Genomic DNA, 127,500 nt, shown 5'->3' on the forward strand with positions numbered 1-127,500 from the left:
GACAGACATACAGACAGACAGAGACAGACAGACAGACAGAGACAGACAGACAGACAGATAGATAGACAGACAGACAGATAGACAGACAGACAGATAGATAGACAGAGACAGACAGACAGACAGATAGATAGACAGACAGACAAATAGACAGACAGAGACAGACAGACAGACAGATAGATAGACAGACAGACAGAATGTACTTGGGGCTGAAACAACAAACCTGAAAACGTAAGTACGAAACAATGGCGACAAAAATGGCAACAGCATGCCTAGAGTCGCAAAAACATGCCCAAAGCCGCGACTACGTATTCCAAGCCGTAAATACCTGCCGATGCCCGTTTATACGAAACTGCGGCAGTATGTGTGTCGCTGCAGGTATAAGTACGTACTTGCGGCTGAAACAACAAACCTGAACACGTAAGTACGAAACAATAGCGACAAAAATAAGCTCCACAACGTAAATCTCTACCCGGCGACGCAACACAATGCCTAGCGCCGGAAAAACGTGCCCAAACCCGCAAATACATCTTCCAAGCCATAAATACCAGCCGATGCCCGTTTATACGAAACTGCGGAAGTATGTGCGTCGCTGCTGCTATAAGTACGTACTTGCGGCTGAAACAACAAACCTGAACACTTTAATACGAAGCAATGGCGACAAAACTAAGCTCCACAACGTAAATCTGTACCCGGCGATGCAACAGCATGCCTAGCGCCGGAAAAACGTGCCCAAAGCCGCAAATACATATTCCAAGCCATAAATACTAGCCGAACGGTCAAAGGAACGAACGTAAGGTCGAACGTACGTAAGCACGTACGTACGAACGAACTATCTTACGTACGTACGTACATACGAACGGACGAACGAAGGAACTAGCAAACTAACGTACGTACGTAGCTAAGTGCGCATGAACGAACGGTCGAACGAACGAATGTACGTACGTACGTACGTAAATAAGTACCTAAGTACGTTCGTACGAATGAACAAACGAACGTACATACGTACGTACGTACGAACGAACGAACAAACTAACTAAAGAATGAACCAGCGAAAGAACTAACGTACGTACGTACGTATGAACGACTGAGCGAGCGAACGAACGAACGTACGTACGTACGTATAAATGAACTAACGAACGTACGTACTTACGTATGAATGAACGAACGAATGAAAGATCGAACGAAAGAAGGAACGAACGTACGTAGGTACGAAAACAACGAACAAACGAACAACGAACGAAATTACATATGTAAATACGTATGATCGATCGAATTAACGAACAAACATACGTACGTAGGTACGAAAGAATAAGCGAACGAACGTACGTTTGTAAGTACGTACATGCGTACGTACAAACGAGCGAACGAACGAACGAAACAACAAAACAACGAACAAACGAACGTACGTTCATACGTACGAATAACTCGTCCATTCGTTCTTTCGTTCGTATGTACGTAATTACGTTCGTTCGCTCGATCGTTCGTTCGTACTTACGGACTTACGTACGTACCTTCGTTCGTTCGTTCGATCGTTTGTACGTACGTACGTTTTTCGTTCGAACGTTCGTACATACGTACTTTCGTTCGTTCGTTTATTCGTACGTACGTACGTACATACATATGTACGTTCGGTCGTTCAGTCGTTCGTACGTACGTACATACGTTAGTTCATTCATTCGTACGTACGTACGTTCTTTCTTTCTTTTGTTCGTTCGTACGTACCTACGTTCGGACATACGTTCGTTCGTTCGCTCGTTCGTTGGTACGTAGGTTCATCCGCACGTTCGTTCGTACGTACATAAATACGTACGTACATTCGTTTGTTCATTCTTTCGTTCGTTTGTTCGTTCGTTCGTATGTACGTCCGTTCGTTGTATGTACGTACATTCGTTCGATCGTTCTTAGGTACGGGCGTATGTACGCACATTCCTTCGTTCGCTCGATCGTACGTACGTACGTTCCTTCGTCTGTTCGTTCGATCTTTCTTTTGTTCGTGTGTTCGTTCGTTCATTCGTACTTTCGATCGTTAGTTCATTCGTACGTATGAAAGTCCGTACAAACGTACGTTCGTTTGTTCGTTCGTTCGCTCCTTCGTATGTACGTACGTACGTTCGTTCCTTCGTTAGTTTTTTCCTTCTTTCGTTTTTTCGTTAGTTCGTTCGTTCGTTGCTTCGTACGTATGTACGTCCGTTTGTTCATTCGTACGTACGTACTTACGTTCGTTCGTTCGGTCGTTCATTCGTTCCTATGTACGTACGTACGATCGTTCTTTCGTTCGTACGTACGTAATTACGTTCGTTCGTTCGTACTTACGTACATTCGTTCGTTCGATCGTTTGTACGTACGTACTTTCGTTCGTTCGTTTATTCGTACGTGTGTACGTACGTACATATGTACGTTCGGTCCTTAATTTCGTTCGTTCAGTCGTTCGTACGTACGTACGTACATACGTTAGTTCATTCATTCGTACGTACGTACGTTCTTTCTTTCTTTTGTTCGTTCGTACGTACCTACGTTCGTTCGCGGGTACGTAGGTTCATCCGCACGTTCGTTCGTTCGTACGTACGTTCATTCGTTCGCTCGTTCGTATGTACGTCCGTTCGTTGTATGTACGTACATTCGTTCGATCGTTCATTCGTTCTTAGGTACGGACGTATGTACGCACATTCCTTCGTTCGCTCGATCGTACGTACGTTCCTTCGTCTGTTTGTTCGATCTTTCTTTTGTTCGTACGTACGTTCGTTCAATCTTTCTTTTGTTCGTACGTACGTACGTACGTTCGTTCGATCTTTCTCTTGTTCGTACGTTCTTTCGTTTGTTCGTGTTTTCGTTCTTACGTACGTACGTACTTTCGGTCGTTCGTTCGTACGTACGTTCGTTTGTTCAGTCGTTCGTTCGTTTGTTCGTTCGTACGTACGTACGTGCGTACGTTCTTTAGTTTGTTCGTTTGTCCGTTCGTTCGTACGTACATACTTACCTACTTACGTAAGTTTGTTCATTCGTTCGTTCGATCGTTCGTTCATTCGTACTTTCGATCGTTCTTTCGTTCATTCGTACGTATGAAAGTACGTACAAACGTACGTTCTTTTGTTCGTTGTTTCGTTCGTTCGCTCTTTCGTACGTACGCACGTTCGTTCGTTCCTTCCTTCGTTAGTTTTTCCCTTCGTTCGTTTTTTCGTTAATTCGTTCTTTCGTTGCTTCGTACGTATGTACGTCCGTTTGTTCATTCGTACGTACGTATGTACATACGTACGTACGTACGATCGTTCTTTCGTACGTACTTACGTACGTTCGTTCGTACGTCCGTTCTTTCGTTCGTTCTTACGTTTGTACATGCGTACGTTCGTTCGTTGGTTCTTACGTACGCATGTTCGTTCGTTCGTTCTTTTGTTCCTTCGTTCGATCATTCCATCATTTGATCCTTCTTCCGTTCGTTCCTACGTACGTACGTATGTTCGTTCGTTCATTCGTACGGGCGGTTGTTCGTACGTACGTACCTACGTTTCTTCTTGAATTCGTTTGTACGATAGTTCGTTCCTTGTTTCGCTCATTCGTTGTTTCTTACGTACGTACTTACGGGCGTACATACGTGCGTACGTTCGTTCCTACGTACGTTAGTTCGTTCATTCATTAGTTCGTTCTTTCGCACGTACGTACGTTCGTTCGTACGTACGTACGTAATTACGTTCGTACTTACGTACGTACATACGTTTGTTCTTTCATTCGTTCGGAGTACTTACGTACGTACGTTCGTCTGTTCGCTCGTACCTTCATTTCGTTTCTTCCTTCGTTCGTTCCTTCGTACGTACGTACTATCGTTCGTTCATTCATGTACGTACCTATCGTTCGTTCATTAGTTTGTTCGTTCCTTCGTTGGTACGTACGTACAGACGTATGTACGTTCGTTCTTACGAACAAACGTACGTAAGTACGAAGGAACAAACGAACGTAGGTACGTACGTACGTTCCTTCATTTGATCGTATTTTCGTACGTTCGTTCATTCGTTCGTACGTACGCACGCACGTACCTACGTTCGTTTGTTGCTTCGTACGTACGTACGTTCATTCGTTCGTTCTTAAGTTCGTTCATTCGTACGTTCGTTTCTGCATGCGTACGTTCGTTTGATATTTCTTACCTATGTATATACTTACTTACGTAAGTACCTTCGTTCCTACGTACGTACGTTCGTTTTTTCATTTGTTCCTTCGTTAGTTCGTACGTACGTACGTTCTTTCGTTTTCTCGATCGTTCTCTCGTTCGTTCGTCCGTTCTTTTGTTTCTTCGTTCGATCTTTCGCTCGCTCGTTCATTCATTTGTTTGTTTCGTTCGATCATTTGTTCATACGTACGATCGTTCGTTCGTACGTACGTACGTACATTCGTACGTACGTACGTTCGTTCATTCATACATATATACGTACGAACATACGTACGTTGGTTCATTCATACATATGTACGTACGAACTAACGAACGTACGTACGAACGAACGAACGTACGTACGTACGAACAAACGAACGACCGAAAGAATGAATGTACGTAAGTACGTACGTACGAACGAACAAACGAACGAACGTACGTAAGTAGGTACGTACGTACGAACCAACGAACGAATGAACGAAAGAACGAACGATCGAAAGAACGAACAAAAGAACGAACGTACGTCCGATCGAACGTACGAAACTAACGAAGGAACAAACGAACGAACGAAACAAACAAACGAACGAACGATGGACCGAACGAACGAACGGAAGAAAGAACGGACGAACGAAAGAACAAACGAACGAATGAATGAACGAACGAACGAAAGAACGATCAAACGTACGTACGTACGTAAGCACATATGTACGTAGGTACGTACATTCATTCGTTCGTACAAAATAGCGAACGAATGAACAAACTAACTAACGAACGAACGAACAAATTAACGAACGAACGAAAGGACGACCGAACGCACGTACGTACGTACGAACGAACGAATGGATGTACGTACGAAAGAACGAACGAACGAACGGAAGAAAGAACGGACGAACGAAAGAACAAACGAACGAAAGAATGAATGAACGAACGAACGAAAGAACGATCAAACGTACGTACGTACGTAAGCACATATGTACGTAGGTACGTACATTCATTCGTTCGTACAAAATAGCGAACGAATGAACAAACTAACTAACGAACGAACGAACAAATTAACGAAAGGACGACCGAACGCACGTACGTACGTACGAACGAACGAATGGATGTACGTACGAAAGAACGAACGAACGAACAAACAAACGAAAGAACGAACGAATAAAAGAACGAAAGTACGTACGAACAAACGAACGAATGGACGGAAGAACAAACGAACGAACGAAACACACAAACGAACGTACGTACGTATGAACGACCGAACGAACGAAACAAACGAAAGGATGAAAGAACGAACGAACGATAGAACGAACGAACGTACGTACATCCGTACGTACGAACAATAGAACGAACGATCAAACGTACGTTCGTACGTAAGTACATAAGTACGTCGGTACGTACGAACGAATGAACGTACGTACGTACCTACGTTTCTTCGTGAATTCGTTTGTACGATAGTTCGTTCCTTCTTTCGTTCATTCGTTCGTTCGTTGTTTCTTACGTACGTACATACGTGCACAAATTCGGTGTCCAAACATTCGCACAGTGGCCAGAAAGTCGGGGATCACACATATACACACCAGAAAAAAGTTGGACTTAGGAAGCATCAGATGTGTGTGCAAGAGAGACAACTGTGCTGGTAGTATGGTCATGTGTTGTGAATGGATGAGGACAGCTGTGTGAAAAAGTGTCACTTCCTAGCAGTAGAGGGAACCTGTGGAAGAGCTAGCCCCAGGAAGACTTGGGATGAAGTGGTGAAGCATGACCATCGAACATTGGGCCTCACTGAGGCAACAACAAATGACAAGTGGATCTTTGGAGATATGCTGTGCTTGAGAAGAACCGGCAAGCCAAGTGAGACCATGGCCTCTGCCAGTGCAGCATAACCGGCCCATTTAAGAGTAGCCTTCAATCATTGGGCAATAAACTGCACTTGCGAAGACCTGTTGAGGCAAGTGGTGGCTAACTGGCACCTGTGCCAGTGGTACGTTAACAGCACCATTCAAGCATGATCGTTGCCATTGCTGCCCGACTGGCTCCTGTGCCGGTGCCTCATAAAAAGCACTATTCAAGCGTGGTCAATGCAAGTACCACCTGACTGGCCCTTGTGTCGGTGGCATGTAAAAAGCACCCACTACACTCTCGGAGTGGTTGGTGTTAGGAAGGGCATCCAACTGTAGAAACTTTGCCAGATCAGATTGGAGCCTGGTGAAGCCTTCTAGCTCGCCAGCCATCAGTCAAATTATCCGATCCATGCCTGCATGGAAAGCAGATGTTAAACGATGATGATGATGACATACATACATGCAAATAACCCTTAATAGATGAAGTTTACTTCAACATTGATAATATACCTTATCAGATGACATTAAAGGTTATATATGATGACACTAAAGACAGTTTAATATTAAATATATCATCTTTTAAAATCTAGATGTTGTACAGAACAGACATAATCCAGTTTATATAAATCTATAAGAGAATTATGGTGAAGGTTTTCCTCTAAAACTGTCTGTTTCACTGGACTGTTGAATTTTATTGAATAACCTGAGAAATCTTGCCTGGACCAATTAGTTAGCAAGGTTGTGCATGAAAAAAGAGATTTAGATTCCTGTAGGTAGCAATTTTTTTTCTTTTTATATATGAGTGCAGTCTGTTATGTATATAGATTGAACAACACTGATAGCTTCCTGGGTCAATGAAGACTTTTATGAGTGAACATGGTAGATGGACACTCTTCAGCATGCGTCAACATCAATACAAAAGTGCATAATCCTTCTTATTTTTTTCCAACTTATCCTATTCAAAAAAATACATAGCAGAACTGTCAAATTTTATGAACAGCACGTTTCACAGTTAAATCACAGTAAGGAACAATGGGTGTTAGTGAGATGAAAAGATTAGGAATGGCTAAACGTATATAGTGAGAAAAAGAAAATCCCATATCTCTATGGGATGTATTAAATAGAGAGCCATAGTGGAAACTTGGAACAAAAATAATATATTAGTTTTTGAAAACACAATTAGAAAATCCAGTGCTGACCAGCTTAAAATAAATGCCTTTACTGGAGATCAGAGTTAAATAATACTGATTACATTAGGCTATTGATACAGGTCCATGCATCAATAGCCTAGTGTGCAACAGTGCTTCAACGGTTAGCTTAGAAATACACCGTCTGCTTTATTAAGGGTTGCCTTAGGAGTATGGGTGGCTTCTATCTCTTAAAAATCTAATTCTTCGAGTTTTCCAAATATAACAAGACTTCATCATTCATTTTATGATTAATGTCAGGTCCTTTTACAAAGTTGAGTTTTACGATAGCTACATTTGAATGTCTACTTTAATATTATGAAAAAGAAAAAATAAGGATTTGAAGTAAAAAGAAACAAATATCAATTTCAAAATGATTGTTTTCTTTATTCCACAAATTTATACATAAGACATCTGATCTGATAATTTTGGCTCAGAAAAAGTTGTTATATATGGATTGCAATGTATCACAGATATGCTGTGTAAGATCACAGTTGAAGTTATGTTACAGATGACCTGCTACTTCTGCAACCAGCATATAAAAACAATAACTACCGCATCTATTGTAATGACAGTCACGTTTAGATAAAAACTCTATGAAAATGGATGAAATAGTCATTAGGTTTTTAAAAATATTGATTATATTACAAGTTATTGTTTTCTCTGGAAAACACAAGGTAACACTCACATAAACGTTACAAATACACCCTGCAACATAATGCATGTATTTAACCTCTTCCATGATCAGTAAGGTACAAGAATATCCTGTCTGTCAAATATAACTCAACATATGTTACAAGCTCAGGAAGGGTATACTTATTGCACAGAAATTAACACTTTCAGACAATATTTTTAAATGAGTAACTTGTACATTTACATTAGAGTGCTTTATACATATGTTCACACACATCAATGGATGATATTGCAATGCATATATAATAAAGCATGCACAACACAAAAATGATTGGAATGTTGTACCAGGAGATAACGTTATAAAATATATTTCATATTACAAAACATGATTTGATATTTAATCATCCATTATTTGAATATGAATGGTTTTGTAAATTAAATGATAACAATATATATATATGTTACTATCAACATGAATTTTAACTTGGTCAACACGTTTCATCCATCCTTATTTCAAAAAAAAAAAACAAACTCATTTTATGAACCTGACACTAAGTTCTAAGTTAAGTAGAATTTTAGTTTATCAAAACAAGCAACTTTCAATTCAGTTATCTTACAGTTAAATATGAATAAGAATAATAATAAAGCTGAAATAAAGAACAAGTATATAATGTGTGTGGTTAATTGACAAAATGAAAAAAATGACCACACCCTATTAAAACAACATATGATTTCATATCAGGAATCTTGCAAAACAAATATATATATATGTCTTTGCTCCATCAAATAAAGAAGAAAAAAACATGCATATCTATTACTTCCTGATTTGATGTGAATCCCTTAATTCTTAATTTTTATAAGAAATTATAGAAGTTTATAGATGTTTAAGTCTTTAATCTGCAACAAAGCATGAATTTTAGTTCTTGTAAATATTGCCATGTTTAATTTCATGCTCTTAAAAGTGAATGTATCTTATATATTCTGAACCAAAAAGATACTTGACACTTTTTGACAATACTTTATAAATTGGCTGACATAACTTATCCAAAGGATTGCTTTCATATTAAACGATACAGCTCTAACAATCAACATGTGTGTGTGCGCTCATGTGTGTGTGTATGTGCACACACAAACAAGTTATAGCAAATTTCTAGTTGATCTAATACAGTAATTTTAAAAGTACAAAGCAAATAATAGGAGGACATGTTATGTCCAATACAGACAGGTCTATAAATGAGTTACTGAATATAGATTTAGAAGTCAAAAATACTTTCCGATATCATTTAACCCAACATAAGAAGACCAACTTTTTTGATGAGTCTATAACATAAGGCTGCAAAACATGGCTTTGATTTGAAATATTCAAATTAGATATAGTTATCATTTAAGAAAGTAACAATTACATAAAGGTCTACTTACGTAAGGATAGTCTGGGACTATTTTTAATGTTACATCTGTTACAAAACACAATTATCTATAAGCTCAAAGAAGGAAAACTGGGGTCAAACTGACAGAAATTGAAAAGGATGTCACAATACAAAAAATTGAAGCCCTAAATCTTTTAACTTGCACATTCATTTAATTCAATTATAGTTTTTCAGTATGTTACTTCAGCAGCAAATGTTTACACAAAGTAACTCTGACAGTGATTTGGATTTTCTTACAAACAGTTTCTCGGCCGCAAATGATTTGATACAATCTCTGTTGTTATTCTGTTCCCTTTTCAAAAGCTGAAATGGCTACTTCCTCTTAAAGCTTCAAGGTCTAGAATATATGCAGAATTAGACCCATCTTCAAGCTGAGTGATGAAATCTTTCAGTTCCAGTTCCTTTCCAAGCTGATACTGAAGACGTATATCTTTGCAGTGTGTTAAAAGTTTCTTTATGTTATCTAAACACTGAGGAGGTTTTTGTGTCATCTGTTTGTACCTGTATAAAAAAAAAAAAATAAATAAAATTTGCATAATTTTAAAATTCTAACTGGTCTTTCAAAAGTATTACAAATACATTAAATCTCTCATTCCACTTTTCACAACCCAACAACCGTCTAATATTCAGATTATTCTGGCAAATTTGATACTTATTAATTCTGTTTTGAATTAATCATGCATTACCTTGTAATTTTGAGATTTCAATGATGATGTGATTGTATATTTTTAGAATAACATTGTAGGGTAGATGTAAGAGAGCATCGTTTGACAGTTTGAACATTACAACAGGTAAAATATTTGGGCTGGAGGTGGCTGGTTGAAATGCGAAAGGTTTGAAAAGAAAAAAAAAATGTTACATGCTAACTATCTGGTCAAATTTTGTTCTTAAGAAATAACCATTAAGACACCTCGCTCTTTGTCATTTTCTAATAATAAGAACTGCTTGCAGATAATACAGCTATATTGCTTCATTATCTTATAGCTCCTTTGCACAAATCCTTACAGTACTTTCTCGTAATGACTTTACAAGATGTCAACATTACTACTTCCTTCATCCACTTCTCCAGTAGTCGTAACGAGAGTTGCATGGGTCTTAATAAATCACCATCAAACGGCAGAAACACGAGGCCTTACCCTGGAGGAAAGACAGTTTGGGACATGACGTTGTTAAAGCAATAACCTTGGTAACCTCTTGAATCAAAGCAATACCCAAGCTGCCTTTCAAAAAGTTATATTTTTGCGCTGTTTACAGTTTCCGTGTACAAGTGCTTTCAAGTGAAGCTGGGCCAAACCGCTAAATCACCAGGCCGATTTGATTGAAATTTCAGATATGCATTAGGTATGTTCTGCGAGATCAGATTGGAGCCTGGTGCAGCCATCTGGTTCGTCAGTCCTCAGTCAAATCGTCCAACCCATGCTAGCATGGAAAGCGGACGTTAAAAGATGATAATGACGATTTCTGCTGCCTTCTATATGATTGATTACCTCAAGTATGTTTAATCATAACATTAAAGTGACCAATTCAATGGAAAGGATACCAATTTACAAAACGCATGGCGGCTACGTGTTGCATGAACCTCTTGAGGGCGACATTCCGACTGTTGACCATTAACCTTCTTCAACTGGGAGCAATCTATCACTCAAGCGGTTCCCTCTTAGGAAACGCTGAAATTGTTCAACTCGTTCTCTTCCTATACATTTATCTGTGTGCTTTATTCTATGGCTTCATTCGCAAGTGTATGGTTCTAATCTGCACTGGGCTGAGGAGTAAGGTGTTGAAACCAAGCAACATATCATTTCATACAACAAATGTAATCATAACGACGATCAATGAAACAAATGCATTAAAATAATTACACGAAGAAGTAACTATCTCTTACACACCATTACAATTTACATAAAATAACAACACTTAAACAGTCGATAAAACTAAATACATACATCCTCTCTCCCACCATTATATTTTACACCATTACATTTTACATCAAATACAAACTATTCTAAAGAAACAGGTCATTTGACACAACATCTTCATGAGACACGTGTTCTGATTCATCTATTCAGCACCACTACAGTCTTGCCCATCTGACATATGGTGAGTAGATGCTATTGTCGTATATTTTCAAACTTACCCGTATTTACTAACCCATGATTAATCCTCATCTTTCCTCCATAGGACATCTATTCTGTTTTCACAGACCATGAAGTTTTGTAAAAGAACGTCCACTACCGTTGATGGAAAAGGAAGATACCGTATTCACTTACAAACGTTTTACACATCCTTACATGACTACCTAAGACGTTGTTACAATTGTGAGAACAATAAAACAGCCTTTTCAGGGCCACCTCACATTCTATTGTTACCCGCTTCTCAGAGTGTTGCAATGCTCTTGGCAGGGCTTTCTGTCCAGTTGCAAATCGATTGGTTGGTCGTCAACTTATAGCAACCTTTCCCTCAATAATCATAATTGAGTAGAATCATCAACAGTACTTTCAAACAATATTATGTATATATATATAGAAAAAAATTTAAGGTACTCAGAAATCTGTATGTTTGTACATTTACAGATTTTTATTAATGTCACATGCTTTATAAATTAAATAAAGCACTTTTCACCGAATCATGTAGGATTTTCAAATTGTTTTGAGCCCACCTTGCGGTGGGGTCTCTTTATATAGTTTTATTGAGTGTGTAGGGGTGGAGAGAGAGATATATAGGATAGTAAGAGAGGGTGAGGAATGGAGGGAAAAGTGAGAGAGAGAGTGTATGCGTGTGTGAGTGTGTGTTTTTTGTGTTGGTGTGTGTGCTTGTGTGTGTCGATGGGAAAGAGAAAAGAAGAAAATTGTGTTCATAGCTGGTTAGTTCTTTTCAATGATAAGTTTATTTTTGGCCTTTTAAAGAAATGGCAAAAGCAGGTGTGATTGTTTTGAAGAAGTTGTTTTTCAAAAAGAATCTTTGGTGTCATTGTCTAGTAGGAGAGTGTGGGTGCGTTTTTGTGTGTGTGTGTGCATGTGCATGTGTGTCTGTGTGCATGCGTGTGTGTGTGTGTGTGCCTGTGTATTTGAAAGGTGTGTCAGTGGGAAGAGGAGGGAAGAAGAAGATTCTGTTTACAGTTTACAGTTGGTCAGTTCCTGCAGTGACAAGTTTATTCTTGGCCTTTTTTGAAAAAAAGAAAAAGAAAAATGGCAAAACCAGATGGTATTCTTTGGTATCATTGTCCAGTGGTAGAGAGTGTGTGTGTGTATGTATGTGTGTGTGCGTGTGTGTGTCTGAAAGGAGTGTAAAAGGGAAGGAAGGAATTGTGTTTATATCTATACAGCTGGTTAGTTCAAAAAAGTTAGCAGAGAAATATGAGAACCTAGGTATCTGGATTCAATTCTAGTTGGTACAAAAATGTCCCACTATCTGGGTTTCTTGCCGTTTTTTTAGGCTCTGTTGTTCCAAAGTTGAAGATCCTAGATGGGTTGTGATCTTCATGTTTCAGCCATTCAGTTTTGGTGAGAATTTTGCTATGAAGTATTTCTCCATATTTTTCCTGAAGGAGGTATCGTTTCTTGAGCATTTATAGAAGGGAAAGATCTTCACAAATTTTGACTTCCTTATAAATACGATCCAAACACAAGATATTCTCCCTAAAAATAACCAAGCAATCATAACTGACAACACAAATCTCTTGGCGGGACCACCCCAATCACAAGGGAAAACAAATGGAGAAAAAACAAAAACTGACACACATCAAGAAAAACCTTCAAAGCCCCAAGACTGGAACAAACTTCTAAACCAACGCAAACATGCTTATTGGAAAAGCATTCGTTGTAAGAACATAGCCGACATATACCAAAACTGGCGGGACAAGAAGAACTCAATACTCCCTAGAAAGTTCCTTATCAAAGAAATAAGGGGTGAAACACTGGAAGAAACAACAATACGTGCACATCTAGCTCTATGCCGACTAGAAACAGAAATTTCCCTTCTACAAACACGAAGCTTAAATCAGGAAGATATGATTAAAACAACTGATGCCGTCATAATGGCTGAAATAACAGAGAGGAATAATAACCAAAACAAAGAAAAACTACACCAATTATGGAAAGAGGATACTAAACGAGAAGAGGAAAGATCCAGAATTATGTGGACCAAACAACAGGAATGGTTCTCAAACTACGAAAGGAACTATGGGGAAAAATCCATTATGAAAACAAAACCACCAAAACAAACGAAAAGATACAACAAACCAAATTCACAAACATATTGGACCCCCAGACACCCACATAAACCCTACCAAACACAAACCAAAATCCCACTCCTTGCACTGCCCCCCCCCCAATAAACAGACACACAAAATATGCAAGACAAACAAGACACATACAACCAACAACCTATAACACTTGGAGAGAACAAACAGAATATGAACAACCACCAACACATAACGCTGGATACCCTAAATGGATACACACATGGAACAATAGACAAGTAGATAAAAATCAACACATAACCTACAATAAAAATCGAGGATATCCAAATCATACAAACACCAACCTCATGCGACCCCACAACTTTGCAAGATGGATAAAAAACAACCACCACCATCAAAACAATACAAACACACAATATGAACCATTCAACTACCCACAAGAAAACCTGAACCCCAGGAATGGAAATAGGCCCCCAAAACACAGAAGATGGGAAGAAAACAACTACCACAGACAAAACAACACACACAGACCGTATAGACCACCCCTGCCCCTACAAGAAAACCTAAAACCTGAAAATGGAATTTGGAGACACAACAACACAACCCCTTTTTTTAGAGAAAGGATACTTCAACAATACTCCAGACCCAACACACCAAAGATTACAAATGTACACACGAAACACATAGACCCCAAAATAATAAACCTATCTAAAAGAGAACTTAGCAAAAATGAAATGAACCTACTATTAAAAGGCCTCAAATTTACACCCACACCCACACCAAATCTCATAGAACTAAAAACTGATATAGACAACTTTAGCCACCGCCTCCGCCTTATGGAATTCTTTGAAAATAAGGAAACAGAAGATAACTCAATCATAAGAAAAAAATCCCATTTCACCCCCCACAAGGGATGTGACAAACACCTAGACGCATACATAGAGACAATCTCCAAATTCCCTCTCAACACACATAAATGCAAACAGAACCTCTGCAGTGGAGAAAAACAAGCCTTACAAACACTAAAAAATGACAAGTCGATCATTTTAAAAGAAGCTGACAAAGATGGAGCAATAGTAATTGTGGATACAGATTACTACAAAGAAAAGATACTGGGGATACTTAATAACCAGACATACTACAAAGAGGAATCAACACAACCAGAGAAAGCAACAATAAAAAAAATTGGAACATTGATCAATGAATACCAAGACTCCTTTACAGACAAGGAGAAAGACTATTTATGCAACTCAAGAACCAAAGAAAGCAATTTTTATGGATTACCCAAAATCCATAAAAGCTCGGAAATACAGGGAGCCATAAATGAACAGAGGAACCATTATATAAGAATACAAAGACCTGCAGACCTCACAATGAGACCCATAGTTGCAAGGCCCCAAGCACCAACACAGCAACTAAGCCACTTCATAGATATACTCCTCAAACCTTTATGCCCACTGATACCAAGCTACATAAGGGTTGACATAGACTTCCTCACACACATTCCAAATACGGTTCCAGAAAACACCATACTTGCAAGCTTCGATGTCACGAACTTATACACAAACATACCACACACCCTTGGTCTGGAAGCGATAAAATACTGGGTAGAGAAATATAGGGAACTCATAGATAAACGTTTCAAAACAGACTTTATCACCAAAGCCACCCAGTTAATAGTTGAAGAGAACACATTCTCATTTAACAACAAACCATACCGACAGATAAAGGGCACGGCGATGGGTATGAAATTCGCACCTTCATATGCCAACCTAGTGATGGGTTTCCTTGAGAACAAGCTATACGATGAAATAGGGAACACCTTCGAACACAACTTCAGAGAAGACATCAAGAAAAAGTGGAGACACTACCTCGATGACTGTTTCATCTTTTGGAACAGATCAGAAGAAGATCTACGAACATTCCACAACATCCTCAACACACTGCACCCATCTATCCACTTCACAATAGATACCAACTACAACGAACTTCCCTTCCTAGACATCAACATCAAGATACACAACTCCATCGTTACAACAGACATCCACTACAAAAAAAAACGACACACACCAATATTTAAATTTCTACTCCTGCCACCCATCCCACATAAAAAGAAACATTCCATATAGTATGGCAAGACGCATATGCAGCATAGTGACCGACTCACAGACATGACACATAAGAATAGAAGAACTTAAAAACTTCCTACTAGAACAAAAATACCCACTCACCTTAATAGAAAACGGAATCGAAAAGGCAACAAAACTGGACATTACACAACTCAGAACACCAAAAAAGAAAAACAAAGAAAACATCACCCCTTTCATTAGCACACACAACCCTACAATCACCAACATGTTTCACATTATACACTCAAACCTACCAATAATCCAACAAAGCCCCAAAATGGAAAACCTACTAAACAAATATTGCATAAAAAACAGTAAACGCCAAAAAAAAAAACTTAAAGAAACATCCAACAAGAGCGAAATTCTCAGCAGAGAATAAAACCGAATTCTACGTAAAAGAGTGTGCAGATGGTAGATGTGGAACCTGCAGCAACCCCATCTACAAATATATAGAGGGGAACAAACAGATAAAATTTAAGAGTGATCACACATTCAAAGTAAATGCAGACATGAACTGCAAGACGCAGAATGTAATATACTGCATAACCTGCCCCACATGCAAGGAGAATTATATAGGTGAAACTGGAAATTCCTTATGTTAACAAGCCAGAATTCACCGACAACATGTCCGACAGGAGGAACTACGGAAAATTCCACTGAGTGAACACCTAGGAACATGTGGGGAAGGAAAATTTAAGATCTTTCCCTTCTATAAATGCTCAAGAAACGATACCTCCTTCAGGAAAAATATGGAGAAATACTTCATAGCAAAATTCTCACCAAAACTGAATGGCTGAAACATGAAGATCACAACCCATCTAGGATCTTCAACTTTGGAACAACAGAGCCTAAAAAAACGGCAAGAAACCCAGATAGTGGGACATTTTTGTACCAACTAGAATTGAATCCAGTTACCTAGGTTCTCATATTTCTCTGCTAACTTTTTTGAACTAACCAGCTGTATAGATATAGACACAATTCCTTCCTTCCCTTTTACACTCCTTTCAGACACACACATACATACACACACACACTCTCTACCACTGGACAATGATACCAAAGAATACCATCTGGTTTTGCCATTTTTCTTTTTCTTTTTTTCAAAAAAGGCCAAGAATAAACTTGTCACTGCAGGAACTGACCAACTGTAAACTGTAAACAGAATCTTCTTCTTCCCTCCTCTTCCCACTGACACACCTTTCAAATACACAGGCACACACACACACGCATGCACACAGACACACATGCACATGCACACACACACACAAAAACGCACCCACACTCTCCTACTAGACAATGACACCAAAGATTCTTTTTGAAAAACAACTTCTTCAAAACAATCACACCTGCTTTTGCCATTTCTTTAAAAGGCCAAAAATAAACTTATCATTGAAAAGAACTAACCAGCTATGAACACAATTTTCTTCTTTTCTCTTTCCCATCGACACACACACACAGACACACACACCAACACAAAAAACACACACTCACACACACATACTCTCTCTCTCTCACTTTTCCCTCCATTCCTCACCCTCTCTTACTATCCTATATATCTCTCTCTCTCCACCCCTACACACTCAATAAAACTATATAAAGAGACCCCACCGCAAGGTGGGCTCAAAATAATTTGAAAATCCTACATGATTCGGTGAAAAGCGCTTTATTTAATTTATAAAGCATGTGACATTAATAAAAATCTGTAAATGTACAAACATCCAGATTTCTGAGTACCTTAAGTTTTTTTCTATAATACAATTTCTGTACATCACCTCCAAACCTTCCAATATATATATATGTAACATTGCTGAAATTGCATTCTAAGCACTAGGTTTCATATTTATAGTCAGAAAAGGATTCAGCCCTGACCAATTACAAAAAATCAATTACAACCTATATTGGAAACTGCTTACATTACCCACTATTTCTCCACTCTGCCAATTGATACTGGAACAGTTTCTGCTTTTCTCAACTGGTAAGCTGTAAATGAACTACACCTAAAACCTCGCCTTGTCCCTACTATCTTTTTACTTTTCAGGTCTTGCAATAAATGCTTTCCTTAATGCTCTGAAAATACCACCTTACCCATATTTTTTAGTGCAAACATCAACTTACAGATGTTTGAACTTTACTAATCTCACTAAACAGAGAGAGACTGAAAATGTTTACCCCCCACCCACTCTAACTTTTAAAATGATCAGGCAATATCAACTGTCAATTCTACAAAATGAAAGGATTAATAAAATAGCATACCTGTCAATGGTATCAATAATGAGGGAAGGATTCAGTCGAATATAGGCTTTCAAATCTTGCAGGTAGCGAAAGTCTCCATGAATAATGATGCGATTACAAAGTGCTTCACTCCAAACTGCATTTCTATTGTAAGCCTCACTAACAATCAATGCCTGAGGAATAAATGCAATAATATGTAACAACTGGAGATGCAAATGATGATCACAATGATTTTATATATATGGGTGCAAGCATGATTCTATGGTAAACGAGCTTGTTTCCCAACTACATGGTTTAGTTTCAGCCCCATTGCATGCTACTTAAGGCATGAGTCTTCTCCTATTAAGCTGCAGGTTGACCAAACACTTCTAAGTGGATTTGGTAGATGGCAACTAAAAGAATTTCTTTGTATATGAGTGTGTGTACACACACACACACACACACACACACACATAGTGGAATCCAAGTAAATTCCATGGAATGAAAAAAAAAGAAGATAAACTGCAGAGTGGTACTTGGCAAGATGTGTAGAAGATGCACATTTTCCAACAAAGATTGTTTGGAGTGATGGGGCTACATCTAAATTAAATAGCTTAATTAACCACCACAATTACAACTACTGGAGACCTAAGAATCTGCAATTATGGAGGAACATCGAGTTAATTTACCAGAAGTTACAGTATGATGTATATAAAACCATTTTGATGTTACTTGTAACTTGTCCCATTTAGTTGAACTTGCTGCAACAATCTTTTAAGAGGAGTTTGAAGATTTGGAGTTTTATTTCCAACAAGATGCAGCATCCCTACACTACCATAATAACGTAAGGGCCTAAAGGACATACTTTCACAAGATTTTGCCAAACAGGTGGAATGGACAAAGAAGAATACCATCTACATTCACTGTACTTCACATCATTACACTTCTTTTATGGGGATACTAAGAAGAGAAAGTTTGCAGTATATAACTAGCAACAGTTAACAAATTGAGGGTATCTACTGAACAAGAATATACACAAATACTCAACAAAATATATTTTGATGTTTGCAATTCCATCACTAAAACTTATCAGCAGTGCTTGGACCAGAACAGTCATCAGTTTCAAAAATGACATTCATAAAAAAGAATAAATTATGTCTTTAGGTTCTATTAAATTTTGAAAATGAAATGCTGGTGCTACATAAAAAGCATTGATGCTGGTGTCACTTACAAAGCACTGGTAATGGTGCCATGTAAAAAGAACATAGTTGATACTGTAAAGTGGTTGGCATTAGGAAAGACATCCAGTAACAGAAACCAAGCTATGGAACTAGGTGTAGAAAACTGACATTAGATGTTGATGATTTTAATAATTGCTGATTTGATAATAATCATTCAATGTAAGTATAATTTTTTTGAGGCATCCTATATATATATATATATATATATATATATATATATATATATATATATATATATACTAGCAGTATAACCCGACCTTGTCTAGGTGACTTATTACGCCATCTACGATAAGTCTTGCTAGGTGAAAATCAACTAAAAAAGAAAGCCTTACAACGAAAAAACCCTTATGATGTAAATATGTTAATAATTCAAAAGACAATGAAATTAATAGGGAAAGTCTGAAGGCTGTTTTGCGTAAAATTATTAAGCGTACGGAAATTTCATCCGTCTAATTGGCTATAGAAATGCTTGTGCAAAACAACTTTTTGCACTGCCCTGATTATACATAGCAGGGTAATCCCTTTTCACAGGAGCTAGGATGGCAATTTGTGATGAAGCAATTGCTGGCGATCTGTTGCTACACAGTTTTGCCAGAATTCTATCAGATTGGGCAGAAGATGTTGATGCACCATTTTGCATTATGTTCAAAGGTAGTTAAAAGTTTTTTTATGATGGCTTCTCTTCACTGCCTATTACTTCATTAGAAATCTAAGGATGCATATAAGAACATAATAGAGAAAAATGAAACAAATATGGACGACTTGCTCCGAAACACCACTGAGTGGGGAACACTTCTCAAAAATAACCTGCAGTTGTTTCCTTCAAAATTCCTACATGCTCGAAATGTACATACATCAAGGTATATTTGTAGAAAATTTCACGAAAAAATATTCATTTTCCTGGAAGTTAAGAGGAATTTAGGTGGAATTTCCGAAAATTGTCCCCCACCCCCTCCCAAAACACTTTCACCGAAAATTTTTGTATATTCGGAATCTACATAATAAATAATATATGCATAGAAAATTTCATAAAAAAATATTAATTCTTTTTGAAAGTTATGACCTTCCAAAGTTGGTGGGTACAACTCTAGTTATGCCACATTGACGAACATGAGTTATATTTTTGTGAATGATTGTGCACGTGCATGCGTTTGAGAGAGCGAGAGAGGAAGAGGGGGAGAAATGAATAGAGATCGAGAGCAATGTGTATGTTGTTGTCACAGGTCACGTATGTGTGGTTGTGTGTGTTTTTACATATCTATGTTATGAAAAATAGGTAAAGAATACTGAGATGAAAGTTTAATCTATGACGTTGTATGTATCACTTTCTCTCTCTCTCCCTCTCCCCCTTTTACTCTTACTCTCTATATTTTTATGTTGAGCACGTGTGTAAGAACGGTGTTCCAGGTAGAAGGGAAGAAATATAATAGTTGCTAGAAACAACAGCCAAATCTCCCTTAAATCACACAAAGTAAACAGAATTTTAAAAATCTAATTACTGCACTGGAAAGTTCACATCGAGAAAATTCCATTGATATAAATATTTTTACGAAAAAGTGGAAAATGTGGATTTCTATAAACTTTTAAAAAGGCTTCACACAAACACACAACTTCAGCTTTATATATTAAGATATATATATATATATATATATATATATATATATGCCTTGAGCGAGACGGGATTGTTGCCAGTGCCCCTTGGACTGGCTCATGTGCGGGCGACACATGAAGTCTTTCGAGCAGGATCGTTGTCAGTGCCCCTGGATTGGCTCATGTGCGGGCGACACATGAAATCTTCCAAGCGGGATTGTTGCCGGTGCCCTTGGGCTGTCTCTTGTGCGGGTGACACATGAGGTTTTTCAAGCGAGATCGTTGCCAGTGCCCCTGGACTGGCTCTTGTGCTGGTGACACATGAAATTTCTTCGAGCGAGATCATTGCTGGTGCCGCTGAACTGGCTCTTGTGTGGGGTTCTGGGATTTTTCGAGCGGGATCGTTGCTGGTGCCCCTGGGCTGGCTCTTGTGCGGGTAACACATGAGGTTTCTCGAGCGAGATGAGCGTGGCCTTTGCCAGTACCGCCTGACTGGCCTTCGTGCGGGTGACACGTAAAAGCACCCACTACACTCTCTGAGTGGTTGGCGTTAGGAAGGGCATCCAGCTGTAGAAACACTGTCAAATCAGATTGGAGCCTGGTGTAGCCATCTGGTTTCACCAGTCCTCAGTCAAATCGTCCAACCCATGCTAGCATGGAAAGCGGACGTTAAACGACGATGACAATACGTACAGACATATATATATATATATATATATATTTATATACCGCCTGACTGGCCTTTGTAGGGTTTTCGAGCGAGATCGTTGCCAGTGCCCCTGGACTGGCTCTTGTGCGGTGGCACATAAAAGACACCATTTCGAGCGTGGCCATTCTCGTGCGGGTGACACGTAAAAGCACCCACTACACTCTCTGAGTGGTTGGTGTTAAGAAGGGCATCCAGCTGTAGAAACTCTGCCAAATTAGATTGGAGCCTGGTGTTGCCATCCGGTTTCACCAGTCCTCAGTCAAATCGTCTAACCCATGCTAGCATGGGAGGCGGACGTTAAACGATGATGATGATGATGATATATATATATATATATATATATATATATATATATATTGGTGTATACAAGCATATTTAACAAGTCTGTGTATACTCAATGCTGCTTTGTGTGCCTCTAAGACATATACGTGTGTGTGTGTGCGTAAATAAATTCATATATAAGCAAATTTATGCTGTTCCGCTGGCTGATTTTGAATGTGGGCTGAAATGTTAGAGCAATACTCCATTATATGTCTCACTTAAAGGTTTGTATTTGTTATGGAGGAAGAAGGGCCAGTTTTTGTGATGTTTTATATTATCACAAGAGATTATCAATGCTTTACAAACATTGTATTTGCAACAATCTTGACAGATGTAGTTGCATCATCATCATCATCATCATCATTTAACGTCCGCTTTCCATGCTAGCATGGGTTGGACGATTTGACTGAGGAATGGTGAAACCAGATGGCAACACCAGGCTCCAATCTGATTTGGCAGAGTTTCTACAGCTGGATGCCCTTCCTAACGCCAACCACTCAGAGAGTGTAGTGGGTGCTTTTACGTGTCACCCGCACGAAGGCCAGTCAGGCGGTACTGGCAACGGCCACGCTCAAAATGGTGCATTTTATGTGTTACCCGCACAAGAGCCAGTCCAGGAGCACTGGCAACGATCTCGCTCGAAAATCCCACGAAGGCCAGCCAGGCGGCACTGGCAACGGTCATGCTCAAAATGGTGCATTTCATGTGTTACCCGCACAAGAGCCAGTCCAGGAGCACTGGCAACGATCTCGCTCGAAAAATTTCATGTGTCACCCGCACAAGAGCCAGCCCAGGGGCACTGGCAACGATCTCGCTCGAAAATCCTACGACGGCCCCACACAAGAGCCAGTCCAAGGGCACTGGCAACGGCCACGCCCAGAATGGTGCATTTCATGTGTCACCCGCACATGAGCCAGTCCAGGGGCACTGGCAACGATCTCGCTCAAAAATCCTACGACGACCCTGCACAAGAGCCAGTCCAGGGGCACCGGCAACGATCTCGCTCGAAAAATTTCATGTGTCACCCGCACAAGAGCCAGTCCAGGGGCACTAGCAATGATCTCGATCGAAAATCCCACGAAGGCCAACTAGGTGGCACTGGCAACGGCAACGGCCATGCCCAAAATGGTACATTTCATGTGTCACCCGCACAAGAGCCAGTCCAGGGACACTGGCAATGATCCCGATCGAAAATCTCACGAAGGCCAGCCAGGTGGCACTGGCAACGGCCACGCCCAGAATGGTGCATTTCATGTGTCACCCGCACATGAGCCAGTCCAGGGGCACTGACAACGATCTCGCTCGAAAATCCTACAACGGCCCCGCACAAGAGCCAGCTCAGGGGCACTGGCAACGATCTTGCACGAAAAAATTTTCATGTGTCACCCGCACAAGAGCCAGTCCAGGGGCACTGGCAATGATCTCGCTCGAAAATCCTACGACAAGTTGCATGTTGGCCATATATATATATATATCCAATGAGCGTTTCACTTTTATATAGATTACCTCACACAAGTAAGCATACACATATATATAAAAGAAAGAAACAATAATAAACCTCAGAGAACTTAGGATGTTCTTTAATGAAATTGGTAGCTTCTTCAGGTGTTAAATTGATGACATGAATACCAGCAGGTAAGAGATCCATCTGTAGAAGAAGCAAACGAGCTTGTCGGACACAATATTCAGCATGGCGGAGGATATTATCCTAGAAAAAAAAAAAAGACCAGAAGAAACACTGAAGTTTGAGAAATTTGTTCAAAATTGAATTATTTCATTTTCTGTTTAGCTCTTAAAATGTAAAAAGCATTTTTAGGTGACTTTGAAGACAAACTCATTTGTTAAGAACATATGTTAAGTAACATCATATTTAAAACATGCTACCGGTTGATCTACGAATTTTAAAATTGTAATGTCTCCTAGTTATTTACACTTAATTAAAAATTAAAAATCAAAAAGTAAAATCACCTTCATATAGCTTTTTGCAGCATCAGAAAAATATTGGTGAATCTTTTGTAACAACAATACAACTTCTGAAGAGTTCACTGCAAAATAATTAGAAATATTTTATACAAATAATATTAGCAATTTCTTTTTTTAAGATTACAGAATTGTTATTGGGCAGTTAAAGTGTGGAGTTTAACTTTTGCAACTCTTCTTAATCTTCTGTCACAATTCAATTCACATCAAGGATGTTTTACAGGAATATTAAATCAATCATAGTACTTGACTGGTACTTTGTTTTATCAATCCCACGAGGACAAAAGGTGAAGTTCACCTCAATGGAATTTGAATTCAAACTGTAAAAGGTCATAACTAAATCCAGGCATTCTGCCTAACTAATAATTAAAATAATATAATAGCAATGAAATTATTGTGTACAGTGCTCAGGTGCACTACAACTCATCAAAGGTGCATGTCCAGTACATAGAATTATGTACAAAAGTCAGGAAAGTGAACAGTATATGAATCACGATATACATGTGTGCATGCATATAAAAGTGGGGGGAATATCAAATGTCGTGTTGGCAAATTTCAGGAAGGATGGAGGTTTTAAAGGATGCAATGTCTCAGCAACTAACAACTGATGCTTCAGCGACTATGAGTGTGAAAAAAATGTTTCTGAAAGTCATGGGGGCTGTGCTGTTTTCTGACTTAGTAGGTTTGCCCACGTGTATTAGATACATGGAGCTCAAAAAGGTATTCAAGGTGATTGCTGGTGTGATGGTTATTAATTTTGCAGGTGTTTACCAAGTCAGTTGCCAGACGTCGGAGCTTCAATGTATCTATGCCCAGAGAAGCAAGGTGTTCAGAGTATTACAGATACCTGAGGGTATTCACTTGGTTGTACGTCTCTGAACAGTTTCCAGGAGGATAATGTCCTGAGCAAGATAGGGGTTCCAGACTGGTGATGCAAATTCCAAGTGTGGCAGCACCATAGCCAGCTTTAACTAGATAGATAGAGAGTGGCTGACAAAGTGATGCCAAGACACCCTCAGCCTTCTTGACAATTTTAGAGATGTGCTTTGTCCAGATCAAATCACTACTGACAGTAATGTCTAGGTCACATTGACAAGAAGACTTCTTGATATTAGTGTTGTGGAGAGAGTATGTGGACGCTGGGACTTTCCTCCCAAAATGCACAGTGGTACACTTGTCCACAGCCTGTTTGAGTTACCAGTCCATGATCCCCTTTTGCATTGTGTCCAGGTTCGATTGCAGGAAAGATCTATAGTGTCCTTTTTATCTCAAGGTACAGCTTGATGTCATCTGCATATTTTAGCACTGTGGCATTCTTTAAGTTGGCATCTATGTCAATGTATGCAGCAAAAAGGGGACCAGGAACAGATCTCTGCTGTACACCAGACATCTCATAGGGTGAAGAATGCTGTTCTAGAACCGTGACTACCTCTTTATTGGCTGAGAATGAAGGACTCAAATCAGTTAAAAAGATCATCATTCACACCCATTTCAGCAAGTTTTGCCATAAGTTTTTTGTGTGGCACAGAATTAAAAGCTTTAGCAAAGTCAAGGTAAACAACATCTACCCACGAGATGCTATCAGTAACCCGCTTGATGTCTTCAAGAAACTTGATAAGTTGGTCACAACAGCTGGAGTTATGGATAAATCCAAATTGCGAGGGCTGGAAAAGGCTGTGAGAATTCCAGAAGTTCCAGAGTGTTTCTCAGACACAAAATTCCATCAATTTGGCAATGCAGCTAGTAAGATTGGCTGGATGATAGTTGACAGGTGATGTGCAGTCACCCTTTTTGAACAGAAGAATGACACTGGCAGTTTTCCACTGCTCCAGAGTAGCACCATTGTTAAGACAGAACTGAAAGAAAAGTGAAAGCTAGTGCAGAAGAAAGTACCTACCAGGTTTGAGAAGCAGATATGTAACACCATCAAGACCAGGAGAGGCATTATTACTCCTGTACTCAGAATTATTCAACCCTTTGACTTCACATATCTTACTTGATAAACAGGTACAACAGTAAAAATTCTCATTTAAAAGTAATTTTCATGTGTCTGATATTATACAACTAAATGTATAAAAAAGATGAGAAAGTAAGAAAAAAAATGACAAGAAGGATGTATTTCAAAAAGAATTTTGATCAACGAAATATCTTTCCTTGTAAGCATTATGTCTGCATGGATGAATAAACATTAAAGTAACACTAATGACAGCTATGATGATTAGGGTAAAAACCAGAGATATGGAGTCGAAGCAAAAAGCTTCAACTCCTCTAGTATTGGCACCTCCAAATCCGATTCCTCTTTATGTAATTAAGTGACTGTGGTCTACATATCTCATAAAGCATATGCATATCCGCTTGTACTTTGAGTCGGCCCCTAGGTTATAACTGGTTTCTATTAAAGAAGAAAGATATTGTGAGTCAGAGTCAGAGTTGATAAAACTATACTGACTCTGACTCCAACTCCAGCTACCCCTTAATTGTTTCTGACTGACTGCACAACCCTGGTAAAAACTGAGGGGTTTGTGACAAAGGCAGCAGTGATAGGTGTTGAACTGCTTGCGTAAATTAGGTGTGTCTGCTCATGTACAATAGTAACTATACAAATATATTGGTGCTACTATGTATACAGACGAAGATGCTTTCTAGCAAGATTCATATATTTTCATATTTTCAATCTTTTGAAATAGAATTGCTGAATATTATTTACCTAGTGGTTTCCTTTTTAATATATCCAAATTCTTTTGGGCCAACTCCTCAAGCATTTGACCAATCTCTCTAAACATTGTAAAATTTAGGGCCACCATGGTGTAACTGTCACTGTCATTGGGATGAAAACGTTTGAGGTAATCTAAAATTGCAGACCTCAGCTGATCTTCCTGGTAAATAAAAGAAGAAAAACAATAATTATTTCACATATGAAAATAAACAATTTCACTTTAAATTATATAGCAGCAATTAATGAATGATGCTGTGAACTGATTCTAATAAATATCACTTACAGACGTATACACCATTTATTTGAATAATATCAAATACTTAAATGTTTAGAAGAGATTTTATTTACACTTGAAGTCATGAATTGAAATTTTATTTACACCTGAACCCATGTGTCTGCCCACATATTAGGGCAAACTACAAACTATGGAAAGTAGAAAATAAAAGTCTTCTTACAGAACATGACAAATTATAATTATTACTTAAATATTTAGAATAGTTGAGCTTTCTAAAGTTTTAAACTAGATTTGATATTAGCAGGTTATAGCTTGCTGTAGGAGATCATCATCATCGTTTAACGTCCGCTTTCCATGCTAGCATGGGTTGGACGATTTGACTGAGGACTGGTGAAACCGGATGGCAACACCAGGCTCCAGTCTGATTTGGCAGAGTTTCTACAGCTGGATGCCCTTCCTAACGCCAACCACTCAGAGAGTGTAGTGGGTGTGATCAGAAATTTTTTTTTCTTGTTGATATACAACATCAAACATACAGAAACAGAATACTTTCAAAATAAAAAAAAAAAAAATTTCAAATTCAGATTACTAGTTTCTTAATAAACTCTTCAGAGAAAAATTAAAGCATATAATTATTGAATTCATACATTTTAAGTACATATTTAAAGTTTTGATTTAAATTATGAGGTTGAAAAAATATTGATATAGAAGCAGAATGACAGTGATATTAAAGGTGTTAGATAAATGACAACATAGTAATTAAATCAAGTTTTATGAGTGCGTTGTTTCCCTAAATAATCCTGCTTTCCTCAACTGATAATGTCTCATGCTAGGGAAGAAAACAATGTGAAACAGAATTTAAACACATTGACTTGTTAGTCATTTTACACAGTTCTTTTTTTATCATCTAGGTTTTATATAGCATTAATATTCATTAATTAATATCTATCAAATCAACAACATTAAATATGATAAAGACAACCATAATTTTTTTATACAAGCATTTTTTAAACATATAAACCTAATTTTTGTCTTTGATTTTCAACAAGGTTCATCATCATCATCATCGTTAAACGTCTGCTTTCCATGCTAGCATGGGTTGGACAATTTGACTGAGGATTGGTGGACCAGGTGGCTACACCAGGCTCCAATCTGATTTGACAGAGTTTCTACAGCTGGATGCCCTTCCTAACGCCAACCACTCAGAGAGTGTAGTGGGTGCTTTTACATGCCACCCGCACGAAGGCCAGTCAGGCAGTACTTGCAACGGCCACGCTCAAAAATGGTGTATTTTACGTGCCACCTGCACAGGAGCCAGTCCAGCGGCACTGGCAACGATCTCACTTGAATGTCTTTACACATGCCATCCGGCACAAGTGCCAGGAAGGCGACGCTGGGCACAGGTGCCATGACGATTTCGCTTTCGCTTGTCCCAATAGGTCTTCGCAAGCCGAGTTTTGTGTCCAATGAAGGAGACAACGTTGGCATGGGTGCCAGTCGTCGAATTTAATTTGATTTCGATTTCACTTGCCTCAACAGGTCTTCGCAAGCGGAGTTTAGTGTCCAATGAAGGAAAGGTATGCATAAGTGGGCTGGCTACACCCCTGGCAGAGGCCTTGGATTTAGGTCTCACTTGGCTTGCCGGGTCTTCTCACGCACAGCATATTTCCAAAGGTCTCGGTCAGAATTCATCGCTCCAGTGAGGCCCAATGTTCGAAGGTCGTGCCTCACCACCTCATTCCAGGTCTTCCTGGGCCTACCTCTTCCACAGGTTCCCTCCACTGCTAGGGTGTGGCACTTTTTCACACAGCTATCCTCATCCATTCTCGCCACATGACCACACCAACGCAATCGTCTCTTTTGCACACCACAACTGATGCTTCTTAGGTTCAACTTTTCTCTCAAGGTACTTACACTCTGTCTAGTATGCACACTGACATTACACATCCAAGTAAATTTATTAGAACCATATTTATAAAGTATTGTCTTTCCAATGAGCATTAATTACATTTGACAGATATTTGTCCTCATCTTGTTTGTTGTTAACACAACGTTTCGGCTGATATACCCTCCAGCCTTCATCAGGTGTCTTGGGGAAATTTCAAACCTGGGTTCTCATTCCTAAGATATTTTTCGAAAAATACTACCTTAGGAATGAGAACTCAGGTTTGAAATTTCCCCAAGACACCTGATGAAGGCTGGAGGGTATATCAGCCGAAACGTTGTGTTAACAACAAACAAGATGAGGACAAATATCTGTCAAATGTAAATAATGTACATAATTCCTCATCTCTTAAATATAGAACAGTGCTTTCCAATAAAGTTTGATAAACTAAATTTATGATGCAAATCTCAATACTATGGCTAAAAATTACACTGACAAATTGAATAATGAACTCTAGGAAATACACTGTATAATATTGAGAGTTATAAGAAGAAAGATAATAAAATGTTTAGAGCATTTACAAGATTAAGAACCTCTAAAACAAAAGAACAACCAAATTACCTTTTCCATTCCTTTCCTCATCAGCAGCTCAAACTGATGATGTTGCTTCAGAGCATCAAATATGTAGGTCATCTCATTGAAGCGGCCAACACCTGTTAAAAGGCTGATCTATAACAACAAAAAGAGATATATACAATCATTATTATTTCATATATATACAATGAATCAGACTGTTGGAAAGGAACAATTCCTAACAGTGAGCTACAAGTAATCTTAGATACTGAGAACCTCAAGTATCCAGGCTGTCACTAATAACATTGTTTTCTTGAGCTGCACTGAATTAAGTTTTATGCCTATTTCCTATATCTATCTGTTCAAATCTTTAGAGATAATTACTAATGCACTTGTAACTACAAGAATATATTTTACCTATACTTTCCATAGCCTCTGTAACTCAATGGCTAGGTCCTGGTACTTAGCTATTTTTTCTATACTTCTCATATTGACTTTCTCTGTAAAGTCAAATTCCTGCCACTTTCTATTCTTTTTGTCAGGCACAATGTTAAAATCCCACAACATCTTACATTTCTTATTTTCTAACACTTTTCTAGGTTTGTGTTCATACCACTTAACAGTATGGACAAATCCAAGCTTTCTACATAACTCTCAGAATGCTTGGCAAAATGCTTAGTGGCATTTCGTTTGTCTGCACATTCTGAGTTCAAATTCTGCCGAGGTCGTCTTTACCTTTCATCATTTCAAGGTTGGTAAAATAAGTACCAGTTGAACACTGGGGAAGGGTCGATGTAATTAGCTCATCCCTCCCTCAAAATCGCTGCCCTTGAGGCAAAATTTGAAACCATTATTACTATTATTATTATAGCATTTACTATTATTATTATTGAGTGAGAGTAGCACCTGCCATCAAAGTGACACTGGGGTACAAATATATGAAGCCCAATATACCCATCATGACTACCCGTCTTATAAATGCACATGCATCACAACCATATGTGCATGACATGGTGATTTCAAATCAAGATAAACAGTGCATGATCTTGCAGGTAGGGCCCAGTTAGAATTTTCTTCAAGTTGAGTAGCCCATCCTGCTCAAGAGATCCCTCAACAAGGGTTGTTTAAAGATGTCGAATGAAACACCCATGTTTCCAGAGGTGAATCTATGATGCTCACTAAGTACTTTTGTTCATGATCACAGATGCACATATCATCAGCCACCAAGGGACGCACTTAACTGGTTAAGGTCAAAACAACTGACAAGTAGATCTGGGATACTGAGCAGAACATTTGCTGTAGCCCATCTTTTACACTAAAATAAATCGTGTACATGATAACACTTCCAATCAGTTAAAATCAGAAACCAATGAGAGCCAGTGCCTAGCATTGCATCACAGTATTATTATTATCATTATTATTGAGAATGATGAAATTTATGTAAGATTCTACTGCATCACCAGATGTATCTCCTGTTCCTGAAATGTGTGACAAAGTAGAATTGCACAAGTATGCTACATCAGTTATATTTTTATTGTTATTTTATGGTTTCTATTGTGCAGAGAATGTGTAATATGAGTTGTGGTGACGGTGGTTGGGAGGTCATATATGCTGTGACTGCAATTAAGTGATTTAGTAATCAGATACGCACTCCATAATATTGACATTCCCTGTACAGATGCATAAGTGTGCCATACATCAAATGACGAAATGTTCGAAGAGTAATGTGAAATGAAGACTTTTGTTCAAGAACACAATGTGCTGCCTTGTCTGGGAATCAAACCCATGATCTAGAGGTCACATGTACAATGCTCTAACCACTAAGCCACATGCCTTCACACACACACACACACACACACACACACACAAATTTGTTGTGCAATATATAGATTCATAGGATCATGTGGCTATCATGGAAAGCTCCTTGAGTGGATCCGGCTAGCAGGGCACATGGTAATCCAATATGGAGGAGTACAGTGCAGAGTTCTATGCAGCTGAAATCCAAGAGATTTAATCAATGAAACTATTTCATGAGGAGTATATAAACCATAAAAAGTCAGGAGGTATAAGAGGTGAATCTATTTATTTAGCCACTTGTTATCTTTAGGATTATGGCCTTCATATCATTCATCATGTTTACATATTAAATGCTGTTAAACAGCCACAATCCAATAGCTAGGTGGTTAAATAAATATATTCACCTCTCATACCTCTTCACTTTTTATGGTTTGTGTGTGTGTGTGTGTGTGTGTGTGTGTATGTATGTATATATATATATATATATATATATACTCCCAGATATATTCATATACATATCTTTATATACACATATCTTCACAAACACATAAAGTCTCCTATACAGAGAGAGAGAGAGAGAGAGAGAGAGACAGACAGACAGACAGAGAAAGAGAGACAGATCTGTGGAAAGTATAAAAACAAACTCTAAAAGGTTTCTATGAAGTTGCAAAGGAAACAGCCACAGTCCAGTACAAAATAGGACCATTGTTCCAAGAGAATGGTTCATTGACCATGAGTCCCCAAAAGATAAGGGAAGTGCTCAATGAACAATTTTAAAATGTCTTTACCTTCTCATTGGGATACATGCAAATAAATAACCTAGCTGAGTTCTATGAGATTACACCTCTGCAGTGGAAGGTGGCAACCATCAACTCCATTGACATTGAGGAGGTAGATGTAACAGCAGCCATAGATGAAGTGGGTCTAAACTCAGCAACTGGTCTTGATGGTTTTCCAGCTTTTCTCTTGAAGTCATGTAAGCAAGTTTTAGCAAAACTACTTCAGATACTTCTCCAGAGTTTACTTCAAGTAATAAACTTCCTAAAAAGCTAAAAGGTGGTATCATAAGCCCTATCCAAAGCAGGGGGTAAAATATACAGACTCATATTTCTGATTTCAGGCATCAGCAAGTCATGGAATGAATCGCTATAAGGAAACTGATAACATTCCTAGAAGAAAATGACTTGCTGGACAATACCCAGCATGGATTTTGTTGGGGTGGTGAGGGTGCAAAAAGAAAACATTTGTTTCAATTCAACTTTAATGCTCAATTTGTGAAGAGTATTCAAGTGAATTTTATTAGAAATGATTTTAATTAAAGACACCAATGATCAAAAGTAGGACTAATATTAAATGAAATTGTTAAGGAACATGCTTTCCTCTACTAATTTTAATAGAACAATTTTTCTTTCATATATAATAAACTCTTTGTAAATAATTTCACACCATAAAATGTATTTTCAGTCTAATTCCATCTATCTTAGTTTATATTTCATGATGCACTCTTCCCTCTTGTAGTTTTGTTAAATTTTCAGAGTGGATAAATTCTAGCCTCCACAGATTCTTTTCTCTTATACTTACCTTTGTATAGTTCTTTTGAGAGGAAAAGTGTGGAAAAATAAATTGACTAGATAACAAGATTTTGATCAGAAATTTTGTTTTTGCATATTAAACCTAACATGCATCAGTTTAATGCACTTACCATCAAATTAAATTCTTCAGCCTGTGAAAGGCGCTGGTTTAAAACACGAGCAGCTCTTAGAACATTAGAAATTCCTTCCATATTACATGCTGATGTGTGGCAATGATGGGCCAGGATAAGCATATTAGTTTGTACAGTTAAAACTGTAAAAAGTAATTGAGAAGAAAAATTTAATTTTAACTTCCTTTATTAATGCATTTGTATGATCAAAATTACTTAACAAACCAATTTATAACCAATATACATTTTAGTTTATAGATCCTATCTTTTAGAGCAGCTATATGTTATGGCAATTAGATGCACAATAGCGAAAATACATACCAGTGATAAAGAAGATGGGATTTAGTACTAAATAAAAAATCAAAATCTAGACACAAACGTTGTGTTGTTTTCTTTAGAAGACATAAACTGCTTATTTTCCTAGTCGACTAAATTTAGGAAAAATAAAATGCAAGGGAATGATTGCCATTTCATAGCTGAGTAGTTAATATTAGTAAGAATATCCAGTTATATGTAGCTGATAAAATTGACAATGTTGCTCCCTGTGCTAACAACATATGTTCTAAGTTCAAGACTGTTATGTTTCCCTCGGGTGAACTCGCAGAGATAACAAAACGAGTTATACAGTTTAATTATTACATTTATTGTTCAATTACATACAAAGAACGCACTCACCCAATGTTCGTTATGAATAAACAAAAGTCATGTCCGCCATATATATATCAATGACATTTTACTACGACAGTCCCACAAGACAACAACAATGAAACAATGAACTCAGACGAACCACATGACACACGGAACGTCAGACGAATTACATATCTAACAGTCCATATAACACCTCCCCACTGAAATTGATGCTACACAAGAAGTATCAACAGCAAAGTCTCTCTTGGGTTTTACGGGTTCTCTTGGACCGTCTTGGGTTGTCTGGTCCATACTCTGGAACGGGTAACATGGTCTTGGGTCTGGTTTGTCTTTGTGTTAGTGGCACAGTTTCCGAGATCTCCATCGGGTGATCTGTTGCAAATTCAAATACAGTGTTTTCTGCATCACCAGGTTCATTGTCTTCCTCAGTTGTGTACCGCGGTCGCAGCTGTTCCCAGTGTCGTCTCCACATCGGGCCATGAGGTATGACCTTCACGTTAAAGCAGCGAGTACCCAATGACTTCTTAATGATTGCTGGTACCCATCGGGGATCTTTGTCTCGGCGAGGTCCATAGTATAGTGCATACACAGGATCTCCGGCCTTGTACTGCCTGGTAACTTTAGCGACATCAGCCGAGCTTGGAGTCACCTGAGACTTATGTGCTTCCTTAGACTGTTTGCCTTGAGCAATATGTGCTGGCGATGGCAGCAGAGAATCAATCCTTGTTCGTATCTGCCGGAGATTCAAAAGTTCACTCGGAGAGAATCCACAGGATGTCGGTGTTCTCCGGTACTGCATCAAGAATTCTTGAAGTGCTCGTGTTGGCGGAAGAGAAGACTTCCTCAGAGCTTGTTTGAAGGTCTGCACCAAACGTTCCGCTGCTCCGTTGGTAGCTGGGTGGTAAGGTGCCCCTGTCAGGTGTGTGATCCCACGTTCTTTGCACCAGCTCTGGAACTCCTCAGACGTAAAAGTTGGTGCATTATCGGTGACCAGTGTGTGAGGAAATCCGAAGTGCGCAAAGTCTTCCTCAAGCAGATTTAAAGTGGCTTTGGAGGACGTGGAGGAAGTAGGATGAATGCATGGGTACTTGGAATAAGCATCTGTGATCACCAGCCAATCTCTACCCATAAAATTTATTGCATGGTCCAGATGTAAGCGGCTCCACGGCTTTTCTGGTAACATCCATGGGTGAACTGGAGGCTTAGATGGCTGCCTTTGATGTTCGTTACATGAATCACATCGTCGACTGGCTATCTCTATAGCAGCATCGATACCAGGCCAATAAACAGCAATTCTTGCTAGTTGTTTCATGCGTTCCATGCCAAAATGTCCGAGATGCAGAAGATTGAGGATCTTTGGCTGCAAGCTATGTGGAATCACAACTCTAGATCCATGTATAAGGCATCCATGACAGATACTAAGTGAGTTTGATAACTTACGGAACTTGTTGACTTCGTCATTGATCTCCATGTTCTTTGGTGGCCAGCCTTCACGGACGTAGCGCATCACTGTAGATATCACTGGATCTTTCCCTGACTCTTGACGGAGGACGTTAGCATCCACAGGTTGGACTTGAATACTAAGAGCTTTGATGGCACACACCATGTCTATGTCTTCACCATTTTCCTTTCTGTCAAAGTCGTTGTCATCACCGAATGGCAAGCGACTGAGGGCATCAGCATTGCCATGATCTGCTGATTTCCGATATTCAATGGTGTAGTCAAACTGGTTCAGCCACAGGGCCCATCGTGCTAGTCTGTTAGCAGCGAGAAGTGGCGTCCCTTTCCTCGGACTGAATAGTGATGTCAGTGGCTTGTGATCAGTCACGAGTACGAATTTACGACCGTACAAATATTGGTAAAACTTCTGCAAGCCAAATATGATAGCTAGGGCTTCCTTTTGAATTTGACTGTAGTTACGCTGTGCAGAAGTGAGAGTCTTGGACATATTGGCTATTGGGCGCTTGCTTCCATCAGGATAGCGGTGAAACAGGACTGCTCCAATACCAACGTTTGATGCGTCACAAGCCAGTCCCAAAGTTTTGTTTGGATCGAAGTGTATCAGAACTTGACTTGATGAAAGTACATTTTTCAAGCGATCAAAAGCTGACTGTTCCTCATCTCCCCACTTCCAAATAGTTGACTTTTTCGTAAGGCAATAGAGTGGCTCTGCTATACTGGCTAGGTTTGGGATAAACTTTCCATAAAACTGAACTGAACCTAGGAAAGATTTCAAGCTTGATTCGTTCGTTGGAGATGGCATCTTTAAGACTGCTTCAACTTTGGATCCCTTAGTGATCCCTTCAGTCGACAAAATGTGTCCAAGGTTTTCTACACTGGGTAGTGCAAACTGGCACTTTTCACGACGACATCTGAGTCCATTGTCGCTTAGACGTGTGAGCAGACACTTTAGGTTCAACAATGAAACAATGAACTCAGACGAACCACATGACACACGGAACGTCAGACGAATTACATATCTAACAGTCCATATAACAAAGACATTGGCACAAGCAATTCAAGATAAATGAAATGGCTAACAGGTATAGTAAAGTGAAATTATGTTGCCACTGCTACTGAAGATGATGATGATTATAACTGAGGACTCAATGAAACTCAAGAGGACAATGATATTTTATGACAACTCAGTTCCATTAAGTTGATATTTGACCAAGTAAAAATAAATATATATAAACTGAATCATTCAGTAAGACCATCGAGGTATGGCAACATCACTGAAGGCTTCTGTGTTTATGTAATGTGAGAGGAACATGTCAGGTTGGCAAAACTCACCCCTCAACAACATATACAACCACAATTCAATTTGCATTCATAAAGCATACTATTTTAAAAGCTGGGAGACAGAAAATTATGATATTCCAGCCTTTTTCAAGAGAATTAACAATGAGAAAAAAGTTAAATGGTTAGATTTGGGAATTGAAATAACTTTTAAACCTTCACTGGGAACTTACTGCTTTTCTGTGATGAATAAGCTAAAAACATGTGTAAAATTGTGAAGGAAATAAAATTGAAAAAAAAAAAAATCAAGCATATGATATTGTTATTTTAACCTTTCCAGGAATGGAATGGAATGGAAGAAGAAATATTTACTGTCTTGACTTGTATCTGATGCTAATGAAGCTACTGCATCCAATAAGCGGTTGCCAAGTTGACTGGGATCTTGACATAGTTGAAGAATTTGGTAACTTTCTCCTCCAGCAATTGGGTTAAAGATAAGATCATTGCAGACAGATGATGGAGAATTTAGACCTGTTAGGAAATACACAATGTTAATTGATATGATTTCAAGAAATTTATCATGTGGAACAACAAACAATAACAAAAATAAAATCTCTGGCAAGATTTTTATGAATCAAAGTTTGTGCCATGAGTGGGTGGGCATTTGGGTGTGTGGACAGTGGTGGTGACAGCAGCTGTGATGCTGATAGTAGTATTATGATGATAATATCCATGAATAGAAACAAGTGAAATTGAGAAGTGAATTACACTGGTTTGTGGGATTCATGAAGAGGAGAAATTTAAAAGAATTTCTGAAGTCAAGGTCAAATGAAGATAATTAAAAAAAACAAAATTAGCTGAGGCTTAAGTAATACAAAGTGATTTCACTGAATGAAAGTGAAATGATTTTGAGAAATGTTATGTTTGGAATCATCCTAAGAAACTGAACTTCAATTTTAAAGAACAATTTCTAGATGGGATTATGAAATATCCCTTCTAGATATTGCTCAATATGTTCTTATACAGGAGGATGGAAAATAACTAGGCCTAAAGGGAATTGAGGCTATAAGTAATAAATATAGGTAATATATTAATATGAATGTGAGTGTAGTATGGATGGGGACTGATGTATATATGAGTGACTGTTACATTTTGCCAACTGAGGTATATATTGGTGATTGACTTTCTTTTCTATTGATTAGGAGGAAAGAGTACATTTATGGTCATTTTATTCTTCAAAGACTGTTATGAAGAAGAGAGAAAGAGTTACGTTCCAATCAGAGAAGTGACATGAATGTTTGCAATAAAGTGAACTCCATTAAATCCATCTAAGGACCAAGTTGCAGTTTGAAAGGGAACAATAGATTAAATCCACCTCCCAAGAACTCAGGACACAATTGTTCTACATTCCAACACTTCTGCACTTTCAACTCCTTGGACTTGTACTTTATTATATCAAAACCCCCAAAAAAAGATAAAAGGTAAAGCAAACTTTGCAGTATGGGTAATTTATGGCTAGTTTCTGAAGTGTATAATGCAAGAAGGTTTAATGATTCAAATAGCTGTGATGGAGATTGATATAGGAGTGTATCGGGGAGAGGGAGGAATGAGTTTTTAACCAATTCGAAGCATTTCTTATATACAAGAGTAGTTTGTAATATATTTAATAGTTTAAAAATAGCTTTTAATGTTGGTAAAAAATTATGTCAATAATAAATCGCTGGTTTGAATATTGTTAAGAACATTAAAGATTGGATAATTTTAATACTGGTGTGAAATAACAATTGGTAAAAAATATGTCGGAGATGTGCATTCATGTAAATAATAAGAAATCTGTTACTTCATGAGAGCTTCAATAATATCAGTTTACATGTGGCGAGCTGGCAGAATCGTTAGCATGCCAGGTGAAATGCTTAGCAGCATTTTATCTGTCTTTACATTCTGAGTTCAAATTCTGCTAAGGTCAACTTTGCCTTTCATCCTTTCAGGGTCAATAAATTAAGTATCAGTTGCGTACTGGAGTCGATCTAATCAACTGGCCCCCTCCCCAAAAATTTTGGGCCATGTGCCTAGAGTAGAAAAGAATATTAATTTACAGGTATAAAGCTAATATTTTCATTACCTGAATTAGTTTGTATTAATACATAATTAGCTGTAATAAGAAATGGTAATCTCTGAATAGTATATACATTCAATTAATGTGACAACTAATTAGGTGTGTTAAAGAATGTTAGAATAGAAACCTTCAGAACTGAGATGACTTCACTCAACCAATCTGTGAGTGTATATACTACTGTTATATGAACGTATATGTGTGAGTTAACATTTATTAAAAATGTATTAATATGCATAAAGACAACAGAAAATCAGTCTAAATTTTTTTCCTGATAATTGCATTTGTGCCCAATATTTCTTAGTTTAATACTAATGCTGATGTCCTGTCAAATATGCAGCTATATCAGGGTAGGGTTGAGTCAAATGACAATATTCATCATCATCACCATCCTTTAATGTCTATGTTTTATGTTGGCATGTGTTGGATAGTTTGATTGGATCTCATGTGTCCAAGGATTACATCAAGCTCCAATGCCTGGTATGGTTTTTACCTGTGAATAATGATGGTGCCCTGGTTGGAACATATAAGAGAGTAACATCATTAAGGTAATTTCACTATCCACCAGTATATCTAGGCATCTATCTTTCTATTTTCTATCCATTGGTATATCTATGTGACAGATGATATAGATATGTTTGAACATTAAAACTAAGCATGGGACAGTGTCATGTATTTAGCTTTAGTGTATTAATATATAGGTAATTAAAAAAAAAAGAAAGATGGAATTCCTTAGTGCCAAGAGAAAGAGAATGAATGGGAGAAAGAGAGTCTGCCGAAGGTCGACCCAACAGAGGGACCAGTTATCCTAATTGACAGTACCTTGGTAGATAAAGCGATCAAGAGTATGAAGACAGGGAAAGCCCCTGGCCCATCAAGAATCACTGCAGAGATGCTCAAAATATCTGGCAGTGTCGGCTATAGCTTAGTCACCCGTATAGTTAACCAGGTGATACACGAAGGAGTCACACCCAATGACTGGTGTAGCGGCACCATAGTAAACTGCTACAAAGGTAAAGGTGACGCTTTAGACACAAACAACTACAGAGGTATCAAGTTGCTGGATCAGGTAATGAAAGTCACGGAGAGGGTCATAGCCCAACTAATTAGGGAGAGAGTCAGTTTAGATGAGATGCAGTTTGGGTTTGTGCCAGGAAAAAGCACTACTGATGCTATATTTCTGGTGAGACAGCTGCAGGAGAAATACCTAGCCAAAGATAAATCTCTGTATCTGGCTTTCATTGACATGGAGAAAGCCTGTGAAAGGGTCCCCCGCTCCCTTATCTGGTGGTCAATGAGGAAACTAGGGATAGATGAATGATTAGTGAGAGCTGTGCGAGCCATGTACAGAGATGCTGCCAGTAAGGTGAGAGTTGGAAATGAGTACAGCAGTGAATTCCGAGTAGAGGTAGGGGTCCACCAAGGTTCAGTCCTCAGTCCTCTCCTATTTATCATAGTTCTCCAGGCAATAACACAGGAATTAAAGATGGGATGCTCCTGGGAGCTCCTCTATGCTGATGACCTTGCCTTAATTGCTGAGTCACTATCAGAACTAGAGGAGAAGTTTCAGGTGTGGAAGCAAGGACTAGAATCGAAGGGCCTTAGAGTCAACCTAGCTAAAACCAAAGTCCTAATAGGTAAGAAGGCAGACAAAACACAAACCCCTTCAGGTAGATGGCCCTGCTCAATCTGTAGAAAAGACGTAGGTAGAAAGTCTATAAGATGTACCCAGTGTAAGCTATGGACACATAAGAGGTGCAGCAGTATCAGAGGAAAGCTAACTACCAAGATAGTTTTTGTATGTGGCAGATGCTCAGGAGCAATAAACACTGAAAAGGTGCAGAAAACAATTTCTGCCACATTCCAGGGAGAAAAACTAGACGTAGTTGATAGCTTCCACTATCTAGGTGACCAAGTTAGCAGTGGGGGAGGGTGTGCTGAAAGTGTAGCTGCTAGAATAAGAATAGCCTGGGCAAAGTTTAGAGAGCTCTTACCTCTGTTGGTGACAAAGGGACTCTCGCTCAGAATAGAAGGCAGACTGTATGACACAAGTATACGAACTGCCATGCTACATGGCAGTAAAACATGGGCCGTGACTGCTGAGGACATGCGTAAGCTCGCAAGAAACGAAGCCAGTATGCTACGATGGATGTGTAATGTTAGTGTGCATATCCGACAGAGTGTAAGTATCTTGAGAGAAACGCTGAACATAAGAAGCATCAGTTGTGGTGTGCAAGAGAGACGATTGCACTGATATGGTCATGTGGCAAGAATGGATGAGGATAACTGTGTGAAAAAGTGCAACACCCTAGCAGTTGAGGGAACCCGTGGAAGAGGCAGGCCCAGGAAGACCTGGGATGAGGTGGTGAAGCACGACCTTTGAACTTTAGGCCTCACCGAGGCAATGACCATTGACCGGGATCTTTGGAAATATGCAGTATGTGAGAAGACCTGGCAAGTCAAGTGAGAGCATAATCTGTGGCCTCTGCCAGAAATGTAGCCAGCTCACTTATTCGTATTTTTACTTCATTGGACACTAAACTCCGCTTGCGAAGACATGTTGGGGCAAGTGAAACAGAAATCATAATTGAACCATATTCAATGACTAGCACCTGTGCCAGTGGAGCACTAACAGCACCGTCCAAGCGTGATCATTGCCAGAGCAACTGTCTGGTTTCCGTGCTAGTGGCATGTAAATAGCACCATTAGAGTGTGATCGTTACCAGCGTCGCCTTACTGGCACGTGTGCCAGTGGCATGTTAGAAAATCATTCGAGCAAAGTTGTTGCCAGTGCCATTGAACTAGCTCCTGTGCAGGTGGCACATAAAAAACATCATTTTGAGCGTGGCTGTTGCCAGTACCGTGTGACTGGCCCTTGTGCCAGTGGCACGTAAAAGCATCCACTACATTCTCGGAGTGGTTGGTGTTAGGAAGGGCATCCAGCTGTAGAAACTCTGCCAGATGAGATTGGAGCCTGGTGCAGCCATCCGGTTCACCAGTCCTCAGTCAAATCGTCCAACCCATGCCAGCATGGAAAGCGGACGTTAAATGATGATGATGATGATCTCTCAAGGCCAAGCAAAGCCTTGTGTGTGGATTTTGTTGATGAAAACAAAAAAGGCACCTGTGTGTGTGTGTGTGTGTGTGTGTGTGTGCGTGCGTGCGTGTGTGTGTGAATATCAGAGTATGAGTGTGTTAGTGTCTCTTTGCCTCAGTACTATGTGCCAAATAACAAATGTTAATGTTATGCAAGTAATATTTTTATTCCCAATCTTCCAATGAAAATGTCTGACCATGGAGAAATATTATCTCACTTGGAAAGCAGTGTGAGTTGGCTACAGAAAGGGCATCTAGCTGTTTTAATGTCCACCTCAGCAAGATCCCATGCTGGCATGGAAAAGTGGAACTTATGACAATGATAAATAATGATCTATATAATCACTCAAGTGCTCCATGCGTCAGTCTCTCAACAGCAATATTAAATCAAAATGGATAAATTAAATACGACACTTTTAACATATAAAATATCAGCTTGTTAGAATATTATGGTCTAAACTAATTGACAGAAACATGAATATGATTCCCAAGTCTCTGTTGTGGGCAGAATATGAATTGTCTCTTTGGGGATACATTACCAAGCATAATAACCAGAAGATTCACAGTGACATTTTAGCACATCTGCAATAACCTTAGTCAGAAACTTTTAGCAAGGCTGTGTTATTAGTTACATTAACATAATTTGAGTTCCAAAGCTAACAGAAAATACGAAATTCTATTAGCTTTGGGACAGGCTAATAGAAAACAATGATTCTATACTTATAAAAAAAATACTTACTTGGACTTCTCAATTCAGGGGCACACACTTTCAGAGATTTTATTATAGCATCAGACAGGAACCCAGCAAGCTTAAATAGAATGTAATTAAGATAGTTTGTGAAACATTTTTCATCAATCAAAACTGTTAATAGTTGTTAGACTGACAACTCCTCCTTTAAGGGAAGACAATCATCCCAAATCAGCTCAAGGGGAATGAACAGTTTGGAGTGTAAAACAATTGTTGTAGAAATAATATAAAGCTTTCTCTTCCTCCACATCTGAAAGTATTGTTTTTTCATTTAACACAAAATTAACAGTTGAAGGGAGACAATTCAGTCCTTTAACCATTATCAACAAAATCTTCTGAGGATCACAATCCTCCTGGCTGGGTAGCAGGATATGTGGAGTGGGGGAATTGTCAGCAGAGAAAAGGACAAATAATGTAAATGAGGCAGTGAGAGTGTGGAATAAAATAATTAAGATTTAGCAAGTCTTGGAAACCATAGCAGCAACGTTTATTTTTGATTACCACTGCCTGGATATTAGAAGATAAACAGAAGGACCACGTTTAGAAGCTCTTCTGCTGACTAGCTTCAAGATGAATGGTAGTGACCTCAGGACTTTTTATTTGCCACTGACAATTTTAATGGACATGCTGATCAACATTACAAGGGATTAAGACATCTGGAGTTTCATGAGACAGGACCGGAAAGACTGAAAGAAAGGGTGCAGACGTGACTATAGATTCAGGTATGGCTGTATAGCTGAGAAGTTTGCTTCCCAACCACAGGATTCCAGGTTCAATCCTACTGTATGGTACCTTATGCAAATGTTTCTTTAATCTATCCCCAGACTGACCAAACCCTTGTGTGTGTTTTGTTTTGTTTTGGCCCTTCTTTCATGGTAGCTGGCATTCCCCTTTACTATGTTACCTAGCCTTTTTATCATAGTTCACAAGTCAAAATTAAAAAGATAATTGTATTATTTCTGTTTTGGAATTTTCTAATTTTCTGAATTTTAACCGAAAAATTTATTTTTGTTTTCTAAGACAAAACAGTATGGATGATCCTGATGTATAAAAGCTAACAGTTCTTAGTTTCAACCAGAGTAAAATGTAAAGAGAAGGCGCAGAGGATTCACTTACCTGATTGTCTGAGACTGTGCTTGTTGCAAGAAATTCCTTAGCTAACTGAAAACGGGCATTGTTATTGACTTTCAGTAGCATTTCAAGAATTGTGAACTCATCTGATGTGATCACAAACTCGTATTTCTTTTCTAAAATCTATAAAAAAGAGATGACATTTGTATTAGACTCATTGACAGAAACTAATGGTGACATAGGAATTGGATGAGAGGGAGAGTAGAAAAAAAAAAGAAAAGAAAAGAAAATGAAGGGTCAGACAGACAGACATGTGTGCATATATGCATACAGGTTTCAATAAAGTTATTGGAGAAAAGGTTTTCATAGTCACATACTCTCCTTATTGTCAACCCATAACTGTTTTCCAGGGAAGAGATTTCTTTATTCTACAGTTCTTCAATATTGCAAGAGTGACTGTTCAGAATGTTCACAAGGAATGTTGGCATCACAGCTTAACTAAAGCAGGGACAAACATGGAAGACATTCATGCATTCATACACATTCTCTGTCACACACACACACAACTCTCTGAAGTTTTTAATCTATTAAATTCCCTCACATGGCATTTTTCAGCGTGAAGCTATAGTAGAAAATACCTGGTTAAGGTGCTGCATAGTGGAAGAGAACCTGATAAAACATTGCTGTGAAGTAAGCTTCTTATGAGATTGCCATGTTGATTACAAAGTCTACTCTGTGCAACAGAACTTGTTCTGGGCAAAGACAGGGCAAACAAGCTTTTGCAGAACGATACAGTCAAGGGAAGGATCAACGACTTGTCTCAAGACTTCAAAGGTTAAATTCTTGACCAAGTAAGAGATTCTTCTGTTTTTACCATCCAGTCTGATGAAAAAACTGATATTGATCAGTGTTCTCAGCTGATTTTGTGTCAGGCAACTGTGTAAGAGAGGAAATGATGCTCTGTCACACTATGGCTAGTTGTACAACAGCAGCTGCTAATTATCGTGATGTATCAAACTTCTTTCAGGAAAACCAACTTCCGTGCAATTCGCAGGTAGGGGTGGGCACTGATGGAACTCCAGCCATGCTTGGTCTGCAGTCTGGATTCATTACTAGGGTGAAAGAAAAAAAATCCATCTGTTGTAGGTAAAAAACTGCATACTTCATTGTAACCTCAGCATCCAGACCCTTACCTACTGAAATGAGAAATGTCCTGAACGTGGCTATCAAGGTTGTCAAGTTTGTTAAAGGTGAAGCCTTAAACAGTCGTCTTTTCAAACTGTTGTGTAAAGATATGGGTTCTGAACATGAAGCATTGCTTTTTCGCATGAATGTACGATGGCTATCAAAGGGGGAACATGCTTGGACAGCTTTATGAACTACGAGAAGAAGTAGCGATATTTCTAGATTTGCAGCAGGAGACAGATTTCCATAACAAGTTCCAGTCTGGAGGCTTCCAGCTATCTCTAGCTGACCTGGTGGACATCTTCAAAGCGTTGAATGCTTTTGAACTACAAGGGAAAAACATCAAAATTTTCATGCACTAATGACACCATTCGAACCTTCATGGCCAAATTCCACCTCTGGAAATGTCGAATTCAGCAGGGAAATACAACCAGTTATAGTTACTTGGATTCTACTCTCATTCATGGTAACCATGATTCTGAGTTAAAGAAACAAAAAAAATCACCCATCAAACTGACTTGAAAACAGAATTCATCAGATACTTCCCAGATAAAGACGAAAAGCGTTAAGCTTGGAAATTCATCAGAAACCCATTTCAGTGTGAAATGATGTTTTGGATGAAGTGCAGAGGAGATTTTTGAGCTGAAGTTCAATTCCCCAGCTAAGGAAGACTTCAGAGAAATGGATCTTGAAATGTTCTGGATCAAGTATCTTCCTGTTTACCCGCTGATCTCACATCAGGCTCTTTGGATCTTAGCTATGTTTGGATCCATGTGAAGTTGCATTTTCCACACTCGCTCCTGTCAAGACCAGCTACATAAACAGACTGAGTGTTGAAAGGGACTTATGTTGTGCACTCTTTGGCATTCAACGACACATTCAAGATCTTGTGGCTAAGAAGCAGTGTCAAGTATCTCGCTTTTTGTATGATGTGATAAGATATAAGACCATGCGTATTTTGTAAAATGTGACTAATGCATATTAAAAAAAAAAAACCGACCATCCCAAAATACAGCAGAGAAATACAGCCCCAGTTTTAGTTGCTTGGACGCTACTCTCATTCGCAGTAACCATGATTATGAGTTAAACAAAATAAATCAGCCATCAAACTGAATTGAAAACAGAATTTATCAGATACTTCCCAGGTATACTGAAACACAGACTAAAAACATATTTTAGATTTTATTTAAAATCTGGGAGGGATTTTTATTCATAGATGAAAGGGAGGGCGTGGAGAGAAGAATACATTCGGGGGGGGGGGGGGGTAAGAACCACTGGGTTAGAGCATCAGGCTCACAAGCTTGAGGTACTGACTTCAATTCCTGCACTTGAGCAAGACATTTTATTTCATGTAGCTGCAGTTCACTCACCAATAGAAATGAGTTGCAACATCACTTGCGCCAAGCTGTATCAGCCCCTTTGCCTTTCCCGTGGATAACATCAGTGGCATGGAGATGGGAGGCTGCTGATCTTCCATAAGCAACCTTACCCAAACTTGTTTCTCAGAGGGTAACTTTCTCAGTGCAAACCCATGATCATTCATGACCAAAAGGATCTATTTCTTACCTACACAGTAACCCAGATAGCCCTAACTTACAGAGTGGAATGATGCACTCTGTTTCTGACCACAATTTTGCTTTTTCTCCACATTGACTTTCAAGAGTGACACTATTATTTCAGGTTTAAAATTTTTCAGTAGCTTTAAACTTATGCCGTTAGCTTCAAATAATCATATTCTCAATATATTGTATGTACATCAATGAAAAATAGGCATGGCTGAAGGGTAACAAGTTTGCTTTACAATCATGTGGATCCTGGTTTACTTTCTTCATAGAACACCTTCAGCAAGTTTTCTTTCATAGCCTCAGGTAAAGCTAAGCATTATGAAATTAGGTAGATGGAAACTGTGCAGAAGCCCATCAAATGGCTTACATGTTCAGTGGTAGACTAAATAATTTACTCAGTATAACACAGCTGCTAAATACTTGTGGGCTTTTAGCAGAGGCCACTATTGCAAGCAATTACACTAGGTATCTTGGGCTTGCGAAGACTTATTGGGGCAAGCGAAAGTGAAACCGTCAATGGCACCTGTGCCCAGCATCGCCTTCCTGGCACCTGTGCCAGATGGCATGTGTAAAGACATTTGAGCGAGATCATTGCCAGTGCCGCCGAACTGGCTCCTGTGCAGGTGGCACATAAAATACACCATTTTGAGCATGGCTGTTGCCAGTACTGCCTGACTGGCCTTTGTGCCGGTGGCACGTAAAAGCACCCACTACACTCTCTGAGTGGTTGGCGTTAGGAAGGGCATCCAGCTGTAGAAACTCTGTCAAATCAGATTGGAGCCTGGTGCAGCCTTCTGGTTTCACCAGTCCTCAGTCAAATTGTCCAACCCATGCTAGCATGGAAAGCAGACGTTAAACGACGACGATGATGATGATGATCTTGTCTAAAAGTGTCAAGTTTGCCTTACTTTCTAATCTCAGAGGCTTTGCAAAATGGAGCTCATAATGCCGCTCTTCATCCAGTGACTAACAACTGAAAAACATTCAGTGAAATTAAATCGCAACAATATTTTTGTAGATCCAAATTATAGATCTGCTACATGGTAATAAAAGCATTTTCACCACTGATTGTGCTTCAATAGGATTACAAATACAACGAGTAGTTAGTAGGAGGAAGGGTATAGTAGTAGTTGGGTTAGGACTGAGAAGATTGGAATTTACAGATAAGAAAAAGAAGAAGAAAGTTTAAGACACACAATGAGTTGTATTATAAGTCCGTCTACTCAGTATTCACAGGAACAAAAACAAGTTATGACAGAGCAGAAGAGATAGGGAGAAAATAATGCCTGCAAATGTTTCGATGAACATCTTTAAGCCACAAGAAACCAGCATTAGATACTTACCAGAGCTATTTTCTTCGCAATCAAAACTCTCCGACAGCATTCCTTGCCTTGGACACACAAACTAAACAGTTGCTCCATTACAGAAATGAGTTGGTCTTGAGCAGGAGACAGAGTCAAATTACCAACACCTGTCAGGCTACCAAGACTTGCTGTAGTACACAGAATAAGGAAATTTATTCATTATTTATCAAACTTGTAGGATAATAGCCTAGATATAAAAATAAAAACAATATGCTGTACAGTAATCTCTTGCTATATCCTGGTTCACCTATTACAGTTTATTGTTTAAGCTTACATCATTTCCTCCATGATGCTGTTTTGCATTTCTAATAAAATAAATATATGCAAATTATAAAAATAATAATAAAAAAAAAAATACAGCACAGTACTGTTTCCACTTTGCAGATTTTCACCTATTGTGTGTGTGTGTGTGGGGGGGAGGGACAAAACACCCACATTAGTTGAAAGATTACTCTACTCATTAACACCTTGCTGATGGTATCATTGTATAAGGTTTGTATGGTTCTCAAAAGCCTTTGTACATGTGCAGAACTGTATGTTTTGCATGCATGGATAAAGTGGAGTTGATCAGGCATCAAACTTCTTATTTGTTTGAGTTATTGCAATAAAAGATGAAATGTCATTAAATTGTAATATGGCCCATATCCTATCTTCAAACAAGTAACACAGCTGGACAATATACATACACTTACTGGAGCATACACACACACAATATCCAGTCAAAAATACTGGACCAATAGACAAAGATATAAGGAAATAAATTTTTTATTCTTCAAATATATTTGTATTTATATAGACATCTTTTGAATTATTCTTAAATTTCATTCTCTCTATATATAATGGGTTTTTATAGAAATAAAACTTTCATAGAATTCCATTGATGTCTCTTCATATATGTGTTTTGTTTCCAAATCTCTCATATTCTTTTTACTCATAAACTATAGTAACTTCACAAAATAATACTAGCCAAGCCTACATAGACTTAGTTTGCTTCAAACCACACTAAAGGATGGGCCTTGAATAAAGCTGCATAGATTGATAACCAGTCAAAAGTAATTGGATGCAAATGCAATTGCTATCTGTATATGCATTAATGTAGACATACCTTGAATACAAGATAAGTGTACATTAACTCATATATTTTTTTCTTGTGACTTGCCTTGCATTTACTTTGCATTGTTCTGGCCTTACCCATGATCCATATATATATATATATATATATATATATATATTTGAAGGTTTGGAGGTGATGTACAGAAATTATATATAAAAAAATTTTTTTTAATTAAGGTACTCAGAAATCTGGATGATATATATATATCATCTATAAAACTCCTTACTCACCTGTTTTCCTGCCCATTTTGCATGCAATTCTTTCCAATGCAGACGTTTCTTGGACGCCCTGTTATTCATTGCTAAGATAAGATATTCTCTCATTTTTCGATCTTTTCATGCATTCATCTGCCATCACCACTAATACTTAATTATTTCCTAATACCTACTTTTGTAAGCTAATTATTTCAATTGACCCTTCAATCTATAACTTCCTTAGTCTCTCTCTCTCTCTCTCTCTCAGCCTTTCTTTCACCTTAATTCTTCATGTAATTTTCTAAATGAAATCTCTCCTCCCTTCTCCCTGTTCTCATTTCGGTTACATATTTTTGTACCAACTCCCTAAATTAACCCTTGTTTGTTTGTGGTGCACCTGCACATTCCCACCCCCACCACCAATACCGGATATCTATCCATCTACCTATCTCTTCTCCCACCTCCATCACCGGATATCTCTCTCCTCTCACCAGAAACCCCCTCCCTCACTGGTGGTGTACTCTATCATACCTGTAATCTCCTCCCTCTCTCTCTCCCGGGACAAATGCAACTAGTTTAGCTGTCCACCTACTTAATTGGCTATCTTTCGTTTTCACTCAAAATCTGTCAACAAACTACTCAGTAATTTCCATGGACGTATTGAAGTGGAAAGAGAAAGTTAATGGGCTGTACATGTATGCTGTTCCTGTGTGTGTGTGTGTGTGTGCGTGCGTACTTGTCTTGTGTGTGTATGTGCACATGCTTGTTCTTGTGTGTGTGGGCATGCTTGTTCCTCTCTTCTCTCACCATGGTTCCTGAAACGAAGAGGGAACTAGGCTACTGGAGTTCTGTGATGGATGTAAGCTATTAATCTGCTTCAGGAAGCCAGACAGCTACCTGATAACCTATCTATCAGGTGACTCTGCTAGCTAGATTGATTTCATCCTCACCAAGCAGCAGGATGCAAGGTTGCTCTTAAATATAAAGACCCTCCCTGGTGAAGAATGAAGACGTGTATCCCATATGTGTAGATGTGCATTAGAAATGTATTAAAGTGAATTCACCAACCATTAGAAAGCCGAAAGAAGGATGTGCCATTGTTGAACTGTCGAGAAAACTTGGTGGCGGGATTTTTGTTGATATCTGCAGACTCTAGCAGAAGTTGCTTTATTTCAGGTGCTATTTCATCAACACTGATGGAACCAATGCTGAGTCGGATGCAAGTCTAAAGAAGGGGGAAAAAAACAAAAAAACAGAGTTAGTATCTTTCAAAGTTATTGCACTTTTTGCTTAGAATTTTTGTCTGTTTCTCTAAATTGTAATTTTAATGTTCACAATTACTGAACTTTTTACAGATGATGGTTATGGATACTTCTTCGTGAAAGAAGGAACCATTTCGACAAGATTCAAAAGGGTGTGTGTTATTACTTCAAATTCTGTAAAACAGTAAATCAAACACTGCTGCCTCTTTCACCATCATTTTCATCATTTTCCATGTTTGCATGGGTCAGACATAATTCATTGAGGCTGGTCTGCAACAACTGACTGCCCATTTATTCACCAACCCACATATGCTTCCAAGCAAGGGATGATGCCCATCTTTCAAGTAGAAAAATAGTAGGTGAAAGATTGGCTCAGTCATCTTATAACAATCAATATAGTAACTACAATTTGTTTTATTTTATAATTTTTCATAAGAATTTGGTATTCTTATGCATGCAAAAACTTATATATAAACCCTGAGTCATGAGGTTAAAAGTTTCTCCTTCTCATTGACTTGATATTTTGCATTTTTGTTTCTGCATAACACACTCTTTTACACTTTCAGCATAAGGTCGCGAAATCAATGTGAGGATTTTCAATCAACCAAAACATTCTTTAAATGTCGTCTTTATTATGAAATATGTCACATTCATCTCTAATATTTTTGACAATTTGAAATACTAAACCTTGTAGCTAATAATCAAGTCAAACAAATTGTTAGAGTCATTTACCAAAATGATAGCAAGGTCTTGACTATAGAATGAAAACTCAGCAGCAACTCTACAGCAGTCAGACAGATGTGCTTCACTGAGAAGTTCACCAATCAATAGACTTACAGCTCTTTGTTCCTGCAAAGAATAAACAACAAACAAGTCTGAGATTTTAAGATCAATATTTAATATTTTTGTTACTTGAAAAGAATAAATAGATGAACGTAAAACAGACATGACAGTTCTAATTCATAAAGCAATATACATATTTACAAGAGTCATTCAGATAAAAAAAACAGTTATTAATATTAATTGTAATGTCCACCTACACTATCAGAGAATTCACTTTGTTTTTGAGATATATTAGGCATTTTCCCATGCTGCAGAAGCTCGGTCTTCAATGCAGATGTTTTTGATTGAACTGGATATGTTTCCTCAACTCCTGAAAATATCTCATCAATAGGTGCCACCAATGAAGGGATTCGCTGAAAGCACATAACAGAAAAGAGCAAATCAACAATGCAAGAGACAGCATATATAGATATATAGATGTGTGTGTCTGTGTGCGTGCCTATATGTAAATATATGTATATGTGTGAGCATGCCTGTATGTATATCATCATCATCGTTTAACGTCCGCTTTTCATGCTAGCATGGGTTGGACGATTTGACTGAGGACTGGTGAACCAGATGGCTACACCAGGCTCCAATCTGATTTGGCAGTGTTTCTACAGCTGGATGCCCTTCCTAATGCCAACCACTCCGAGAGTGTAGTGGGTGCTTTTATGTGCCACCAGCACGAGGGCTAGTCAGGCGGCACTGGCAATGGCCATGCTCAAAATGGTGTATTTTATGTGGCACCCACACAAGAGCCAGTCCAGGGGCACTGGCAACGATCTCACTCGAATGTTTTTACACATGCCACCAGCACAAGTGCCAGGAAGGCGATGCTGGGCACAGGTGCTGTCACAATTTTGCTTACCCCAATAGGTCTTCGCAAGCCGAGGAAAACAGAAAATAGAGATAAAATTGATGAATAATAATTGATTTACATCAATTATCATTTATTAATTAATTACAAAAAGACATTATCTAATCTTACAGCTGTTTCCATTAGTGCGATTCCCAGGCTTAACCATCTCAGTAATAATATTAGTTATCATTGTAAGTAATTAATTATACCAGTTTGAATGATGGAACTTCACCAGAGTGGAAAAGTAAAGAAAAAGGAGAAAGCGAGGAAACAATGATGTATCAACTCATGTTACTTGCTGTCCCTCTGGGAAACTTTTGGCCAACTAGAATTTAGAAATAGACGAATTGGGATAGTTACAATATTTAGTGGTGTATTCCTATATACAGAGGGAAGGCTGCTGCTGGCATGGGCCTACCTATCATTTATGAGCATTAATACTAATGTTCATGGTCACATGTAGGTAATACACTCATTGGATACAAGTATCCCTTAGATGGTTGTTATAACCTCTCACTTAACTCACCTATATGAAGAATAAGAAAACGGAGATATTGAAGTTAATAAGAGTTTATTATCAATCATTATCTCTGACAATTGTTTCAATTAAGGTCAGTGAAATTAAAAATGTATTAAAATCATATCTCTGAGCTTAATCTCTTCAGAGTGGGGAAAGAATATACTATTAGAAATATTATGTGTTAGTTATTTGAAAGGGCTGTGATGATTTGAATTCTTTTATTAAAAACCCATTTGAATTCTTTTACTAACATAAAATATAAATTTTCTACAATGCTAGCTATGTATATACAATTGTACCTCCCATAATTCCTGCAATAACATTTCCTCTTCCAGTTAATAAGTGCACCTCCATGTATAACTAAATTTCATCTACCCATTACAACATTGTACAAAATATGAATCCTGAAAAATATACTCTCTCTGATGAAGGAAGCAGTATCTAATTTATGGAGGGAAAACACTCTTAAAATCTATGGATTACTGTGCCCTTGAAATGGCCGTAAGAATACTACTACCGACAGTTTATCTAAACAGGATTACCTATTTTCTTGGATTAGTTACATATATTTTCTGAAGAATCTAATCTCAACTGACTTTCCTTTATTCGCTCTTTTCCTAAAACTTTATTTTATCTACATTCTCGTAAGGGCAAATTTATTTTCAAATATCTTTTACAAAGCCATTCTACAAAGTCTTTTAATATGATTGTAATTCTAAATGTCTCTCTATATATATCTTTATACAGCTATACTGTAATACATACATATATATCATCATCATCGTCGTTGTGTAACGCTTGCTTTCCATGCTGGCATGGGTTGGACGGTTTGACTGAGGACTGGCAAACCAGATGGCTGCACTGGCAAAGTTTCTACAGCTGGATGTAATGGGCATTGGCCAGCAGACATGTCATAGCAGTTGTCCTTGCATCATTCCACCATCAATTATGCTGTCCTTGCCACCTCCTCTGGACGCGGGTGTCAAACTAACATTAGTATAAGCAATGTTAGTGCAGGTATAAGTGAAGACATATAGAGGCTAACTAGTTAATCACTGTCACCTCCATTGATGGTGGGCACCATATACCCTACTAGCATTAGTACAGAGCAATGTTAGTGGAAATACAGGTAAGTTAGGTAAATAGGTAGGATAGGGGTAGTTAATTTGTTATATGTAAGCAATAAAACCCAGTGATGCATAGTCATGCAATATGAATGGAACAGATGGGGTGGGGGTCAAAGAGTGTGTTTGAATTTCAGCAATATGAATGCAACTAATGGGCAGAGAGTGGGGTTAAAGGGGTAGCTGTGAGATATGATATAAAGTTACGAAAATAAAATAATCTCTTCACAAATTATTCTGATATGATTATAATAACTCACCTCAACTTTTGGTACTTTGGCCATAATTCTGCAATACCACATCTTATGACTGAGATCATTTATATAATTAGCATAGAGATTTCCTGAAGGGTCAGGTGCATCTATCAAACTTTGTACACAGAGTTCATACATAATGGCCTGTTCATTCATGTTTGTGTTATTCTGGTTACATTTGTTAATCTCATCCTAACAAAACATCAGAAAGAAAATATTTGCAATTTGGACAAAGAAGATAAACATATAAGCTACTTTAGTCATATAAACCAATTATTATATGGTTAACCATATAAACCAGTTAGAAGATAGTGAGAATATTAAAACTGAGATTTTACACACCAAGTTTTACCACTGTGGCAATGGCAAAACTGCTTAATATGAGGCGGTATCGAAAAGTTCCTGGACTAGTTCTGTAGTGCACCAGCAGATGGCAGCATACTGTTGCATGTGCAGTGAGAGATAGCAGTGACCTTCACGAGGCAGTGTGCCAAGTGACATCACTGCGTTTACTTTGTAAGTTGTGAAATTTTTTTGTTTTTTGTGATCACGTGTGTCTGCTGTAGCCTGCAATTTTTTCATGGACAGGAACAAAGAGTCAGCATGAAATTTTGAGTGAAACTTGGAATGTCTGCCACAGAGACATTGAGCATGCTTCAGTGATGAGGCAATGGGTTGTACACAATGTTTCAAGTGGTACGGGTGCTTCAAAAGTGGAAGAACATCTCTGGAAGACCTTCCATGGGTGTCACCCCTGGCATTGTGCATTGAGAATTTGTTCCCCCCAGGGCCATCAATTCAGAGTTCTATTGTGACGTTTTGAAGTGTTTGTGGCAGGACATTCAACAAAAGGAACTGGATCTGTGGAGTGTGAAGAATTGGATTCTTTACAAAGACAGGGCACCTTGTCACCAAGCTCTCCTCAGCATTGAGTTTCTTGCCAAAAAACAACATGGTATTGCTTCCACACCTACCCTATTTGCCAAATTTAGCACCTGCAGACTTCCATATTTTCCCAAAATGAAAATGCAGCCTAATGGTTGCCATTTGAAAACCATTGTTGAGATCAAGAGCAAATTGCAGAAGGTCATCAACTTGCTTACAGTAAATGACTTCCAGGTTGGATTCCAAAAGTGGCAAGAATGATGAGACCAGTGTATTGCTGTGCAAGGTGAGTATTTTGAAGGAGATGGTGTTAAAACATTGGTGAATAAGTTATTTTTCATTAAATGTAACTAGTCCTGGAACTTCTTGATGCAATAAAGAAGAAATACAACTGGCAACCCACAATTAACTGGTCACAAGTTTTAGATTTGACCATTTTTCATTTTTTAAGTTATCCAATTAATTCAGAGGAAGCTACACTTTTATCATGCTAATTTTATAAAGTCAGTTAGTATTGACTTGACAACAAAAAGCTAACAATTTTCTTTCACAATATTTTACTTGTTTAATATAAAGCTGATAACAATGTAAAGCAATATAATATAACAGTATGGAAGCCAGTAACAAAATGAAATTTAAAATGTAACATTCAGTCAAGAAACAAAAGCAAAACTTTTATTTTCTTCTCTTGTATGACCAGATAATGTTGTCTTAGCATGTTAGTCAAATAATACAACATGTCATCTGCTCAGCAGATTTGTCTTTCTTCTTTCCAATTTGTTTCCATCTCACTTTCTCTTTGTGGTAGCAGTTTCTTTTTTTCTCACAGTATCTTCTCTCTCTCTCTCACTGTCATAGCATATATTCTGTTATCTTCCTCTCTCACTCCCTTCTGCTAGATGACTTTCACATTCTCACTTTCTCTATTCTCTCAACATTCTTCTTTTGCCATTTCTGAACACAGACACACATCCCACATATATCTAATTTTTCTAAATAATGATACTTTTTGTCAAAAGGTTAAAAGTTGAGCTTTTAGTGACGTTAGACAAAGAACTAGTAAACATAAAACTATTAACCAAAAATACAATACTAAGTAACCAATGAAACAAGGTGTAAAGTTAGAGAATGAATCAATTCACACATAGTTAAGAAAATTAGATGCACATTTTGGACAAAATTAAGTAAGACAAGAAATTACCTGGAAAAACTGCACAATTCTCATAGGAGATACACCGTATCTATTAAATTTTGCAAGACAATCTTTCCAGAAATTTACACGGATAAATTCAGACAACCAGCAATGACTTTTCTGTAGCTTTGACTTTTCATTATTAATCTAAGAATTGAAATAAAATTTATCAAGTTCATCATCAATAGTATGTTTGCTTTTCAATACTGCTATGAATTAAAAAAAAATATACAAAAGGAAAAGAATCCAAAATTAGGTTTGATATATTTAGTTAAAATAACCTCTTTTTAAGTTAAAAAGCATCAATGTCTTATATGTTCAAACTTACATTTAAATAATAATTTCAGCAAGTAACAATGCTGTCTTGATATTCATTGCACTTATTTTTAAACAGGTGGCTGAATGCTATGATAGATAAGATCTATTCCAACAAAGGTTAAGGGTATTTTAGTGCTGGTGATTTGGCATTACTGACTCTGCCAATTTGGTAAGAAACAATTTAGCACAGAAAAATTCTTGTTTATATTCTATGTAATTAACTGATACTTACAAGTTGGACATGAACCACAGCAGAAATTAAAGAGATACTCGTATTTTCCAAATGAAAAACTAAAAGCTACATTTCTCTTTATAACATTAACAATATAATTAACAAATAAGCTCTTGCTATGAAAGTAAAGGGAGATAACTTCATATTTTAATTTAATTTAATTTTAATATTTCTGCCTTTCTTTATTTCCCTGTTCTTGGCTGAATGTGCATGTATGTGTGCATGTCTATCTACTTTTAGTACCAAACCATCTTTGTCATTCATTCTTCCTATTATAAAACAATATGAGCATGGTAAAATAGCTGTACAAATTGTTGGTTGTATACTGAGAAATGTGATTTTCTTCTGATTTTTATTCTTCCAAAAATATTGAGTGTAAAGAGAATAGATCATGTGTCCTACTATTTTGCCTTCTTTGTTTTTCACCAGTTATCAAAATGGATTTGTGATGATTAAGAAAAACTTGGTGGCTGCTTCTAAACTTTATTCAACTCAATTGTTTAGTTACAGTTTAGAACAACATGTTGTTGTATATCTTATTAATATGGTCTCCAAGACTACTTTAGGTTGTACCATTCAGTACTGGTTTTAAGTATGGACATCCACAAATGAATATTAAATAACAGTAATAAAATAGGACTCTCATCATCTGAAACACTTTATGACACACTTCCAACCTTTAATACATCTATTTGTCTCACTATTTATATTACTTTATATTAGCCTATGTTAAAACACATCCTTCCTACACAGATTTTCTCTCCAAATGTAATACTACAATTCAAACTAAACCTATTTCGTACTAACCCTGATCCAAATATGTTACCTCTGAAACCAAGGAAACCTTCCATAGTATTATTCACTGTTTTGTTCCATCAAATATGAAAAATGAGTGTACTGATTGTGAAGACACGGTAAGAACATAGTTTAAGTACATCTTCAGATAGAAATATACTTACATATATTCAGCAAGATGGTGTTTCCATGATAAATAACTTGGAATATGAAATGAGTCCACAGATTAAAATTGTATACAAGCCACAATGACTTTAAGTAAGCTAGAGTTAATTGTTGTCAAATATTTTAGGAGAAATGTTATTAATTACCTCAGTAAATGTTATTTCTTCATGATTGATATCAGCAAACTCACACAACATACGAGCATCATCATAGAGCTTCTTGTTAACAATTTCTGCCACTAGGGGCTCCACCTGGGTGGCTAAATGTTGTCGATCTTTCACCAGGAAAGAGGAGAATGGGATAGTGAGTTGGTTCTTCTGAAGGATTTCAGCCACTTGCAAAAGTTGAGAGTAATTCAAACCTGTTAAAATAGAGACATACTATTAAAATAGAAACTATCAAACAGAAATTTAACATCAGCAAATCTTTTAATTAGATATGAATCTATGTTAGCTGTCAGATTAGTTATAAGCAGAAATTACAAATCTGCCAATGAAAGAGCCTCTGTAAAATCAGTCAACCAGCTAAAATAAGTAACTAAATTGCTTCACATTTTACACTATCTTATAAATGGATGAATATGTAGCATCAAGAATTCTTGAATCTTATCTATAAAAGAAAACAGAATGATGATAGGTTAAATTTGGTCAAACAATGGAATACTGACACACAGACATATTTTCTAACTTCAAATATATATTTATCTTTTATGTTTTACTTGTTTCAGTCATTAGACTGTGGCCACGCTGGGGCACCACCTTAAAGAATATTAGTCAAACAAATTGACTCCAATACTTATTTCTTTTCTTAAGCCTCATAATTCTTTCTGTCTATTTGCTGAACTGCTAAGTCATGGGGACACACCAGCACCAGTTGTCGAGAACTGGTGGAGGACACAGACAGACAAACAGACACACTTTATTTGTATTTATATACCATTGCAGTGTTGCACACTCATTTTTCACTGTTTGATATTAGCATATATATATATATATATATATACACACAATAGGCTTCTTCCAGTTTCCATCTACAAAATCCACCCACAAGGCTTTGGTCAGCCCAAGGATATAGCAGAATACACTTGTCTAAGGTCTCACACACTGGGACAGAAACCAGGTTGGGAAGCAAACTTTGTACCACACAGTCACACCTTTGCCTACATATCATCATCATCTATTAATCTCAGTTTTCCATACTAGCATGGGCTGGACAGTTTGACAGTAGTTGGATAAGAGTGAAATGTAGAGAGTACTCAATAGCTTAGGGCATGTACAGGAGGAGTACAGAAGAGAGAGAGGGGAGTAAGACATCAGATGGGACAGAATGCATAAGAGGGTGGAAGGAGCAAAAGTATGATGGGAAAGGCAGAGGGATATTAGGGGATGGAGTTAATAGAAGAATGATTAGCAATAGTTAAGGGTGGATAGTGAGATAAAATCAAGAGCAGGTTACCCACATGAGTGAGAGTACATGTTACAGCTGGGTGAATCTAGAGTGTGTTACATAGGGCAGTTTCTTATATGTGAGTCCAGAGAAGGAAGGGATCAAAGTGAAGTGGATCAGGAGTTAGGGTGACAGATGCATTTGAAAAAAGGTCTCCCACAAGGCAATATGAAAAATACACCTTGACGAAAACTGGGGATAACCTGAAAATTAATGCACCAACACAGAATAGAAATAAAATTTACAATCAAACAACTGAAGAAAGTAAAACTATACAAAAAAAAAGAGAAAACTGAGAAACATTGGCCTCAAACAAAAACTACAGATGAAGCAATAAAACACTCAACAAAGTAACTAGCACCATCAATATGGCTTGACTGAGGTTGACTTAGGGCTAAACAGCAGTACCAAATATACTGGTCAGCAGCTTACAAGTCAATTTGCCAAATCTATATAGTGTACAAAAACAACACTTTCAGATTTGCAATTTCCTGTATAGATAGCCACAAAGATCTGTTTTCTCACCTATGCCTTTCAACCCTAACCTCCACCACCTTGAGACACTACCTTAAAACAGTGCCCTTAAATGCGAACAACACTACACTCATATCTTCTACTTTTGAGACAAACTTTCACCATTACATCAATCCTACATCAGTTATTTAGAAACTTGGCTCCCAAAATGAGAGACTTAAAATAGCACTTACCAAATCCACTGTTTTCCTCTTTAGTGGCATCATCAGAGACCATCAAGTACAACCAATCATTATACTCAAATTCATCACCACACACACACACACACACACACACAATACTTCTACAGAAAAGATGACATAAAATGTACAGGCATACTAAGAACATTTACAGGTAACCATATTGTGCAAAACGTAAAAATATAAGTGTGCAAACAATGTATTTCAACCATCAAAGGTTATGCCTGCTTTTGTTGGGCCTCTTTTCTCTCCATTAAAAGAATACTATAATAGAATAAAAAAACAGAAGACTGTCTCTTATCAAAAGCTGTACACTGAAACAAAAATACAAAACATGAAAGATTACATCCTAGACAAGTGAGGAGCAGTTTGCTACTACAGCAGACTCCAGTCCTCACAATCTTCACTAAACACCCTGACACATGAACAACACCACAGAACATGATTACAACAGTACACTAAAAACACTATCTCATCCACTCAGCAGAGTTAAACAGAAAAATAATATACACAGAAACAGATGCAGCATGAATAACTTCATCAGCACCAAACACTATCTTTGAATGCAAACCATCAACAATAAATGTAGAGGAACAACAGCTGTCATGTTCTAACCAAGTCCACCTTGCCTGTCTCTGCTGTGGCTATCACTAGAATCTCCAGGCATACAGAAATGGACTATAAAGGGAAAGTACATATCCATACTGTCACACTGCACTTCAATTCATCATTGCATGTCAGATTGTGCACTATATTCATCAGTTATACATAGGCCTGGAATATCTGAAACAATAGGGCTGTGGGTTTGACCTCGTCATTCAGCTGACTACCAAGAGATCACAGAAGTGTTTAATCGGGTAATCAAAACAGGTATGAGAGAGTGTAAATTATTTACCTGGTTGATATGTGAATACTGAAATGATATTATACTGAGTTAAGTATTTCAAGAGTTTCACAACATCAGAGATATTTGGCAAACCTGTCAACAGCTCTCTAATAAGGCACTGACAAGTTTCCTCTTGCCATGAAATGTCACCAACCATTGGAAATACTTGCGCCATGTGATTAATAGAGGACATCTTATCTTTAGATGGCTACAAAAAAAAAAGTATTTACATATAGTAAAGATGTCAGCACTTTGATGATGGAAAACAAATGAAAGATAAATAAAAGTGTAAATTTGCATTGTTATTAAAAGATTGGCAATACCTATAGAAGTTTATATTATCTGCAATTATTTGACAAATATATATATATATATATATATATATATATATATATATATACTTTAATAAATATCCGTGGTTTCAAAAGAATGCTTCATTATTTGCAATCAAAAAAACTTGCAAAATTACTACAATAATTACTAATATTGGGTTGGTGCATAATTACTGCAGCTTTTTTTACAACAAAAACAATAAACAACATGTAACAATAACATCTTTAAATGATTCTTCTGGAGCATATTCACCATCTCCTTCAATTACTGCTTCCCATTTGCTTGGCAGATGGTCAGACTGTCATTTAAAGATGTTTTTGTTAAATATTGTTATTGTTTTCGTTGAAAAAAGCCACAGTAATTATGCACCAACCCAATAATATTTTCATGTGACAATATTGTTTCCTTGCTTGCTTCATGCTCTTGCTTGATGGGGTTGGGGTCATCCCAGGTTAGTGGTCCCAGAGATGTCATCATATGTAGAGATGACCAGGTCCACCAGTGCTCTCCATTGCTGGGAGTCACATGCCAGCCCCTCTGCATTCCCCAAGGTGACTTTGAGTTGTCCATCTGGTGTGGGACCTGCCATCAGGCTTCTTCCAACCCCCAGCTGCTGCACTGAATGAAAGTAAAGCCCTAGTAGGAGATAAAGGACAAGTATGCACCAGTGCATGCAATGAATAGCTATGAGATGAGAGGCTGCAGTCTGGTACCTGCACAAGCACAATTCTTAGTTGGAAACATGATGGTACCATCTAATGTTCTGATGTGATAAGATTCATCATCATCATTTAGTTTCTGCTTTCCATGCTGGCATGGGTTAGATGGTTTGACAGGAACTGGTAAGCCAGAGAGCTGCACCAAGTTCCAGACAGATTTGGCATAGTTTCTATGGCTGGATGCGCTTCCTAATGCCAACCATTCCAAGAGTGTAATAGGTGCTTTTAATGTGCCACCAGCATGGGTGTCAGTTATATGATATGGGCATTGGCCACGCCTATGATTTTACTTGGCTTGATGAGTCTTCTCAAATACAGCATATTACCAAAGGTCTCAGTCACTTGTCATCACCTCCACGAGGCCCAACATTCGAAGATCATGCTTCACAACCTTCTCTTCCTAGATGTACCTCTTTCACAGGTTCCCTCCACAATTAGAGATCGACACTACCTTACACAGCTTCCCTTGTCCATACGCATCACATGGCCATACCAGCACAGTTGTCTATCCTGCACACCACATATGATGCCTCTTATGCCCAACTTTTCTCTCAAGATGCTCACACTCTGCCATGCATGCACACTGACATTGCACATCCAATGAAGCATGCTAACTTCCTTTCAAGCCTACCCATGTCCTCAGCAGTCACAGCCCATATTTCACTGCCGTGTAGCACAACTGTTTGCACACAGGCATTGTTTTCTGTAATTCTTTTACTATGTTAATTTAATGAAACACCTCGCCAACAGAGTAGAAAACCAGAAGATGTTCAGATAAGCATACTTCTTTTTCAACCTAGTACATCTAAAACTTCTCTTTTCAGTACAGATCATAATTACCCTATTAGTTCATTTCATTATTCTATCTATTTCGTTATCTATGTAAACACAGTTTCGCCTTCCAATTCTCTCTCTTTCACGCTCATTCATTCATCTAATTTTGTCACAGTTTGGCTGACCAAAAGCTTTTGGTTATAGCTCTAGTTAAGAATTGCAAATGCCCAATTCTATCTCATTATTATCATAATATTCTCGGATACCAGCAGCCTAAGTTTTTTTGATGTTTCGCAGTGCACCCACCCTTCCCATCCCTACTACCTGTACCGTAAATCCCTATCCTCTGACCTCTATAGGATGTCTCCCATGAACACTTCTAAAGGTTTAATGTTCCTACTTAGGGTTCATCTCCTATGTAATGTAGTGATCATGTAGCACATAAAAATGCTGGGGTAGTGTATGCAGGTTGAAGGCTATTGTATGTATATGAGTTCTGCCAAATGCGGGTACATGATGCTGCTGTCCCATATCCCAGGGTCTCATGGGCCCACACCTCCCACACCTTCAGAGTTGGCATACTGAAAGATAAATCTGGTGAGATTGCTGAGATGTTTGAAAGGAGACATGTAGATTTGTGCTGCATTCAAGAAGTAAGGTGGAGAGGAGGTTCTGCTAGGTTCTTCACAGGCAAAGAACATAAGTATAAGATTTTCTGGGCATGGAACACTGAAGGGTCGAGGGAATGGACATACTTCTTGCAGAGAAATGGGTTGATAAGGTAATCGAGGAAGTCAGAGTATGTGACAGAGTACTTAAGATTAGATTAGTGCTGCAACATGGGTTAGCAACTATTATCTCTGTCTATGCCCCTCGGCCGGGGCTACCTGATTAACAGAAAGACCAATTTCATGACACCCTCTTGCAGACTACCTAGTCGACAAATGACAGAGACCTCTTTGTGGCTGTTGACATCAATGGACATGTTGGACAACATGCAGGGGGCTTCTATGGCGTACATGGAGGCTATGGTTTTGGTTCCTGCAGCGAGGAGGGAACCGGGCTGCTGGAATTCTGTAATGCAAATGACATTACGGAAAGTGCAGGTAAAATCTATCTCAGTAGTTACAGGTGCATTGGTGGTAGTGTTGTTGGTGCTGAATATAAGATGGGCTGTGATAGCATTGATGGTGATAATAATGCTAAGAATCAATATGAAAGAAAAGGAACTTACTTTATATAGAACAGAGTGTTTAAAACTTTCCAGATAAATCTGAGCTTCTGCATAATCATATTTCTCCAGACAACAGTGAAGGAATTTTAGGAAGAATGCCATAGGTGTGTCCTGTAGAAAAAGAAAACAGGACAGATAATGTAGTTGATGAAGACCACATATCTTACAAAGGGAAACAAACTATAAATAAAAAAAATTATCAATTAATAACATTAAAAAAATTATGCCATTTTGTATGTGGAACCCCCCCCACAGTTACTTCACAGGCAACCCATCTAGAAGGATCATAACTCTAATACAGAGTAGAGGAGATATTTTAGTCCTCCCACAGACCATCTCTCAAGTATTGAGGGCTCAATAAAATGTACTCAGTTCACTGTTAAGTGGTTTGTGGTACACTAGAAAATACACTTAAATATGAAAAAAAAAAGGTATCAGATTTAAATAAAATAATTCCTTCCTTGTAAAAATATATAAAATTTCAGAAAAATTATTTAATAGCAATGTAACATATAAACATGCCAGCAGATTTTGCAAAGTGCCACTGATCAAATGATTCTGACCATGTTTCCAGCATGTTACTTGAATGCCACTGACAAACTCCAAGCATTTTGTTTACATAATTTTGCTAGACTAGAAAAAAAAAAAGTCAACAGTTGTACAATCTAAGGCCCTAATCTAGTACATCACAATATTGTTTGAAAATCAAGGCTAAGGAAAACTGTGTACTTACTGTTTGGAAAATAGCAAATCCAACTGTTAGATTAGCTAACCATTTGTTTCTGATGAATATTTCAGTAAGTTCACGTAAATCTTTCAAGTTCCACTTGGTAACAGGCAAAACATGTTGCTTCAGGAAGTGTTGATGCTGAAGATCGTTCATAACAGCAATCAACCAACCACACAAGCAACTGAGAATGTTAGCTTCCTACAGAGAGGAAAATCATAAGAAACGGCAAAATTATGCTATGGTTAATGTAAGCTGAAGACTTATTCAATGATAAAAGTGGGTTTGCTGATTATATTTTATTAAGACTAAAACATGTCCACAGTTTTGACACTTTAAATAATATTACCCAATGTTTTTTTTTTGCCTCACTATGGGTTGGACGGTTTGACCAGGGCTGGCAAGCTGAAAGGCTGCACTAGATTCCTGTCTGTCCTGGCATGGTTTCTACAACTGGATGTCCTTTCTAACAGAATGGTTGGCATTAGGAAAGGCATCCAGCTGTAGAAACCATGCCAAAACAGACAACTGGAGTCTGGTGCAGCCTTCCAACTTGCCAGCCCTGGTCAAACTGTCCAACCCATGCCAGCATGGACAACAGACGTTAAATGATGATGATGATGTTGCTGCCTATGATATCTTCATTTTCACAAGTTTGTTGCTGTACTTAATTTTTACACTTGAATGTAATACCACTCTCCATGTTAGAGCTTGGTATATTTTTGATATTAAATTTCTTGCATTATACCTGAGTGAATATTAGAGGTCTGTTTAATCAGGTCTGAAGTAGGGATATTTTACAATGTCAGAAGCAGTAAAAACATCATAATTTCTCATTTTCTCTTCCCTAAATATTTCCAGCTTCTTTCTTATTTGTAAGGACCAACTTCAGTGTGAATCACATTGTTAAAAATCACTGTCTTTGCAAATTAATGCCAGTGGAGACCACTGTAGTGCAGTGGATATTTGCTAGTATTATTTATAATGTAATGTTGACAGTTCATAAACTACAATGATATTCTAAATCCTACAATATTAACTTCGATGCCAGAAATAAAAATCCATTCAACTGGGAAAATAACTATATTTTGATGTAAAACAGCCAAGTCATTGTCTCAATGTAAAAGCCTAGAATATTAATGTGTTTGTGTAAAATGAAAGTACTCGACTACTATATTTATTATAGATTTCTCAAAAATATCAGTAATTTTAGTGAAGTGAAACAGAAATTTGACCCACCAAAATAACAGATCACCAGATGTTATACACAACTTTTGAATTCAATGATAAAATTATACTGAGAGTGTAACTGTTTCTCTCTCTCTCCCCCACTCTTTGTGTATGTATATATATATTTCTTGTAATAATTTTACAAAGAGACCAGAGTTTATAGTTTACTCAAAATTATTTTGTTTTTAAGTGCTCTACATTTCATAATTGACCCGACAATGAAGTTACTTGGTCTATTTTTCCAATTCCTTCTATAAGATTGAAAAATAGGATATAAAAATTCAATAATTTCAAACAGAAACAGTAGATCTAATGTGTTCTATGTAGCCTAATTAGAAATCATTACTTAGGAATTTTGACGATCTTAACGTCAAAACTGCAGATTAAAACTTTAGCAACTTCATTATTTTTTCAGTACTATAATGTGATTTAGTGTGAGCTTATATTGTGGAAATGTTTTTAAATGCAATAGTAAGTCCTCTGCAGAATGTTTGTTCTTATGATGAATGGTACCAAATACCAAAAAAGATACTCACTCTTTGACAAGCTGCTAGTTCTGTGAACAAGGGATTGCGTAACGCAATGCCATATGACAAAAGACTTTTCCAAACACTCCGACTTGCTTGGGCAGAAAAAATTACTCTGAAAACATCTTCAGGAGCAGACATAGGGTTAAGATCAAATTCTGAAAATGGATTAAAACTATTAGCATTTTGTTTGAACAAAAGCATTTATTATATGGTTACATGGTTAAGAAGTTTGCTTCCCAACCACATGGTTTCACATTCAGTCCCATCGTGTAGCAGTTACTATGCCTCTGGACCAACCAATGCCTTGTGAGTAGATTTGATAGGTCGAGACTGAAAGTCCATCATATAGGTGCGTGTGTGTGTATGTGTACAAGTCCTTGCTTGACATCACAAGATAGTTCTAAACAAGCATTACCATTATACAAATGTTGTCATTCATTAACCATCTTCCATGAAAATGTCAGGTCAAGGGAAAATATTTCCTTGCTTGACAATAAGTAAGGGATAGCAACAGAAACAGCATTTGACTGTAGAAAATCAACTTTAATGAGTTCCATCTGACCTGAGTAAACTATACTTGCATATTTTTACAGATTAGATACATGTAAAATGTCCAGTATGTTGGTCAAACTTAGTTTATTTGATATTTAACTTTATGTTGGTCAAATTATCATCAGAATCTAATAATGTGTCTCAGATCCATATTAATAAAGAGTAATAAAATACTAACGAAGAATTTTGCAATCAAAATAGCAGATGTTCCTAAAACACACATTTCCGTCTATATCTGACCCTCAGCAGAGTTGAAGAACAAGTGTGACCTGCAGTGTTATTACTTTCCCCACAGGGAAATTCAGCTGTGATATGGAATAAGTGAGGCAGACTGAATCAGTTGAAATCATATATTCTGCACACATTATGGCTCAGGTAAAATATCTCAAGAGAACACGCTGCAAACTAAAAGTACAACTATGATAGGGTTTCACATATATAGTAAGTTGAAAAGCCTTGGTTAACTGAGATTATCTACGCATTTAATTGACAAATATCACTTTATGGCTGTTTATTTCCTTTGCTGCTAGCGTGCCTAAGACCAGCCCTGGTTCTACTATGCAGACTTCAGATAACTGGAAACAAGCAACATTATACAAATGTTGCCCTTTTATTTACAAAGTTCATATACAATATATCAAGACAAGTCAAGAAACCTGGATATGTTTTCACAGTGAACTGCAAGAATATATGACACCATTAATGAAACTATTGTTTACAATCAGGGAAGACAAAGGAAATCTGAACTCACTCACACAAATAAATACATACAAATATCAGTTAGTTTCCATTTCTCGATTGATTCACAAGATTTTGGCTAGCCAAGAGCTACAGTAGAAGACACACAAGACAGAACTGAACCCAAGGCCATGTGGTTGGAAAGCAAACTTGTTAACCACACACCATTGCTTGAGCCTATAATTCCAATAAAATCAATTTAATGAAATTTCAGAAAATATAGAAATTCATTAATGCAAGCAGGGCTGTGTGGTTAAGAAATTCACTTTGGAACCATAAGGGTTACATGTTTGATCTCCTGCATGCCATCATGAGCAAAAGTCTTGATCAATCCCTTGTGTTCCCTCTATTCGGCATAGGTCTATGGCTGCACATTCCTTATATTGATACTATGCACATCAAAATCTTTTTACTCATTACAAATTACAACCGTTTTTATTACCATTTGTGTTTCTTCCCAAAATTGAGGATTTCCCCCCAAATAATGATGTCATTGTACATGAGTCATCATCATTATCATCGCTTAATGTTCACCTCTCATGCTGGCATGGGTGGGATGGTTTGACTGGAGCCAGCCAGGCAGAAGCCTGCACCAGACTTCTGTGACTGTTTTGGCAGGATTTTTACAGCTGGATGTCCTTCCTGACACCAACCATTCAGCAGAGTGGACTTAGTGCTTTTTATATGGCACAAGCACAGGCAAGGTCAGTTTTGGCAAGGCTTTTACAGGTGGATGTCCTTCCTAACATCAGCCATTCAGCAGAGTGGACTTGGTGCTTTTTATATGGCACAAGCACAGGCAAGGTCAGTTTTGGCAAGGCTTTTACAGCTGGATGTCCTTTCAAATGCCAACCATTTTACAGTGTGGACTGGGTGCTTTTAAGTAGCACCTGCACTGACAGGGTGACCAAGTACTTGCAAGACAAAAAAAAAAAATCTCTTTTGAGAGGGGAGGGAGCTTAGGAGGAGGTGCTCTTGTGTCAGATGATGAAAAGTTATAGTGAGACAGAGACAAAAACAGGTGTCTTGTTATAGAGGACGTACAAGGTTACCCAGCTGGTGGGGGAAGAGATCTGAAATGAAGACAGAAACAGGTGTACTGCTGCAAAAGAAATACTTGGTTACCCAACCTGAGGGAAATGCGGGAGAAGGAGCGAGAGAGTGAGGAAACAGCAGGATAGATGATAGTGGCAAAGTGCCGGGCATACTCGAAAAGGACAGGGATCAGAATATAAATGGGATGTTTGAGTAAAGGAAGAGAGAGAGAGATAGGGATGGTGGCAAGTGCCAGGGTTCGAACCCTTGAGGTTCAAATGTCATAGCACAAGTGGCAGGATATAGCGAGGAAGCGTGATATGAGAGTGGGGAGTGGTGAAAACCTGGGTATATATAGAGTCGGTTGGGCTACCAAATAGTAATGATAGAGAGGAACAAGGCCATGAGGACAGGATTGGGGAGTGAGAGCTAGGCATTGTGTATGAAGGAGGAAATATGAAGAAGAGATGTGGAGATGTAGATTGTTTTGTTGAGGTAGGGTGAGTGAAAAGTATGCTTATTACATATGGGTGGAACACGCAGGTCGGGGGCTAGCAAATGCCAATGATACAGTGAGACAGAGCCAAGAGAACAGGATTGGGGAGTGGGAGGTAAGCACAATGTATGAAGTGGTAATGCAAGGAAGAAAAGAGATGTAGAGAGATGTAGTTTGGTTTGTTGTGGTAGATGTGTGAGAGGTTTTCTTCTTAAGTGTGGGTGGGGCACACAACACTTCTAGAACTCAGTTTCACTGATGTGGATGGGTCTTCTCAAGAACCTCATGTCACCAGAATCTCAGTCCATTGTCATTTCCTCCATGAGGCCCAACATCCTGAGATCAGTCCTTACCACTTCATCCCATGTCTTCCTGGGTCACCCTCTTCCATGGGTACCATCCACTTTCAATGATCAGCACTTCTTTATGCAGCTGTCCTCATTCATACGCATCACATGTCCAAACCAACGTAGACTTCTCTCTTGCATGCTACATTTGATTCCTCTTATGCCAAATTTTCTCTCAATACATTTGCACTTTGTCATACATGCACACTGATGTTGCACATCCAACAGAGCATGCTACCTTCATTTCTCTCCAGTCTATGCATGTCTTCTGCATTTAGAGCCCATGTCTCACTACCATGGAGTATAGCCGTTTGCACACAAGCATCGTATAGTCTTCCTTTCACTCTGAGAGAGAGAGTCCTTTTGTTGCCAACAGAGGTAATGGCTCTCTGAACTTCCTCCACCAAATTCTTATTCTAAAACCAATACTTTCAGAACATCCTCCACCATTGCTCATTTGGTCACCTAGGTAACAGAAACTATCTACAACCCCAAGAGAGCCTCCTGGGCATTTAATAGAATCTAAGTCCCGTGTGCTCTTAGTGCTTATTGTTCTTGCACATCTGCCATATACGACTACTTCATCTATTAATCTACCTGTGATTCCACTGCACCTCTTCTGTGTCCCTAGTTTACACTGGGTGCAGTGAATGGAATTTCTTCCAACTCTTTTCCTACATATTGAGCAGGGCCATTTACCTGATCAAAAAAGAGTTTTATCTTTCTTATTAACAAAACCTTTGGTCTTTCTTCTCCGATTCTGCCAAAGACTTTGCAATAAGAGCAAGGTCATCAGCATATAACAGTTCCTAAACAGCTATTTCTAAGAAACCATCAAAATGGCAAAGTTAGACAGTAATAATGACTAATTGTTTTTAAAACTGTTTTCACATCTGGATAACATTCTGTTATAATCATAAAGAAAATGTCCAAAGAAACAGGGGAATCCAAGAATCAGAAAACTTGCTACAATTTTAAGCAAGATTGGCTTTTCCATCTCGAAGAAACTGGAATGTATCATTGTGTGAAAAACAGAAGTGAATGATAGGAAACGTTTGCAAAGTATTAGGATATTGGTAACATTACCTGCACCAATTGCATCAAAGTAAAAATTCAAAGCAAATTTACAGCTGGGGAATAGCAAGAATGATTGTTGGATTATTAAAACCAACATCTCAAATGACAGTCATTTGGATGCTAGCATAAAATTTCAAAACCTGATAGAAGCTATTATTTTCATAATGCTAGCAAAAACTCCAGTTCAGTAAGAAACACAAAGAAATCTAGTACTAATACCATTGTTTTTATTGATAATAATTACTCTCCCAGTTATTAAACTTCAATGAATTCTCCTCAAGAAATTAATTCACCAATCACCAAATATGTAAATATTTCTGAAAGTTGGCATTTGTTCAATGTAACAGTGTTATTATGTGTGGAAAGTAATGGGTATGTTGAGGAACATTGCTTTCCACACATCATAATAATAATAAAAGTAATGAAATTATTGTGTACAGTGCTCAAGTGCAGTACAACTCATCAAAGGTGCATGTACAGTACATAGAATTATGTACAAAAGTCAGGAAAGTTAACAGTGTAAGAGAATCATGATATGAAAGGGGGATATCAGGTGTTAATGAAAATACAGATATTAACCTCTAGAAATGTGAATATGTCAAGTACAGACTAAAATGAAATTTTTTATAAAACAGTACTAGTCGGTATTTTGATATTAACAGCAATGGTAGAAGTAACATTCATTGTATTACGCCTGAGTTTCTTTTGTTTGTTTGTTTTTTTTTAACACTTGCATAGATTTGATGAATACTTATTTCAGACAATATTTTATGGCCTGATACTCATCTTGCTGCCAATTCATTCCTGCTTTCCAAGTAAGGGAATATTTTATTTCACTACTTCAACAACACAAAGCTACAAGACATAGCTTGTAACTCTATGCTGTTCATCAGGAGTGTAAAAATAACATTATTGCATTGCTTGGTCAGTTTATTGCATTACTATTACACAAATGTGAGCAGTACTCCAATGAGATCATAGTTAGAGGGAGGGAACTGATGAAGGCTGAAATATTTTCTAAATCTGAAGAGGAATCCTAACTTTTATGATGAAGCTTTGGATATTTTATATAAACTGGGTTACCATGGGACCATCATACATTGTAAAGTATAGCATTTGTATGTTTTCAAGGTCTCTGTTCAAAGCGTATTAGCTTGGCCCCCAACAAATCAAGAACAAATTAACACCAAATGACTAGATAAAGATATCTCAAAAATCTATAAAATAGAAATGACCAAAATATTCTTACCCTGATTAGTCTCTTTATTTTCTTCTTTGTTTGAATTGATTATTAAAGCATCATCTTCATCAGAACTGCTTTGCCCTAAAATGCATAGAAATTATATAACTATAATTGTGGAATAAATATATCATAAGCTCAAAATAAAGACAGACATTCCAAATACTTAATTAAAATATTATTCGCATGTGAAATGAGCACAGTTACAATATTTTATAGCTAAAATGGCAGAGAAAAACAATAAAAAAAAACATTAAGGGGAATAAACCTTTACAAAAAGACACTAGGGACAATTAAAAAAGTTAATAAATATCTGTTTAAATATTGATTTATCTGGATTTAAAATGTATTAATTTGTCTATAGATAAACCCTCAAGATGGTAGAATTGGTCTTAATATATTGGTGGTACTTTTTGCAGATAAATCTTCTGATGTTTGAAGAACAACACTGATGCCAATAGGATTTAAGCTTAAAACCTTGCAGAATGAAACAAAAATCTGGCACATCATTTAGTGTACTATTTTGGTCATCTTCATTACACACAGGGTCTTAAAATATTGGCATCATTTCAAATATTGAAAAGTTTCAGGTGAGTAAAATTTACAGATTTACCCAACTCGGCATATAGAAATTACATTGATAAAGTTAATAAATAGAGGCATTGACTAACCTGTGTCAGAAGCTACTCCTATTTTGCTATAAAAACCATAACGAAATGCTTTAGTAGCAGGTTTTTTTATTTCCAAGTCAGTTTTGGTAGTTGTCTCTTCAGTCTCCGTGAAAAGATTGTTTTGAGCATTATTTACAATGTAGAATATGTGATCTCGAAGATGAGGACTAGGAAACCATGGTACTAACTGTAAAAGCTGAAAGGAATGAAATGATAATATTTAGCTCAGTTAAGGTAGTGAGCTGGCAGAATCGTTATCACGAAGGACAAAATGCTTAGCAGTATTCCTTCCATCTTTACGTTCCGAGTTCAAATGCTGCTGGGGCCAACTTTGTCTTTCTTCCTTTTGAGGTCGACAAAAGAAGATGACAAAGCGATATACTGATGAGAAATGTGAGGCAGGAATAAAAGAAAAAAAGACCTTATCCATTGTGCAAGTATGGTGAAACAAATGTTGAAATGGTAGCAATGATGGTGACTAGGAGATGCATGTATCAACAGTTAGATTTCTTACTTAATACGTTTCCAGAAGTTTTCATCTACCTCCTCCTCTTCCCATCCTTTTGATACCCTCAGATCTCTCTCATTCATCTCTGTCACTCAAGCTTTCTTCACTTACTGTCTATCCCATGCATTATATGATGCTTTCCATGTAATTAAGTAACCAAGTGGATCTCTGCAAAGAACTATTCCATGATAGCCATTTGGTGTTCAGAGATGGCACTGCATTCATCCAACCCACTTGTCTCACTCTACACATTCTCTCTCTTCTGTTCATTGCACCATGCATTTGTGGAAGAAGAGATAGCACTAGACACATCCATATTCTTATTTCTTTACTGCCCACAAGAGGCTACACACAGAAGGGACAAACAAACGGATTAAGTTGATTACATCGACCCTAGTATGTAACTGGTACTTATTAAATCGACCGCAAAAGGATGAAAGGCAAAGTCGACCTCGGCGGAATTTGAACTCAGAACGTAGCGGCAGACGAAATACCTCTAAGCATTAACATTTCTGCCAGCTCGCCACCTTAGACATTCCCATATTCTGTCACCAGACATATGCTACCTCAACACATTCCAATCAAGCTGTCTATGTACAAGAGTTAGTATCATATTTGTTTATTATTCCTTACCAATGTTGTGACTTTCATTCATTACTACCTCTAATATCGACATTCTTTACTCACTCCCTCCTCTACCACCTTTGCATTCTAATCACTTAGCTTCTCCATTCACACTTTTACTCACCTCTGGTCATACAACCCTATCATAGATGGTATATAGCTTTGCCATGTACAAGGCAACTTTACTGATGCTAGTGCCATCATAAAATGTATCCTGTACATACTGTAAAGTAGTTGACAAATGAGCAGGGACAATACAGAGACAAGAGAACTGTTTAGTCTTGTCAAGGATATGACAATCTTTCTAATGCTGGTGTTATGATATAATGCATTCATTATACTCTGTAAACTGGTTGATGTTAGGATGGGCATCCACCAACAGAATGAGATGTTCTCTAATCTGACTCATCCAACTCATTTTAGAATGGGAAACAGATTATATAGAAGAAACTGCTGGTGGAAATGGTTTTTCTGTTTTTTTTTAATAATAATAATGATGATCATATAAATAAATGATATGTCACAAGTATTGAGAACATACTTGGTGAGCAAACTATAACCTACCATGTAAATGACTTCTTTTTTTTTACATAAATTTATTTGATTTCGTAAATGAACCATGTGCTGAGTTTATTTTAATGACCAATCAATTGCTAAGGAATTTATCGCCTTAACCCTTTTGTTACCGCGTTCATTTTGAGATGCAATGTGCTTCTGTCAATTAATTTTAAATATAACAAAGAATTTAGTAAAATAACTTAGTTATCATTAAGCTAGCGTTAGGAACATAAATTGTGACTGATGGAAGATCTTCATTCAAAACTTATGAAAACAAGACATTTGTACTATAGAGCCAGAGGCAGTTTCAGCCAGGTTGGTATCGAAAGGGTTAATAATAATCCTTTCTACTAAAGGTACAGGGCTTGAAATTTTGGGAAGGCTACTAGTTGATTACATCGAACCCAGTACACAACTGGTACATATTTTATCAACCATGAAAGGATGATAATGTATAAATGAAAGATATCAAATTGTAGGTTTCTCCTAAAACTGACATTATAGCCAAAAGAATTATGAAAAAAAATAAAAACAAATGTTTACCTGATCTTTGGGATATTGATGCAACTGTGCAAACCAAAGGAAAGGTAACCAATTATTGGTTTTGGCACAATTCTCTAGAAATCTAGTCGAGTAAGGCAGATGAAGATGATAACACAATAGAATCGATTGCGTCCATAAATGACCTGCTTCAAAACCAAAACTGAAAATAGATAAACAAAATATCAGAGACAAATTCTTGAATAAATAGTTACTTTTAAGAAAGTAAACTGGTTACTATGATAAAACTTACGGTGAAACTTCTTCCTTTTCAATATCATACTCAGTAGCATCTTCTAAAGTATTGAGCAGCTCTGAGGCTGAATTTCGTTTTCGTTTAAGGCAGCCCATTAACAACTGACCTAATCACAAAACACAATGGGAAAAAGTGTATCAAATTACAGCAACAGACAGAAAATATAGCTTAAGTTGGAGACAATATCCTCATTAAGTACAAATGGTACAAGAAATAACTGAGAGAGAGAACTTGTGCTTTACATTATTTAAGTACGTTTAAACAAAAGATGAAACTTTTCAGAAGCAAATGCCAAAATAGAATTAATAACTATTATCTTGCTAGTTCAAATTGATCATGTAGAGTAACTTGCTTGAATATTAACTTTTGTTTCAGCTGACAATGAACAGATGTCTTTAAACTTACATCTAAAGGGTTTACACTTTGACCGAAGTATACAATGTAAGTAATGTGATGCACATGTACATCATGCTAAAGTCATATTGTAGGGAGCCAAGACAGTCTAATTAAAATAGAATATGAACACAGTGCCATGCTTTTGATAATTATTTTAATTCTATGTAGTTTGTAAGAAGATAGATATTCTCTCAGCCTCGCTACTCTTGACCCAGCTTGATTCGTTGGATCCTATCAAAATGTCCAAGCCATGCTAACACAGAAGACAGATGTTAACTGATGATATTGATATATACACATATACACACATACCTATGTGCCGGTGGCACATAAAAAGCACTATCCAAATGTGGTCAATGCCAGCCCCCTCGCCCCGTCTGGCTCCTGTGCCGGTGGCACGTAAAAAGCACCCTCTACACTCCCGGAGTGGTCGGAATTAGGAAGGGCACCCAGCTGTAGAAACATTGCCAGATCAGATTGAAGCCTTGTGTGGCCTCCTGGCTTGCCAGTCCCTAGACAAACCGTCCAACCCAAGCCAGCATGGAAATGGATGTTAAATGATGATGATGATGATGACATACATACACACCTGTAATGTACTATTTTACAATACATATAACCTTCTGTAATGCATAAGGCTTTAAAGAAACCTCTACAGGGTCACTGAATATGGTAGAAGTAGCAGTCAAATCTCATTCAAACTAGCCTTAGTGTCTAATAAAAAGCCACACTATGGGATGAAGTGGTGAAGACAGATCTTAGGTTGCGTAATCTCATGAAAATAACAAAGGACCGTACTGACAGCCAATTTGCTGTATGTAAGGAAATCCACCTGCCTATTCATACCAGGTAAGTGTGTGTGTCTGTGTGTGAAGTGAAGCCCAGGTAATTGGTTTCTATCATAGTCTCTCTTCCATCTAATAACTCTCTCTTTTGTCTTCCACATCCTCCCCTACTACTTGTCTCCGTCTCTGTTATCACATATCCTTTTATCACTCTTCTCTCATCCATACGACTGTCACACATATTTTATAGCTTCACCCCCCTCTATTTTTTCTCCCATCTCTCAATTCTTTTCTCAATCTCATTTTTCTATGCCAGATCTCTTCTGTCTACCATACAGTGCAGCCAAAGATGTAACTGCACTTATCCAAAATCGAAATCAAACGAAATTTGACTGGCACCCATGCTAACCTTCCTTCACTGGACACCAAATTATGCTTGCGTATACCTGTTGGGGCAAGTGAAATTGAAATTGAACCAAATTCAATGACTGGCACCAGTACTAGTGAAGCACTAACAGCACCATTCGAGCGGGATCACTGCCAGAGCATGTCTGATTCCGTGCTGGTAGCATGAAAAAAGCACCATTTGAGTGTGATCGTTACTAGTGTCACCTTACTGGCACTCATGCCGGTGGCACGTAAAAGCACCCACTACACTCTCGGAGTGGTTGGCGTTAGGAAGGGCATCCAGCCGTAGAAACTCTGCCAGATCAGATTGGAGCCTAGTGCAGCCATCTGGTTCGCCAGTCCTCAGTCAATCATCCAACCCATGCTAGCATGGAAAACGGATGTTAAACGATGATGATGATGATGGTGATGATACACATACATATAAATACACACACACACACACACACACACATAATTGTGCTTTACTACAGAGGTACCAGTATACTGTTGAAAGAACTCCATATATACTTATACTTCACAGAACTAGTAATCCCAAGTGGCTAGAATGTGTGAAGATAGCTCTTGTGCACTTGCCATTCATTTATACATGTATTATATATACCTGTTTCTTGCTCAAATTGCTGGTTATAATCCTTTCTCCATTGAACAGAGCCTCCCCAAGATTTCAGCTTGTTCATTCTATAAGCGACAATCTTATTACCAATGTTCACCAACAAACGAAGCAAAATGCTATCAACTCCAAGCATTTCTACAAAAGCTGCACATGATGCGGACACTTGGCCTTGACTGAAATACTTAACAGCCAGTTTGGTGGCAATCTGACAAGCATATTGCACTCTAAAGTAGAAAATAAAAAGTAATAAATTAGAAAATTACTATTTTTAAATCTCACAACAAGAGATATTCAGCAACAATACTTTGCAGTAAAGATTGTTTGCCAACATAACATGGCAGTCCAGGTTTAGGACTAATGTTGCTGTAATTTAGCCCCAGGAGACATTGTCTCCAGCTGGCTATAAGATATAAGGACACAGATCGTGTTGTACAGCCAGTTAGAGACGATGTCTCCTGGGGCTAAATTACAGCAACATTAGTCCTAAACCATGTTATGTTGGCAAACAATCTTTACAACAAAAAATAATAATATTAATGATAATAATAAATAATAAAACATAGCATTCATAAATATAAAAAGAGTTAAGGGAGTATTCAAAACTGATCATAGTAAATTAGACGGATGCCTGATAAACTACTGGAGTATCAGTGAAAAGCTTCATCAGCATGTGGTGTAGACAAGTCAGGTTGGTAAAACCCACCTAAGTTTTGCCATGGAAGTACCTGGGTTCACTAGCTCAATCTATTGAAACAAACCTGTACCCTAAATATCTGCAATGTTTCATTATTGGAGCTAATTCTACTGTCTTCAGAGATAAAAAGCAAAGTTAACCTCAAGTAGAATTTTTTAATTCAGAAATGTAAAACACCAAAATGAAAAAGACTCAGACTCTCCTCTCTACCGTGCACATCTACTATTGTGGTAGATTAATGCAGTCATAATAAAACTTGTAAAATTTAATAAGTTTGTCTTCTGTGAGGAACTATGAAGTCTAACATTTTGAGTAAGATATTTTATTAGAGAAAAAGAATGTGAAATGGATGCTTGTGAAAAATACTGAAGAGTAAGAAATAAAAAAAGAATTAGAGATGAATTAACCAGGCAGAAGAGTTGATAGTAAGAAACAATAACAAAGTGATAAAAAGAAAGAAGAGAGAAGAATGAGGCAAAGGATAACGGTTAGAGAAATTGCTGTATATGAACATTCAGGCAAAACAATAGTTACAATGTGTATGTAGGCAGTCACACATGAACACATGCCCAAGCATGGAGAGAGTAAAGGATTAAAATGATTAAGATACAGAATATTAAGTATACATTGAAAAATAAGCGCATATTCCCCAAAAGTATATGTGCAAATATTGCACACACACACATTACACGAATATGAGTGAAGGGAGGAAATAGTTTGAGAGAGGACATTTCACAAACAGATACATTTATGTTCAACTGCATTCACTCAGTGTTTCAAAAAATATCAAGTTACCTGAAGCCCTGAGATTAGAAAAGAAATAAAAATTATAAAGGAAAAGTATCTGTTGCTGTTTAGATGCAAGTCAGCTCTGATTGAGAATACCTAAGATGAAAAATTTTCCAATTGCGACCATCCTGTCTTTGCAAAATGAACATCAGACTACATTATCCAAAGTGTCTTTTTCCTAAGACGGTTCAGTATGATTTGAAAGGAATCTAGCTGTTGTATTTCCCTCGGGAGACTCGCAGAGATAACACAACGAGTTGTACAATTTAATTATTACATTTATTATTCAATTACATACAAAGAACGCACTCACCCAAAGTTCGTTATGAATAAACAAGAATCATGTCCGCCATATCTATCAATGACATTTTACTACGACAGTCACACAAGACAACAACAATGAAACAATGAACTCAGACGAACCATGGTGACACACGGAACGTCAGACGAATAACATATCTAACAGTCCATATAACACCTCCCCACTGAAATTGATGCTACACAAGAAGTATCAACAGCAAAGTCTCTCTTGGGTTTTACGGGTTCTCTTGGATCGTCTTGGGTTGTCTGGTCCATACACTGGAACGGGTAACATGGTCTTGGGTCTGGTTTGTCTTTGAGTTAGTGGCACAGTTTCCGAGATCTCCATCGGGTGATCTGTTGCAAATTGAAATACAGTGTTTTCTGCATCACCAGGTTCATTGTCTTCCTCAGTTGTGTACCGCGGTCGCAGCTGTTCCCAGTGTCGTCTCCACATCGGGCCATGAGGTATGACCTTCACGTTAAAGCAGCGAGTACCCAATGACTTCTTAATGATTGCTAGTACCCATCGAGGATCTTTGTCTCGGCGAGGTCCATAGTATAGTGCATACACAGGATCTCCGGCCTTGTACTGCCTGGTAACTTTAGCGACATCAGCCGGGCCAGGAGTCACCTGAGACTTATGTGCTTCCTTAGACTGTTTGCCTTGAGCAATGTGTGCTGGCGATGGCAGCAGAGAATCAATCCTTGTTCGTATCTGCCGGTTATTCAAAAGTTCACTTGGAGAGAATCCACAGGATGTTGGTGTTCTCCGGTACTGCATCAAGAATTCTTGAAGTGCTCGTGTCGGCGGAAGAGAAGACTTCCTCAGAGCTTGTTTGAAGGTTTGCACCAAACGTTCCGCTGCTCCGTTGGTAGCTGGGTGGTAAGGTGCCCCTGTCAGGTGTGTGATCCCACGTTCTTTGCACCAGCTCTGGAACTCCTCAGACGTAAAAGTTGGTGCGTTATCGGTGACCAGTGTGTGAGGAAATCCGAAGTGTGCAAAGTCTTCCTCAAGCAGATTTAAAGTGACTTTGGAAGATGTGGAGGAAGTAGGATGAATGCATGGGTACTTGGAATAAGCATCTGTGATCACCAGCCAATCTCTACCCATAAAATTTATTGCGTGGTCCAGGTGTAAGCGACTCCACGGCTTTTCTGGTAACATCCATGGGTGAACTGGAGGCTTAGATGGCTGCCTTTGATGTTCGTTACACGAATCACTTCGTCGACTGGCTATCTCTATAGCAGCATCGATACCAGGCCAATAAACAGCAGTTCTTGCTAGTTGTTTCTTGCGTTCCATGCCAAAGTGTCCAAGATGCAGAAGATTGAGGATCTTTGGCTGCAAGCTATGTGGAATCACAACTCTAGATCCATGTATAAGGCATCCATGGCAGATACTAAGTGAGTTTGATAACTTACGGAACTTGTTGACTTCGTCATTGATCTCCATGTTCTTTGGTGGCCAGCCTTCACGGACATAGCGTATCACTGTTGATATCACTGGATCATTCCCTGACTCTTGACGGAGGACATTAGCATCCACAGGTTGGACTTGAATACTAAGAGCTTTGATGGCACACACCATGTCTATGTCTTCACCATTTTCCTTTCTGTCAAAGTCGTTGTCATCACCGAATGGCAAGCGACTGAGGGCATCAGCATTGCCATGATCTGCTGATTTCCGATATTCAATGGTGTAGTCAAACTGGTTCAGCCACAGGGCCCATCGTGCTAGTCTGTTAGCAGCGAGAAGTGGCGTCCCTTTCCTCGGACTGAATAGTGATGTCAGTGGCTTGTGATCAGTCACGAGTACGAATTTACGACCGTACAAATATTGGTAAAACTTCTGCAAGCCAAATATGATAGCTAGGGCTTCCTTTTGAATTTGACTGTAGTTACGCTGTGCAGAAGTGAGAGTCTTGGACATATTGGATATTGGGCGCTCGCTTCCATCAGGATAGCGGTGAAACAGGACTGCTCCAATACCAACGTTTGATGCGTCACAAGCCAGTCCCAAAGTTTTGTTTGGATCGAAGTGTATCAGAACTTGACTCGATGAAAGTACATTTTTCAAGTGATCAAAAGCTGACTGTTCCTCATCTCCCCCCTTCCAAATAGTTGACTTTTTTGTAAGGCAATAGAGTGGCTCTGCTATACTGGCTAGGTTTGGGATAAACTTTCCATAAAACTGAACTGAACCTAGGAAAGATTTCAAGCTTGATTCGTTCGTTGGAGATGGCATCTTTAAGACTGCTTCGACTTTGGATCCCTTAGTGATCCCTTCAGCCGACAAAATGTGTCCAAGGTATTCTACACTGGGTAGTGCAAACTGGCACTTTTCACGACGACATCTGAGTCCATTGTCGCTTAGACGTGTGAGCAGACACTTTAAGTTGTTTAGGTGACTGTTTGCATCTTTCCTACTGACAAGCATGTCATCCTGGAAGACGGCCACTCCAGGTAGAACATGGGTCAGGTTTTCCATGATCTCCTGAAAGTAACCAGGTGCTGACTTGATTCCGAAAGGGAGTCGTTGTTGCAGGAGTACTCCATGGTGAGTGCTGAGTGCGAGTCTGCGTTGACTCTCTGGAGCCAGCTTGATCTGATTATAGGCATCAGCAAGGTCAATCTTTGTATATCCGAATCCACCTCCAAGTTTCTGCATCAGTTCAGCAGAGAGTGGCATTGGATGACGGTGATCAGCAAGTTGGTCATTAATTCCCACAGAGTAGTCACCACAAATCCGTAGTTTGGGCTTCAGGTTGCTTGAAGCATGTGCTTTACGAATCGGTACCACTGGCGTTCCGTATTCGTTGAACTGGACTGGCTTCCAGATTCCCTTGGCGATGCCTTCTTCGTAACCTTTGGCCAGGTCATCACGAAGAGCAAATGGGACCGGACGTGCCTTGTGAAAGACTGGTGTTGTGTCCGATTTGAACTTCACTTCCAGTTCAAAGTTCTTGACACATCCCAGTTCTTGCTTGAAAAGATCTGGAAATTCATCACACATGTTGTGACAATCTTGCTGCAGGGAAACATAGGGCTCACTTGAGGTCTTTGGATATATCCCTTCTGCACCATCCCTCTTGGCTTGGCTGTCTATGCTTTTCAAACCTAGAGCAGTGTCTACGGAAATTCCCAGAGTCTGGATAGCATTCCGACCCAGCAAATTAAGATCAGAGATCTTGGTGACTATGTAAGGTATAAGATCCTGTTTACCAGTTGTTGGATCCTTGGTTTGGCCCATGAAAGTTCCTAGAACAGGCAGGTTGTGCTTGCTGGCAGATTCATAGCGATGCTTGACATCTTGCAGCTTTGGTCTTCCAAGTTGTTTCCAGACTGACAAGGAAACAAAATTGCCTGTAGTAGCAGTGTCCAATTCCATTGTGAACAGTCTGTTCTGGATTGTTACTGGCACAATTAAACTGTGAGTGTCTAGGGAAACTTCACCTAGGATCGCCTTGACTAGCTCAGCTTTTGTGATTCTTTTCACGGGAGTTTGTGAATGGCCATTGCGTTGCTGATGTTTTTTCCTACACACCGCTTGCAAATGTCCCTTTTTGTCACAAAAATGACATTTGGTTTCCCTGAAAGGACAGTCTGTCGCTTTGTGGGCCTTTCCACATCGGTAGCATTTCTCCTGGTTTGTGGAATAAGACTGCTGATGGTTCTTTTGAGGACTCTTGTTCTTGTTCTGTTGGACCTTGTACACCTGCTTGGTTTTGGAACCGTATACAGTTTCTTTTGCAACCTTTGCTGCGTCTTCAGTCTCGATGGCAACTTGGACAGCACGGGCAAAATCTAGTTCTGTGTCTTTTATCTTACAAAGCGCCTTCAGAACTGCTTCATTGTTAACCGAACATATGAATCTCTGTCTCAAAGCTTCATCCTGTGGGTTGGTGATTGACGGAAAATCACAGGTAGCCGCATCCTGACGTATACGTGCTGCCAGCTCTTGGAGAGTTTCGCCTGGCTTCCGCTGCATATCACTCCAAAACTTGAAACGCTCTCTCACAATGAAAAGTTTAGGGTCGAACTGTTCTTTCATGAAGTCAACGATTTCGTCCATTGTCAAGTTGTTGATATCTTTAGGCGGATTTTGTTGGGTAGCCAGATTAGCAAGTTGCTTGTAAACAGTAGCAGTCTGATTGGTCAGGAACACTTGTGCCATGCGTTTTTCAGGTACAGCATTAGCAGCCACAAACGTACGGAATCTTGACCGGTAATCAGGCCATAGTTCTGTCGTTGAATCAAATGCAGCAAATGGTGGAATTGACACTGTTGTTGAAGCAGCTGAAAAATAGCCACTAGAATCGCCTTCAACTTGTCGAGCACTAAACAGTTTTAACAGAGCGTCCATATCTCTCTGATGTTGTTGCATTTGCTTGTCCATTTGTTCCCTAAACAATTTAATAAGTTCTACTGTCTGTTTTTCAGCCATTGTTATTACGATGAATAATTTTACAGTAAAGTAAGCATGTATCCTACTGGCGACGCCAATAAACTCTGTTGTATTTCCTTCGGAAGACTCGCAGAGATAACACAATGAGTTGTACAATTTAATTATTACATTTATTATTCAATTACATACAAAGAACGCACTCACCTAAAGTTCGTTATGAATAAACAAGAATCATGTCCGCCATATCTATCAATGACATTTTACTACGACAGTCACACAAGACAACAATGAAACAATGAACTCAGACGAACCACAGTGACACACGGAACGTCAGACGAATAACATATCCAATAGTCCATATAACACTAGCTACTATTTCTAGGAGGTTGAATGACTATGTTGAGGCTCCCTTGTTAATTTATGAAATAAATGGTTGTTCATGTTAGTAGGAGACATGTTGCTTATTTTTGGTTTATAACAAAATAAAGTGTTGTACGGTTATAACTGAACAAATTATTATAAGCTTCTTGACAATTTTTAGTTTCTATCTACTATAACTCTACAATCCCAAACTATCAAAGCATCAGTCCATAAACTTGACAAAACTTGACTTTCTTTTGTAAGCTACCAAACAATAGATATTTAGATATTCTATTGGTAGATTATTACACAGATTCCCCAGTTACTTAATGGCAGCTAATTAGGCTGAATGAAAGAGAGCTCTAGGATAGAGTCCTACACAAGTGATAGATGGAAAATTAAATGAAAACATTTCAAAGTGTTTACCTATGTTGAGCGATAACAGTGCCATGGTTGAATTCATCAGTTAAGAAAGAGCAGAAAGCAAATGTAGGTCTTCCTTGCCGCAGATAATATGTAAAGTCAATGTCTTCATGTTGAGCATATTTAGAAACCAGCTCAGGTAAAGAGAAGTGAGGCATCACTTTCAAATTTTCTGCAAGAAGAAATCAAAATTAAGCGTAAGAATAATTGTATCAGGAAATCTGTCTCAAAAGAAGCTAGAATTAAGACGGGAGAAATATTTTGTATAAAGTTTGAAAATTAAAGACAATACTCACTTCCACTTCAATTTGTTCTTGTACATGCTAGATGAATTGAGGATCTTTGTTCATAAGGACATGAAATTTGTAAATGACAATAATATTTGGATTGATTAAATGTGGAAATTTGGAAATAGGAAGGAAAGATCAAATCTCAGTTTTTACCCATGTTCATAAGAAGACATATACAAGGAACAAAAGAAACTGAATATATTTTATATTGACGAAAATTCTAGTTTAAGTCAATAATTTAATAAAAATTAATTTCTGAGCATAGTCACTGAAATAGTTAGCAAAAAGGTAAACGAAAATAATAATAATGGAGTCAATTCAAAGAAATGTTTCACAACTATTTTATTTCTGATGTCAAGGGATCCTCTCACTGAAATGCTCTTACATCATCTTCAATGGGGACAGTCCATCATCATCATTATTACTATCCTTGTGCAGTGGCTTTCTTCCACTTTCTGTCAACCAAATGATTCATAAGGCCTTGGTCAGCCTCAGGATGCAGTAAAAATATTAGCCTAAAGTGCTAAGCAGCAAGATTGAACCTGAAATTCAGCAAAATGCATTTCACTGAATCAGTCATAAATACATATGGTAAATATATATATATATATATATATATATATATACTGACAGTTAGGATTTAGCCAAACCATCTAGTGATGGAGTAGTCATAACTGATGAGCTTGTAATTTTCAGGTGAAACTAGTCTTGAAACTAGATTTGTGATCGAAACCTTTGGAAATATGCTGTGCGTGAGAAGACCCAGCAAGCCAAGTGAGACCAAAATCCAAGGCCTCTGCCAGAGATGTAGTCAGCCCACTTATGCGTAACATTCCTTCATTGGACACTAAACTCCGCTTGCGAAGACCTGTTGAGGCAAGTGAAATCGAAATCGAACTAAATTTGTAGACTGGCACCCATGCCAACGTCTCTTTCATTGAACACTAAACTCGGCTTGCGAAGACCTGTTGGGGCAAGCGAAAGCGAAATCGTGATGGCATCTGTACCAGTGGAGCAATAAGAGCACCTTCCGAGTATGATCGTTTGCCAGAGCAGCTGTCTGGCTTCCGTGCAGGTGGCACATAAATAGCACCATTTGAGCGTGATCATTACTAACATCGCCTTCCTGGCACTTGTGCCAGTGGCACGTGAAAAGACATTCGAGTGAGATCGTTGCCAGTGCTACTGGACTGGATCCTGTGCAGGTGGCACATAAAATACACCATTACAAGCGTGGCCATTGCTAGTACCGCCTGACTGGCCTTCGTGCTGGTGGCATGTAAAAGCACCCACTACACTCTCGGAGTGGTTGGTGTTAGGAAGGGCATCCAGCTGTAGAAACTCTGCCAAATCAGAATGAAGCGTGGTGTAGCCACCTGGTTCACCAGTCCTCAGTCAAATCGTCCAACCCATGCTAGCATGGAAAGCGAACCTGAACGATGATGATGATGATGATGATGAAAAAAACTTTGACCAAGATTGAAAATTTAACAGAATAAATGACAGATGGTTATGTGCAGATCCTTCTAAAGTTCCAAGTGCTATTGATACAAAATTTCCTGCACCTGTCATGATTTTACGAGTTGTCAGCAATGAAGGATATGTGATGCCTCCTTACTTCTTTCCACAAGGCCTTAGAGTTAACTCTGCCACCTACATTGAGGTCCTGGAAAAAATTTTAAGCCCTGGATAGACAGTGTATGCAATGGAAGGCCATATGTGCTTCAGTAAAACTCTGTACTATCACACATGGCTCTAGTAACGCAAAAATGGATGGCTGAAAATTTTCATGATCATTTAACCCCTAACATTTGGCCTCCTAATTCCCCAGATTTCAACCCATTGGACTATTACATGTGAAGCTTTGTTGAGAGAGAGGTCAATGAACACGCCCATAACACCAAAGATTCTTTGAAAACTACCATAGTCAGAGTAATGCCCAAAATGAACCAGGACCACTTGATTTGAGCATGTAGATGATTTAGATTTTATATAGAAGCAGTTGTTGAAGCTGAAGGTGGCTTTATTGAATAACATTATAGAAAAGGTCTATTTTAATCATCATAGCATTTTTTGATAAATAAAGTTATTATCTGTTATTATATATCTGTTTTTTTTTTAATAAATATAAATCTGTCCTCAAATATTTTACGCACCCTGTATATAATAATACTTTGAATGTGGCAACCGAGAAACAGTTAAAGTAATTACTGGATCAACGACAGGTATTACTGCTAGTACATGATAAAGGAAGTTTTTAGTCATGGCATGTAACTTCTCTAGTGTCAGGGATGTCATAAAATGCATTCAATGCATGAGGTAGAAAAGCTAGCAAGAGGAAGGGCAGCTTATCATAGAAAACACCCCCAGAAAACATGACATACACAGCATCAATGTGTATCAAATGATGAGGAACTACAAGGAGTGGGTCACTGTACTGGAACAAACCTGCTCAACCATGACAACATTGAGGAAACAAATGTAAAATAAAGAGCATCATGAGAAAGAGGGAGAGAGAATCAGATGAAAAATATGATAATATAAAGATTTACCTTCAACCACTGATGTATTTGTATTCTGCCATCCATACAACCAGGCAGGATCAAATGGAGTGTTTCCCTTTAACAGAACAACAAAGCCACAGATTAGCTCACTGTCACATAAATTAATCACTTACTTTGCTCATCTGCTCATATCACATCTGTTTTTCTATGCTAGCATGGATTAAACAAATATATATTGTTGAGGGGAGGGCATCCAGTTGTAGAAACCCTGCCAAATCAGATTGAAACCTGGTGAAGCTCCCCAGTTTACCAGTTTTCAATCAAACCATCCAACCCATGCCAGCATGGAAAACAGATGTTAAGTGATGATGATAGTGAGAGCCTTCACATTTGATGTACTAAGTCAAGAAATATTAATTCATTAAAATTATTAGTATATATCATTATCTAAATGGTTTTTGTTCAAAAAGGTAAGGAGATTAAGATTTAAGTTTTCCCATACTGTGAAATTATATCAGTGTGGTCAATCTGTCTTAGTTCTTTCCACTCTTGTTCAACTGGTCTTTATGTATATGATGTCTTGCTACAATGTCTGGTGCCTGGTGTTCTTAGGGCAGCCTATTTTCTATTTTCCTTTTTCTAGTGTCTACATCACTGCAATCTTTATACACTTATAGGTTGGCCAGAACAAAATCCATTCACCAGGTGAAACCAACATATCATCATGATGTTTTGAGCGGCTGAGATTTACATTGTAGGAAGACTTTGTCATTTGTGTTGGTGGAATGTGTCTTAGCTTCTTGGTTACTTTTGCTACTGTTTTCCATGTTCCACTACCATACAGAACTACTGGCAGAACTATTGCATTATATAGCTAGACCTTCATCTCAGTGTTGATGTATGTTATTACCCAGACTTGGCAAATGAACTGAAATATATTTTTTCTATTTGCTCAGTAGAAAACCTTTGTAAACCAACAACCACAAAAAAAGGTATAAGCAATAAAGAAATTCCTGGGGAGGAAGGACTGGGTATTAATGATTGGTGCAAGGTCTGAGGAGACACTGAGCACATCAAGGATGATAAAAGAAGGAGAGATGAGAAAGATTGAAATGCCTGAATGGATATGGCAAGAGTCCAGCCAGCTCTGAGCAGTAGAAACCATTATAATAGTGGAAGGAAACATTGAGAAAAGAGACAGTATGATTGTGAGCCAGAGTCTGGAGTGTGCCGGTGAATGACTTTATGGCTCTTTTCTAGATGTGATCAAGGATAAGAGTTGGGAAGAATAAAACCAAACCTTGGAGCATGCTGGAGTTGATAAAATGAATGATAGAAATAATTTTATCAACACATGCAGCAACAGTGTGATCTGATGAGAAGCAACCAATTAAAAGATGAAAGATGGGTGGATCCCATAAGTAGAAAATTTCAACAGGAGATTCACATCATCATCATCATCATCATCGTTTAACGTCCGCTTTCCATGCTAGCATGGGTTGGACGATTTGACTGAGGACTGGTGAAACCGGATGGCAACACCAGGCTCCAGTCTGATTTGGCAGAGTTTCTACAGCTGGATGCCCTTCCTAACGCCAACCACTCAGAGAGTGTAGTGGGTGCTTTTACGTGTCACCCGCACGAAAACGGCCACGCTCGAAATGGTGTCAGACATATTTGAAAGTTTTGCTGGTAATGAGGAAGACAACACTGCTTTCACTAAAATCCTCAAAAGCATGAAACTACTGGTAGCTGACAACAGAGAGGCCATCAGTAGATCTAGTTTCATGGAAATTGTGCTAATACTCATTAAGGGGTGAGAGAATATCATTACTAATTGTTGTTTCCATTATTTTCAAAATATACATTAAGAACATGGATTCTTCCTTGCCACATATCAGATTCTAGATTTCCATCATTACTGATCACACAGCCACTTTAAGAGAAATTATCTACAACTTTCACAACCTGCTTCCCAATGAAAATGGACAGTTGTGTGGTGGCATTAATCTGTAACCGTTGCTCTTTTTACAAGTAATTCTGAGTTTGATCTTTCTCACTTGTTCTTTGAGTGTGGTAGTTAGTTATTGCAGTCAAGCTCATTTCTGCTAGCAGAAGCAAAAGCCAGACTATAAGGTTTTTCCATTATCCTCCATTGCAGTCTTGCAGAATACTCCTATTGGTTACCTTCTTTTAAATTATAACCACCACTAAATTTTAATTTATTAAAATTAATTTGGTATGCAGTAAAGAATGAGTTTGATCTATGACAACTCTAGGCAAGTTTTGGTCATATTAGATTTCATAAACAAATGATAGTGGAAACATAACTTCTCGATCTTAGAAAGAGAGAGAGAGATAGAGTTTTTTGTAAATAAACATTGAGTGATGTGTGAAGCCTAATTGTTAGGGTGAAAGTTTCACAATTATAAGGTCATGAGCTTTATTCCTAGATGAGGCAGTATGTTGTGTCTATATGGAAAACAGTTCATTCCATATTGCTTAGTTGAATAGAGTACCATTTGGGTGCTAGTACAGCCCTACTTTGCCTAAGCTATCCTGGAGATTTCCACTAGGTTAAGGATGAGTGAGTCAAAAGTTTCTAAAACAACTTGTAAAAGTATGGTACATGCTACCAAGTCACACTTGATTGCAAGTGACAACGATGTTTTTTTTTTTTTGTTTTCTTTTGTATATTGACTTATAAGCATGGAAGGAAAAATACTGAGGGATAACTGTGGCACAAAAATATAAAACTGATATGTACACTAGCACATTTGCTGTAGTAAGCTAGGAAATTTGAATTAAAATGAGTCCTTTAATAATGAGAAATCAATCTAAATGATTCACTTGGGTTAAAAAAAAAAAAAAGTGGGTAAACTTTAAAAAAAAATTTGAATTGTATTTTGGTTATAATTAATAACAAATTTCATTGTTGTCTCCTCTGCCTATATTTTCTTGTCCAGAATCAATCATTTAGTGATTTGTTCTTGTCTTTGTTCAATTTTAAATGATTACAATTTCCTGGCTATTTACATCAAGTATGCTGGTGTACACGTTACAATTAAATTTGCATGCAGCATTCTTGGATATTTCTCTCAAGTCACTGTGTGTGTGTGTGTGTGTGTGTGTGTGTGTGTGTGTGTGCACAAGCAAGTGTTTGTGTGTGCATACATGTCTGTATATAAAAAAGGAAGAATAAACAATGATTCCTGCTCTTTTTAAACAAGTTTTAATTCAAAGCACAGTTCCATCTGCAATAAACCAGCCTTCTGACAATAACTATCTTTCATCTCATTAACTGTTTATGTAAATAACAAAAGTGAGTTTACTTGGACTTGTCAACTTAGTATCAACCAACAGGACCCAATCAATAACAAATCATCACAAAATCCACATAACACTACACTGTTTCTTGTTACGCATACTTAAAACTCCAAAAGTCTTCAAATATCTCATAACCACTCATACCAGTCATACCACTCATACCAGTCATACCAGTCATACCAGTCATGTAGTGTCCACACAGCCAAACCTTTATTGTATAGAGTTGGTGTTCTTTTTAAAACTGTCAAATAATTTTAATCGGTTGTTGACCTTTGAATAAGTTGAAATCTACCCAACATTAGAAGACTATCCATGTATCTATACTATAAAAGGCAAATTTTCTCTGAGTGTGTGTGTATGTTTAAAATTCATACATTTACACAATTCCAAATTTCTTCAATTAAACAATCGCAATTAATATTCTAAATACAATTTGTTAGGTCACTGCGTCATTTTTTTCACTCCAAAAATTTCCTAATAATGAATAAAATCCATAAAACTATGGAAGTAAACATTTTCTCCCTACTAAAATCTAATTTCCTCTTTCTAATACAAATCCTTTCAACTCCTACTTTCTCTCATGAACCTTTACGAAAACTCCAACAACAAATACAAAAAGAAAGGAAGGAGAAAAAGAAAACTATCAAAACTGAAACAATCACATTTCGATACTGTAATGACAGATACTAAAACTACATACAAAATTAATTTGCCCCTCTAAAATTAACTATTTCTATTCCTCTTACACATCGTTTCAATTGCTACTTTCTCTTATGAACGTTTACGAACGATCCAAGAAAAAAGACAAAGAAACGAAGGGGAGTGAGAGTCAAATAAACAGACACACTGCCAATCATATGTAAATACACACATATATGTACCTATGGTTACTCATGACCTCATTCTAATTGGCGGGAATTGTAAGTTTACTTTCCATTTCTAACACCGTCCTTCACCATCGAGACATCTTTCTCAAATACGATCAACAAACATTTATTCCCTACAAACTGTGAGTTTTTTTTTTTTAATCTTTTCGTAAATCTTGAGATTAACACCCGCGTCATTACCTACCTAATCCTAACAAACCCCAACCCTAACAAACCCTAACCCTAACACTGTAGTGAAAATCGTACGGGTGTTAATCTGAAAATTTAACAATCTTTTTTAAAACACTTTTACTTACTAACATCTTTTTTATTTAGTGTGTGTGTTGCCCATATATATATATACACTTAAGACTTAGTTGTGGGTTGGGAGTTTGATCGGCAGAGGTCATTATTATTATTATTATTTATTTATTATTATTATTATTATTTTTAATTTTTCCCACAACGGCGGCTTCGGGCAGGTGGAGAATAGTCGATTATATTGACCCCTTTGTTCAACTGGTACTTATGTTTTAGACCCCGAAAGGATGAAAGGCAAAGTCAACTTCGGCGGAATTTGAACTCACACACTCATACATACAAATATCTGTCATTCTCTTCCAAATATGATCGACAGACAAACATTTATTCCTTACAAACTGAATTTTTTTAATATCTTTCTTAAAACGCATTTACTTACTACCATATATAGACACAGAATACACATTAATACATACATACATACAAATACCTGTCATTTTTTTTATTTAGTGTGTGTGTGTCTTGCCCATCTTAATATATAATGCTGAAGTTCTGTACTTACTAATATTTTTTTATTTAGTGTGTATGTGTGTGTGTGTTGCCCATATATATATACACTTAAGACTTAGTTGTGGGTTGATCTGCACAGGTCATTATTATTATTATTCAGATTAACACCCACACGATTTTCACTAGGGTGTTAGGGTTACGGTTTTTGGGTCAGGGTTATGGTTTTAGGGTTACGATGAGGGTTAGTCTTACGGTTACGGTTTTAGGGTTAGGGTTATGTAATCGTGCGGGTGTTAATCTGAAAAATCACCGAAATGTGAAAACTACCGACCCTCCCATCTGTTATAACTTTTGTTGTTCTGTTGAATATGTACATAGATTATGCATCCAAACAAGAGAGCTTGCTGGGGAAAGAAACCAACCGGTTTAAAAAGACAGCAATAGACTGCAGCAATTCACCACATTCCAGAAGTTACTTTGAACATAATGCAAAACGGTGCATCATCATCTACTGCCCAATCTGATAGAATTCTGGCAGAACTGTGTAGCAACAGATCGCCAGCAATTGCTTCATCGGAAATTGCCGTCCTACCTCCTGCGAAAAGGAATTACCCTGCTATGTATAATCAAGGCAGCGCAAAAAGTTGTTTTGCACAAGCATTTGTATAGCCAATTAGACGGATGAAATTTACGTACACTTAATAATGTTACGCAAAACAGCCTTCAGACTTTCCCTATTAATTTCGTCTTTTGAATTATGAACATATTTACATCATAAGGGTTTTTTCATTGTAAGGCTTTCTTTTTTAGTTGATTTTCACCTAGCAAGACTTATCGTAGATGGCGTAATAAGTCACACCCGGACAACGTCGGGTTATACTGCTAGTACAGAATAAAAGAAGAATAAGATCCACCTTTTCTATTGTCAATACAAGCACACACGACAGCAACTATAAGTTGATGTTTGAGGTACAACATTTCAGTCATCACATGTCAAACTACTGCACAACTTGCTGTGTCCTTCCATCCATTCAAACAGTACTGTAGTAGTCTCTTCTCTCAGTTTGTGAATTGTATGTCACTTTCACCTAAATCTACTTATGACAATCACCCCTTATTCTATAATTAAAATGCTAACTTTCTACCCATAATTTGACCATCATTCTTATGTAGAACCACATTTCTTTCACAATATTACACTTTCCAAGTTTTTACTTTCAACTGTTAACATGTCACCTTGTTATCTCTAACTGTTTGACTGTGATTCTGAATGAACACAACAACTCCTTTGTTTAACAAATATGTAAAATATTAGTTCGGTTACTTACTTTCATTAACTGGTAAACTGTGATATCATATTGGCAAACTTTCTTCACTGAAGTTGGAAATAAGGCATCATGTAGCCGAGGGTAGTGAAGTAGGCTATCTTCAAGAAGATTCATGTCGATTCCTTGGAATATATCAGGAACAGTGGAGCTGGCAGTCATCTGAAAAATGTTATTACAGAGAACAAAGTGCATATAGAATTAGATTCCCTTCAACGTATAAAGACGATAAACGTCACCCTTTCAAAGCCTAGCCAGGCTCATGGGCCTGGTTTCCCGGTTTCTATGGCGTATGTGCTTCCCCCAGCTGGACAGGATGCCAGTCCATCGCAGTGTTACTCAAGAAACAGGAAGAAAGAGTGAGAGAAAGTTGGGGCGAAAGAGTACAACAGTTATCTCTGAGACGAGCAAAAGGACAGTGTCTAAGGCCCTCTTGCAGACCATCTCGAGCACAAATGGCATCAACCACATTATTACAGATAATGACTTTAATGGTCATGTTGGCTAGCACAATGATTGCTGTTGCAGCATACATGGAGGCTACGGAAATAGTACATGAAATGTCAATTGATCAAGGCTCTAAGAATTTTTTGTGATGCAAAATGATCTAACCATCTGTAACACTAACTTCAGAAAAAAACTAACCAATCATTTGATCACCTTCTAATCAGGCAAATACACAAGTCAGATACTTTTAATAGCCATGAGGAAATGGAGTAGACAAATGATTGCAACTAGAATGTCTTCCCCAAGATAAATGTACCATCCCACATGGAATAGTGATTAGTGAGTTCAGAGTAACAGCTCAAAGACACAAGTCCACCTGGAAGAGGAAAGTGCAGAAACTGAAAGAACCCTTTGATAAGCTTAAGTTCAGAGAGGTCTTGGTGATACATATGGTAAGAAAGATTGGATGGAAACCACTAATATAGAAGACAGCAGTGCACTAATCATCACCAATCTTGAAAAAGGTTCGGAAATGTTACTACAAGAAATTATTGAACAAGAAGAATGTATGAGAGAAGAAAGGGCAATCCCAAATAGATCCCACAGAGAAACCAGTTACTGAAGTTGACAGTTATATAGTCAAAAGTTCAGATGCAGACTTGAAAACAGGGAAAGCAGCAAGATCATTGGATATGTCAATGAGACGCTGGAATTATTTGGTGATGTAAGGCTCAACCTTGTCACTCACATAGTCAACTAGGGAGTACAGAAAGGTGTCAAATCCAATAATTGCTAAAAAAGGCTGATCTCAAGAGGCTTCATCTATCATATGCTGAATGTCTTGCTTCCCTGGGCATGGACACATTAAAGCTCTGACGTCTGGCAACTGATTTGGTAGACTCCCACAAGATCATCCAACACCTTTCCAACAACAACCTTGGGCACCTTTTTGAATGTGTACATGTGTCATATGTGTGTATATGTATTGTGGTTCTGTGAGACGTATGTACCTATGGTTGTGTATTGCTGTGTATGTATTTGTAGACGTTTGTGTACTTGCATGTGTGTGAGTATCTGCATAGGATTAGATAAGAGAGAACACATACATACACAAAAGGAAAGAGAGAGAGAGAGAATGGGAGGGGGAGGAGAGAGAAAGAGAAAGAGAAGGGGAGGGGTATCTGAAAGGAAGACAAGGTTTTACATCAGACCATCTTGGAATGCTGCAACTCCTTCAGCATCAAATCTCCTATAGTCAAGCATCAACATTGCTGGACTGACCACCATTTCATCAGGATGTGCCCCTTCCATCAAGATAAGCACCAAACAAGGCATGCTGCAGCTAGATTGTCCCCAACATCCATCTCATCGGTTCCTTGTCTCACCTGTGGAAAATTCTGCTGCTTGGCTTTTGGTCTCCACTCGCATTAGTGTGTTCACCAACTGCATTTGGCACCAACTTGAAGGAATGTTGTCATCTTCAGGCTGACAGGATCTTCAAGCTAAGCCATCTCTTCTCTCGCCACTATGACCCTATAATTCTCCTTCAATGATCCTATCTAAATCCTCATCAACTTCATCTATTTTTGCTTTTACATGTTACCTTTCCTTCACACTTTCCAGTTATACTCACATTTATATTGTAGGATAGCCCACATTAGATTTGCTAGAACAGATCTGTTCCCACACACACTGATATATATATATATATATATATATATATATATATATACAAATTAAGTATAAGTTTATTAATCATGTTAATTGCGTAAAATCCTGAAGAAGGCAGGAATGCACATATTTCCCTTATAGGTACATGAAATTTGTATAAAACATTTTTAAGATAATTGATATGGTAAAAAAAAAATTATATAATAAAGAAAGCCATACTGAGGTTAACAGGTCATTGCCATAAAGAATAGTTGCTAAGGCAGCTAAAACATGACCTTCTTGGATGAGGTCAGTAACTGATGGTTCCTTCAAGTTCCAAACAACTGCAGCATTGGACAAGCTAGCTTCATAAATGGGGCTGGTGTCTGCCAAACAAGAAAAATCATTAGAATTAGTTAAATAATGATCTACATACAACTTAAACATGTGCATAATAGTGTACCAACATACACTTCATTTTGTGAAGTATAGAAATGGAGATTAATGATTTAGGAAAAGGATATCTCTAAAATATTTATAGCTGGTCTTTCTTTCATTTTCCAAAGCAATTTTACAACTATCTGCATACGATCCCTCGATATTTTTCTCCTGTCTACCTAAGAGAGCAATTCAAATTAAGCACAACAGAAATCTCGCTTTCTTTCTGTTAGTTATAATCATGTTTCTAACATGACATATTTGAAAGAAAAGCTATTCCATATTTATATGTAGCGTGTGCATGTGTGTATGTGTGTGTGCACACATGCATGCTCATGTGTGTGATGAGAAATCATTTAATGCCCTTGTGAAAGACAAAAGTGTCACAACTTTTCCTATATGTTAGAAGAACCATAATATCTAATGCATAAATTATATACTGAAGCAATTAACTTGTAGTAACGCCGTGCGCATGCGTGTTCTCACGCATGCGTGGAATTAAACAACCAAGCGTTCCCGCTTCTATTCTAGCTCTTTCTCGGCCGGCCGGCCATGAGCATGGACGTGTCAAGCAGTGTCTCCAACATTCCAACTCTGGAGAGTCTCTTTACGTGTTTAGCTGTCTCTCTCCATCTTTCAGACTTACGCTCGACAGCTCGCTTACATCTACATAACAACGTCCCAACAACAAAGCTCACACACACAGAAGCTGTAACAACAAACAAGAGCTAAAGATGTATATATTTACCACCTGAATAAATGTTGTTTAAGTTGATAGTCTGGAATTCAGCGTTCCGTTATATTCGTAATTTTATATAGGAAAATCAGGACTACATCTAATGATGTATAACCAAGTTTCCTATAAAGTGGTGACCCCGACGTGATTCGAACACGCAGCCCGCTGAGCTGCAATAACCCACTTTCTACTCAAGTGGTGACCCCGACGAAGAAACAAACGCAGCATGGACTCTGGACTACCAACTTATAACTGGTGAACCCGACTAAAGAACAAATGCGACCATGGAGACTGAACTACTAACCAGCATCATCGTCATGACCAACACGATTCTACGATTACTACGCCACCAACATCTCCAACCATAGTCAACACGACTTACTACGTATTACCAACATCAACAAGCGCGGTTTTTATCTCGCCTCTGTTAGAGTGGGTGTTTCCACTCACGATAAACAGACAAGAATTACAGCCTGCGACTTTCCAATTGTGTACTAAAAAAAAAACTTGGTATAAAACTCTCACGTGTACTGACTTTCTGTCTGCTGTGATATCTCACATACATATAGACGGCCTGTTTTTTATTATGTTCTTATATGTCGCATTCACACTCTCACATATACATACATCTTTTATGCCACACAAAATATCTCTTGTTATTCATTTCATACAGTCATCTTTTATCGTCTCGTTACTGGTTATTTTTGTTATCGTAGTATAACGTTATTTGTATATCATCATTGATATATATTTTGTGTTCGACCGTGTGACACGTTTAAATAAAAGGAGTCCTCTGTTTGTCCATTCGTCACCATTTCTCCTTTTTGAGTTCGCATGGTCGTTCTTTCATCTTGGGTTAAGAAAATTTTTCTTCGAGGTTTTCGCTAATGGTCGTACAGAGATTTGTCTGTCGATCGTCTGTAAAAGCGCACCTCTTCAAACACCATCACTGAGTGACCTTTTCGCCACCAGCTTCGTTCAACCAAGATTACCACCGTGACGACAACAATTACTACTACCAACTAACTACAAGCATTCCCCCCGACGTCGCCAAGTTTCAACAGGACATTCTATCTCCTTGTGGGACTCTTGTACGAACTGGATTTTTTTCTCTACAGACACTTTCACTTGTTCTGTGTTTTCACTCACACACACACTTGTGCACTCATATATTTACTTTCCTTTCAGGGAAAACAAACAATCAGACTTTTACATCGCGTGATTCCAGTTTCCTGGACAGTTGTCATCACGGTTGTTTTGTCATTGTCATTTCATTTGTACATTGCATGCATGTATCACACAAGTGTACATTTCATTTCTTTCATTTTTCTTTGTGTGCGTTTTGTGCTACATCTTGTGGGTGGTTTTCAGTGGCCATCCTGCCTCAGGCGTTCTAACAGATTTCATATTATCGTGCATTTTTGCACTGGCAAGGGAGCCCTGTAGTAACGCTGTGCGCATGCGTAGTCTCACGCATGCGTGGAATTAAACAACCAAGCGTTCCCGCTTCTATTCTAGCTCTTTCTCGGTTGGCCGGCCATGAGCATGGACGTGTCAAGCAGTGTCTCCAACATTCCAACTCTGGAGAGTCTCTTTATGTGTTTAGCTGTCTGTCTCCATCTTTCGGACTTACGCTCGACAGCTCGCTTACATCTACATAACAACGTCCCAACAACAAAACTCACACACACAGAAGCTGTAACAACAAACAAGAGCTAAAGATGTATATATTTACCACCTGAATAAATGTTGTTTAAGTTGATAGTCTAGAGTTCAGCGTTCCGTTATATTCGTAATTTTATATAGGAAAGTCAGGACTACATCTAATGATGTATAACCAAGTTTCCTATAAACTGAACTAATAAATTTTTAAATGAATTTACTAGATTCCTAAATTACAGTATGCAAACATTATTGACAATTAAATTACAGCTATAAATACAAATCAAAATTTTTTTTAGTTCATCAATAATCTATTTGTACTGATGCTCTGCATGAATCTATTACGTTATAAAATCTATCAACTCACCATAAGGGTTTATAGATAAAGCATAAAAGCTGTTGAACATCTTCATCCACATGTCTTCGTTACTCTCAAAGTATTGCAAAGATAATTGCTTGGGGCTAATCCTAAAAGAAAAGAAAATATCAATGAGCATTTCTAATTAAAAAAAAAATTACATTAATAATAATGGGCACTTTTATAAATGTCAGATATTATTAATATCTTTTGGCAAGTTTTTGTAGGTGTGCAATATTGATGGTGCTCAACTTTGCTATATCATTTATATTTATTGAATTCTAGAAATGAAAAACAAAGTTGATTTCAAAAGGATTTGATCTCAGAACATTTAAATATCAATAGACCCACTATGAAGCTCTCATAAAGAATCTGTGCTCATATAGCATATATAACGGAAGTCCTGAGTACAACTCAGTGCTACAAAGGAAGTAAATATTTATCTTACAGTGCTGCTGCTGCTAATAGCAGCGGTGGGTTATTCCTACAAGGAAGCTTAAATTTACAACTGGATAAATTGTAGAATTTGAGGGTCACTGTCTTCACTGAAGACACTAAGTGTAGCTTTCAAAATACAAAACAGTTCAGATACTTTGTCTTATACATTATCAACTTGCTTATCTTCAATGTGAGAATCAGGTATAATGAAATGAAATTCTCAGATCCATTGCTCCAGATCAATCATCTTCCACGATTCTAAAAGGATCATACCATGTGTGCTCTCAGACAGAACGTTTCACTTTAGGAGTGCACAGTGTGGCATTTTGGACTTGCTGCATTTTCTTCATCATTCATGCTATTCTATAAGTCTACACAGAATTTAGTAACCTTAGAGAAAAAATGTGAAACAGTGTAGCTAACCTCCAACTTTGCAGTAGATAAAGGAAAGGAAGGTGAGAGAAAAAGCAAAACTATTTTGTCAAAGTAAACAACAGGCTGCATACTTATGAATCTGGCAGTATTTCCACAGCAGATAACCAAAGTTGTTCTTGGTACAATAAGCAATCATATCTTGGTGGAATTGGCGTAATTCTATGGAACATGTTTTCACTTCAGTTATTGGGGAAGGAAGTTTTAAAACACCTTTTAAGTGGTTCAATAAATGAAGGAACATTGCAAAATTGTGAGTCAATAGTGAAGGATCCAGAATTCCGTTTCTGAGCAAAGAAAAATTAAAACAGTTTATGCATAAAAACAGCAAGTAACACTGAAAAAAGAAATTACAATTCTACACTCAAACCCATGTTTTATACTGCTTCAATAAGAGGTTCCCAACTTGGAAGATAAACCTTCACTTACCATCAGCATGCAGAAAAGGGGCAAAGAGAGTGAGATACATCTTAAGAATTGGCTAATGTTGTGGATCATTGTTTAGTGCAGGGTTACTTCTCAGATCCTGCACTAAACATATTCTCTCAGTGAAAACCCCACTTAAACTTTCTGCCAATGTATCTCCTTCAATTACTAACTTACTGACAACAATTTAAATAAAGCATATTTACCAACAGTGGCTATTGTTGCTCCTTAGAATAACAATTTGATACTAAATAGACAAAGTCATTATCATCATCATCATTGTTTAACGTCCGCTTTCCATGCTAGCATGGGTTGGACGATTTGACTGAGGACTGGTGAAACCGGATGGCAACACCAGGCTCCAATCTGATCTGGCAGAGTTTCTACAGCTGGATGCCCTTCCTAACGCCAACCACTCAGAGAGAGTAGTGGGTGCTTTTACGTGCCACCGGCACGAGGGCCAGTCAGGCGGTCCTGGCAGACTGTGATTAGTTGCTTACTTGTTTCTCTCAGTGTTTTCTTGAGCTGATTTAAAGCATGGTGGTAGTCAACAGAATGACTCTCACCTAACACTCCAAATATGCAATGATTCAGTCTTATTTGCTTGTTGTTTTGGTGACACAGTAAAAGAACACCACTTAAAGAATGCTAAGATCTAATATTTCTCACACCATGAACTTTAAAAGTCATACAGGGAACAAAATCAACTCTAGTATAAAGACAAAATCTAAAAGTTATTATTACTTTATAGGGTAGTCATTAAAAATAGCATTCAATTCTAAGACCTTTGTACACATGAAAACAATTTCTATAGAGTTTAATACATCTCAATCCAGTTGTTGACAGAGGCAGGTTTCATTGAATGTTTTAACTCATGCAAGAATGGGAAAACGTATTCAATGAAATGATATAAATTAATTTAATTCAATTAATAATTAAATCACTACAGCTTCGATTACAAAACAGCACTAGCCCAAAGTGGACTGACTAATAATACTGCTGTTGAACAATTACCTTTGTCAAGGTTGCCATCATTGTAATCATAAAGAGCATCAAATGGTATGATATAGTCAAAAATATCATTAGAGCTTTAGAAAATTAATATTCGAGCTTCTTAAAAACATGTTATAGATAATTTTGTTATACACAAATATGATTAACAGAATGAAGTGAACAATAGTTTTCTACATATCTCACTGAATTTTTAACTTTAGAAAAATGTTTTCTTCTTAATTTCTCATACAAAGTGTGCTAGCAATTTTAAAAAATCTGATTTCCAGTGAGTCAAAGTAAAAAAACTGAATCACTGATCTAAAATTGATGTCTCGAAGCAAATATATTTTCATTTCTAAAGATGATATATTTACAGGATCATAAACAGTTCATATACAACTACTACTACTACTGCTGCTTGTTGTAGTAGTAGTAGTAGTTGTTGTTGTTTAACATCAAATATTTAAATATCTTGTGTCAAAGCAAGTTAGCTAGATCAGTACAACAGTTTGTCTCTATCAATGTTCATCTACTATAGATTTGTGTGTCAGAAACAATATTTCAAATACTAGCACACTTCATATAAATTACATCCATGTACATGTTAATGAGTCAAACTACATACGCTGCTAGTAAAGTTTGAACCAATTCCTGGAGATAGTTTGTTCCATGAGTCTTGACAATATGAAAAATTTGTCGATAAGAAATATCATCAGGTGGTGTGACTAATTCCTTTTTCGAACTGATATGTTCGAATAACCAATTTAATGCGGCATCAATCCGGTTGTGGCTGACTAAGTATTCCCACATGACACTGGGAGGAACATTCTGGACAGGAGCAGCTGCTAGAAATTGAAGAAATAATGTATGCTTATAAATAATATTTATATTTATGAAATTAAGAAGGTACCTTTACAGAACCATTCTGACTTATTGAAATGCTTTCTTCTATTCCTGTATCACCAAAGAAATGAAAAACACAACCATCTAGTCATCATGGTTGGCTGTCAATTCTTCCAGCCACATACACTGAATATTCAACTATATAGACCCAGGATATTGTTGGTCATTCAGGTTTCCTTTCTCCATCAATTTTTTCAGATTATACCTTAATAACTTGCCATCTACATCATTTTTGCTACTGCTCATTTAAAACAGGTCGACTTTTACTCTTCTCCTTCTGTGTATAGTGTTTGCAGTAGCCTAAGTAAATAGGAAGGGCTGAATACCATATTAATTGTGTGATTGTCATAGTCATTGCTATTATCAACACCTTTACATCTATTTCCCATACTGACATGATTTCCTAAAGAGATTGCTTGTACTTTCTTATTTTGGCAAGGTTTCTGTAGTTGGATTGTTTTCCAAGCCACAACCATTTAACAAACTGCATTGAATCCTTTTATTGTGCTACCAACCGTAGAGAGATTTTGTTGAGGTCATTTCTACAGATATTCTATAGCCAGCACTTGTCATATAACTCTTTCAGTAACTTCCCATAATCTAGAACAATTATATTCATCAAGAAAAAAACTGCAATAAAAGTAAATGACATAATTAAGTAAATCCTTTACCCCAGAAAATATCTAAATTAATTAACCAGTACTTTTCAAACAAATGTTGTTATAATTTGCTTTAGAAGTAGAAATATTTTCATGATCCCTCTCTCTCACATAACTCTATTCCCAGGAAGAAGTCTACTGAGGAAGAGAAAGATTAAGAATTAATAATTTCACATAAATAATGTTAATTTATCTATTTGTCCACTTTGGTTCTTCCCATTTACTTTTCCTCATTCTTTAATCAATCATCCTCCTCACAGAAAAACCTCACAATGAAGTTAGAAAAACGAAAATTCTCTAAGAATTTAATATCAATGGTGTGAAGAAAAATAAAATGTCCCTATCATTGAGCTTTCTAGTTTCATTTCTAGAAGGATAAGATCAGACTCTTCAGTGATGGGTGTATGATGAGAGTGTATATAGTTAATCAGTGATGGTGTGCATTCAATGAAAATAGGGTAGTATATTGAATTTTTTAGTTTGGTGAGAAAGAAATCAAGTGTCATCCACAGGATGTGAATGCAAGGGTTTTGAGAGAGATCAGTGACATGTAAGACATCAACTAATGAATCTACAAAAGAAAACTGTCCTTGTATAACCATAAATATGGATGATAGGTGTTATGAAAGTAGAGAGCAAACAAAACAAACTTAGATTAAAGAGTTCTTCAGATGGCAGATTAAATTTCAAAACATTTAATATAGAAAAATTATCAGAGGAATGAGATAATACACACAAAGACATGTGATAGATTTGGATAAAAGAGTCATTAAACACTGATGATATTTTGATTAATAAAAGAGTAAGAATGTTGATACCTTGACTGGTCATATTGGCATCAAGAATAACCAAATGTCTGGTATCATAGGACCAAGACAAAAGCCAATCAAGTTGCACATCACTGTATGGGGAGGTTACAGGAGACACCGATTCCTCAGGTTTGTTAATGCTCACTTCTCCACAGGATGCTTTGATATTAACACAAGATGGTGCAATACTCATGCAAGCAGCAATCGCGTCCACAACTTTCCAGCCACTGCAATGAAATTGAAAGGAGTCATAATATTAATTTTTAAGAAAATCTTTCTCCATCTATACATATATATATATATCTTCTTTATATATATATATATATATATATATATATATATATATATACATATATATGTATATATCTTCTATATATATATATATCTAGAAAGACATTCTGTCCGTTTGTGTTTGTCCCAAAAAAGTGAAATTAAATTGTTCAAGGGAGGCTATTCTGGAAGCTATTATGCTTTTTCTATATCTCATATTATGCTATTGCCTAATTTGTCTCAGCAAAAATTATGCAGTGGTACAACACTAATTGTGCACAAACCTATGAGGAGCTGCATTGAGGCAAATATTCTTACTGGTAGTGGTAAATGTTACACCATCTTCATTCCTTGCATACCAGTCATACCAGCTAATGTCCCATTCCAATTTAAGCCTCAACAGTTGTGGTAAACATGACACCATCTTTGTTCCTTGCATACCTGTTATACCATTTAATGTCCCATTCAAATTTAAGCTGTTACAGTTTCCTACCCCCCTTACTTTTGCCATGAGCATTAATAAAACTCAGGGCCAAACACTATGTAATACACACATACAGGATGAGTAAACCTAAATCAGCAGTTGTAGTCTCAACCTGGTTAAGATTCGAAGCTGAATCTTTCAATTCTCCTTGGGCCTATTCAAGTGTCAAAAGAAACTGTGACAAATAGGTCTTCCACTTCATCTGTGGCCTTCTCAGTGCATCGCACAGTCACCTGGATTCCGTAAAGCTACTCTTTTATATGACATAGCTATTCTTCTAGCATTATTCAAATTCAAAGTGAAACTTTCGATTCTCCTTTGGCATACTGTCTATTCAAATACCAGATTTATTTATAACTTTTACATGTAACCCAAAATGGCCTGAAATACAAAAAGAACTCCTTCTTGATCAACAGGCACACCAGAGACATGGTCTCATAGCATGGGTTTTTCACTTGAAATCAAATAAGATGATGCACCTCTTTTGGGGAAGTTCGCTGTTTCATGTATACAGTGGAAATTACAGAATGGGAGATTACCTCACGCCCATATTTTACTTAGGCTATGCACAAAAATAAACTCAAATCAAATTAATCAGCTGAAATTGCTGATCTTGATACTGATCGGACACTCCGTGACATCATGGTGTTTCATATGGTTCATGGCCCTTGTGGTGTTAAAAACCCTCAGTCACCATGCATGAAGGAAGGGAAATGCACAAAAAAAAAATCCAAAGGATTTTATTTCTCACACTCAATTTGGCAATGATGGATATCCAACGTACAGAAAAAGGAAACCAGAAAATGGAAGACAGCGAGCCAAACCTGGAAATCATGAAGTAGACAATCAATGAATAGTTGCTTGCTGCCCATTTCTGCCAAAGACTTTCAATATTCATATCAATGCAGAGTATTGTAACTCCATAAAGAGCATAAAGTATATCTGCAAATACATAGAGGCAATAATGCTGCTTGTCTAGGTTAATGCCGAGTCCAAATGCCTAGCAAGATGCAGAAATATAATCCATATATACATACACACAGAGGCAGACTCATGCTCATACATCATCATCATTATCATCATCATCGTTTAACGTCCGCTTTCCATGCTGGCATGGGTTGGACAATTTGACTGAGGACTGGCGAACCAGATGGCTGCACCAGGCTCCAATCTGAATTGGAGAGGATAGGAAATTTCGGTACTGGTGGAGGGGATAGGAACTTCTGGTACTGGTGGAGGGGATAGGAACTTCCGGTACTGGTGGAGAGGATACGAACTTCCGGTACTGGTGGAGGGGGTGGGAGGGCGGTTGCACCATGGGCATAGTGATGCAAAGGTATTAAGATCGAGTGGGGGAATCGGGGTGCGTGTGTTAAACCATTTGGAAAATACTGTTCATTAAAATTTTATACTTTAAAAATTTCATTTGTAAAAACTATTTCAAATAATAAACAAAACTTACTTTAATGGTAAAATATTTTCTTTAGCCTTTTCATATGAGATACAAGGATAAGTTTGTTGTAATAAATGGAAGAAAGTAATTAATTTCTGCTGTTCTTCAGTTGTTTCCGTGAAATAATTAAGAATACAGTCTCTTAACAAGCAATCATTTGTGTAAAGGGCAAATTCCCAATATTTTTCTACAGGTTTATAACCCTGGAAAAGCAATAATATTTCCAGTAAATAATTTCAAAAATAAACAGATGTTTATGAAAAATATCCAAGCAAATTTTAACTAAAAACAGCAAAAATTAAAATTTTAAACTTTTAACCTTACAAGATTTGATAGGAGTAGTGATGCTTCATCAAACTTGGCATTCATCAAATATTTAATTCCTTGAAGTAAACCTAAACGAGTAACTTCAGAAAGACTGGCTAATTCTGGAGAGTTCTGTTGGAGAAGGTAGTATTGGACAATAGGGACAGTATTTTTTCTAATGCTATCTTCAATGGCATCCTGAAATAAAAATAAGAGAAAAATTTAACATGTTGATGGAATATACAACTTGAAAGTATTTGAGCATTTAAGATTGAAGAATTTAGTGATGACAGTAGCTAGCCCAGAAGTGGACAGTTTGAAAGTAATGGGAGGGATCTATTTTGATTTTCCTCTTGCTACAACATTGTCTGATTTTCTCAATGAACAAGCTATGCACTACTCCTGTACAAACTTATTTGATGTACCTGCAGTGTTTTATTTCCCAAATTCTATAATAAAAACTTTTCTCAATCTTTCTACAAATAACTACAATCTTTTGAAAGCTCATCCTTGCTCACATTTTCTTGCAGTAGTCAAATCTGAACATAAAGTTGGTGTCTGTGAGGGCCTACATAAAGGAAATACAATAATGAAGAAAATTGAAAATAAAATATTTTGAGTATTTCAGAATTGATGTATTGAGATGAAGTGATGGAGACTGATCTCAAAATGTTGCACTACACAAAGGAGATAATAAATGAAAGAAGTGTTGATTGGTAATATGCAGAGCTGCAGAAGACTCGACAACTGTGCAAACGTAAACTTGAACATTAAAAATGGTGGTAGTGATGGAGGTTAAGAGGTGTAATATCTATGGCATACTATATCTGCTGTCAAGTCCACATCTTTCATGTCACTGATACCCTCTCATCTCCTTATCATACATCTCCCTCTGTACTGCATACTGCCCATGTAAGGATGGATGGTTTGGTACCTATATATAAGGGACTGTATCAGATCTATTTGAACTAAGCATCTCCTACAACCACCCTTTCTGTAACTGACAATAAGTCATTCGTTTTCTTCCAGTTCACTTGTTATCGTTATACATCACTTAATCCTACCATTGTCTACTTTTCTCTCTCTCTCTCCTCCTCATCCCAATCGCACTATCTCTACCATCACTCTTTTATTCTCCATCAGGGCATTAACAAAATGTTGTTGCCATACAGGCTGCAAGAGTAAAAAGTCCTCACTCCTCTGAGACGTGTATATTCATAAGAGAGATGATAGAAGAACCATTCTGATCCTAAAGCAATGATAAAATGTACCCAGTGCAATCTGCTAATTCTTAACAAACCAGTAAAAACTGATAGCATGGAGAGGACTTTTGGTCTTGATAAGAACATAAAAATCCCACCTGAGCTATCATGATAAAATGCTCCCAGGACACTCTGTAAAATGATTAGTGATAGGAAAAGCATGCGGTAGCAGAACACAAGCCAAAATGCAATATGTAGAAGACAAGGTTGAGACAGGTAACTCCTGATAAAATCTTATTGGATCATAACAACCAAAACCCAACTGAAGCCAGCATGGAAAGTGGATGTAAAATAATAATAATAATGAGGAGAAGGATGGTTTCTCTTGAATAAACTATATTTCATAATCAGATTTCTGATGTAAAAGGTCTTACCGTCACATCCATTTCTGACCATTCATTGTACTCAGCTGTACTGCTTTCTATTGAAGTGCAGATTCCTATTTTAGCATCATCTGTCAGAGAATTCTGTTTCTTCAAACCAAAAGCATTCATATATGTGCGTACTTTAGCAATATACTGTAGAACAGTTTGGGTCATTGACTCTGTTTCTTGCAAGACTTCAAGTGCAATATTGTCTAGTAAAGAATTCTTGAACGCAAGGATGTCATTTAGCACAGAATATAAATGATTTAACATTATACCAAGTAGTTGTTGTGCAAAGAATAAAGATTGTTGTTCAGCCATGTTGTCTTCAATGCTCTGCAATAGCAGTCGATAAGCTGGTTCTAATGCCTGCAGTTTAGGCAGACAGCTATTTACATTACCATTCTTCTGTTCATTCCCATCAGTTTTTTTCTCGTGTGAGAATACTGAAAAATATACATTATACACTCATTAAAGAAGACCTTTTAATTAGTAACAAAATCTAAATACTAGCAGAATATATGTTAAATTTTGGTTATTGTATGAATTGTGTGGTGTAGGCATTTCAGGAAATGTGTGGATTGTGAACTGCTGGGGCAAGTAGTTTACTTTTCTAATGTATTCTCATCATCATCATTACCACCATTTAATGTCCACTTTCCATGCTGGCATGGGTTGGACGGTTTGACTGAAGACTGGTAAGCCGGGGGGGGGGGGGGGGGGTCGGCTGCACCAGGTTCCAATCTGATTTGATAAAGATTCTATGGCTGGATGCCCTTCCTAATGCCAACCACTCTGAGAGTATAGTGAGTGTTTTTGACATGCTACTGGCATGGGTGCCATTGACCTCACACCAGCATTGGCCATAACTGCAGTCTCACTTGGCTTGGCAGGTCTACACAAGCATGGTTCATTGCCAAAAGTCTTGGTCACCTGTTACTGCCTACAAGAGGCCCAACACTTGAACCGTGCCTTTTACATGCCACTGGCATGAGTGCCAGTCAGACGGCACTGGCATTGGCCACGGTTACGATTTCACTTTGGCAGGTCTTCACAATAACAGCATATCGCCGAATGATTGAAGGCTACTTTTAACAGGCTAGTTACAAGACACTGGCATTGGTCACGACTACGGTCTGGCTTGATGTCATTGCCCCCATAGATAAACCACTTTACAGTTGACAAACAGAATAATGTGCCTTCCTTAAGAACACAATGCAATGTTAACTTTGAGTTTCAAGTTAATTTAATTTTTTGGGTAGGAGACACTAAGTGGTTTTCTTCCTTTCTGACATTTTGTCTGTCCCTCTTTCTTTCTGAATGTGTATTTATGTAGTTAATAAAGTTATTTGTTTTTTATGAAGAAGCTTTATGAAAAATATAACATTCCTTTCACATTTCGATTTAAACTTTCAAATAGAAAAACATGTTCTAAAAAACAAAAAAACATTCTCAAGCATATATTTTCCCTATCTTGAACACATACATAATTGGATAGGACTGACCTAGAAACATCAATACTTACAATTCTGTCTAGTCTGCAGGAATATGGTGACAGTGTCAATCTGTCGATATTTTAAGCCAAGTTCCAGAGCCCGAAGGGGTAATGAACAACGCCCCCAATGATTCATCTGGCACAGTTCATCAGTGAAACGAGCTCCGCCATAAGTCATAACCTGAAAAATCAATTCCAATTTAAATTAAGCATATTTTCCTTACCCTACCCACACAATTAATATAACTATTTTTGAAGATTAACAATTTTTCACCCCCATCACCTCACCAAACCCAATCCAGCCTTCAGACCAATTTTGGCTAACGTTTTTTGCACCATGCACTTAAAAACGACAGGAAGAAGCCTTTTTGATAAAAAGAGAAAAATGTTTTGAATATATTTTCAAACAAAAAAGTGCGTGATTTAAGGGTAATTTAGCAGTTGTTTCTAGCACATCTCACAACTACTTGGTACCTTTCTCAATTCCCATTGCATGTAGATCTAGATTAAAAAACAAGAAAAACGTGAGAACTAATCCTTGCTTTAGCATGAAAAGCATAAATTAAAAGTCGTTAAAAACATTCATAATGTACAGCAAACTCTTTCGTAGGAGAGAAAGGAAAAACACTGAAAACGAATTTGTAAACATTACCATACATAATCCAACTGCAAAATCAGAAAAAAGATCCCCCAAAAAACATCACACCAGACTTTAATAGTCTACAAAACAATATTCATTGCACAACATAGTTGTTATTGACAAAATTTGACCAATATTTCTCAAAGAGAAACAAAATTTACATCTACAAGAATATCTGCCAGGTAAAATTTGGACAGCGAGAGAGAATAAACAACATTCTCAATGATTCAATGTTAATTTTGCACTCTAGAAGACTTATGTAGCTCAATTTAGTGTATATTTTTGCAGGAATATATGTTTATTTCATAATTAGTTTGTCTTTTTCTTGAAATTCTTGTTCAAACTCAAGATAATTGTTCACATTCAGAACTTTCAAATGATATATAATTTTCAATGGAAAAATGTATCTTGACATGAAAATGAACAAGCAAAACGTGCTTGTCTCCCTTCTACGGCACTGTATAATGATATTTAATCAAAAGTGATACATGCAACACATCAATTCTGTATGAATCACATGAAGCATGAGAGAGCTACAAATAGTACTTCTCAGACAATAATAACAAGCATGAAATGCATTTTGATATCCAAGTTTACAATATATACAAATAAATAAACAACAAACCTTATCCACAAATTCCTCTTGGTGAAGCTCATCAACTATTGCAAATATTCCAGTTTCTTTTAGGATAAGAGGTGGGTGACATTTTTCCATACCCAGTACAAGGAGACCAGTCTCTTTTTTAAAACTGAATATCAAATGACAATATAATAAGAAGATTATAGAAATATACATACTTAAGCATGCACAGAAAATACATACACACAAATATACACATGCATACACACACACACACACACACACACACACATATATATATAAATACAAATACACTTGCATGCCCACATGGATATACATGAAAAGATATAAAGTGCATTGATAAGAAATTTCTTCTTTTATGTTCAATGTAAAAAAAAACAACTCACCGTTTTAATTTGACATTGCCAGTTGTAAAGTCACACAGCCATAAAATTGATAGATCTATGTTGTCTCTCTTGGAGAACAGCACTTTTGCTGATGTTGTTGACAAAGCAATTTCTTTGACACTATGTTGTTCTAGGAATTCTGGAAGTTGTACTACTTTAATTTTTTCATCCAGAGTTGCTGATGAAAGACATTTTTTCAATCCAGATACTCTTCTTTTAACAACTTTTCCAAGACATGATACATTAGAAAACTGGCCTCTTTGGATCACTGGCAAACAATAACCATATTTATGAATGCGTATCCACTTTTTGTATTCTCTGTCTTGTGAAAGGTTATTGGATGGAAAAAAGAATTTGCAGTCTGCTGGACATAAAGTGTATAAATCCTTCAAAGAGAGGCAGATAGCAGAGTTTATTTCAGTGATAAGGAAGAGATGTGCAACATCATTTGACATACACCAAAACCGGGGCATACTGCTACAGAGGTGAACAACAGAGCAAAGATCAACCTGAAGGTAACATACTCCATCACTGCTATCATATAGATCTGGATAAAATTCAGTTAAGGACTACAAGGAAAAATTTTCCTGTGTTGTAAAACAAAAAAAAATTTTTAACAAGCTGCTTTTTTTCTTACTTGTTTCAGTGATTTGACTGCAGCCATTTTTTTTTTTTTTTTCAGTACCAAAACATATTTATGCTGAAGGAGTCGACTAACTAGTTCAACTTGATATTTTTGAAGCATGTGACATAATGGTAAATTGTATTTTGTTTTGCTGTGTCATTACATATATTGTTGAAGTTTATTATTTTGTAACAGAAATTTGGCTTTTAATCTCAACTTAAGCTTACAAACTTGTATACTTAAAATTTTGTTCCTTTCTCTCTCTACTTATCAATCATCCCACCCAGTTCTCCATTTTACACAGGCTTGCTCAAACATACATCTGCCACTTGAATTTTGACTTTTGTTGAAAGATATGGAAGTTGACTTAAACGTGAGCTGTGTATGTTGGTTTTTACTTCCAATCTTTTCACCTGCCCACTTCACCATTAACTACTGGAAATCTCTCCTAGTAACTAAGAGACCATCAGCCTTCCTTTGAGACAGTCATTGTTGACTTAATACTTACATACACATCATATACCTTGGACTGCTAACACCTACTAGCTGAGGCTGTACACACAGTAGTGGTAATGAGTGCAGTTATGGTAATAACTGGTAAAGCTTTGGGATGTAAGTTAATGATAGCAAATCAAATGAAAGAAGGACTAATATAACTATGTGCGCAAATTTTGAAACTGTTGGCAATCTACACAGACGTCTTTCTTTTTTAATGGTGCAGAACTGAAACAGCAACTAATAAAATTACTACCTGAAATTCTCCTCTTCCTGTCACCATATGACTGAAAACCACCACTTAGCTGTTATTTCTACATTTCTGAACTTCCTTGCATAGATTACTTCATTCAACTAAATTCTACATTTTGATTATGTTTCATCAACAACCAATAAATAAAATATATTTTTATGTAGTAAATATATAGTTCTTAAATTTATTCTTCTTCTTTGTAAGAATTCTTCTAATAATATGCATGCAGCCATTTCAATACTTGATACTGAACGTATATTCTACACTACACCTTCCTATGCCAGTGCCATGGTAAGAGCCCCCCCCCCCCCCTCCCACTCCCTTGAAACATTCTCCTGACTGATAAGGTAAGCAAGTAAAAATTAAACCTTTCATTACCAACCCAGCTGAAACCGGCTCTGGCTCTATAGTACAAATGTCTTGCTTTCATAAGTTTTGAATTAAAATCTTCCACCAAACCTTAGTCACAATTTATGTTCCTAACACTAGTTTAATGATAACTAAGTTATTTTACTAAGTTCTTTGTTATATTTAAAATTAATTGAAAGAAACAGAGAGCATCTCAAAATAGATACAGTAATGAAAGGGTTAAGATTGAGAATTCCCTTTAGTCCTGCACATAGCCACAAGACAACCTCTCTAGTGTTGTTGCCACAATAAAAACAATGCATGCAGTATACACTGTAAAGGGGTTGGCAAACAAACAAAGAAAACATTAAGAGAACTCTTTAGTGTTGTGTTTTCAAAGATGTATGACAACTTTTCTAGTCCTGGTGTTAATTTTATTACTCTATAGGAGAATATAAGTTCAAATTGAATGTGACAACATTCAAATACCAAACAATGAGTAACTGAATTAGGAAAAAAAAAAGTGAAATTATACAATATAGTATTTTAATGTCTGAACTGTTTCCACTGACTTTTGAAGTAAAATACTGACTAATGCAGTGATTAATTGATTGAATACAAAGCAATGGCATAGAAATATCAATTATAAAATAAGCATAAACTTCAGATTTAAAACAACTCGAAAAATATTTACTTTGAAAAGGATACAAAGTGTGTGTTGTGGCCAGTTTAGAACAGATATAGTTGACTCATAAAGTTGAACTGATGGCACAATATGATCCTCTTCAAATTGGTCTGACAATACAATAGTGTACTGACAGCAGGGTTTCTGTGATGCTTCACTGGTAAAATACACACAAGCTATGGTAAGGGTAGTAGTAGTAGCGATGGCATCAGAACTAGCTTGGCAATTAGTTGGCCTTTTCTTGGTAAGTAAAATAACTGAAGAGTGTGCATAACCAAGTAAATAAGGTGCAGTAGATTTAAAGAGTTCAAGACCTGTTTAAAAAGTAACAACATACAAAAGTTAATGTAGATTTAAGATGCCAAGCCATAAAATAATTTAGAATGACAATCAATAAAATGAGAAACAAGTTGAAGGAGACTTTCTAGAATGTTTTACAGATGCTTTTCATTAGCTTGATGATTGTGTAAATTCAAATATTAGTGAAATTGTTGGCAGTGTCTTCTTACGAACTATTGAATATGAAGTGGAAGTCATGGCTATATATAGCCAGATAATCTGATATAAGACATAATGGAAGCGCTTATTCAGTGGCAAAAAACCACACCACTCAGAGGCATTCTACAATAGTAAGTCAGTGCCAATAAGTGAGAACACTTACCTTCTTTACATAGCACCAGAGCCAATACAGATTCCTCACAAGTAAAAAGATATCTCAGATCATCCTCCAAGGAAAAAGCTGACAATTTACCATCTATGTGGTGCATACACAATGTAGTCTCATGATGTTCATTGCTGTCATAATGAATTGAGCTAGAGAGAGAGAGAGAGACAGAGAAAGAATTAGTGATATTTTAAGTTTATTAGTAAACATAATTTACAACCTTAAGTAGTTTAAAAATAAAAAGTACCAGTTTGTTGCCGGTAGCTTTTCCTGACAAGAGAAATTGAATTCATTTCTGAAAACCAACAAAATGCTCATTAGCCTTGTTGCTGTTGTATTAGTAAGAGCAAGGTGGATAACATGAGTATGGCTATAACATATAGAACAGGGAGAAATAGATGTGAGTTGTGCATAGAAGATATGTGCCAATTACTTAACAGTAGACTAGAACAGGCCTTGAGATGTTTATACCTGCATGGAAAAACCTTTAAGCATTTTCATGAAGGAGGTCAGGTAGGATGACATCCTATACACAAAGGGGTGCTGAATGAGAGAGGTATATATTGGGATATTATCTGGCCTAACTTTCAACTAAATATCATTGTTATCACTAGCTTGAAATATCTTGTGGGTTTTTCACAGCAACACATACATGTATGGAAACTGAATAACCTAAAAGTGCACCATCATAAAAATATATTGATAAAACCCCATCAATGTAACTTAGTTTAATTCTATTCAATCTCCTTTTATCCAGAGAAAAAAAAAAAAAAAACATTCAGCTATACTTAAGCCTAATTTCATATATACATTAAACTCCCAATTTCCACTCTGGTACTGGTGTTGAGGTTGTCCTAAGAATGAAACTTTATAGCCATATTGGATTTCAACATATCCTCCATCACTTCCTTTTGTGTCTTAAACTAGCCACAAACAGATAAGTCAACTCCGTTTTGAACCATGCTTGCTGATGGACCCTAAATGGGAACATTATGCTGGGTTGCATGTACAACTTCACATACTCTGTGCAGTGGAATCCTGCCCAAGGGCTAAAAACCTATGGCCACTAACAACATGCTGTATGAAAAAAAAAACAAAAAAAAACGAGCAAAACAGATTTTATTTAATGAGATATGCTGAACATGGAATGAAATATATTTATTTATAAACTTTAAACTGAACTTCATTTGTTTAAATTCTACGGAAACAAGCAAAGGTGGACGAGTGATAGATAGATATATAGAGATAGATAGATAGATAGATAGATGGATGGATGGAGAGAGAGAGAGAGAGAGAGATAGAGAGAGAGAGATAGAGATATATATATATATATATAGAGAGAGAGAGAGAGATAAGCAGACAGACAGACAGACAGATAGATAGATCACTTCTAACAGCTAATACCATGACAGTGCCATATATATATATATATATATATATATATATATATATATATATATATATATATATGCGAGTAAAAATAAATACAAAAAAGGTGGGTTTTTTTGTATGATTGTGTATAGAGGAATATATTATTTTGCTTAAAAGAGTTCCAACACTGTCTGTTTTTTATGTTTTATTTATATTCCTGCAGAACTAATGTGGGGTATAGAATATGGAATATACAATATATAATATGATATACAATATACAATATAAAATAAAATAAAATAAAAATGGATGGCACCATGAAAGAAAGTATTGAATGTAGATGAAATATTGAGTGTTCAATATAAAGGATCAAATATATAAATATATAAATATAAATATATATATATAAAGGCGACTCGAGTTTCAGGGCTATTTCCCTTCGTCATGGCCGGTATGACAGACTTTAACAGACTGTAATAAGTTGGCTGGTTTTCTGTCTTTTATACCAATTCCTTTGGACGGCAGCAGTAGGTGTTTGGCTATTTTTAGAATTGATGTTAAATCTATTTTTAGAAATGATGATATTTTAATTTATTGTTTTGTGTGGGTTGTAGGGATAAGATTTTTAAACCCCAGTAGGTGTTTGGCTGTTCTTAGAAATGATGCCAAATCTATTTATAGAAATGATGATATCTGAGAGATTTTTTGTGTTTTGGTTACAGGGATAAGATTTTTAAACCCCAAGTAAGATGGATTTAATCATTGTTTGTTAAGAGTGGGTTTGAATTTCTTAATAAAGTCCTTTTCTTTGCATTTTCTTTCAATTTCATTCCGGTTGTAAAGTTTATGGAATGGAAATATAATAAAAGTTTGATGACCACATGTTGCTAGATGGTTACTCAGTGGTATTTGGCGGACTTCTGGGTTTTTAATCTGTTGTCGATGTACCCGTGAGCGTTCCGATAGTGCATTACCTGTCTGGCCAACGTACAATTCTTCACAATTAGGGCATTTGATGCAGTAGATTAGATTTCTACTTTTGCAGTTCATGTTCGCATTGGTGAATATTTTCCCTGTTTTTGTGTTCATATATGGGCCGGTATGGATTGATCGGCATGTGCCGCATCGGCTATCATTGCATTTGGATACAGTGAATGTTTGATTTTTGTTGCTGAGGTCAAACCTTGCCTTTGTTAATAGTTTTTTCAAGTTTTTAGGTTGTCTCTTACTGAGAGTTATATTTTGATCTGTAATGATATTTCTCAATTCCTTACTTTGTGCAAGGATCGGTAAGTTCGCTTTGGCGATATTAAAGATGTTCTGGTGGCATGGATTTTGTGTCACTATAAATGGAATGATCTTTTCCTGTTTGTCTTTTCTTTGCGGTGTCCTCAGTTGTTGTATGGGTATTTTCGAAGCCCGCTGAATACCATTTTCTATGAGTCGTGATGGGTATTTTTGCTTCACCAGAAATTCTTTCAGTTCCATCAGGCGTTGATTTCTGGTCTCTATATCCTCTACAATAGTACATATTCTCCTGGCTAGGCAGTATGGTATGTTGCGTTTTGTATGGGGTGGATGGCACGATTTAAAGTTCAAGTATTGGTGTGTGTCTGTGTGTTTGTAATATATATCTGTGGTAATGGCGGTGTTCTTTTTAATTACCATTATATCTAGAAATGGTAATTTGCTACTGTTCATCTCCTTTGTGAATTGGATGGATGGGTGTAGATTGTTCAGAAGGGTGTTAAATTCTTCCAGAATGCTTTGAGGTTTGGTCCAGATTATGAAGCAATCGTCCAGGTATCTCTTCCATGCTTTTTCTATAAGCTTCCTAAATTCGGTGTTATATCTCTCCTCTATTTCCTGGTAGAGTTTTTGTTCCAAGTAACCCATCACCGAATTCGCATAAACGGGGGCAAACCTCGTCCCCATAGCCGTGCCTTTAATTTGGATATAGTTCTTACCATTGAAGAAGAACGTATTATTTTCCAGGATAAGTCTCACTGATTCTAGTATAAATGTCACCGTGTACCTGTTGGGAATTGCTTCCCTGTGTTTGTTTACCCAGTATTCAACCGCCTTTATTCCTAAATCATGTGGGATATTTGTGTATAGGCTTACTACATCGAAGCTCAGTAGGATTGAATTTGTTTCAGTGGTTTTGGGAAGATGGGATAAAAAGTCGATATATATATATACATACACACACACACATATATATATATATATATACACACACAGTCTGTTAAAGTCTGTCATACCGGCCATGACGAAGGGAAATAGCCCTGAAACTCGAGTCGCCTTTATATATTTATATTTATATATTTATATATTTGATCCTTTATATTGAACACTCAATATTTCATCTACATTCAATACTTTCTTTCATGGTGCCATCTATTTTTATTTTATTTTGTTTTATATTATATATTATATTATATATTGTATGTTCCATATTCTATACCCCACATTGGTTCTGCAGGAGTGTAGATAAAACATGAGAAACAGACAGTGTTGGAACTCTTTTAAACAAGGTAGTGTGTTCCTCTATACACAATCATGCAAGGAAACCGCCTTTTTTGTGTTTATTTTTGCTCGCATATATATATATATATATATATATATATATATATATATATATATATATATATATATATATATACATATATATATATATACATATATATGTATGCATATATATGTATGTATGTATATATATGTATGTATGTATATATATGTATGTATGTATATATATGTACGTATGTATATGTATGTATATATATACATATGTATACATATATATACATATGTATACATATATATACATATGTATACATATATATATATATATATATATATATATATATATATATATATATATACATATATATATATATATACATATATATATATATATATATACATATATATATATATACATATATATATATATATACATATATATATATATATACATATATATATATATATATATATATATATATATATATATATATATATATATATACATATATATATATATCTATATATCTATATATATATATATATATATGGTGCTTATATCAAAATTTTACCTATATACATATAAAGTACGATTTATTCGTGATTAGAGTCGTTCGTAAACCGAGAAACTACTGTATCTAAATTTGTACAAGAAAACATCGTCGCATTCCTATTTAAATGAAGTATTTGTGAATTAATTTAATATAACTTCATATCGGATGGCAGTCAAAACAGATCATAACACAGAGAGCACCTGCTGAGAAATGCTTGATGTAGCAGGCAGAAAGAGTAATGGTTGGGATGTCTGGATTCTTGTAACAAGAATAAGAAGTAGCAAGAGTGAAAAGAAGACGTTCATGGGTTCTCTCAAGTGGAATTATAAGGTACTACTAAAGCAGCACGGTCCCGAGCGCGCGGTCGCGCGTCCGCGCTAGCTAGTCGTGAGTGGTCGATCCTAGCCCTGACCCTGTCCCTAACCCTAACCCGCGTGTGCAAATGAATGTGTTTAGGGTTAGGGACAGGGTCAGGGCTAGGATCGACCACTCACGACTAGCTAGCGCGGATGCACGACTGCGCGTTCGGGACCGTGCTGCTTTAGTAGTACCGAATTATAATCTAAATAAGTGAAGGAAGGAGGCTTCGCGCGAGCTCCGATTAAAGTCCACTCACCTGATGTTGGGCACAGTTTTCAGTTGTTGTCGGGTGTCCGATGCGCGGAAAACATGTAAATTGGCATCGTTATAGAGAATGACAAGGATGTGGTAGCGAGGACATAGTAGAATGTTTTTAATCCCGTCCAGAGACAATTCGTCCTGGAAAGAGCAAAGTTTGTATTCCAAAAAGTCGGAATCGCTTTCACCGTCGTCTGCCATCTTGGCTTAGTCACGTGACTACTAGCAAGGGAGCGGTCTGTGGTGCAGAGAGGATTTAGATAGGGAGCGGTCTGTAATTGTTATAGATTCAAGAAGCTGTCGTTAACTACAAAAAAAAAAAAAAAGTTTTAAAAAGCGCCCGTGATACACACCCACTCACGCACATATAGGATCTTTCTGATTTGACGGGCAACACTTTTCATTTAAGATCTTTCTGATTTAATAAGGGATAAACACGAACCAGTGCAAGGTGCTAAAAGCACTCAAATTTTCTAATTAACCTTTTATAATGCGACTCGCTTCAAAAGAACATACGTTGTACACAAGTGTGCCATTGCATGCATCTACTTTATAAAGAGGAAATTTCTTAGGCGGGATTTTAATGTCAGTTAGGGTTAGTAACTCTTTAGATGATATTCTGAGTTATTTCCCTTGAAAACTAATCTCTAAGCTTTTGTTTAATTTCTAATTTTAATTTTATACTTCTTACTTCTTAAATCAAAACCATTATCTTGCATGTCGGCTCCAGTAACTTTATTCATAGTCCACTTCTTGAACAGTTGGCTTTATTTCAAACTTCACTCATGCTTAATGCAGGTGAGGTATTGTAGCTCTTTTATAGACGAATATTTTAAGAATTATCTAAGCACCTCCATAAATAAGAAATTTATTATTGGCGAATCCCTTATAAGTTGTAAAAATTGACATAACTATAATAGCATGAGGGAAATATTTTAATGTAAAGAATATTGTCACAGGCACCTTTACATACTGTTAACAGTTTGAGTTGTGTCATAGTGAATGTGATTGTTTGCTTAAGCTTCCAAACTGAACTCTAATTTAATATTTTAGCTTATGTAAGCTCTGCTAAATTACCATTCAATCAACAGTGATTTATTAATTCAATTCACATTAAAAGGATTACATTAATTTTGTTTGTCTTCAGTCAAAATTAACAAAAATTTACTACAAAATATTGTAGTAAAAATGAACAATATTTTATACATGTTGAAGATTTGCTCTTTCGTCTTAGCTTACACACACACGCACGCACACATACACACACGCACGCATGCTTAGCAGTATTTCGTCTGCCGTTACATTCTGAGTTCAAATTCCGCCGAGGTCGACTTTGCCTTTCATCCTTTCGTGGTCGATAAATTAAGTACCAGTTACGTACTGGGGTCGACTTAATCCCTTTGTCTGTCCTTCTTTGTCCCCTCTATGTTTAACCCCTTGTGGGCAAAAAGAAATAAGAAATCTCCTAAAATGCAAACATGGCCCGAAAATCTCCGTTCTGGAATAAAGTATAGTCCCTGGTTCGAGTGAGTCCCTTGGGATTCAGGTACGTTCGGCAATGCATAGCTTGCAACGTTTCGTCCCGTTAATGTAGGGTCCTGGGTTTTCGAAACTGCTCTACTTCTTAGAGTGTGCTTCTCCGGATTTATGCCTTTTTTAAAAACGATATATATATATATATATATATATATATATATATATATATATATATATATATATATATATATGTGTGTGTGTGTGTGTGCGTATGTAATTATGTATGTATGTATGTATAGGCCTAGTGGTTAGGGTGTTGCACTCGCGAGATCGTGGTTTCAAATCCCTAGACCGGGTGGTGTGTTGTGTTCTTTAGTAAAACACTTCATCTCACGTTGCACTACGATCGACATCTGACGCGTGGTACAGCTTGGTTCACCTGTTCAGGCAACGTCGATTTGATGGAGGAGGGAGAGTGATCTAATGTATAGCACATAATACGTTTGATCACAATAGAAACAAATCATTTGTGTGTCATGTCGTTCGGCAAAAGCTGAACGCTCATACATCGTCTTCGACGGGAGAGTCCACCACATCATGCATACATAATACTTACTACGTAAGTATGTACACCGCCATACACACACACACACACACACACACACACACACACACACACACACACACACACACACACACACACACACACACACACACACACACACACACACACACACATACACACACACACACACACACACACACACACACACACACACACACACACACACACACACACCTCTCTGCAGAAAAATTACTATGTGTAATAAACACAAATCAATCACTTCCTAAACAAGATTTTTGAGCAAAGTAAATATAACAAGTGATGTAACCATTCAAATAGGTTTAACATTACTGACGTTGTTTTGGTTTGTATTTCATTATTAGAATAGGTTTACGGTTTTGAGGGAGGAATATAGATTGAAATGTAACGGAAAATCTCTATGTGGAGCGACACATTATTGATGTACATAATTATTGATGTAGTCTGGCAGCCATTTTATGTCATGAATTTCAAGCTTAAATGGTTGTTTTGACATTAGATTTATTCATGTTTAAGTCCAAGATTCGAAATCCGAGGTTCGAAAACCGAATTTGTGAAGCCAGATTTTATGAAATCCAAATTTCCGGAATGCATATTCTTTGAAAACCAAATTTGTGAGCCCAGGTTTTGTGTGAGGCCAATTTTGGTGAGACCAAAATTTGTGAATCCAGAGTTACGAATCTTGTGAATTTCTGAACTATATATCTATATTACCTTTATAAATATTTTGACTGCACGTCTAGTGTAGCATTAATTTATTTTTGTTCGTATATATTTGTTTTGTATGTAGGCTGTTTTGTTATGCTGACACTCAATTGTTAATATTTTACAAAAAACTTTATGGTGTTTTGGTTGTGTAAATTCGGGTTATGGCCATCAGGTCGTTATATATATGTATATATATATATATATATATATATATATATATATATATATATATATATATATATATATATATATATATGTGTGTGTGTGTGTGTGTGTGTGTGTGTGTGTGTGTGCGTGTGTGTGTGTGAAAAAGTGAATAGAAATCCGTTTATATATTTGTTTTGCAAGATTTTTGATGTGAAATCGTGTGTTGAAACAGATATTGTTGTATTTGGGGATGGTCATATTGCCAGTTTAGCCAATAAAAACACACTCACTGTATATTTGGTGTTAATTTGCTTCAGCTTTATATTACATTACATTACATTAATTCTATTTCGGCCAGAGTTCTTTCGTCACACTTCTGTGACCTCATCAGTGGTCCTTTGCTTTCTTCTTTCTTATGTGTGTCCCACCTTGCTAACTATCAGCTATTTTGTATTTTGTATCCCTATTGTATGTGTCTACACATGCGTATCCCTCAATGTGTGTCTATGTTTTGTAAGTGCATGTGTGTGTATCGCTTTTCTGTTAATTTTCCCACTTTAATAATTAGATGTTTATAAGTTACTAGGTGACCTGATAACTTACAAACATCTAATTATCAGTGAGATAATTCTCTTCTTGAGATAATTCTTAAGATAATTCTCTTCTTGAACTCATTAATTTTGTGTCAGATAAGTATTTCTGTTTTAAACAGAATCAATCACATATCCATCGAACCTTCTCAACATACGAGTCTAACTTCCCGTCTGATTGTATTGTAATCATCGGCAGCTTTGACTGCTATACAAAACAGCCAAATCTCCATCAAATCACACCCTACCGTTTTAAAATTGGAAGGATACATCATTGGATAACTTAACGAGAGGTACACTGTGCCTGAAAAAAGATAAGAAAAGACGGTGTGTTTACGGACGGAATGCCTTTCATCATAGGTTTCCTCAACTGAAAGCAGCATAGGGCTAAAACAATATCAACAGACATATTAGAATGCTGAGTGGAAACAATACACCATTGTAGAGAGTCATACTGCACTTTACCCCCATTCAAGTCATCATTGCATGCTGGAAATGCTGGATCTGTTAGAGGTATCTGTAACCAATACGTCTAAGTCGGTCCGAGTCCCATAGAATCACAGAAGGCCGCCGTGAATATCTCCATGAATTTTGCGCCGGATTAGAGACCTCTGAAAACAATTTTGCTCGCCTAGCAAAATTTCTGCAGGCCTTCTTGAGAATGTGTAGTATAGATGACAAAAGCATAACATATCAGGAAAATGATCCCAGGATCGTGCTTACATAAACTACTTGCTCACCATATGACAACTTGATCAGGCAGACCTGAGGCTATACAACGATAACACCGAGAACACAGAAGCCTCTATTTTGGTCGTTCGAACTGCAAGAAAAAGTATCTAAATGTTCCGCATGGAACCAAGCGTCATAAAAAAGAGAGACGCATCGCATATTATTGTGCTTGATACCAATAGATTGTACCGTACGGGGCGATACTTGAGTTGGCTATCCCTCACTGAAAGATACAATATGCATCAAAAGTATTTTTCCCTCTGCCCTTCATTATTTACGCTCGTAGATTCTATGTCTGTTCAATGAGGGAGGCTGCGGCTAACCAACAGTAGTTCAGTAACACAACTGCTGCTGCTGTTGTTGGTAGGAACAACATTACACATACACCTTCGGATTTAGCTTTCTTTATTTCTCTAGAGATAATCTTATCTCGGTTTCTCAATTTAGCTTCAAGATGGAACAGCAGGACATGCTGTGATTCTCTATGGCTTTCATTCCTGTTGTTTAGTGCAGATTCATAATACTTCGAGCGACCAAGATGAGTACGAGTGTGTGAGTGTTTGTATATGTGTGTCTGTGTGCGTGTGTGTATGTGTGCGTTAGTGTAAGAGTGTGCATGTGTGAGTGTCTGTGTGAATGTATTGTGAGTGCATATGGATCTGTATGTGTATATATATATGATGGGTAAATGCGTGTGTCTATGTATGTGGTGTGTATATATGTATATGTGCATACATATACTTTTAAATATATACATAATACACACGCGCATACATCTAACAAGAAGTACATGAATGTAAATATTATAATAACTCTCGTATTAATTTAGTCCGCCTTGAAGGGTTGTTTTCAAACAAATCGGCTCCAGCACTTATTTGAGGTACTTATACAATCGTTCTCTTTTGCTGAATCACGAACTTAGGGCTTCTCTACAGTTTCCATAGACTCAGTTTTACTCACAAACCTTGGGCTGACTCGAGCTTATTGAAAAACACCGAAGACACTAAGCAGTGGGACGTCGTGATTGCGATTCGAACTTCTTATCCATATGACTATGCTATATCCACACACACACACACACACACACATACACACACACACACACGCGCACATGCAAAGTAACATACGCATGGTTATAAATACAGAAATATATACACTCATACAGATGTATACAGTTGCAAGACGCACGTGTACACTCACTCATGGGTATACGCACATATACACACAGGGGTATACACTCAGCAGCAGAGTGGCAACTTCACACAAAGCAAACACACCAAGCACGCGCACAATTTACACTGCATACACAAATACGGACATACTATATACATACAACTAATTACAAAAATAGAGATTAATGTATTGGGTTGTCCGGAAAGTTCGTGCCGATTTATAGTAGCTTACCTTTCGACTTACTTGCCATGAAACCACCTCAATTCTAGGAAGAGGTTATTTTCAAGTTAAAGGAGAGATGGAGACGCATTGTGTAACAAAATGGTTCATATTTGGTTGATTAAAAATGTAATGGCAGGTATTTATTGATCTTTTTTCATTTAAAAATCGGCACGAACTTTCCGGACAACCCAATATATTTTTTCAATGTTCATAATTTTTTGTTTACAATATTGAAAAAATATGCCACCAAAGGAAAGACGTGTTTTTCTCTAGAAACACGTATAAAGCGAGGACGATTGCTGAAAACCGAAGGCGTGTGTCTCAACAGGGAAAGGAGATGTGACTTTCTCAGGGTCAGCAGATGCATGCTGCAGCACGTCAAATGGAGTCTCAAGAGAGAAAGGAGATGAGATTTTCCCAACATCAGTTAAGGCATGCTGCAATACTTAATGCTGAGTCATTAGAACAACGTTTAGCACGCTATATTAAACAGATGTCCAATACAATATAGCTCTCAGAAATAGACCACAGGCAAATTCGCTCTTCACAACACCAGGAGCTGCTTTCAGATATGATCCATCCCAGCCTTATAAAAACGATAATTCTGTACAAATTGGTGTGCTACACTCAAATTGTCGTTTCTGCAAAGCTTTCAAATTTCCAAATGAAACTAGTGGCATGTGCTGCTCAGGCGGTAAGGTAAGATTGCCAGCACTACCAGCTCCTCCTCAACCTCTTTCGACAGTTCACTTCCCCGTCACCGTCTCCCATTACAGCCCATTTCCAGAATGTACCCATTTACGTACATCTCCATTACACCTCCATTCATTTGACTGTTGACCATATGATGGGTCGTGTTACACGCAGCGCTGACCGCCTCAAAGGCGAGTATATCCACTGACAGCTTTTCGGTGGGTTCAAAAATAACATACCCCCACCCCAGTTTTCCACGCTAGGTTAAGGCATGGAATCCTCCAAACGGATGTATTACATGTCGATTAGTCGAATTAGACCATCATTTACTCCACAAATGTTTTGTCGTCAATGCTGCACTTTCCCGTATCACCTGTTTCAACATAACTGTAATATATATAAACAAACTATACCATTTTAATCCCGAGCAACACCGGGTATCTCTGCTAGTCTTCGATAAAGATGAAAAGTCACATTGAGATGAGAATCTTGTAGACCTTCAACCTATATCTTGGTTTCATTGGAACAGTGTCACATAGTTTAGTCCACAAACATTTCATATACACGCATATACGCATACTTATACGTATGTTCACACACACACACACGCACACACACACACACACACACACACACACACACACACATATATATATAGTTGAAATTTACAGAAAAACAAAAGATGAAGACAGGTGTATAAACAACAAGCAGGTGTATTAGTTTGAAACTCTTTTAGGAAGAAGGGGAGATAATAAAGTACTAGTGATCCCAAAACAAAGGTGCGTGTGTGTATGTGAGAGTGTGTGTGCGTGTGGATAGGGGCTGCTGACTTTAACGTGTGAATGTGTGCGTGTGTAAGTGTGTGAGTGATGGTGGTGTGGGTGCAGGGAGGTGGTCAGTGCTAGTGTGCGCGGAGCGGTGTGGGGTGGTGTGATGTGAGGATGTGAGGGTGGGGTGATGATGTGGGGTTTATGTTGGGTATGTGGGAGTGGGATGGAGGGGGTATCAATGGAGGGAGAAGGTAAGTCAGAGTGAGGAGATGAAGTAGGTGTCAAGGCAAGAGAGGAGAGGAGTCAGATGAAGAGGGGAGGAGAGTTGAGAACATGTGGCGCAAAGGAGCGAAGAGAGAAGATTAATTCTTGTCCACAGCGAAGGCGGGAGTCCGAATGACCTCTGTGCAAAGACAATCCAAACACAGACAGGTGTATATATATATGAGGCGCCGAAGTGGCTGTGTGGTAAGTAGCTTGCTTACCAACCACATGGTTCTAGGTTCAGTCCCACTGAGTGGCACTTGGGCAAGTGTCTTCCACTATAGCCTCGGGCCGACCAAAACTTTGTGAGTGGATTTGGTAGACGGAAACTGAAACAAGCCCGTCGTATATATATATATGTATATATATATATATATATATATATATATATATATATATATATATATATATATATATATATATATTATAACCTAAAGCAGAAATATATACGTCACTAAAGTGAATAAGGGTTCTAATTAGTGCTGATTAGTGCACTTGTTCACTTTAGTGACGTATACATACCTACCTACCTACCTACATATATATATATATATATATATATATATATATATATATATATATATATATATATATATATATATATATATATATATATATTATATATATATAATATGTATGTATGTATTAGTTTGACGCTTGGTAAGAGAGAGAGAGAGAGAAGACGTTTCGAGAATAGTTGTTCGTCGGAAAGGAAAACGGAAAAGTCCATCCAAAGAAGGAAAAAATTCAAAAGCACATATGTATGTATGTATGTATGTATGTATGTATGTATGTATATAAAAGAAAATGAGAGAAAGGAGTAAACGATTATCATATGAATAAGGAAAAACACATACAAGGTGAAATCCTTCAAATACAAAGTGGAAGGGAGTCGTAACAAAGACTGTATTATAATAAATTGATGTGAGAAGAGTAGCAATTAAAGCTGAATAGTAAGAAAGAGAGTGGAATTGTTCAGAGTAGATACATTAGCACTGATCCGTTTTGTTACATGGAAATGCAAAGGAAAATAAAAGGGTTAAAAATATGACACCGAAGTGATGTAAAGTTATATAAGGGATCAAGATTAAAGAGGAAAATAGTTTATGTGTGCGCGTTTGTATGTGTGTGTACGTGTGAATGTGTACTTGTATGCGTGCGCACGTGTGTGTTCCTGATGACAGATAAGTATTAACTATTCAAACAGCTGGTGGTATATCTCGCAGTGTTTCCAAAATTATTTGTCTAAGTAGTGACATTTAGTAAGATTATCTGATTTGATAATTTGGATAATCTGTAAATTTGTTATTGTTATTATCATTTTAGCATGAGACTCTTTTCTGTTATTCATAGTCTGCAACATTTTGTTCCATTTCCGTATGGCCCGAATCTCTCGAGCCTTTTCAATTTGATACTGAAATCAGTAGTATGTTTTTCAAACTACAGACGCACAATTAGTTTTGATATTTTCTTCTGCTGTTTGATGGAGTTGACTACTGCTTCCTCCAGGATCACAAAACTAAGAGATATTCCTTTATATTTCTGCACACTTGGCCTTAGTTTATTTAGTTTTCATGTTATTAAGTTTCCATATTGGGTGTACGACAGAAAATTAGTTTAAAATTGTTTCTATATAAAATTATAGAGACAAGCAAAAGAAAAAAAAGCAACATATATTTCGTTACACTATATTTGGAAATTTAAGGCTCAAAACATATTTTTCATAATTTAAAATTAACTGGCAATACTTTGTCCAGATTTCTTTAATTACCTAAAATCAGCAACTTGTTTAGGTATAGAATTAATGAGTTCTGAAATAGTAATTTGGAGTATTTCTGATCATGTTTAGTGTAACTTATTCAGCAATTCTGATCATAGTTTTGGTGATTTTTTGCCCTTTTCCGTATCGTAATTGCCACACGTATTCTATGAAGAATCTGGCTTCGCCAATGAACTAGTTTCATGACATTTTCTTTTTTCCATTCTTTTTCTTTTTTCTTTTTGCTGCGCATTAGAAACTCAACTTCTATATAAAAATAAAAATAAAAGCAACTGCGTTTTCCAAAATGACCGTTTGAAAATATTTGCCAGCAATTCCACATTTCCTATATTTCCACATCTCAATATTTCCACATCTCCACATTCTCACGCTTCCACAGTTTCATATTTCAACATTTCCATATCCATGCAGAATCTTCTTTCAATCTGCCAGACTTATCACTCTCCATCACTCCCACGCACAATTTTCTCTACCACTTTGCTCTTCTTCTTCTTCTTCTTCTTCTTCTTCTTCTTCTTCTTCTTCTTCTTCTTCTTCTCCTCCTTCTTCTTCTCCTCCTCCTTCTTCATCTCCTTCTTCTCCTTCTTCATCTCCTTCTTCTTCTCCTCCTCCTTCTTCATCTCCTTCTTCTCCTTCTTCATCTCCTTCTTCTCCTCTCCATTTTTCATGATCATAATGCACGCGTGCGCATGCACACTCACTCACTCACTCACTC

General features: G+C 37.3%; 1 protein-coding gene across 2 annotated transcripts; it reads right to left on the minus strand.

Moving 5' to 3' along the window:
* Positions 1-7,529: 7,529 nt before the first annotated feature.
* Positions 7,530-117,850, minus strand: LOC106869329 (spatacsin). Of its 2 annotated transcripts, none has more exons than XM_052974099.2 (43): positions 117,625-117,850; positions 112,555-112,706; positions 111,917-112,207; positions 109,488-110,034; positions 109,126-109,249; positions 107,891-108,041; positions 106,375-106,811; positions 104,757-104,936; positions 104,442-104,635; positions 102,235-102,452; positions 100,480-100,696; positions 98,510-98,722; positions 97,575-97,675; positions 94,612-94,757; positions 92,278-92,436; positions 86,034-86,100; positions 83,195-83,363; positions 76,206-76,441; positions 74,010-74,118; positions 73,760-73,919; positions 71,527-71,722; positions 70,865-70,939; positions 65,377-65,525; positions 63,617-63,811; positions 62,884-62,994; positions 59,833-60,031; positions 56,925-57,139; positions 55,278-55,415; positions 53,198-53,383; positions 50,650-50,805; positions 50,342-50,458; positions 49,416-49,572; positions 47,019-47,167; positions 42,971-43,108; positions 41,846-41,915; positions 36,270-36,428; positions 32,511-32,653; positions 29,060-29,167; positions 26,310-26,478; positions 23,591-23,667; positions 23,181-23,330; positions 17,804-17,955; positions 7,530-9,724 (listed from the first exon to the last, which is right to left on the minus strand). In XM_052974099.2, exons 1-43 carry the CDS (start codon positions 117,825-117,827, stop codon positions 9,520-9,522), a joined length of 7,488 nt encoding a protein of 2,495 aa, XP_052830059.2. In that variant the 5' UTR covers positions 117,828-117,850; the 3' UTR covers positions 7,530-9,519. The 2 variants fall into 2 exon arrangements, with proteins under 2 accessions (XP_052830059.2, XP_014770524.2); XM_014915038.2 differs by having other exon boundaries at positions 100,480-100,699.
* Between the last annotated feature and the right edge of the window lie 9,650 nt (positions 117,851-127,500).

Source organism: Octopus bimaculoides, chromosome 16 (genome assembly GCF_046866305.1).
Source record: "Octopus bimaculoides isolate indiv1 chromosome 16, ASM4686630v1, whole genome shotgun sequence".
NCBI classification, from domain to species: Eukaryota; Metazoa; Mollusca; class Cephalopoda; order Octopoda; family Octopodidae; genus Octopus; species Octopus bimaculoides.

Excerpts from the sequence above, each read along its gene's own strand:
- LOC106869329 (XM_014915038.2), bottom strand. The coding sequence starts at position 117,827 with ATGGCAGACGACGGTGAAAGCGATTCCGACTTTTTGGAATACAAACTT. Across the intron at positions 60,032-62,883 it reads AACACTCTGTTCTATATAAA|CCATCTAAAGATAAGATGTC; the intron begins GTAAGTTCCTTT and ends TTTTTTTTGTAG. Across the intron at positions 9,725-17,803 it reads ATTATTGATACCATTGACAG|GTACAAACAGATGACACAAA; the intron begins GTATGCTATTTT and ends TTTTTTATACAG.